This window comes from Myxine glutinosa, chromosome 2 (genome assembly GCF_964187855.1).
Source record: "Myxine glutinosa chromosome 2, kmMyxGlut1.1, whole genome shotgun sequence".
Lineage (NCBI taxonomy): Eukaryota > Metazoa > Chordata > Myxini > Myxiniformes > Myxinidae > Myxine > Myxine glutinosa.
In genome coordinates this window covers 161,119,816-161,263,994 of record NC_136262.1, presented here as the reverse complement: position 1 = coordinate 161,263,994, position 144,179 = coordinate 161,119,816, and the positions used below count along the sequence as shown (strand labels likewise).

General features: G+C 43.6%; 1 protein-coding gene across 1 annotated transcript; it reads right to left on the bottom strand.

Annotated features, from left to right (window-relative positions):
• Positions 1 to 23,423: 23,423 nt before the first annotated feature.
• LOC137421123 (janus kinase and microtubule-interacting protein 3) lies at positions 23,424 to 123,653 on the bottom strand. The gene is given in 25 exon segments (XM_078772820.1): positions 23,424 to 23,602; positions 23,748 to 23,823; positions 30,441 to 30,506; positions 41,763 to 41,905; positions 42,044 to 42,104; positions 43,936 to 44,013; positions 52,688 to 52,756; positions 72,929 to 72,994; positions 73,094 to 73,147; positions 85,060 to 85,158; positions 86,558 to 86,656; positions 87,002 to 87,064; positions 87,197 to 87,280; positions 91,339 to 91,467; positions 92,868 to 92,999; positions 95,723 to 95,782; positions 104,566 to 104,658; positions 104,755 to 104,790; positions 106,909 to 107,055; positions 110,346 to 110,468; positions 112,754 to 112,996; positions 114,015 to 114,146; positions 117,513 to 117,749; positions 123,233 to 123,361; positions 123,506 to 123,653. Coding segments are annotated over 23 exon segments (2,280 nt in total). The 5' UTR covers positions 123,248 to 123,361; positions 123,506 to 123,653; the 3' UTR covers positions 23,424 to 23,602; positions 23,748 to 23,772.
• Positions 123,654 to 144,179: the final 20,526 nt, after the last annotated feature.

The following is a 144,179-nucleotide window of genomic DNA, read 5'->3' as shown; positions in this document are numbered from 1 at the left end:
AATGCGGGCAAGGGGGTTAACAAGGGGAGATGCAGAAAATAGGGTAAATGGAGAAGATTGTCATGGGGACCGCAAGGCTAACCCTGCTCTGGCAGGGAAAAATGGCCTTAAAATAAATGTTGTTTTTTGTACGCACGAGCACACACACACCTCCACCAGGCTGAACAGTTTTCGTTTTCTATCCCACTGATAGGCCAGATACCAATCCAGATCTTCACCAAAATTGAATCAATTCGGACTTGTCACACATTCGACATGTCCACCAAGTTTCGGCCGAATCCGTTACCAACCTTTTGAGATATCGTGCTATATATAGTTCTTGGCACTATCTCTCAATTGTGAAGAATCACATAATTTATTTTCCCTATCAAGAACCAGATCTTCACCAAAATCGAAACAATTCGTTTTTGTCACTTATTCAACCTATCCAGCAAGTTTTGTCTGAATCCATCAACAACTTTTTGAGATATCCTGCTCACAGACAGAGACAGATGGACATACAGGGGTGAAAACATGACCTCTGTCCACATTCGGTGGCGGAGATAGTCAATGGTTATCCCCGAAGTAAATTGAGTGACATTCAGCGGTAGTGGAGTTATTTAAGTTCAACACATAGGTACCTTTCACCCTTATGATACTTGTATCAATATTACTACCGGTATTGGAAGTTTTTATAAACCATCGTATATTGAGATGTATGAGCAACTTTGAATACTAATTCCTTCTTCAAAACATTTTCCCCAAAAATCCCCCTTAGAAAAAGTAGCAGTTGATGAAACGATGTTATCATATTGAAAATAAAGGAAGAAATATTCTCACTGAATTTTGATAAAGGAGATGGTCTGACATCCACAACTAAGAAGTGAAATCCCATGAAGACGATATTTTGTTATCTAAGACTAGGAGGGCTACCTGGCATTGCCCAGTGATGTTCTAATGTTGTTGGTATTTTGAAAAAATCAAATTTTGTTTTTTTCTATTTTTTGTGAAGACCTAAAACACTTCCCTTCACCCACTAAGGAATGACGTTCGGGATCATTTAATATTACCTTTCACATAGCTATAAAGGCTATAAAGCTATAAAGGCATTCATTCATTCATTCATCTATCTATAATTCCAGTAATCTCTGTGTGAATGTCTGTGTGTGTGTGTCTGTGTGTGTGTATGCGACCGCTGTTTCTCGACAACTACCGGTCCGATATACTTGAAACTTGCCAGGTATATTGCTGGGGACCCAAGGATGTGCCTTTTCAAGGTTTCATATTAATCGGACAAGTAGTTACCGAGCTATGGCGATTTCTTTACCAAACTCCGCAAGCCGTTCGCTTTGGACCAAACCATTTCATGTAAATAGAGGGGGGGGGGATTGTCACCGTACTCGCAAGCCGTTCGCTTTGGACCAAACCATTTCATGTAAATAGAGGGGGGGGATTGTCACCGTACTCGCAAGCCGTCCGCTTTGGCTTTGCGAATGGACCAAACCATTTCATGTAAATAGAGGGGGGGGGATATAATTTTGTACGGGCATGCCCTAGTAGCTATAAAGGCTTAAGAACTATCGTTTTTTTTAAATCCCCATAAATCCAAGTTTTCTTTTCAAAATTTTCAAAAACTTTTTCCTTTTTCAAAAATTTCAAAAAACAAAAACAAAAAAACTCTTATAGTATTATTATACATTAGCCATTTGGCTAATTTGTTTTGTCACATTTGGATAATTTGGCAGTTGTTACGTACGGTACCTATTTGGCTTAGGATTTATTTAATTTTATTTTTTTGTGTGCAAGATTGTGTTAGGAGCTAACATCAATCACAAAAAAAAAATGAGGACACACAAAATATACAATAAGTCGGATATATGTAATTTGATTAAGCATACACTACATTTTTCGAGTTTTTGTGCACTTGTATGGAAGAAAAACAATGGACTTTTCATGAGCCCAAAACGGTCATTGTTTTATTAATTAATTTATTAATTTATTTATTGGTTTTTGCCATCTTACCAGCATTGTCCATATTCACTCCCACATTTTTGTCAAGCAATGCTCAACTTCTTTACTTGCTTGGACACAATGATCTGTTAAAAATGGAGGGTAACTACATCATTACACAGATAAGTCTGATCAATATTGTCAAATAATTTAACTTCTTTATCATCCAGATTTCTACATGAATCATAGGCCCTGAAAAATGAAAATGGGTCGATGGACAATAAAACAATATTTCAGTGTTGTTGTTTCATCGGGCACAGTTGGGCCACGTGTGTACTGCCTCCATCTGGTCCAGTATTGTAGTAAATAATTACGTTGTTTGGTGTAAAAGGTGAGTAACACTCGAGGTGAGCAATGATCTGAATTTTTTTTGTGGACCGGAGATAGGATGGTGTGTGGTGGCTACATCCTTTTGGTCAGGATCCTCGTGACCACAGCAAGTATGGTGCATGGTTCCGGATACCGTAACAGTGAAGGGGTTAATATTTGTTATGAAATAAACATTTGGCCTTGGTAATATGCATAATTATATTAATAATGAGAAAATCATGGATACATAAAAATCATTCCAGAACAACCTCTGTATTTGCAACTTGAGTTCATCGAACATGATACCCCCACACAGTGATACACAAGGATACACAAGGAAACTAGATGCATGAAAAGGCCATTTGGCCCATAATGCCTGCACCATATCAATACCGGACCAATTTATCCGTCAATATGATGTACTTTCACTGGGGGGGTGAAGGGAGGAATGTGGATGAGATAATGACGCATGCCCAGGGATATCCCAAGGGTGTCAAAATAAAAATGGGGAAATATATATTTTTAAATTATTAAACTTAAAAAAGGGGGAAAAAAAATTTTTGTGGGGTGGGGGAGGGGGGAAGGTGTCCAGGGATATCCTTTGTCGAAACCCGTCATTATCTTAAACATCTCTAGCATGTCTCCACCTAACTGCCTCCTTTCTCATGTGTCTGCCCTGTCTCCTTCAGCCGCTCCTCATAGCTGGGCCCGGGATCGATATACTCGCCCTGCACTAAACCAACTCTATGGCAGCTATGTCCTTCCTGAACTGTTGTGACCAAAACTGCACACAATATTCTAGATCGGGCCTCACTGAATGTTCAAGTATATATTTCAATTTAAATAAAATCATAGTATTAAAATTAGTTTAAAATCCGGAAGTTTAGTGTGACTGAAGCAGTCTCATACGTTGCCATCATGGGCACTTAAGACGTTGTTGAGTCGCAGTTTAGGAGAGGAAGGCCAATCTTGAGAAGTACAGTTTGCAAAAGTTGTATGCACATGGCTATCAATTCCCCTCCATGCCCATGACCAGTGTCAAACCTCTCCATGTCGGTACCCTCCCCCTCTCCTACTTCCCGCATCCTCAAAGCCTCACTCACCCTTTCTAGTCTGTGTCTGCCTCTTCAGCATTCCTCCACTTCATGTCCCCTCTTTTTGATCCACCTCAATTGACCCCCTCACCATACCCTTTTCCATCGCCCTCCTCCCTCTAATTCCTACCATCTCCCCACCTCCTGCCATCTTTCCCCTCACCCTTCTCTCTCCCATTGCCCTGCCTTCTCTCAGCCTCTCCTTGCCCCATCCCCAATCAGCTTCCTCCCCACCCTAACCCCTCTCAGCTTCCCAACACATCCCCCCAATGCATACACATCCTGCCGCCACTCCCAGCTTCCGCCCCCATCCCACACACTCCCAGCTCTCCTCCCCGCCCCACCTGCTCACAGCTTCCCCTCCCCCACCTTCTCTCCTCGCTCCTTTCTATGCTCCTGCACCCTACCAACAGCACATCCTCCCCTGTCCCTAACTGTGTGGACCTCAAATATTGGAGGCTTCTGCTACCACAGGACAGATCTCTCAATCCAGGTCGTTGATGACAAACCAGACATCATCTGTTTAACATAATCCTTCCTCCAACAGGACATCCTTAACTCCTTAGTGTCTCTCCATGGCTTTTGTTTCCTCTAGTTTGATGGGCCTGGTCCCCGTTCTTACGGTGGAGTGGCAGTTGCACTTGGTACAAAACGAACATGATCCAAGTTATACTTATGGCCAAATATGGACCAATACCATTTTGCAATTGAACAAACGTTTGTGATTGAATATCCCTGCATATTTCCTTTTCATGTACATATGCAGACGTGGCACACAATTTATATTATAAAAGTTTGTGCTTCCTGATAAACTGTTTAGTGTTCACTAATTGGTTTGACAGCTACTTCATGAACTGCAAATGAAATGTATTAAATGGTCACAAAATCAGTATGACAATACATTGTACATCAAGCAATGTCACCATGAAACACACCATGTGCCATAATAAACCTTGAAATCTCACCTGCATGGAGATGTCTTCACTACGTGTTTGATGTCACCCTCAGGACAGGCATTTGTTGTGGCAGTTCAAGTGGCATGACAAATCACAACCACCAGATAACACTGGTGGCACTTAGACGTGGCTGCCACGTCCCGGAGAGGAGTCATATCAGCCATTACATTCCATTGGAATTTCCAGCCTACCTTGGAGAACACATGAAAGCTCACTTTAGGCAGGTAAGGATGAAAGTTTATTACTTAATTTTATCCACAAATACCGGAAACGGTCACTGTGAGTAATAAGGATCGCATAAGAAAAATGTTTGCAAAAGTTAGCACAGAAAACCCAACGATGAATTAGCAAGAAATATGCAACAGTACGGAGCATTCACATTTGATCATTAGACGAGGGACTCAATACACAAACACAACAACATGCATTTTAAGGCCATTTTCCCTGCTAGAGCGGGGGTTAGCCTTGCGGTCCCCATGACAATCTTCTCCATTTTGCCCTCTTTTCTGCATCTCTCCTTGTTAACCCCCTTGCCCGCATTTCTTCTTCCACCATCTTTAGCCAAGTCTTTCTCGGTCTTCCCCGTCCTCTACCTCCTTCTACATTCATTTCCATCACTCTTCTCAACCAGTCACTTTCCTCCTTCCGCACATGACCAAACCATCTCAACCTGTTCCTCTTCACAGCATCAATCACAGGCTCTATTCCCATCATCTTTCGCAATTCATCATTTGTCTTCCTCTCTCTCAACGATACTCCGCACATCCGTCGAACCATTCGCATTTCCACCCTTTCCAGCCTTCGTTGCTGCTCTACGTTCATTACCCATGTCTCACTCCCATAAATCATAACACTTCTCACACATGCAGCATACACCCTTACCTGCAGTTTCAAGACTAAGGACTCAATGTGGACCTTAATACCCACAGGCTTGGGGTAATAAAGGCCAGATGTAACAGTTGTAGTCTGGACATACAAAATCATCATCTGCAAGTCTGATACATTCTAAACTACAACAGGACTCGGAAGAGCGCATACCTCCGCCAGGCTGAACAGTTTACGTTTTGTATCCACTGATAGGCCGGATCTGCATCCGGACCTGAAAAAAGTATCGAATCGGCTTGTTCTTGTCACCTACCCAACTCATCCACCAAGTTTTGTCATAATCCGTCACAACTTTTTGAGATATTGTGCCCTGTGGGACGAAGGATTCTGTTAAACAGATGATGTCCAGTTTATCTTCAACGACCTGGATTGAGAGATCTGTCCTGTGGTAGCAGATTTTTTTTGAGATGTCGTTCGTTTTGGCCCCACCTCTCAATGGTGAAGAATCACTTTTAAAATACTAGTATCCGGATGTGGATCTAAACCAAAATCGAAACAATTCCTCCTCGTCACACACTCAACCGGTCCGTCAATTCTCGTCCGAATCCATCTCATAACTTTTTGAAATATCGTGCTCTATATCGTTTAAGGCCCTATCTCTCAAGGGTGAAGAATCACTTAGAAATTCTAGTATCTGGATCCGGATCTTCACCAAATCTAATCAATCCGTCCTTATCACACACCCAACCTGTCCACCGAGTTGAAGCATGTCTAGCCGCCATTGTTGGTCTGCCATTGAGCAAAACAAGGCCCACCTTTAATCCTCATTCCCCGGCATACCAAGAAGAGAGTCATCATTATCAGATGCTAACCCGACACAGTCTTCATGCACACAGACATTGGATTGAACACGTTTTCTATCACACGTCCATCTGTGCGCCTTCCTCACACACATCTCCAGAACACCTGGTGGACCTTTTATGCACCCTATCTAATTGTCTACTCAGTGGTCTCCTATGGAACGATGATTAACTTCAAACAGGAATTATATCTTCCTAAGGACTTCATGAAAGTCACTACTAAGTTTGTACTTCCATCTTCAAGAATTTTCATATAAAATTGTGGATAAAATTACCTTCCACTCCACCAACCACATCAAACTTCTGATACGGTTAAAAGTGTTCACTGTGTTGTCATTCATCCCTGACAACAGGAAATGGGACTCTGCGTTCTCTCCTCCAGAGCCATCTATGTTATCAGTCATGAACTCTCTTGAAAATCCTCTCTATCTCTTTGCTGATGACTCTACTCTCTGTCGCTCTATTCCTCATCCCTCAGATCGGCAGTCTGCAGCCTCCTCACTCTCTGCAGACCTGGACAAAATCACAAACTGGGCAAACAAGTGGAACATGTCTTTCAATCCTGACAAATCTCACACTCTTACGATGTCTCTCCGAAAAGACCGACTGGACAACCCTCCCATCCACTTTCTGAATAATCCTCTCCAAGAAGTTCTGTCACTCAAGCTTTTGGGTCTCACTATCTGCCATGATCTTTCCTGGGAAAACCACATTTCAAATCTGGCCTCCAAAGCCAGTCGCCGACTGGGCATCCTCCGTCGTGCGAAGTCCTTCCTTGGCACACCTGAGCTCCTCACCACATACAAGGCTTTCATCCGCAGCTCAATGGAATACTGCTCTCCCCTCTGGGCTGGTGCTCCTGCCTCACACCTAGCTCGTCTTCACGCTGTTGAAACCAAAGCGTTCAGAATCATTGGAATCTCCCGCGAGGAAGCTAACTCCAAGGGCCTCTCACTCACTCACCGCAGGCAGGTTGGTGGTCTTTCCGTCTTCTACAGACTCCTCTCTGGCCTTGCCCCCCCCCCCCCCCCCAGCTCTCTCTGGGCTCTGTCCCCCAATTATTCCTACAGGTCGTACAAGATCTGCCTGCAACCCTCTTATGGTTAAACTGCCAAAATCAAGACTCTCTGCTCACCTTCACTCTTTTATTCCTCTTTTCTCCCGCCTCTGGAACAATCTCCCACACTCTCTTCAATCCCACTCCACCCTCCAGGACTTTAAAACAGCTGTTCACCACCATCTCTTATCTTCCCCCATCCAAAACCTTGATCTTTTCTACACCCGCTAATTTCACCCCAAATCCACTTTTTTGAAATACCAACTTCTGTCCTGGAAGTCCTTGGTGTCCTTATGTTTTATACCTCTCCCCCACCCCCCCCCCCTTCCCACGCCGCCTCCCCCCAAGCCCTCTCCCTCCCACACATCTCCGTGCTCTCAAATGTTATGTTTGTGTGCTTCCCCTTCTCTCCCCATCTTGTCTTCCGCTCCCTCTTTTTATATATTTTGTTTGTCTGGTTGATTTGTTTGTGAAATAAATGTTAGCTCTTTCACGAGCCTCGATTCAGTATACAAAAAAAATAAAAAATAAAAATAGGAGAGTATTTCCTGCTTGTTTCACTCTTATCAACCAAATATTTTTTCGGATTATAAAGAAATTTGTCTTGGGTAGGCCTGAGTATCCAGAAGGACCTTTTATATAGTAATTAGTGGGACCAAATCAAGATCAAGCTTTGTTCATGAGAAATAGTCTTTTCAAATAGATAGTTGAAGAGCCTAAGATTATGTATGAAATTCAAAAAAATTTTTGCTATTTCACTCCTTGCCATAAATTACATTTTGCAGATAGAAATTACTTCTCATCCTCTCTCCCCACCACCATTCCCAGTTTTTCTCTATGAATGACGCTCCCACCAACACTCCAGGGGAAAGGGCCTCCCATCGCAGATGCAGCTGTCCGCCTAATGGATCTCGGTAGGTGCCATGACAACGACTTCCAAACCCATCACACGATAGCCTCATCAAACATGCACCGCCTCGAGTTTGCAAATCCTTTGAGAACGGAAGAAAAGAATGAGGGGAAAAAATGTTGGCATGGCTACCGTCATCAGTGGCCAATATCAGCTGAGCTGTTTTTTGCTGAATGCGGACCAACAACCAAGGCTTTCAAGTATATTTTGTGCACAAGTGTTTCTCTGCTGATGGGTAGCACACCAGCTAAGGTTTGTTTTAGTATCTGTAAAGTACCAGAAACCAGTGTAACATTTCTACATAAAGCAAAGATAAATTGTTGCTATGTAGGATTTATTGCTTGCAAAATCGAGGATTTTTCAAGTATATTGGTCGGTTCCGTTTGTGGTTCTGTCTGTTTGTCTGTCACCGGCCTACAGGTCACAATTCTAAACCGATCGTCACGAAGCTTCACCAAGTTGTATAAGTCGTCCCAATTGAGAAGCCTATTGATTTTGAGGTCAAAGGTCATCTGGAGGTCAAATTTCTAAAATTGCCATTTTAAATCCGATTGACTTGAAAATTGAATAGCATTTGTATATCAAGTCACTAAATTGGGAAACATACTATTTTTGAGGTCAAAAGGTCAAAGGTCAACTTAAGGTCAAATTTTAAAAATCATCAATTTTCATCTAAAAAGCCGTCAATTCTCAACCGATTAACTTGAAAATTGAACAGCATTTGCATATCGAGTCACTAAATTGGGAAACATACTATTTTTAGGTCAAAAGGTCAAAGGTCAACTCAAGGTCAAACTTCCAAAATCACTTTTTATCTGAAAAAACCGTCAATTTTCATCCGATTGACTTGAAAATTGAACAGCATTTGCACATTGAGTCACTAAATAGGGAAACCAACTATTTTTGAGGTCAAAAGGTCAAAGGTCAACTCAAGGTCAACCTTCCAAAATCATCATTTTCATCTGAAAAATCGTCAATTTTATTCCTATTGACCCGAGCTTTGATCAACATTGTCAATTTTAATCTTTACGAAATGGACAATTTGCTGTATCAATGGAATTTTCTTTCTTGGGGAGGGGGGGGGTGAATTTTTTTTCACAAAAGGTGAAAAATTTTGCAAGTATCGTGCTCCGCATGACGTCTTCTTGTTATTTTATTCACTGATACATGGATCACGTCGAAAGCGTATTCTCCGATTTTACCGTAAGTACCGCTACCATTTGAGTCGTGAGGCAAACGTGATCTCTAACTTTGAGTCAGAGCCAAAAAGGTTTGGGAATCACTGACCTAAAGGTACGCAACACGCATATATACATCTAAGCTGTCTCGCCTGAGTTCGAATCCTGACCCAGCTATAAACTGTCATCCCGTTGTTTCACAGGCAGGGTGAATCATCAATGTGTGTGCCGTCCGTAGAACGTTAAACAAACGTAAAACACAAGCGAGCTATCACCGGCACCCTGGACCAAATTACAAATTCCTACCCTAACCAGCAGAGAGGGCATTGCATCAGTGGCACGGCCGCACCCTCAACCAGTGATGACACCCCACTGCATAGGAACGAAGGAATCATTTGTCGGGTATCAAAATAAACATTTTTTTTTGTATACAAGATCGAGAATCGTGTAAGAGCTAACATTAATCACATAAAAACAAACTGACACATAAAACATATGATAAAGGGGGCGGTAGACATGATGGGGAGGGAGAGGGAAGCACACAAGTACAACAGTAGAGAACAGGGACATCGGGAGATCTGTGGGAGGGAGAGGGCTTGGGGGGGAGGAGGCACAGGAAGGGGTACACGGTATAAAACAAACTGACACTACTAGGAATTTCAGGAATGAAGTCAGAGATTGAAAGAGGTGGATTTGGGGTATATTAACGGGGGTAGAAAAGATCAAGGTTTTGGATGGGGGAAGATAAGAGATGGTGGTGAACAGCTGTTTTAAAGACCTGGGGAGAGGAGTGGGATTGAAGAGAGTGTGGGACATTGTTCCAGAGGCGGGAGAAAAGAGGAATAAAAGAGTGAAGGTGAGCAGAGAGTCTTGATTTTGGCAATTTAACCAGAAGAGGGTTGCTGGCAGATCTTGTGCATCCTGTAGGAATATTTGGGGGACAGAGCACAGACAGAGCCGGGGGAGCAAGGCCAGAGAGGAGTCGGTAGAAGACAGAAAGACCACCTACCCGCGTGCGGTGATTGAGTGAAAAGCCCTCAGAGTTAGTTTCATCGCGGGAGATTCCAATGATTCTGAAAGCTTTGGTTTCAACAGCGTTAAGCCGAGCTGGGTGTGAGGCAGGAGCACCAGCCCAGAGGGGAGAGCAGTATTCCGTTGAGCTGCAGATGAAAGCCTTGTATGTGGTAAGGAGCTCAGATGTGCCAAGGAAGGACTTCGCACGACGGAGGATGCCCAGTCGGCGACTGGCTTTTGAGGCCAGCTTGAAAATGTGGTTTTCCCAGGAAAGGTCATGGCAGATAGTGAGACCCAAAAGCTTGAGTGACAGAACTTCTTGGAGAGGATTGTTGAGAAAGTAGATGGGAGGGTATTCCAGTCGGTCTTTTCGGAGAGACATAGTAAGAGTGTGAGATTTGTCAGGATTGAAAGACATGTTCCACTTGTTGGACCAGTCTGTGATATTGTCCAGATCTGCAGAGAGTGAGGAGGCTGCAGACTGCCGATCTGAGGGATAAGGAATGTAGCGGCAGAGAGGGAGTCATCAGCAAAGAGATTGTATTGTACATTTATTGGAGAACAATTTACTGTTGGTTACAGGTTGATTTATGGCAATATTATTACTGGTCAACTACAGAATAATTGAAGTCATTAGTGAAATTGTAATGTTCCCCCGCTCTAGCAGGGAAAATGGCCTTAAAATGCATGTTGTTGTTGTTGTTTGTTGTAGTGAAATTGGAATGTTGAATTGTTATTAACTATAATATCTTTAATGGTTAACGATAATATTTTTTATTAGTTAACACCTGAATTAATGACAGAAGATAGTTGATCTGAATTGTTCAATTGCTCGTAGATTGCATTGGTAAAATATAGGGTGAATCAAAAGTAGTGCCCGCGCCCGATTTCTGTTTTTTCAGCTGTCAGATTCTTTCTGGGATGTCATGTTGATAATAATTGTCTTGCAGATTATTAATTTTCTTAGTTTATTTATTTTTGTTTTTGTTTTGCAGGTTATTGCTGAGAGTTTGGAAAGTTACTGAATTTGCACCAAATTGAACCATGAATTACCTTTCAATGAATCAACGCATTCTAGCCGTGAAACATTAACTACAAATGTAATGAACAACCAACGATGGCGGCACGCCGTTTGCCACAGGAATTCGATATTAACCCACCCAGGGAAGAAACATACGATTGATTGTCGAGAAATTTGAAGCAACAGGGTCGGTAGCCACTGCAAAGAAGTCCGGTCATCCGAAAACGGCAACGAATGTAGCTAAGGCTGAAGAAGCCATCAGGAGACTGGAACAAAGTCCGCAAAAGTCAACTCGCCGTTTATCTGCAGAGTTGGAAGTGAGCCAATCAAGTGTTATCCGTATCCTTCACCAGAAAAACTGGAAACCTTACATTCCACGCTTACTGCATGCCCTTCATGATGGAGATGACGACCGCCATCTTCAATTTTGTGAAGAGTTCTTAGCTAAACTTGACGAAGAGGACACAATGCTAGACAACATCTGGTGGTCAGATGAGGCATGTTTTAAGCTTAACGGCACAATTAACAGACACAATTGTGTCTACTGGGCTGCGGAGAACCCAAGAGTGGCAGTTGAGAAGGAGGTAAATTTACCTGGCGTGACAGTTTGGGCAGCCATATCTCCATTAGGGATAATTGGACCCTTTTTCTTTGAGGGATCTGTCACTGCATAAATTTACCTGGATATGCTGCAAACCTTCTTTTGGCCCAGTGTACAATATCAGGACTGTTATTTCCAGTAAGATGGAGCTCCACCTCATTATGGACGTCATGTTCGTCAGTGGCTTGATGAAAACTTTCCCGGAAAGTGGATCGGCCGCCGCGGTCCGATCGAGTGGCCGTCATGCTCCCCAGACCTTACACCTCCAGATTTCTTTCTTTGGGGGCTCATGAAAGACCTTGTTTATCGTGAAAAGTCTCGTACCATTCAGGAATTGAAGGCTCAAATCACTGCAAAGTTTGGGGAAATTGATATCGAACTCTGCAAGCGTGTGTGCCACTCTCTGCCTGCTCGGCTGCAATTGTGCATCGACCACGAGGGAGGACACTTTGAAAATTGCACGTAAAACAGCTTGGTACAGTTCCGTAATAATTTTCCCCCGAATAAATGGTTAGATAAACATGTCATTCATTTATTTCTACCTTCTTGTACACTGTAATACAAATGGCAAACAAACAATCAACTGACAGAAATATATATATATATATATATATATATTGTTGCTGATATGAGAATGTTTTTTTTGTTGTTGTTGTTGTAGTGTAAATTGTTGTAAAGATCACCCTTTGTAAATGTCATGATCCTTGTAAATACCTCCGTAGTGTAAAGGTCAAAGGGCGTCTCAGTAGTTATTCCATAAACACCACATTGCAGGACACGATAAAACCCTTGTTCAGTAGCTTATACCTTATTATGTGTTTTAGGGTAAGGCCTTGTCGTCCATTAACATGACACTCCATTGCACCGAGTAAAAGAGGTAGATTCCCTTCATTCCCATTCCCAAAACCTCCATTTCCCCTTTCGTCATTGCCAGGCCTCAAATGCCATTGCCAATTACATCCCCTCCAATTGCCGCCATTGACCACGAGGCAGGGTCGGAGAAGAAAGGCGGGTCCCCACCTCGTCAGAGAGGTGAGGAGTGAGCCAGCCCCACTCGACCAACCATGAACAAGGGGTTTGGCTTGAGAGGGCGGAGAGAGAATGCTTGGGGGAGGTTCGCAAAGGGTGAAGGGCGGGGGTTATAAAACCCGTTGCATCAGCCCCCACCGAGAGTGGCAAAAAGGAGACAAGAGAGATGAGACAAGCAGATGAGTCCAAGAGAGGAGCTGAAAGGCTGAGCTGAGCTGCGTGGTGAGGTGGAAAGGAAAGAGCTGGGTCGTCAGAGCAGGGCTGAGTTGTGAGGTTCCAAAAGCAGAAGATCATCCAGGGAAGCACAAAGCCTGATATTCGTCACCTTGCGCGCCAGCGGCAGCGTCTACAGCAGCAGCAGCAACAACGCTCGCCAGCCGCTTAGGGGCCAGGACGGCAGTTCGGAGCAGGGCCGCGAAGGATCGGCGGCTGCAGAACGTGCGAATCGTGTTGCCGGACCCAGTGGACTTTCCTCTCCTTCCAGCCAATTCCGATCATCATTCCCCGCGTGAGTCTGTGTCTTCGTTTGTTCTGTCCTGGGTATTAAGTAAGCCTGTTAGATAAGCTAATAATTTGCACTGCGTCACCTGCGTCTCATGTCCCTGTACATAATCGTGACTGCTCCTTTTTGCTTGTGTGTGTAAATAATAAATCCCGTTACTCTTCTGTACGTCTTCTTCCTCTTTGCATTCGGTCGCTTTAGAGTTTTCCAGATTGAGTAGCTGTGGCGCGATACGGCCAACGTTGGGTGAATCGGGTTTAGTGGGGAACAACTGTTCGGCCGCGGTTATACCTCCGCTCGGTAAAATAACATCTAATCCGCGGACCGTAACAATATATATATATACTTTTTTTTTTTTTTTTTTTTTTTTTTTTGAATACTGAATCGAGGCTCGTGAAAGAGCTGACATTTACTTCACAAACAAATCAACCAGACAAACAAAATATATAAAAAGAGGGAGCGGAAGACAAGAGAATGGGAAGCACGCAAACACTTGAGAGCACACAACATTTAAGAGCAGGGAGATGTGTGGGAGATGTGTGGGAGGGAGAGGGCTTGGGGGGAGGAGGCGTGGGAAGGGGGGGGGGGGGGTATATATATACATACATGTATGTATGTATATATATATATATACTCGCAGAAGTACCCGGCATTGCCGGGTGGGGGGGGGGGGGGGAAGGGGAGGGGAGGGGGAAGGGGGGGAGGGGAGGAGAGGGGGAGGGGGAAGGGGGGAAGGGGGGAGGGGGAAGGGGAGGGGGATGGGAGAGGAGGGCGAGGGGGAGGGGAGGAAGGGGAGGGCCAGTCAACAATGACGTTGCAGTTCTCATGGTAGGAGAGCAGCACAACAATCGCGACATCGTCTAGCATCTTCGCGACAACAGCACGAAGCGGATTTTGGAGACTCACCGATCCTGTGACGCCCTCCAGTACCGGCGTTGCCGGGCGGGGGAAGGGAGACCCGTACATTCTCAACCCGTACATTCGCCCTCTCGACTCAAGCTCACTCGGACAAAAGCCTCGCACAAATTACACCGTGAAGGCCCAATGGCCATGTCTATGCCACAAATCAAGTACATGAGCGACTCTGGCACACTGAATTGAAAATACTAGGGCATGCCCGTACTATATATATAGGACGTGCCCGTAAGTGCGTGATGTTACCGTACAATGAATGTATCGTCCCGACGCCGCAGCTCGGATGGCGCTGCAGTTAATCGGGCCCCCAAATTCCTCATCGACGATAACTAAACAATATATTATATGAATCGCACCGTACATACCTCCTTCTAGATCTTGTTCTTGTCTTGATATACTCACTCAGGCTCACTCTATCACGACTGAGTCCTCCCAGCTCCTCCAAATGGCGCCCGCTCGCCGCTACGTAAGTCCGGAAGTGACGTCCTCATTTGACTGTCCGGAAGGTCGCATATCGCAGGAAAGCGAAAGAATCGCAAATTAGTTTTAATTAGTTTTAAAACATCGTTTAACGCCAACATAGCGCCAACATAGTTTGCCGACGGGAAATAAATGAATACGCTCTCAAATGTGCCATCCGAGGCAGAGTCTGTTCGCCACGTTCGGCACACGTGATAGCTCGCTGCTCTCTGATTGGTTGAATCGTTTTTTGGACATAGCTCGGTAACTACTTCTGCGATTAATTTAAAACCTTGAAAAGGCACATCCTCGGGTCCCCAGCAATATACCTGGCAAGTTTCAAGTATATCGGACCGGTAGTTGTCGAGAAACAGCGGTCACAGACAAACATACAAACATACAAACATACAAACAAACATACACACAGAGATTAGTGGAATTATAGATAGATATAGAACGCTCATACTCCGTGAAAAGTGTAGCCGCCGTGTCGCCATCTTGGTTAGCACGACTCGACCAACTCGCTTCGCGGATCTCGTTTGTTTTGAACGTGTCCCAGATTTTAAAAGCCAGACAACTGTTAAAATGCCATTTTGAGCAGCATTAAACTGCTCCAATGGGTTACGGAAGGGTTGTGGAAAGACGTTTCACAGCTGTTTCAAAGACGTTTAATTCATATCGCACAAAATCGACACAAAACACGATCACACAAAAGGTGAAAAAACGCAATCGCTTTTCGCTCTGAATTACGTGCAAACGTGTGACGGAAATCACCATCACCCAGCATTGAGTGCCAACCAAGATGGCGCCCGGTAGCTGCATCTCCACCTATGTGGTGTGAATGGCAATGGTCATTGATTCGATATATTTTCCGTTCAATGGTCTGGCGGCGGGGATGGAACATCACGTGATCGCTCTGAGCGAATCAGCGAGCTGCTCTGGCACATGCTGAGATTCCATGTATAATGTTCCTCGCTGAAATGCGCTGAGGTAAATATGAATAAAAAATATGGATCTCGTCAAATATTTTAGGTAGGCCATGTCCTTCCCAGGCTCAATGGCCATGTCTGTGCCAAATATCAAGTACGTGAGCCTCTCCGTTTAGGAGTCTATCGGTAACATTACACACACACAAACTGTGTTTTATGTTCAATGGTCTGGCAGCGGGGATGGAACATCACGTGATCGCTCTGAGCGAATCAGCGTGCTGCTCTGCCACCGGCTCAGATTCCGCGTGTAATATTCCTCACTGAAATGCGCTGAGGTAAATATGAATAAAAAATATGGATCTCGTCAAATATTTTGAGGTAGGCCATGTTCTTCCCAGGCTCAATGGCCATGTCTATGCCAAATATCAAGCACATGAGCCTCTCCGTTTAGGAGTCTATCGGTAACATTACACACACACACACACAAACTGTGTTTTATATATATATATAAAATATATATATATATATATATATATATATATATATATATATATATATTGTGGCGGTTTTGAGAACCCACACGTGTAAATATGACATCATTAAAGGTTAAAGGTTGCACCCCATAGATAGGCCACAAGCAACACGTAGGTCACCATAGGACTTCAGTTATTCCTTAGTATGTGTAGATAAGGCCATGTTTCCAATAGTTGAATCTGCATTGTGTCAATTAAATAAGGAGTAGGCCCCATTCGTCCATTTTGACAGCCTCCCTCTCCAAGCGACGCCATTAAGCGCGCCCTCCTGTCTGTGCCCCATGGCCCTCCCAATTTGTTACGCGCCTTTGTTAGCAGCGTTCACTGCCCTTGAGCTTGAGCTCGCTCAAACGCCGCCATAAGCCACGAGGTGAAGCCCGGAAAAAGGGGGCGGAGCGCCAGGAAGAAGGTGTGGCCACGTCACCCAACCATCAGGGCGGGGCCGGTAAGCCTTAACCAGCCAACCAGGGTTGAAGTAACATCGCCTGATAGGCGTGGCTTTTGGGCTGGCGGAGCAATCGCTGGCTGTCTTATAAAAGCGAGCGCACAAAGCCCTTTTACAGGACTGATGAGAAGAGCTTGTGTTAAAGAGGACTCTCGCTAAGCACTCGAGTGAAAGATTGATTAAAAGAGGACTTGTTGGAAGGCGCTTGGTAAAGGACTTATTGGGAGCGCACATTTGAGAGGACTTACTCGCTGGCGCTGATTAAAGAAGGATGGCCAAGGACTGTCGTGATTACGAAAAACGCGAGAGTATATGCGCGTGATCAAAGATGGTTCGCTGGCATTGGGAGTTCAAAGAAGGACATTGGAGGGGGGCGTTTGGCGCGGGTCGTGCGCCTATTACGTACGCCAGTACCAGCCTCCCCCCCCCCCTCCCCCATCATTATAACTGTCCGTTCGCGTCACGCTACATGCAGAGCTGCCTGCCGGGTTTTCCATCGCCTGGACCGGAGCCTGGACACACTGGTGACCATCAAACTACCATCTACAATCCCCGTGTGAGTGTGTATGTGAGACGGGCCCGTTTGTCCAGGGAATAAGATAAGACTGTTTAAGGCTGCCCTGTGTAACTGCTTCTTCCTCTTCCTTGTACATTCCCTTCTTTCGTTTCCTCTTTACTTTGTACATAATTAATAAACCCATCTGTTCTTCCTATTCTCTTGGTTTCCTCTTATCCGATCGCATCAATCTTTTCTCTCATTGGGTAAGCGTGGCACGATCAGAACCGCCATAATCGGGTCTAGTCCTTGTTAACGGCCCGAATCGCGGCTCGCTTCGCTCGGCGTGTCCACTAACGCCGTGGTTCGGGCGGGAGTTATTTCCTTGCTTCACGGTCGGTGTTAGTAATTAGGTATTAGGACTAAGTCGACCAATAACCCTATTTAATACCGACCGGAAGGAACGTTGTAACTTCCAGGACTCGCGTCGGCCAGATAAAAGGACAAGGGGATTAACCCCCCCCCCCTTGATAAGGGGAGAGCCGACGTCCGAGATCCGCAACAATATATATATATATATATATATATATATATATATATATATATATATATATATATATATATACAGTATATATATATATATACATATACAGTATATATAAACAGAAATCGGGCGCTACTTTTGACTTGCCCTGTATTTACTCTTCAACTGTAGTAAATTGTAACGGTAATGGTAACAGAGTTTATCATTGAATACATGAAAGTATTGCCCTGAAGTTTGTAAGTTCTGAAATTGTCAACGATTGCATCCCGACAGAGTTTTCATTGTCTTTCAGGTTTTTCATCCATCTCCACCTGCAATGCTCAATAAACTCTTGAAGCCAGATCAGTTGTTTTTCATCTCGCCTTCCACACATACATACATACTTGTACATAGATACGGACAGACAAACACTGTTCTCGACGGCTTTGCCCTATGGGCTACACCGTAAAAAGTTAGATGGCAAGACATTCAGAAAATCGAGCCTGGTGTTGGCTTAGCAGTTAGGGTGCCGGCTTGGGATCCTAGGATCTTGGGTTCGAATCCCGATCAGTCGCTGAATTAACGCCAGAGGGGTTGACACAGCCTGTCATCCTTCCGAGGTCGGCAAATTGAGGACCAGTTCACTGGTAATTCCCTGTGTGTCGCAAGAGGCGACTAACAGGGTTGGCGGCAGGAAGGGCATCCGGCCGTAAAACATTGCTTCAAAAAGGGGACCAAGGTGCCCGAAAAAGGCCAACCCCTGCTCTGCGGGGAAAAATGGCCTCTAAAGGTGGTTCACATTCAGAAAATCATTAAATCAGACTGAATAATAGCAATTGGCAGTGATGTGCATCGTATTAGAATTGTGTACCCACCTGAATATGAAGACATCCAGTAATCAATCTCATGGACAGCTCCGGCCATCCTTCCACAAGATGGGTGCATTGTCTCCAAGTCTTTGATCACGCTTTGCTCTTGCCAACTCTCGAGTGCCTTTTACCAAATTTTCACTTGTTTTCTTTCTTACTGAGAGTTTTTTCATGTGTTTTCCTGCCATGTTGCTAAACATCCTCCATCAGTAAAAAATACAAAATTAAAAATCATCCTTTTTATCTTCCACAAGATGGCATGAAATTTTACATTGCTTCACACTCCTTCCAGATATGCTAGACGGTTCTGTTCCATCATCATCATTGAAGGTTACAAGAAGTCCATCTGGAGAGTCCAGTGCATCCAAAAAAGAGTAGTTGTTTTGGATGTAAACAATCACAATGCCTTGGATTCTCTGTGTAGCAGCGTTGGACCAGAACTTCCTGAGCCAAAATTCTCTTCATCCGTTACTGTTTTCCATGTCAAACATCTCCTGCTGCTCCCAGACATAAATAAATTATAATATGCCCCCTTACCTTACTTTTAAAGTAAAACCTGGAATTGAATGTATTTTTTTTTAAACAATGTCTTTAGTGATTATAGCCGAGGCAAAGTCAGTTGCAATGGAATGTGATATAATACTTTGTCTTTCTTTATATTTAATTATTTTCCTTCTTTATATTCAACATTCTGCTTGTTCTAGATTAAAAGTATTCACTCCATGGATTTACATAGCTACAAGCTTCTTCTTCTGCTTATTCTTCTTCTTCTACTTCATAATCATCCTCCTCTTTTCCTTCGTCATAACACTCCGTCTCAAGCCACAAATTTATCTCTCTGGGTAAGCTCAAACAAAACGAAGCAAGGAAGCAAAGTAATTAGCTGCATGTTGGTGTACCAGAAATGGAAAGATAGGGATCGGAATAATTCCCTCAACTTAGAGTGTTGATTAATTGGTCATCTGGATCATCAACTGAGAACCATCCATCATTGGGGTTCAACCCTTCATTCCCAGAATCTCTCCAAACAAGGGTCCACAACTTTAGTCATGTCCAAAGGTCATCGAATTAGAGAGAGGTGGTGGAGATAGAGAGAGGAGGTGTAGATAGAGAAAGGGCGGAAATCAAGAGAGAGAAGAGGAGGAGATTGACAAAGGACGGAGTTCGAAAAAGAGAGGAGGAGGAGATAAAGGACAGAGCTCGAGAGAGAGAAGGTGGAGGAAGAGGATGGAGAGAGAGCGAGAGAGAGAGAGAGAGAGAGAGAGAGAGAGAGAGACATGGAGATAGAGAGAGATAGATGGAGAGAAAGGATGGAGTTCGAGAGAGAGGAGGAGGAGGAGGAGATAAAGGACAGAGATCAAGAGGAGGTGCAGAAAGAGAAAGGATGCAGATAGCGAGAGGATGGAGATAGAGAGAGGATTTGGAGATATCGAGAGAGGATGGAGATAGCGAGAGAGGATGGAGATAGCGAGAGAGGATGGAGATAGCGAGAGAAGATGGAGATAGAGAGAGAGGATGGAGATAGCGAGAGAGGATGGAGATAGCGAGAGAAGATGGAGATAGCGAGAGAAGATGGAGATAGCGAGAGAGGATGGAGATAGCGAGAGAGGATGGAGATAGCGAGAGAGGATGGAGATAGCGAGAGAGGATGGAGATAGCGAGAGAAGATGGAGATAGCGAGAGAAGATGGAGATAGCGAGAGAGGATGGAGATAGCGAGAGAGGATGGAGATAGCGGGAGAGGATGGAGATAGCGAGAGAGGATGGAGATAGCGAGATAGGATGGAGATAGTGAGATGATCTGGAGCTAGAGAGTGAGGATGGAGATAGGGAGAGAGGATGGAGATAGTGAGAGAGGATGTGGAGCTCGAGAGAGAGGATGGAGATATGGAGATAGCGAGAGAGGATGGAGATAGTGAGAGAGGATGTGGAGCTAGAGAGTGAGGATGGAGATATGGAGATAGCGAGAGAGGATGGAGATAGTGAGAGAGGATGTGGAGCTCGAGAGAGAGGATGTAGAGCTAGAGAGAGAGGATGGAGATAGAGAGAGGGGATGGAGATAGAGAGAGAGGATGCAGATAGCGAGAGGACGCAGATAGCGAGAGGATGCAGATAGTGAGAGGATGCAGATAGTGAGAGGATGCAGATAGTGAGAGGATGGAGATAGCTCGAGGATGGAGATAGCGAGAGAGGATGGAGATAGCGAGAGAGGATGGAGATAGCGAGAGAGGATGGAGATAGTGAGAAAGGATGGAGATAGCGAGAGAGGATGGAGATAGCGAGAGAGGATGGAGATAGCGAGAGAGGACAGAGATAGCGAGAGAGGACGGAGATAGCGAGAGAGGGCGGAGATAGAGAGAGAGGATGGAGATATCGAGAGAGGATGGAGACATCGAGAGAGGATGGAGACATCGAGAGAGGATGGAGACAACGAGAGAGGATGGAGTTATCGTGAGAGGGTGGAGATATCGAGAGAGGGTGGAGATATCGAGAGAGGATGGAGATAGCGAGAGAGGATGGAGATAGGGAGAGAGGATGGAGACAGCGAGAGAGGATGGAGATAGCGAGAGAGAATGGAGATAGAGAGAGAGGATGGAGATAGCGAGAGAGGATGGAGATAGCAAGAGAGGATGGAGATAGAGAGGATGGAGATAGCGAGAGAGGATGGAGATAGCGAGAGAGGATGGAGATAGCGAGAGAGGATGGAGATATCGAGAGAGGATGGAGATGGAGATAGAGAGAGGATATGGAGTTACAGAGGGGGGTGAGATCGAGAGAGGGGATGGAGATACAGAGACAGGGGATAGGGATAGAGAGAGGATAGAGCTGGAGTGAGGGGATGGTGTTATGGAGGGGGTGGAGATAGAGAGAGGAGAGAGCTCGAGTGAGGGGATGGAGTTACAGAGGGGTGGAGAAAGAGGGGGATGGAGATAAAGAGAGGGGATTGAGTTACAGATGGGGATGGAGATAGTGAGGGGATGGAGTTAAAAAGGTGGGTGGAGATAAAGGGGAGGGAGACACAAAGGAGGTGGACAAAGGGAGAGGGGATGGAGTTACAGAGGTGGATGGAGATAGAGAGAGGGGTATGGAGATAGAGAGAGAGGGGATGGAGATACAAATGTTTTGAAGACAGCGAGAGGATGGAGCTATTGAGGTGGATGGAGATAGGGAGGGGATAGATATACAGAGAGGGAATGAAGATATAGAGAAAGGATAGAGCTAGAGAGAGGAGTTATAGAGGGGGATGGAGAAAGAGAGAAGGGATAGAGATAGAGAGAGGTAATGGAGATAGGGAGAGGGGGTGGAGATAGAGAGAGGGGATGGAGATAGAGAGAGGGGGTGGAGATAGAGAGAGGGGGTGGAGATAGAGAGAGGGGATGGAGATAGAGAGAGGGGGTGGAGATAGAGAGAGGGGATGGAGATAGAGAGAGGGGGTGGAGATAGAGAGAGGGGATGGAGATAGGGAGAGGGGGTGGAGATAGAGAGTGGTGATGGAGATAGAGAGAGGGGATGAAGATAGCGAGAGGGGATGGAGATAGAGAAAGGGGATGGAGATAGAGAGAGGGGATGGAGATAGAGAGAGGGGATGGAGATAGAGAGAGGGGGTGGAGATAGAGAGAGGCGGTGGAGATAGAGAGATGGGATAGAGAGAAGGGATGGAGATAGAGAGAGGGGATAGAGAGAGGGGATGGAGATGGAGAGAGGGGATGGAGATAGAGAGAGGGGATGGAGATAGAGAGAGGGGGTGGAGATAGAGAGAGGGGATGGAGATAGAGAGAGGGGATGGAGATAGAGAGATGGGATAGAGAGAGGGGATGGAGATAGAGAGAGGGGATGGAGATAGAGAGAGGGGATGGAGATAGAGAGAGGGGATAGAGATAGAGAGTGGGGATGGAGATGGAGAGAGGGGATGGAGATAGAGAGAGGGGATGGAGATAGAGAGAGGGGATGGAGATAGAGAGAGGGGATGGAGATAGAGAGAGGGGATAGAGATGGAGAGAGGGGATGGAGATGGAGAGAGGGGATGGAGATAGAGAGAGGGGATGGAGATAGAGAGAGGGGATGGAGATAGAGGGGATGGAGATAGAGAGAGAGGGGATGGAGATAGAGAGAGGGGATGGAGATAGAGAGAGGGGGTTGAGATAGAGAGATGGGGTGTGGATATAGAGAGAGTGGGTGGAGATAGAGAGAGGGGATGAGATAGAGAGAGTGGGTGGAGATAGAGAGAGGGGGTGGAGATAGAGAGAGGGGATGGAGATAGAGAGTGGGGATGGAGATACTGATGGGATGGAGATACTGATGGGATGGAGATACTGATGGGATGGCGATACTGATGGAATGGAGATAGAGAGTGGGGGTGGAGATAGAGAGAAGGGATGGAGAGAAAGGAAGGAAATCGGGAAGGGATGGTGATAGAGAGGGAGTGGAGTTATAGAGAGGAGATGGGAGATAGAGAGTGGGGATGGTGATAGATAGAGAGTAGAGAGGTGAAAGAGGAGAGGGAGAGAGAAAGAAGAGAGAATAGATCATGAGAGACAGAGAGAGGGAGAGTGAGGATAGATAGTCAGTCATTGCAGTGTTTGAGAAAATGAAGAAGGGGCAACAAAGTTTCTTTTTTCTGTCAAAGGTCATAAAAAATTTTTTACTCTTCAGTTGGTTCCTCCTTCAATGACTGACCGAAATACTAACGATTTGTAAAAAGAAAAATAAACTGATAAAAATCACATTCCAGCAAAAAAACGGGATCGGGCAGGAATTTAATGTATATACATTCATATATTCTATTTTGTTCATAAATAAATGCATCAGCAGTTTGAAATCCCCTTAATGAATTTGACATTTACAGAACGTGTTTGCTTTCCTAATATCTGACAGCAGTCGTCTGTAGTATTTTTGGGAGAGTCCTGAATTTCTTGATCTTGCCATGGAGGTCGTCTGCTCATTGGAGCATCCTTCATCTTTGGTGGCAGCTTCAAGCCAATGATGAATAATGTTAGCATTTTTAGCCTCGGGTTCTCTCATTGTCATTTTGGTGCATGAAACCCCTTCCTGAAAGCAAAGCCTCCAAACTTGTGAGTCTTTCATCAGCCTGTGACACAAAAATAACAGGACAAATTGCTTTCCGACCAACATTCTCTGGCAAATGAATTGCGCAAAAAAATTCATGACTGTCCTCATGTTAGTAAGCGTATTCAAACTGGTGTAATTTACGTGTCATCAACACGCAATCTTACCAGCTCTCCTGGAGTTGCCATACTGTTAAGACCAAATGATGAATGCAAGGGAGAAAAATAAAAACAAAAATAAAAACTGAACAAAAGGCAAAGAGGATGGAAATGAGAAAAATTGCAATTATTAAGAACAAGAGAACATCTGTGATGACAACATTAATATTTATCATAAGAATTGAAATATCAAGTACAACAAGAAAAATAATATTTAATAGTACTGTGTTAGCACATTTATATATAAATCATCTCATTTGATCTGATATCGCACACTTACCATAGAGAACGTAATGTTATAGAATATATAGATGACAAGGTTCTGGTAAGATGATATGATGAACACCACACTGGATTCAAATGGCTACGGGTCTGGCATAAACTCTTATGAAAGACAAGATTGGTCACCAGATCAAGGTTGGGTTTTTTTTTGTTTGTTTTTTGTATACAAGATCGAGGCTCGTGAAAGAGCGAACATTAATCACACAAAAAGACAAACCGACACACAAAACACAAAAAACAAGGAGCGGCAGACAAGATGGGGACAGAGGGGGAAGTTCACAAACACAACATTTGAGAGCAGGGGCATTGGGAGGACTTGGGGGGAGGTGGGAGAGGAATAAAACATATGAACACTGCAAGGACTCTGGAGTGAATTACCGGGGGTAGAAAAGATCAAGGTTTTCGATGGGGGAAGATAAGAGATGGTGGTGAACAGCTGTTTTAAAGACCTGGAGGGAGGAGTGGGATTGAAGGGAGTGGGGGAGTTTGTTCCAGAGGCGGGAGAAAAGGGGAATGAAAGAGTGAAGGTGAGCAGAGAGCCTAGACTTTGGCAGTTTAACCATAAGAGGGTTGCAGGCAGATCTTGTGCAACCTGAAGGAATATTGGGGGGACAGAGCACAGAGAGAGCTGGGGGAGCAAGGCCGGAGAGGAGTCGGTAGAAGACAGAAAGACCACCAACCTGCCTGCAGTGAGTGAGTGAAAGGCCCTCGGAGTTGACTACATCGTAGGAGATTCCAATGATTCTGAAAGCTTTGGCCTCAACAGCGTGAAGCCGAGCAAGGTGTGAGGCAGGAGCACCAGCCCAGAGGCGGGAACAGTATTCCATTGAGCTGCGGATGAAAGCCTTGTATGTGGTGAGGAGCTCAGGTGTGCCAAGGAAGGACTTCGCACGACGGAGGATGCCCAGTCGGCGACTGGCTTTGGAGGCCAGCTTGGAAATGTGGTTTTCCCAAGAAAGATCATGGCAGATAGTGAGACCCAAAAGCTTGAGCGACAGAACTTCTTGGAGAGGATTGTCGAGAAAGTAGATGGGAGGGTTGTCCAGTCGGTCCTTTCGGAGAGACATTGTAAGAGTGTGAGATTTGTCAGGATTGAAAGACATGTTCCACTTGTTTGACCAGTCTGTGATTTTGTCCAGGTCTGCAGAGAGTGAGGAGGCTGCAGACTGCCGATCTGAGGGATGAGGAATGGATCGGCAGATAGTGGAGTCATCAGCAAAGAGATAGAGAGGATTTTCCAGAGAGTCGGAGAGGTCATTGATGAAGACCAGAAATAGCACAGGGCCCAGAACACTACCTTGGGGAACTCCAGCCAGAACAGGAAGGGAAGATGAGAGAAATCCATTCAGGGCCACACGTTGCCTACGATCAGAGAGGAAATCCGCAAGCCATGAGTGGAGATTTCCCTGAATACCATAGGAGGTGAGTTTGGTGAGCAGAGCTGGGTGCCAGACCGTATCGAAGGCACGTGATATGTCAAGTGAGACAGCTCTGATTTCCTGTTTGGCATTGAGGACCTCCATCCATTGTTGAGACAGCAGAAGCAACATGTCCAGAGTGGAATGACCTGGTCTGAATCCAAATTGATGATCAGAGATCAAGCCATTGGAGAAGAGGAAGGATTTGATATCTGAAGCAATGATGGATTCCATGACTTTGCTGATAATTGGGAGCAGGCTGATTGGTCTATAGTTGCAAGGATCTGTTTTTGCACCTTTTTGTGTAAAGCGGTAATGTTTGCTGATTTCCAAGATGCTGGCAGATGACCTTGAGCAAAAGAGAGGGTGAAAAGAACAGAGAGAGGGTGAGATAGAGCAGCAGAGCAGGATTTTAGGACCCGAGGGCTGATGCCATCTGGTCCAGTTGCAGAATCAGAGTCGAGGTTTGATAAAAACTTCTCCACCTTGTCAGGAGAGAAGGACACAGAGTCCAGGAGCAGTTGGGTTCGACTGGGAAAGGTGGGAACAGAGAGAGATGGGTTTGGGACACAAGATTTTGAGGCAAACATAGAGTTGAGGCATTCGGCTTTGTCACGTGCGGTGTCAACTGTGTAGCCATTTGAGGTAAGGGAGGGGATGGAGGGGGAACAAACACCAGAAACGGATTTGACCAGACGCCACCAGGATTTGGAGGAAGGAGACAGGTTTGAGAGTTCAATCTTGAGTGTGGAGAGATAGTGCTTCCTGGCACTCCTGAGGGTAGAAACACACTTGTTTCGAGCTTGGTGGAAGGAACTGAGATTGCCTTCAGTTGAATTTGCCTTCCAAGACGCAAAGGCAAGTTGTTTCAGGGCAACTGCCTCACCACAACATTCAGTGTACCATGGACGGGAGGAAGGGTAAGACAACTGAAGACGAGATGGGATAAATCTGTGCATGAGAGAGAGAGAGCAGTTTGCTTTGGAAGAATTCCCAGGAAGAATTGATGTCAGAGGCATTAGAGATGGGAGACCAGTCCAGTTGATTGATGGCTGCTTGCAGACTGTGCCAGTCGGCCTGAGTGAAATGCCAGACTCGTCGGCGCTGAGGAGGCTCTCTGAGAATGGTCAGAGAGATGTCCACTTTAACAAGCACATGATCAGAAGAACCGATTGGAGCAGAAGAAGAGCAGCAGACATTTGCAGGGAAGTTAGTCATAACCAAGTCCAGAAGAGAAGATACTCCATTGACTGAGATCCGGGTCGGGAAATTGACAGATTGTGTCAGTCCCAATGAGTCGCAGAAGTCCTTTGCTGAGGTGCCATGGCTGGTGAGAGATGAACCCACACCCAGCCAGCTGGCATGATGACAGTTGAAGTCACCACATATGAGGAAGAGAGAGTTTCGATGAGTTGATAGAAGTTGGTCCATGTTGTCCGACAGAGAAATGTAAATGGAGTCATCACTGTTTGGAGGACGGTACAGAACACATATGAGCAAAAGGTGGGAGCGGAGAGGAAGCCGTAGCCAGAGGTACTCCTGTGGGTGGGGTGGAGAGAGGGCAGTGCAGGGAGAGTGAGGAAGAGAGTTTTTGATAAAGATAGCCACCCCACCACCAGGACGAGGATCAGGTCTATCGTACCGGAGGAGGGAGTAACCAGGAAGAGATATTAAGGAATCAGAGACATCTTTAAGGAGGAAAGTTTCTGTTAAGCAGATCAAGTCTGGATTTTCAGAAGCAACCTGAATGGAGAGATCAATCAGGTTTGAGCGAAGGCCCCGGATGTTTGAGGTCCATACCGTTAGTGAGGAGAGAGGGGGAGCATCGGGTGCAGGACAGGGGAGGGGAGGGGTAGGGTCAGATGAAGGGTGAGAGGGGGATGTAGGAAGAGCAGTTGATAGTGTGTCAGAGATTACAGAAGAGTTACAAGAAAGGGAAGGATGAGGAGGACGAAAGGTTTGATGGTGATGGAATGAGGCACAGTGAGAGTTTGTTTGAGGGGGGGCAGAGGAAAGTAGAAGGTTGGGGTTGGTGGAGGTATGACATAGGAGGGAGAGGAAGTGGGGAGGAGGCAGCTTTGAGAAGGAGGTGGGAGGAGGGAGAATTTGGGAGGGATGGTTGGGGGGGAGATTTGAAGGGGAGGGGCAAAGGGGGAGTTTAGAAAGTGGATGATTAATGAAAGATGAACATATATAACAAATTGGGTTTGTTGTGATTTTCAAGTTAGCGATTCGTTTAAGAACGATGGAGGAGGGATGGAATGAATGAGAATTTAGAGCATGGAGTGATTTGGAATCATAAGAGATTGAATATTTTTTTGAAATGGAATGAGTTGAAGAGGAAATTGAAAGGAGCCTTTTAAATAAGAAGAAAAACAGCGTGTTGTAATAAACCACTGAATAAAACACTGAAGGGGATAGTTGAAACATATTTAAACAGAACTGTGAAGAACAATCTTATATTCACAAAAATACCAATGGGGAGAGGAAGCCTAGAGCGACGACCACGAGTCACTTGAACAGGGTAAAAGGTGGAAGGCAAGGGGAAAATGGGGGCGGGGCGAGACAGCGCACGTGGGCAGAGGCAAAAGCACATGAGGAGAAAGGGAAATAAAAGTTTTTTTTGTTTGTTTTTTTGTTTAAGACTTTAGTAAAGGTTATTTAGACTTTAGTAAACCATCATGAAGATTGATGTTTAAAGGTGGAGCAAACATTAACCCATAGGTGCACCACAGCAACGATGGACCAAATGGCCTCATTTCCTTCTTTGAGGCCAATATCTCCTCACAGAGGTGTGGAATCTACCATATAAAACAGTGTGTTTGTTCATTTGGAGGTTTTAAAAGCCACTCTTTCAACACCAAAGTGTGTTCACTACGGTCTATTTTCGAAGATGAAACAAACTCGAAAAACATTTTCCATAAAAGAGTAATTATGTCTCTTCTATTGGAATTGTAGACGGTGGCTTGCAAACCGAGCCTCAAGGGCGGTGACAGAAGTGTTTTTTTTATATACAACATTAAATACAAGGCGCAGGGAGGTCAACTTCACTGCACGTGATGTGCAATGTGCACAGAGTAAAATAAGTGTGAATTTACATCTGTCGGATGTCTAATAAATAAAGAAGATATAAGCACACCTGACGCTAGGCCGAGGCTTCAGACTTTGGCACGCTTACGAGACTGTGCAGTCGAATAAACTGTTCCAACCTGTCATTTTTCTGTCTCTGAGCTCGACACAATCCTGTCTCTGAGCTCTGCAGGCAGTTCCTTCGACCTCATGGCTTGGTTTTTGCTCTGACATGCATTGTCAGCTGTGAGACCTTATATAGACAGGTGTGTGCCTTTCCAAATCATGTCCAATCAATTGAATTTACCACAGGTGGACTCCAATCAAGGTGTAGAAATATCTCAAAGATGATCAAGAGAAATGGGAGGCACCTGAGCTAAATTTCAAGTGTCATAGCAAAGGGTATGAATACTTATGTCAATGTGATATTTCAGTATTTTCTTTTTAATAAATTTGCAAAACTTTCTAAAATCCTGTTTTCTCTTTGTCATTATGGGGTATTTAGTGTAGATTGATGAGGGAAAAAATGAATTTAAACGATTTCAGCAAAAGGCTGCAACATAACAAAATGTGAGAAAAGTGAAGGGGTCTGAATACTTTCTGAATGCACTGTAGATATATATATATATATATATTTAAAACTGTAGATGAGATGTGGAGTTCTTTCTCTTCAAGGAATGATGACCTCCATACTACAGTACCTCCTGCTGACGCTACATTAACCATTCTTTGTTGGATTTAATTCTGGCTCTGGCAAGAAACCGATGACCATATAGTACAGAGATTAGTACAATACTGCAGGGCTATATTACTCCATGTGTACGGTCTTGTTATCAATATAAACATTATTTGAATGCAGGTTGTTCAGATAGTTATCACATGTGATACTTTCCATCCATCCATCGCATACCTCTAATCAGAACGCCCATGATAAGTTATGAATATTTAATTGTTAAGTGTGGACAAGTCACTAGTTCAGCACGATATGCTGCTGAAGCAGCTTTTTGGGAATTTGGAATTTCGCCACGGTAATGGCATTATTGGCCTACTCTTGTCGAAAGACATTGTGGGGACTTTTAACGCCAACAATCGACTTCTAGCAGATCAAACGTCTTGCTTAACGTCCTCTATGGGTACCTGACAATGCATCACCTTGATTGCAAAACACTAGGGCAGTAGTTTGCAGTTGAGTCATATCTCAATCAGGGATCATATAAAATAATTTATTATAAATAAATTAAAATTGTAATAATAAACATTTTTTTATATTTCGGATGTATTTAAAGCACTCATCATTGTGACCTATTATAAAACGCTGCCCACTTAGGGTTAGGGTTTGACAAGTTCGAAAAACATTAAAACAGGGTGGAAAGTTAGTAAAAAGCTCGAAACTATTGTAAAGTTCAAATTGAAAGTTTTCACGGTTTTCAAAGAAATCCTCATCAATTATTGTAAGTGCTATAACTTCAAAACTGCACTTGCAAACAAAAACATGAAACACAAGTTGTACTTTTAAGCACTTTTAAGCACTTTTAAGCACTTTTCCAACTTTTATAATTGGCTATGTATGCCATCTACTTTGTCATGTTTCGCTGGGGTAACGCTGTGCTGCCATGTAGGCGATGTACTTTCAAATGTCGGCAGACAACACATGTACTTGCAACAATCCTCTTTCTGAGCAAGTACAAATTCAAAGGTCAATTGGGGTCAGATAACTTCGATAAGTGACTGTTCCAAGCTGTCTCAGTGGGTTCAATTGGATTTAAGTCAGAGCTCCGAGCAATATGTCAATACTACACCTATATATAGTGCACGTTGCCTCATAGTGTAGGGATAAGATAATTCGTTTCACATTTGTGATTGCAGTCCCAATAATTGATAATATACAATTGATAGTGTACATTAGCTATACAAGAGATTAGGTTGAGGTTACCTTCTCCTCCAAATCTTTAACTTGTTCCTTCTGTCTTTCCAACTTCTTCTCAAGATCTCTGATCTTCTGTAAACAAAGAAAGATGCAAAGCAAGAGTAATCAAGTAGTAAGTAAATCTAACAATGGAGACAATTACATGTTTTGTTGTGGTTTCACTATTAAAATAATCTCTGCTTTTGCTCAACACAAAACAGGGTAAATGCATTTTTCAGCAGAGTCATGAAAACACAAACCCACACAAAACAGGACCATGGGCCAGTGGGCCACAGTCTTAGAGTAAAGAATCCCTGCATAGTCATAGTTAGGGTATGCACGCAGACAGGTAGCACGGTGCTCAATAGACGCGAGACCCACTCACATGTCTCACCCGTAATTGGAGGGAATAACCAATCGGCTCTCATCTAATCGATTACACCAGGTGGCTAGGATTAGCAAATAAATTAACTCCCATGCTTAAAGCAACCCAGAAAAGCTACACAAGGTAAGGTCTTGGTGTTTATATGTTAACTGCTATTGACATTGCATGTGGTACATGCTTGGGAGCTTTAATGGTGCACGTTTGTCTACACTGTCGCTGATGATTCGCCAACAAGTGATGAAACCAGTCCGGCGGCTGTTTGGCATTGTGATTCTCATGTATGTACTACTTGTGAATGCCTGCAGCTGTAGAGGATCCCAGGTAGGGTTTGAAACAGCAAAGGACTTACCTTGTGTCGCTTTTCATGGATGCTTCATGCAACTTTCTTTGGCTGGAAGAGCATGGGGAGTCAATTTGTGAAAATCATATCTACCTGGTTATTTCCTTCAATTACGGATGAGACGTGATTTGATCTTGTTGTATAAATACAGTAAACGTATGGAACACACTGACTTCATGCACATAAATTATGCTGACGCTTTACCTCCAGACTAGGATGGCGTCCGTGTGGGACTCAGGTCTTTGCAGACTTTATGGCCATGAATAAATGAAAGAAGAGTTGTCCGATCCAGATTTCGCCTTTGTGGGGTCACTGCGCTCCTTGCCTTTAATTTATTATTCCTGACTGCAAACATCCGAACTTGTGATGAGCAGGGTAGAGAACAATGTGTTCGTGTGGCAGATTACACTAGTTGCTAACAGGTCGTGCAGTAAGTGCTGTGATGGGACTTGATCTGTGCCCTGTTGCCTCGTGAAGTTAAAGGGTTCGACATGTATTTATCAAGTAACTATGGGTGGTTGGGGATTGTATCAACAAGATCGATTAATGGGTACTCCAACCTGTAGTTGTACCGAATGCTTCAACGTTATGACCAGCAATATGGCAAGCTGTCATGTCATGTGTTGGCGCGCGAGGTTAAATGGAGGTGTTTCTATTTTGCCAAACCTCAAGCAAACAAACATCAAATCGCATCATTGATGGACTGCTCTGCTCTTTGTAGTTCACCTGGAATGTAGTACTGGGGAGCTTATGCGATGGCGCGTCATTCGTGCATCAGGCCCAGGCGGTCAGTCCATAAACACTTGCAACTTCTTCTCTGAAACCGCTGATGGGATTGTGACCAAACTTGGCACAAATTATATTTGGTATGTTGTAACTCAAGCTTGCTCACGGCATGAAAATAATCGGCGTACAGTTTTAGGGCTCTTTAGTATAAGTATATAAGTTTACTGTTCTCCCCTATGGGCCGGTGCTCCTGCCTCACACCCAGCTCGGCGTCACGCTGTTGAAACCAAAGCTTTCAGAATCATTGGAATCTCAAGCGATGAGGCTAACTCTGAAGGCCTTTCACTCACTCACCGCAGGCAGGTTGGTGGTCTTTCTGTCTTCTACCGACTCCTCTCCGGCCTTGCTCCCCCAAGTCTCTCTTTGCTCTGTCCCCCAAATTCACCTACAGGTCGCACAAGATCTGCCAGCAACCCTCTTATGGTTAAACTGCCAAAATCAAGACTCTCTGCTCACCTTCACTCTTTCATTCCTCTTTACTCCCGCCTCTGGAACAAACTCCCCCACTCCTTTCAATCCCACTCCTCCCTCCAGGTCTTTAAAACAGCTGTTCATCACCATCTCTTATCTCCCCCCATCCAAAACCTTGATCTTTTCTACCCCCATGAATTCATCCCAGATCCACTTGTCTGAAATACCAACTTCATTCCTGGAAGTCCTAGCTGTGTCCATGTGTTTTTGTTTTGTTTTTTACTACATGTGTTTTTTACCTCCCCCACCCCCCATCCCTCTTCCCACGCCTCCTCCCCCCAAGCCCTCTCCCTCCCACAGATCTCCCGATGTCGCTGCTCTCAAATGTTGTACTTGTGTGCTTCCCCCTCTCCCCATCCGGTCTCCGCTCCCTTTATTTTGTCTTATGTGTCCGCTTGTTTGTTTTTTTGTCATTAATGTTAGCTCATACACGAGTCTCGATCTTGTATACAAAAAAATATACAGGACAAAATATACAAAAAATATACAAGTATACCCTCGCCCCCCTCCCCCCCCCCCTTCTTAAAATCGTGGAGGTTTCCCTGTGGAAGCACAATTATTTAATTTAGCATTGTTTATACTAGGGCATGCCCGTACTATATCTATATCTAAAATTATATCCCCCCCCCCCCTCTATTTACATGAAATGGTTTGGTCCAAAGCGAATGGCTTGCGAGTGGTGACAATCCCCCCCCTCTATTTACATGCAATGGTTTGGTCCAAAGCGAACGGCTTCCGGAGTTTGGTAAAGAAATCGCCATCGCGTGCACAAACGCGCAGGAAAGCGAATGAATCGCAAATTCGTTTTTAGCAGCGTTGCTGTCTATCTATAATTCCAGTAATCTCTGTCTGTCTGTCTGTACGTCTGTACGTTTGTTTGTTTGTCTGTGACCGCTGTTTCTCGACAACTACCGGTCCGATATACTTGAAACTTGCCAGGTATATTGCTGGGGACCCGAGGATGTGCCTTTTCAAGGTTTCATATTAATCGGACAATTACTTACCGAGCTATGTCCAAAAAACGATTCAACCAATCAGAGAGCAGCGAACGATCGCGTGTGCCGAACGTGGAGGACACACTCTGCCTCGGATGGCACATTTGACAGCGTATTCATTTATTTCACGTTTGCAAACTATGTTGCCGTTAAACTATGTTTTAATAAAGTTTTAAAACTAATAAAAACGAATTTGCGATTCATTCGCTTTCCTGCGCGTTTGTGCACGCGATGGCGATTGCTTTACCAAACTCCGGAAGCCGTTCGCTTTGGACCAAACCATTGCATGTAAATAGAGGGGGGGGATTGTCACCACTCGCAAGCCGTTCGCTTTGGACCAAACCATTTCATGTAAATAGAGGGGGGGGGATATAATTTTAGATATAGATATAGTACGGGCATGCCCGTACTATATATATGCCCGTACTATATATCTATCTAAAATTATATCCCCCCCCTCTATTTACATGAAATGGTTTGGTCCATTCGCAACGCCAAAGCGAACGGCGAACGGCTTGCGAGTACAGTGACAATCCCCCCCCTCTATTTACATGAATGGTTTGGTCCATTCGCAACGACCACAGAACCCCCCCCCCCTCTATTTACATGCAATGGTTTGGTCCAAAGCGAACGGCTTCCGGAGTTTGGTAAAGAAATCGCCATCGCGTGCACAAACGCGCAGGAAAGCGAATGAATCGCAAATTCGTTTTTATTAGTTTTAAAACGTAGTTTAACGCCAACATAGTTTGCAAACGTGAAATAAATGAATACGCTCTCAAATGTGCCATCCGAGGCAGAGTGTGTCCGCCACGTTCGGCACACGCGATCGTTCGCTGCTCTCTGATTGGTTGAATCGTTTTTTGGACATAGCTCGGTAAGTAATTGTCCGATTAATATGAAACCTTGAAAAGGCACATCCTCGGGTCCCCAGCAATATACCTGGCAAGTTAAAAGTATATCGGACCCGTGGTTGTCGAGAAACAGCGGTCACAGACAAACGTACAGACAGAGATTACTGGAATTATAGATAGACTAGGGCATGCCCGTACTATATCTATATCTAAAATTATATCCCCCCCCTCTATTTACATGAAATGGTTTGGTCCAAAGCGAATGGCTTGCGAGTGGTGACAATCCCCCCCCTCTATTTACATGCAATGGTTTGGTCCAAAGCGAACGGCTTCCGGAGTTTGGTAAAGAAATCGCCATCGCGTGCACAAACGCGCAGGAAAGCGAATGAATCGCAAATTCGTTTTTAGCAGCGTTGCTGTCTATCTATAATTCCAGTAATCTCTGTCTGTCTGTCTGTACGTCTGTACGTTTGTTTGTTTGTCTGTGACCGCTGTTTCTCGACAACTACCGGTCCGATATACTTGAAACTTGCCAGGTATATTGCTGGGGACCCGAGGATGTGCCTTTTCAAGGTTTCATATTAATCGGACAATTACTTACCGAGCTATGTCCAAAAAAACGATTCAACCAATCAGAGAGCAGCGAACGATCGCGTGTGCCGAACGTGGAGGACACACTCTGCCTCGGATGGCACATTTGACAGCGTATTCATTTATTTCACGTTTGCAAACTATGTTGCCGTTAAACTATGTTTTAATAAAGTTTTAAAACTAATAAAAACGAATTTGCGATTCATTCGCTTTCCTGCGCGTTTGTGCACGCGATGGCGATTGCTTTACCAAACTCCGGAAGCCGTTCGCTTTGGACCAAACCATTGCATGTAAATAGAGGGGGGGGGATTGTCACCACTCGCAAGCCGTTCGCTTTGGACCAAACCATTTCATGTAAATAGAGGGGGGGGGGGATATAATTTTAGATATAGATATAGTACGGGCATGCCCGTACTATATATATGCCCGTACTATATATCTATCTAAAATTATATCCCCCCCCTCTATTTACATGAAATGGTTTGGTCCATTCGCAACGCCAAAGCGAACGGCGAACGGCTTGCGAGTACAGTGACAATCCCCCCCCTCTATTTACATGAATGGTTTGGTCCATTCGCAACGACCACAGAACCCCCCCCCCTCTATTTACATGCAATGGTTTGGTCCAAAGCGAACGGCTTCCGGAGTTTGGTAAAGAAATCGCCATCGCGTGCACAAACGCGCAGGAAAGCGAATGAATCGCAAATTCGTTTTTATTAGTTTTAAAACGTAGTTTAACGCCAACATAGTTTGCAAACGTGAAATAAATGAATACGCTCTCAAATGTGCCATCCGAGGCAGAGTGTGTCCGCCACGTTCGGCACACGCGATCGTTCGCTGCTCTCTGATTGGTTGAATCGTTTTTTGGACATAGCTCGGTAAGTAATTGTCCGATTAATATGAAACCTTGAAAAGGCACATCCTCGGGTCCCCAGCAATATACCTGGCAAGTTAAAAGTATATCGGACCCGTGGTTGTCGAGAAACAGCGGTCACAGACAAACGTACAGACAGAGATTACTGGAATTATAGATAGATTCATGGAGGCATGGCCGCCACCTAAAAAGACTTCAATTTCAAACATGCCAAACACTCGAAGGATTGACCTTGTGCCTTGTTAGTCAAACAATTGGCAAGGCCTCCTGGAAAATGTGTCCTCTTGAAAGTGAATGGAAAGCTCATATGAGATGATGCCAATGCAAGTCTTAGTGTTAGTGCAATTCTTCCTCTGAATGCAATATTTCACAAACTAGTGACATCCGAGCAGGGCTGGCAGGGTGGCCCCGAGGTACGCACACTCACCTCTACGCTGTCTGGCTATGGTCTGAATCTTGGCCCAGATATAAACTGTCACCTCGGTGTTTCAAAAACAGTGTGATTCATCTATGTGAGCACCGTCCCTCGGATGGACATTCAACTGGGAGTCTCGTCTTCCGGCATTAGTTTGGTGGATGTTAAAGGTCCCATGGTGTCCTTCGTGAAGAGTAGACAAGTTATCGCTGGCACTATGGCAAAGTTCCAGGTTCCAGCCATAACTACTTTGTTGGACATCAGACCTGGACAGGTGGTTAGTGAAAGACTTGAGCCAAATAACTTAGCTCAAGAAAGCGAACCCCACAAGAGAGTGGGAATAATTGTGGCTATTAAAATAATAAGAAGACCCAAACAAAATAAGCTGGCAGTGAATCACTTGCCTGACAGCCGGCTGCAGGGGGGAACAGGTGCTCACAGACTAACACAGGAGAAGAAAGTGGAAGTCTACACATGTTTTTATCAACAAATACATACGTAGATACATACATACATACACACAAACAGAGAATTAGCATCTTTTCGTATGAAGTATGACAATTTTCACTGGGAACTAACATAACTATACTGTCTTTGACTGTACTGTCTTTCCCTCGTGGTCCCTCTGTGCTGTCTTTCCCTCGTGGTCCCTCTGTGCTGTCTTTCCCTCGTGGTCCCTCTGTGCTGTCTTTCCATCGTGGTCCCTCTGTGCTGTCTTTCCCTCGTGGTCCCTCTGTACTGTCTTTCCCTCGTGGTCCCTCTGTGCTGTCTGTCCCTCGCGGTCCCTCTGTGCTGTCTTTCCCTCGTGGTCCCTCTGTGCTGTCTTTCCCTCGTGGTCCCTCTGTGCTGTCTTTCCCTCGTGGTCCCTCTGTACTGTCTTTCCCTCGTGGTCCCTCTGTGCTGTCTTTCCCTCGTGGTCCCTCTGTGCTGTCTTTCCCTCGTGGTCCCTCTGTGCTGTCTTTTCCTCGCGGTCCCCCTGTGTTGTCTTTCCCTCGCGGTCCCTCTGTGCTGTCTTTCCCTCGTGGTCCCTCTGTGCTGTCTTTCCCTCGTGGTCCCTCTGTGCTGTCTTTCCCTCGTGGTCCCTCTGTGCTGTCTTTCCCTCGTGGTCCCTCTGTGCTGTCTTTCCCTCGTGGTCCCTCTGTACTGTCTTTCCCTCGTGGTCCCTCTGTGCTGTCTTTCCCTCGTGGTCCCTCTGTGCTGTCTTTCCCTCACGGTCCCCCTGTGTTGTCTTTCCCTCGCGGTCCCCCTGTGCTGTCTTTCCCTCGCGGTCCCTCTGTGCTGTCTTTCCCTCGTGGTCCCTCTGTGCTGTCTTTCCCTCGCGGTCCCTCTGTGCTGTCTTTCCCTCGTGGTCCCTCTGTGCTGTCTTTCCCTCGCGGTCCCTCTGTGCTGTCTTTCCCTCACGGTCCCTCTCTGCTGTCTTTCCCTCGCGGTCCCTCTGTGCTGTCTTTCCCTCGCGGTTCCTCTGTGCTGTCTTTCCCTCGCGGTCCCTCTGTGCTGTCTTTCCCTCGTGGTCCCCCTGTGCTGTCTTTACCTCGCTGTCCTTCTGTGCTGTCTTTCCCTCGTGGTCCCCCTGTGCTGTCTTTCCCTCGCGGTCCCTCTGTGCTGTCTTTCCCTCACGGTCCCCCTGTATTGTCTTTCCCTCGGGGTCCCCCTGTGCTGTCTTTCCCTCGCGGTCCCTCTGTACTGTCTTTCCCTCGCGGTCCCACTGTACTGTCTTTCCCTCGCGGTCCCTCTGTGCTGTCTTTCCCTCGTGGTCCCTCTGTGCTGTCTTTCCCTCACGGTCCCTCTGTGCTGTCTTTCCCTCGTGGTCCCTCTGTGCTGTCTTTCCCTCGTGGTCCCTCTGTGCTGTCTTTCCCTCGCGGTCCCTCTGTGCTGTCTTTCCCTCGTGGTCCCTCTATGCTGTCTTTCCCTCACGGTCCCTCTGTGCTGTCTTTCCCTCGTGGTCCCCCTGTGCTGTCTTTCCCTCGTGGTCCCTCTGTGCTGTCTTTCCCTCGTGGTCCCCCTGTGCTGTCTTTCCCTCGCGGTCCCAGTGTACTGTCTTTCCCTCGCGGTCCCTCTGTGCTGTCTTTCCCTCGTGGTCCCACTGTACTGTCCTTCCCTCGCGGTCCCTCTGTGCTGTCTTTCCCTCGTGGTCCCTCTGTGCTGTCTTTCCCTCGCGGTCCCTCTGTGCTGTCTTTCCCTCGCAGTCCCCCTGTGTTGTCTTTCCCTCGCGGTCCCTCTGTGCTGTCTTTCCCTCACAGTCCCCCTGTGTTGCCTTTCCCTCATGGTCCATTTGTGCTGTCTTTCCCTCGCGATCCCTCTGTGCTGTCTTTCCCTCGCGGTCCCTCTGTGCTGTCTTTCCCTCGTGGTCCCTCTGTGCTGTCTTTCCCTTGCGGTCCCCCTGTGCTGTCTTTCCCTCGCGGTCCCCCTGTGCTGTCTTTCCCTCGTGGTCCCACTGTACTGTCTTTCCCTCGTGGTCCCCCTGTGCTGTCTTTCCCTCGCGGTCCCTCTGTGCTGTCTTTCCCTCGTGGTCCCCCTGTGCTGTCTTTCCCTCGCGGTCCCCCTGTGCTGTCTTTCCCTCGCGGTCCCCCTGTGCTGTCTTTCCCTCGCGGTCCCCCTGTGCTGTCTTTCCCTCGCGGTCCCCCTGTGCTGTCTTTCCCTCGCGGTCCCCCTGTGCTGTCTTTCCCTCGCGGTCCCACTGTACTGTCTTTCCCTCGCGGTCCCCCTGTGCTGTCTTTCCCTCGCGGTCCCACTGTACTGTCTTTCCCTTGCGGTCCCCCTGTGCTGTCTTTCCCTCGTGGTCCCCCTGTGCTGTCTTACCCTCGTGGTCCCCCTGTGCTGTCTTTCCCTCGCGGTCACACTGTACTGTCTTTCCCTCGCGGTCCCCCTGTGCTGTCTTACCCTCGTGGTCCCCCTGTGCTGTCTTTCCCTCGCGGTTGTCAGCTCTTTCACGAGCCTCGATTCAGTATTTAAAAAAAAAAAAAAAAACTACAGGACAAAGTTTTAGACTGGAGTGATGGTTTTTAAATAGATACCAACAAAGCTAGACAAATATTGATATACACACCAAGTTAAAGGATTTTCAGAATTGGCGTCATCGTTCCCCAACTCTCAAACGCCCCTCTCTTTGGCATGGGCCGGTGGTTAAACCGCTTGCACTTTGCCACGCATGGAGTTAGAAATCGCAAGTTGTCTCCTCACTCTCACACGCGGGGAATTTGAGGGAAATTGCCAAACAGTTTTCAATTGTATAAAGTTCAGAAATACAGAGAATTGGCAAATTTTCGTTTGAGGAGAACAAAATGCCTTGAATGTCAAGTCAATGATCAGCACTGCATGGAAAGTTGGCAGAAAAATAGATAGGGTAAGGATGGATGATGTCACCTGCCGAGAGCCAATGACAGTGCACCGAGCCTGGCACAGCCAATCAGAAACTTCTCACAACTTATCCACACGAAGCATAGTCAACGTTTACTTTGTATGGGAATTTATCAACGTAAATAATGAAACTTTTTAAAAATCCAAATCAAAAAACTTTTTTGACTCTGCATTGCCTGGATCATTGGTGATGAATACGGTCCTATTTTTTACCTCCGCCACCAAAGATGGACGGAGGTTATATTTTCACACCTATTTGTCTGTCTGTCTGTCTGTGAGAAGGATATCTCAAAAAGTTATGGACAGATTTGGAGGAGAAATTTGTTGGACAGGCCTTGCCCGGGTGACAAGATTTTGGTTCAGGTCCAGATCTAGATCCGGCCTATCAGTGGCTACAAAACGTAAACTGTCCACCCTGGCAGAGGTTTGCGCTCTACCGAGTGCTGTTCTAGTTTGTTTGGGGTTTGCATTTAGAGAGTGTTCATCAAAATGCGAGAATGAATCTGTGTGTTCATCATCATTAAGAATTTAGCGAGTGTTCATCATCATGAAGAATCGACCAAAAAGCCTGCTCTGACAGGTCAAAGGTCACTGATGGAGAATGAAGGTAATTGGTAAGAGAAGTGGCTTTTCCCCCTTGTCATTGATGTAAGAATCAGAGTGGAGCTTGTACATAAATCACAAGCAGAACGAATATATACAGTATGTACCTTCGGTTCCAGAAATGTAATATCCGATTCTCTAAAACTGCTTGTTTTAGGCAGATTTGAGCTAGCTGTGAGGATGGATGAACTGGTGCAACCCACAAGTTGGGTTGACAGTCCACTATCCTCACCACAAGACTGCCATATAGACAAGTAAATCTCCTAAATAGGTTTCATATGGGAAAATTACGTGCCCAGACCGGGGATCGAACCAAGGCCTCTCGTGAACCGTAAAAGCGCTCGGCCATCTGAGATATCTGGGCGACATCCGCCAATAACGAAATTCACCCGCATATAGAAACACCACTCTCTTTCCGCCGCCACTTCCGGGGCACTCACCACCAACCATATGAGCAGCGACGGCCTATCCACGAGAGGGTCTTCCCCCCTTCTGGGGGGGGGGGACAAAACTGTCCGCTGTTCTTCAAACACCAAAGGTGGTGTAGTCGTACAATTGTATAAATGAACAGGATTGTAATAATTACCCTGCGGTCGTGAAGCAAAAAGCGGGGTGAAGCATTCAGGTGCGTATGTGTGCCGTGTGCTGTACGTGTCTGCATTTAAAAAAATTATTTTCTCAGCAACCGTTGGTCCAATTGACACAAAATTTTACCAGAGAAGCGCCTCCGGCCTCCGCCTGTATAATTGTTTTATTCATAACTATGACGTCATAGGTCACGGTACGGACGCCATCTTGGAAAAACGTTACACCTCCATATCTCCCAAACCGCTCAATGGAAAAAGTTAAACATGGCTCATTGTCAAGTACTCACCATGGGAAATAAGATATGTTGATGGTGATATCATCGGTGCTTTAATTATGACGTCATAACTCGACAAGTACAACGCTTGATCTGATCAGTATGAATAAAAAAAAAATTCTTCTGCAACTGTTAGTCCAATGGACACGAAATTTTCAGAATATGTGCGGCTCCTGTTGTAGAATTTTTAAATAATTGTAATGTCATAGGTCACATGGTACAGACGCCATCTTGGAAAAGTTCGAAAAACGTTGCACCTCTATATCTCCGAAACTGCTCCATGGAAAAAAAATGAAACATGGCTCATTGTAAAGAACTCCATATGGGGAATAGGTGTTGTTAACGATGATGTCATTGGTGCCATAATTATGACGTCATATTTCGACAGGGACAACGCGTAGTCTGATCAGTTTGAAATGTATTGAGCGTGATCTATGCAACAATTATTTTGGAGAATATAAATTTATGATGTCATCGTTCACACGGTCTGGCAGCCATATTGGATCAAAGAAAAAAATGTAAAAAAACAGAAGAGTTGGCTCACAACAAGTTGACTGCGCAGGGTAAGTATTCTATGAGTACCATCTGGTTAATACATGTGGGAACATCCGGTAGATTTCCCACTCGGTTCGATCCCGGTCTGGGCGTGTAATTTTCTCACATACACATATTAATTATTACACTCCTGTTCATTTATGCCAAAGTAAATTTCCGTTAAACTTAAAGATAGTTGGCAAAAGATACATTTGCCCTACCCCACATTTCTTCTTTGCCCCCACAAACCAACAAACACTATCGGACACCTTTGGGCTCCATTACCTTCTGGGCATGTTGTAATGATTCCATGCGCTCCCGCAAGATGCGTGCATCGTACTCGCGGATCTGACTGAGAACCTGGCGTTTCCATTGCTCCACGGCACTCTGTAGATGTTCCCTCTCTTTTTCTGACAATCCAGGAAGTGCTCCTTCAGTGCCACCATTGCTCACGCGTGTCGATGCACCGCTGGCACCAATACCGCCACCGGCACTGATGCTCCCGCATGGCATGCCATGAACACGGGCATGTGAGTTCCCTCCAACAGGACTTCCGGTGCTTGGACTTATGGATGTGGGTTTCTGTTGCAAAGTGCTGTAGAGCGTGGCCTCCAACTCTCGTACCCGCTGTGGATGCAAGAACGGGAACCATTTTGTTTATGTCATACCGCCCAAGAATCAAAACATCTCATTTGGTAACCTCAAAAAGTAATGTCTTACTTTTGTAAAGTGAAGTTTTTAATAGAAATCAAAATAAATAAATAAACTCTGTTTTCGCAATTTGGACTTCACCTGTGAAACGTTTCCTTCTGACACACAGGGATGATCATATCATCAGCAATTACCACTTAAACACCGAAACTATGGAGGAGGTGTGTGGTAGTGATAGAATTTGGGAAAGAATATTCAAGAAAGTACAATCTAGTGTGAAATGTGTAAGTTAATAAGGATAATAGAGTTTAAGATATAATAAGTTCATTGTAAGGATGGGGTAGGTATATGTAATACGAGTAAACTGACAGATTGGGTTGATGAGAAGTGTTGTGGCTGCTAATACCAGAATTTTACATTTGATTAAAACTTTTAAATTACGAAAAAATCCATGGAGAATACTACAAATGAACCCATGCGTAATAATTACCTGGCCCCCATGATTTTATACAGCTCACGAGGCTCATCGAAGAGCGAAACAACATGGGGACATTGCCTGGTCAACAAACAATCCTCCCTTCTACCCTATCCTCCCCCTCTCTCCCATGTCTTCCACCTCCACCCCCTCTCACCTCCATCCTCCCTTCTCCATTACCCTTTCTCCCCTCTCCTCCCCCCTATCCCCCATCCTCCTCTCTCCCCTCTCTCCTCCACCCTCCCGTCTCTCTTCCCTTCTCCCCTCCCTTATTCATTATCCTCTCCCCCTCTCTCCCACCCCCACCCACTCTCACCTCCATTCTCTCTTCTCCATTACCTTTTCTCCCCTCTCCTCCCCCTCTCTCCCCCGCCCTACACCCTCCTCCTCTCTCCTCCGTCCTCCCACCACCCTTCTCTCTTCCGTCCTCCCCTCTCCCCCTCTCTCCCCCGTCCTCCACCTTCCTCCTCTCTCCTCCATCCTCCCACCACCCTTCTCTCTTCCGTCCTCCTCTCCCCCTCTCTCCTCCATCCTCCCGTCTATCCTCCCTTCTTCCCTCCCCCTCTCTCCTCCCTCCCTTCTTCCCACATCTTCACTCTCTCTTCTCCATCCTCCACCCTCCCCTTTTTCCTCCGTCCTCCCACCTCCCCTCTCCTCCTCTCTGCTCCACCCCCCCCATCTCTCTTCCCTTCTCCCCTCCCTCATTCATTATTTCCTCCCTCCCCTCTCTCCCACATCCTCCCTCTCTCTCCTCCATCCTCCCACCACCCCTCTCTCCTCCCTCCTCCCCTCTCTCATTCATTCTCCCTATTAGCATGTCTTTGACTACTTTTTGGTCCACATTTGTGTCCATGGAACCCAACTTGGTCCACACCCTGACTTGTTGTATTCTCCATTATTTAGTAACCTTTCATTAAAGATACCCACTTGGTCTCTGTATCTAGGTGTGTAGACTAGATACAGAGTCTCCCCTTAATTATGTTTCTTGTACCCATCATGCCCTATATGTAGAGAAGATACATAAAGTCTGTTTATACAAAGTTATTATATCACGAGCTTTTGTTAATTGGTCAGAATTGACCATGCTATCTTTCCTTGCATGATGGGTACAAGAAACACAATTAAGCAGAATGTCTCATTTAAATAAAACAACACAATCGAAATATGAATCAGATGGGAGCCTGAACCAAACTGAATTCACCAATCGAGAGATAAATCGGTGTTAGTTAGAAATGGACAGAGATTGTTAAGGTTTGTGGAAGCCATTTTAGTCTTGGATTGCCTTGCCTTGGTTGACACAGTCCTAAAGGAAATATTCTAAGATATTCTCACCATGTAGGCCTGGTCGAGGGCCTGTTTTCGATAATCCAGCTCTTCCTCCAGGTATCCCTTTTGCTTCACAAACATGTCCTAGTACAAAGGCAGGAAAATAATTTACTTTTAAATCCATTATTGAAAAAAGGGAATAACATATTATGGCATTTCATCACTCTGTCAAGATATTAAAGAAGGGAAATAAATGAGATCTTCTTTAATGGCCACAATTATTCCCAGGTTCTTGTGGGGTTGGCTGGGGAAAGCTTGACTCAGGGATCCTAGGTTCCCCGTGATGCCCTGGGAGGCCCACTGAAACGAAACCGAAAAATCTAAGACCGGGCGAACCTGCAGACCATCGAGTAAAAGGGCTGTATCAGGTTTCAGAGCAATCGGTTGGTAAATAAGGGACGAGTAGGGATCCAAAATTTCAGGGGGTCAACCCCTCACTCCCTGGGAGCCACGATCCAAATTCGAAAAATCGAAGCCCAAGTGATTGTGCGGACTGCTGTCTTGTATTCACGTGTCAGGTTTCAGAACAATCAGCTGGGTGATGATGAAGGAGCAGCAAAAATAGCAAAACGTTAACAGACGGACGGACGACTGGACGGAGGGACATCCAGACATCACAACCCATTTTATAAATTCATCTCTGAGAGAATCGAGATGAGATAACCTAGATATTCGGCACGTCATCGCCGAGTGGTCTTGCTGCTCGATGTCACAAGTTAAGATGGGACAATTATTATGTGCCTTGTGTTCGGGGCTTCAAATGGTTCATAGTAAAACAAGATCGAAAGGTTAACTGCGGCATAGCCGGGCCTGTTTGATACTTTAGTTGAAGAGTGCAGTTTGACCTGGGAGGGGATACCAGTTAGCAAATAATGTAAGTATTAATTTTTTGGTGAAGTACTGTAAGTCTCTAATCTGTCTGTCACCATGGAAGTGAAGAGATTACATTGAGACACTGGTTTATTCTATATATTTCAAGTCAACAATGAACCAACCATACACCACTTCGATGCAGTAACTTTGCAGTCACGACAAAGGGATTGCAGTGTTACGATTATATTTACTACATTATTATTATGTAACGTTATTATGATTATTACGAAAACAAGACACCGTCTCGAGATCTCGGAGACGGTGGGAGGGATTTTCGAAGCTCCACACGGTCTCCACGTTTTTCGAAGTTAAGTCTGTTCACAATTGTATTTTGTCGAAACTGTATTTATCTTTCGGTGTGTGAAGTTATTATGTGCAACTTTGGTTGTTTCTCGGTGTTTATCTTTCATAAATTGATCGTCTGTTTGCCGTGTCGTGTCTTGAGGCCTTGTACAGTGTGCACTGTACAACCTTGAGGCTTTGTTTTTCTCTCAGCGGTCCGTCGTTTGTGATCCAATAACTTTCGTTCTCTGTATTCCCAGGCTTTTCACCCATAGCCTACTTCCTTGTGTAAATCTCAACTCAAAAAAAAAAAAAAAAAAAAAAACATTTCCTTCTCTGTTCTCATTCGTTTATTCATTCTTATTCGTTCGTTCGTTCTTCGACCACGTGTTTCTCCCCCATTTCCCCAGATAGTTTTCACTCGTTAACCTTCAATGTTTACACTTTCCCCTCAAGTTATGTATTCCGTCATATTTTATAACACCTTTTTCTTCTTCTTCTTTAAAAGGCTGCTTTCGACTTGCTCACCAAACCAATTCATCCCCAAAAAAATATCCATCTCCTATAGTGCCTTTTTTCTACATTCCCTAAACTCTCCTGCACTCCATCCTCCATCCAGCGTCCTTAAACGTATTTTTAACTCGAAGGTCACAAGAAACTCATTTTGCAATAAATGTTCGTTTCCCATAAATCGTACAGTTTCAAAAATCCAATCTCACCCCTCCCCTCCAAATCTTCCCCATAACCCCTCCCCTCCAAATCTTCCCCATCACCCCTCCCCTCCAAATCTTCCCCATCACCCATCCCTTTCAAATCTCCCCCCTTGCCCCCTCCCTCCTAAACTACCCCCTCACCCCTCCCCGCCAAGACGCCCCCTCGCCCCTCCCCTCCTAGACTCCTGCCTCACCCCTCCCCTCCAAATCTCCCCCATATCCCATCCCTTTCAAATCCCTCCCCTTGTCCCTTCCCTCCCAAACTCCCCCCTCACCCCTCCCCTTCAAATCTCCCCACCCTCATTGCTTCTCAATTTCCCCCCTCTCACTCCCCCTCCTCAAAGCGTCCTCCCCGCTTCTTCCCCCTTCAAACTCTCACCTCCATCTCCCCCAACCTTCTGCCTAGCTCTTCCCCCTCCTCAAATAACACCTCATTGTGGCTCACCCAATCACCATCAAACCTTTTGTCCGCCCCATCCTTCCCTTTCTCCGAGCTATTCTGAAATCTCTGACACACCTTCAACAGCTCTCCCTATCTCTTCCACCTCTTCCACATCTTACCCTACCCCTCCTCCCCCCTGTTCTGTATCTGATGCTCCCCCTTCCTCTTCATTAACGGTATGGACCTCAAACATCCGGGGCCTTCGTTCAAACTTAACTGATCTCTCCATACAGGTTGCTTCTGTCAAACCAGACGTGATCTGCTTAACAGAAACTTTCCTCCTTTATGATGTCTCTGATCCCATAGTATCTCTCCCGGGCTACTCCCTCCTCCGGTATGATAGACCTGAGCCTCGTCCTGGAGGCGGGGTTGCTATCTTTATCAAAAACTCTCTTCCTCACTCGCCCTGCACTGCACTCTCTCCACCTCACCCCCAGGAATACCTCTGGCTACGGCTTCCCCTTCGCTCCCACCTCTTGTTCATATGTGTGTTGTACCGTCCACCAAACAGTGATGACTCCATCTACATCTCGCTGTCTGATGATATGGACCAACTTCTATCTACTCATCCCAACTCTCTCTTCCTCATATGTGGTGATTTCAATTGTCACCATGCCAGTTGGCTGGGTGTGGGTACCTCTCTCACCAGCCATGGCTCTTCAGCAAAGGACTTCTGCGACTCACTGGGACTGACACAATCTGTCAATTTCCCGACCCGGATCTCAGTCAACGGAACATCTTCTCTTCTGGACTTTGTTATGACTAACTTCCCTGAAAATGTCTGCTGCTCTTCTTCTGCTCCGATCGGATCATCTGATCATGTCCTTGTTAAAGTGGACATCTCTCTGACCATCCTCAGGGAGCCTGCTCAGCGTCGACGAGTCTGGCATTTCACTCAGGCCAACTGGCACGGTCTTCAAGCAGCCATCAATCATCTGGACTGGTCTCCCATCTCTACCGCCTCTGACATCAACTCATCCTGGGAATTCTTCCAAAGTAAATTGCTCTCTCTCATGCACAGATTTATCCCATCTCGTCTTCAGTTGTCATACCCTTCCTCCCGTCCATGGTACACGGAATCTTGTGGTGAGGCTGTTGCCCAGAAACAACTTGCCTTCGTCTCCTGGAAAGCAAATCCAACGGAAGGAAATCTCATTTCCTTTCACAAAGCCCGAAACAAGTGTGTGTCCACCCTCAGGAGAGCCAGGAAACAATATCTCTCCGTTCTCAAGACCGAACTCTCTTATCTGTCCCCCTCTTCCAAATCCTGGTGGCGTCTGGTCAAATCCGTTTCTGGTGTTTGTTCCCCCTCCATCCCCTCCCTTACCTCAAACGGCTACACAGCTGACTCCGCACGTGAAAAAGCTGAATGCCTCAACTCTGTGTTTGCCTCTAAATCTTGTGTCCCAAACCCATCCCTCTCTGTACCCACCATACCCAGTCGTACCCTGCTGCTCCTGGACTCCGTGTCCTTTCCTCCTGACAAGGTGGAAAAGTTTCTGTCAACCCTCGACTCTGATTCTGCAACTGGACCCGACGGCATCAGCCCACGGGTCCTAAAATCCTGCTCTGCCGCTCTATCTCACCCTCTCTCTGTTCTCTTCACCCTCTCTTTTGCTCAAGGTCAACTGCCATCTGCTTGGAAATCAGCCAACATCACCGCTTTGCACAAAAAAGGTGCAAAAACAGATCCTAGCAACTACAGACCAATCAGCCTTCTCCCAATTATCAGCAAAGTCATGGAATCCATCATTGCTTCGGATATGAAATCTTTCCTCTTCTCCAATGGCTTGATCTCTGATCATCAATTTGGTTTCAGACCAGGTCACTCTACTCTGGACATGCTGCTTCTGCTGTCTCAACAATGGATGGAGGTCCTCAATGCCAAACAGGAAATTAGAGCTGTCTCCCTCGACATATCACGTGCCTTCGACACGGTCTGGCACCCCGCTCTGCTCACCAAACACTCCTCCTTTGGTATCCATGGAAATCTCCACGCATGGCTGGCGGACTTCCTCTCTAGTCGTCGTCAACGTGTGGCCCTGAATGGGTTTCTCTCATCTCCTCTTCCTGTTCAGGCTGGAGTTCCCCAAGGCAGTGTTCTGGGTCCCGTGCTTTTTCTGGTCTTCATCAATGATCTCTCTGACTCTCTCGAAAATCCTCTCTATCTCTTTGCTGATGACTCCACTCTCTGCCGCTCCATTCCTCTTCCCTCAGATCGGCAGTCTGCTGCCTCCTCACTCTCTGAAGACCTGGACAAAATCACAGACTGGTCAAACAAGTGGAACATGTCTTTCAATCCTGACAAATCTCACACTCTTACTATGTCTCTCCGAAAAGATCGACTGGACAACCCTCCCATCTACTTTCTCAACAATCCTCTCCAAGAAGTTCTGTCGCTCAAGATTTTGGGTCTCACTATCTGCCATGATCTTTCTTGGGAAAACCACATTTCCAAGCTGGCCTCCAAAGCCAGTCGCCGACTGGGCATCCTCCGTCGTGCGAAGTCCTTCCTCGGCACACCTGAGCTCCTCACCACATACAAGGCTTTCATCCGCAGCTCAATGGAATACTGTTCTCCCCTATGGGCCGGTGCTCCTGCCTCACACCTAGCTCGGCTTCACGCTGTTGAAACCAAAGCTTTCAGAATTATTGGAATCTCCCGCGATGAAGCTATCTCTGAGGGCCTTTCACTCACTCACCGCAGGCAGGTAGGTGGTCTTTCTGTCTTCTACCGACTCCTCTCCGGCCTTGCACCCCCAGCTCTCTCTGTGCTCTGTCCCCCAAATATTCCTACAGGTCGCACAAGATCTGCCAGCAACCCTCTGATGGTTAAACTGCCGAAATCTCGGCTCTCTGCTCACCTTCACTCTTTCATTCCTCTTTTCTCCCGCCTCTGGAACAAACTCCCTCACTCCCTTCAATCCCACTCCTCCCTCCAGGTCTTTAAAACAGCTGTTCACCACCATCTCTTATCTTCCCCCATCCAAAACCTTGATCTTTTCTACCCCCGCTAATTCACCCCAGATCCACCTTGTTTGAAATTCAAATTCCAACTTCTTTCCTGGAAGTCCTGGCAGTGTCCATATGTTTTATACCTCTCCCACCGCCCCCTTCCCATGCCCCCCCCCCCCCCCAAAGCCCTCGCCCTCTCTCAGATCTCTCGATGTCTCCATGTCTCTCGGTCCCTGCTCTCAAATGTTGTGTTTGTGTCCTTCCCCCTCTCTCCCCATCTTGTCTACCGCTCCCGATGTTATATGTTTTATGTGTCGGTTTGTCTTTCTGTGTGATTAATGTTCGCTCTTTCACGAGCCTCGATCTTATATACAAAAAAAAAAAAAAAAAAAAAAAAAAAAAATACTACTGCATTAAGAAACCTGGGCTAATTTGTCCGAAGCAGCCTGAAGGTGAGGCATGAAGCCCAAGGCTGATACGTACTGTCTCATTGGAAGACCCATAACGTCTATGCTTTCAATATTTGATGGTCATTTCAACAATCGATTTGTTTGTGTTTCACAGTGAATGAAAAACAAAGGTAGAGCATGGTGATTGTGATACATGACAGGTTCGATAACTTGTTCGGCCTGAACGGCATTGGTATCAAAATAGCGGTGTGTGGAGTCAGCCGTTGTACGCCGCAATGACATCTCAGACATAACCACATCACCCCTGTCATTTGACCAGATCCTCAGCTCTGATTGGTGTACGTTTGTGAGGGACGTACATACATACAGTCATGGCCAAAAATATTGGCACCCTTGCACTTTTTCAAATAATTCACAATTTTCTCTAAAAACAAGTTGAAATTGACAAAAGTATTTGGTCTCCACAATTCTTTATTTCACTGTTAATATCACAGAACCTTTGTTTTTGATTCATAACTTAATATATCCTTTTAAATCAGTAAATAAAAAGAAATGGCATTGACAAGATTATTGACTCCCTCGACTTAATCTTTGGTAGCACACACAGCCTTTGGACAAAATAACTGCTGTCAAGCACTTCCTATAGCCATGAATGAGCTTCCTACACCTCTCTACTGACAGTTTGGCCCACTCTTCTTGTGCAAACTGCTGCAGTTCTCCCAGATTTGAAGGGTGCCTTCTCCCAACTGCTGTTTTTGGATTCAATGGGATTTAGATCTGGACTCATTGCTGGCCACTTCAGAACAGTCCAGGATTTTGTCTTGAACCATTCCAGGTTGGTTTTTGAAGTGTGTTTGGGATCATTCTCCTGCTGCAAGACCCATGACCTTCAATGGAGACCCAGCTTTCTGACACTGGGTTGAGCATTGCGCTCCAAAATGCTTTGGTAATCTCCTGATTTCATGATGCCACGTGCACATTCAAGTCACCTCCAGTGCCAGAGGCAGCACAGCAAACCCAAAACATCACTGAACCTCCTGCATGTTTGACTGTAGGGAAGGTGTTCTTTTCTTTGAAGGCTTCATTTCGTTTTCTGTAAACATAGAGATGATGTGCTTTACCAAAAAGCTCTAATTTGGTCTCATCTGTCAACAGGACATTCTCCCAGAAGGATTTTGGCTTGTTCAGGTGTGTTTTGGAAAACTCCAGTCGGGCTTTCTCAGCAGTGGGGTCCTCCTGGGTCTCCTACCACAGAACTCCCTTTCATTGAGTTGGCGATAGATGGTGCGAGTTGAAACTGTCATACCTTGTGTCTGAAGATCAGCTTGAATATGCTTGGCAGTTGATTGGGGTGATTTCTTCACCATTCGAAGAATCCTTCGCTGCAATCTTTGATCAAGTTTTCTCTTGCGGCCACGTCCAGGGAGGTCGGCAACAGTGCCATGGGCCTTAAACTTCCTGATAACATAATGTACGGTGGTCACAGGAACATCAAGGTCTGTGGAGTTGGACTTGTAGCCTAAAGGTTGTCCATGCTTGGCTACAATCTTCTGTCTGACCTCCTCAGACAATTCTCGGGTTTCCTTTCTTTTCTCAATGCTCATTGCGGTACACACAGTGACATAAAACAGCAGAATGACTCCTTTTCTCCATTCAAACCGGTTGAATGAGTGATTTTTATATTGCACGCACCTGCAACTCACCACGGTTGAGTTCAATTCCAAAGTAAAGGAGAATCACCTGCTTGGAATCTAATTATTTCCAACAACTTCTACAAGGTGCCAATAATACTGTCTGGGCCATTTTAGGATTTCTGTGTGGAATAAATAAGATTTAGTATTTTTTCAGCTTTTTTTGTTTTTTGTTCCACTGCAAACCAAATAAATACATATGTGGACACCAAAATATTTTTGAATTCCTACAATTTTCTGGAAGAAATGGTGCATTTTTGAAAAAAGTGCAAGGATGCCAATATTTTTGGCCACGACTATACATACATATGGATATACGAACAGACTCTGTTCTCGACGGCCTTGCCGTATGGGGTACGCTGTAAATAATAACCTTGGATGAACCTTCTACAAAGGTGCTGCAAATGGCTCTTGCTTCATTAAGCAACGAAAATAATTATTTATTTTGCCCTTGCATCAACTTCCCATTGCTTGGATCACCAATCCAGCATCGACAGGTTTCATATACTAAAAGGGGATTTATCAAAACATGTTTACAACGAAATGGCAACAAATGAAAGTGTACATTGAGCTGATGTCAAGGGCAAGATGTTTTGGAATTGTTTTCGAGAATAAAAAAATGAGGAATAAAACTTTGTTTGTTTGGACATCCAGTGAAAATTTTATTCATTCCCACTTGCAAAATCATTCCCTTTCCCCAATAGTTGACAGCTGACTGACCATGTGTGACAGCAGCCACCTGTTCATGAATAATGAGAGGTATTGGAATGCCATGAAAGTATTTCTCTGATAGGTTTCATGCCTCCGAAAAGACTCGATACGCATGTTATAACGCAGGAGCATCAGACATCTGTGTCTTTCAATTTGTAGGTTGGAGGGTTTATATAGGATCACCTGAAAGCAACTACTTTGGTCACTTTGTCACAGCAACATCATCATGTTTAAATATATATGGCTGAATATTCAGCACCATGTTGGTGGTGTTTATACTTCTCTTTTTGAATTCACAGTATTTATTAATTAATTCAGTGTATATGATTCTAGCAACTAAATAACCACAGTACGCACATTTATTCTTCTTCTCCAAAAATTAATCAATTACAGTTACAATTGCAGTATATATGCAATATATTACAATTATAGTACATCTTGAAATACAAAAATTAATTTGCAAGGTAGCAAGTACTTCCTTATTACTTGAAAAGACTTTAATCAAAGAGGGTACACCTACACATCTTCATTTAGCCAAAGCAGAAAACATAAACTTGCATATAAAAATTAATCCTCGCCTGCATCTTAACAAAAAATAATAAAGAGTGGGTTTGGGCAAAAAAATGATCATAAACTCCAGTCATAAACTCCAGTCAAATGACAGTGATAGGATGGTAGTACCTTTTCATTTTCAAGGTCAATCATCTTTTGCTGAAGTGCAATTTCTGTTCCTTCTATTTGATGAAGCCACTGCAAAAAAAAAAAAAATTGTGATAAAGATGCAATAACATCATCATATTATGTATATAATGGGTGTTTGTTCCCCCTCCCACCTTGCTGCTCCAGTAGCAAGTTGCCGGAAGTTGCCGGAGTTTCTGCCGGAAGTTGTACAAATCATTCTAAAATATGCCAATTCTGTGTTATCGAATAACTAGCAATTTGCCCGTGTCTGTGCGGTATTCTAAACCGGGTAGGGATGGAGGAGTCAAAAATGCAACTGGTGTCTTCTGTTAATGAGAGGGAAACTTGAGAGCAACAATTCACATTTATTGCCACATCTGATGCAATATAAATGCTCTAATGGTGGTGAGGTGCTCCATTTGAAACTGTTTGTTCGATATATGGAGCTTTATATGACTAGGGTCCATAGGGGAAGGCGGGGCAAGTTGAGCCAGTTTTTGTTCTTGGAATGTTAGGACTGAACTTACTGATGATCTTGCACAAATGAGTATCTTGCCTTCTAATTTAATCCTTGGGAAACATTTTGTAGCTAGTTCTTACTTTCTATCCCCACACTGAAAGTCACTGTGACCTTTGAAAAAACGGAGGCCAAATGGCTCAACTTGCCCCGCCTGAGGGGTAAGTTGATCCAACCTCTGGGGTAAGTTGTACCACATAGGGGTAAGTTGATCATTGCCCCAAATAAAGATAACTAAAGTAGAAAACCATTGTTTTGCCAGAAAAATATTTAATGTTGTAAAGTTCTACAACACTGAACGAAATGATTACCTTGTGTTCATGGTTATAGTAATCAGTTACGAACAAATTGAGTCACTCTCATAGAAAAACAAGATTGTCAACTGCGGTAAGAAAAGTCAACTCAATCCACCTGTCACAGTTTCAAGTCACAATTGAACACAAGTTGTCCAGAACAACGGGCAGAACTGCCAACGCACTTAGGCTGTGGCAGCTTATGCACGATGTCTTCCAGTTCAAATCCTGCTTCATCCTTTGGGTTTGGAACAAACACTGGGTTGTCAGATCCAACTTTTCCAGCAACCTTCTGCAGGAAGACACCTTCAAACTGAAATTCCTCTCCATTCAGTACATCAACCCGAGCAATGTAATGCACAAATCTTGATTTGCCAGCACATTTGACAACTACAAAGTCACCTTCAATGATATCCATATCACTGTCCACATCTGATTCGTCATCATACTCAACTTCTGAATCACCATCTGTCTCACTGGAACTAGGGGTTTTTGTTTGATCTTGGGGGACATGTCTTTTTCCCATTAGCTTTGAACAAGCATCTCTTTGATTTCTTGGCTGATGGCTTCCGTTTGCGATTTTCAGATAGGGCTGCAAGCTCCTGGCGTACTGGGGTGTCAGTCAGAATCTTTGTGCTGCCTTTTTTGCGACCAGCTTTCGTTTTCTTTCTTGCTGTTGCTTTCGGAAATGGGTGAACATCAGATGGTGATACGTATTATTATTATCTCCACCAACATGAGTTGGCAAGTTGAGCCAGACCCTACGGGGCAAGTTGAGCCATGGCTCGATTTGCCCCGTAGGGTCTGCCTCAACTTACCCCAGTCTGAACTTTCTGAGATGTCTCCACATACACACATATTCTATGCATCCATCGTATTAAAGTCTATGACAAGAATGGAGACACATACCTGGACTAACAATTGACATCTGATATCCATATTATATCAATGCTGCATATGGAAGAAACGTGAACTTACCTGTTTTACACCTTTTTACTTTTATGGCTGAAAATTGGATTTTTCCCTCTGCAACACTGGTTTCTGTTTCAATTTAGAAAACAATATGGCAGAATTTGGAGTTATGCAATGGGGCATCTATAGATGGCGCCACCACAAAGTCTGACTCATTCATAACTGGCTGGGAGGTGGTGGCTCAACTTACCCCTATGCTCAACTTGCCCCGCCTTCCCCTACTATAAGTTTGTATTGGTGTCAAAGCTAGTGACCAATTGCAAATCAATAGTAGGTTGAAAACAAATCATATGTGTGGGGGGAATGCGTCAAAACATACGTGTCTGTTTGTTCGTTTGTGGGATGAAATGCATTGAAACTTGATCATTGTATCCAGGGTGTGCATGGGAACATTCTACTAAGTTGGGATGGCAACCTCCAACTTTAACCCCTTCCCCCGCCAATAGGAAGCATATATATTTTGGCTCGTGTGTGTGTGTGTGTGTGTGTGTGTGTGTGTGTGTGTGTGTGTGTCCTTTTTTGTACTTGAGTACCATACTACATCCAGTCACAATGTTTTGTTTTCATGAGTACCATTTTAGGAGTCGCGGAAGGCGAGGGTACGAGGCCATTCGTAGGATTCGAAGATGGTTTATTGTAACAGCAAGATCCAGCACACTAAACTCGAACGGAAGTCAGCATGCTTATATAAAGCCAAAAGCCCTCTTCGGAGGGCGTGGCTCCGGCAACCGCGCGTGCGTCACGTCCGCACAACCACAAGTCCAACAGGCCCGTGCACGTGTATTATGCCCAAATAAGGTAATCACATCAGGTAACCGCCACATGCGGTTACCTGCACATAAGGTAACCGCCACACCATACTATATCCAGTCGCAATGTTTTGTTTTCATGAGTACCATACTATATCCAGTCGCAATGTTTTGTTTTCATGAGTACTGTAGCGGTTACCGCTGGATGCACACAATCGCCTTGCACCGGCCAGAATACGGCCAGACGCGCCTCTCCCGGGCATGCCCGGACTCACTGTTCCCGGGCACGCCCGAACCTCCCGGGCACGCCCGGTCTCGTCTTTCCCGGGCATGCCCGCTCTCGCCTTTCCAGGGCTCGCCCAGAGCACCCGGGCATGCCCACTATCGCCTTTTCAGGGCTCGCCCAGAGCGTCCGGGCATGCCCGCTATCGCCTTTCCAGGGCTCGCCCAGAGCGTCCGGGCATGCCCGCTATCGCCTTTCCAGGGCTCGCCCAGAGCGCCCGGGCACGCCCAGCCTCGACTTGCCAGGCCGCAGCCAAACACGCCCGGGCAGGTCCAGACTCGCCTTTCCAAGGCTCGCCCTTGACACCCGGGCATGCCCGGTATAGCTTTTGCCGGGCAAACTTCCCGACATAAATGTGTATATATATTGCTGCCCGATAAACGGGCTTGTCAGAATACCTGAGCTGTTTTGTTTCAATAAAGCAACTCGGACGAATTCCGTCTTTGGTCGCGTCAATTCTTTCGACTCGCGTTGGAGCGCAGTTCCTTCATTGGTGACCTACCGACATGGATACGGCAGTGACGCTTAAACTGCCTACCTTCTGGGAGGCTCACGCAGCTGTTTGGTTCGCTCAGGCGGACTCTCAGTTCGCCCTGCGAGGCATCACCGCGGACGACACCCGCTTCCACCATGTTGTGGCGGCGCTTGGTTCCGCCACCGCGGCCCGCGCCTTGAGCCTCCTCGAGCACCCGCCGGCTGCTGACAAATACGACGCGCTGAAGACACTCCTCCTCGACGCTTTCGCCCTCTCACCGGCAGCACGCGCACGGCGCCTGCTCGCTCTGCCCGAGCTCGGCGACACGCGCCCGTCAGAGCGCATGGACTATATGCTCTCGTTGCTCGGTGAGCATTCTCCGGATTTTCTGTTCCGCGAGCTGTTCCTTCGCCAGCTGCCTCACCCGGTATGCCTCGCCCTGGCTGGCACGTTGATCACGGATTCCCGCGCCCTCGCCAGGGAAGCCGATAAGATCTCCTCGGCGGGCCAGCACATCGGCGCGGTTACCTGGAGCCCGCCGCCGTCCGAGGCGATGCCCACGATGCCCGAGCGCCCTGCGCGGTTGGAGGCCGAACTGCCGGTGCAACTGGCGGCCGCCACGCCGCACCGCCCGCTTCCGACACGACGGCCGGGGCCTCCACCTGACCGGGCGTGGTGTTATTACCACGCCAGGTTCGGACACAAGGCTCGGACGTGCCGGCCCCCGTGCACTTTCGGCAGGTCGGGAAACGGCCAGGCCGGCGTTCATTCCCAGCCATGAGCGCCGGCCACTCGGGCAACTTGCTGTTTATTCAGGACAAAGCGTCTGGGCGGCGTGTCCTGTGTGACAGCGGCGCCCAACTGAGCGTCATACCCGCCTCCGAGCAGGACAGGCGGGACGCCGTTTGCGGCCCCTCTTTGGTCGCTGCTAATGGCTCGGCCATACGCACTTTCGGCCCACGTGTCGTCACCCTCTGCTTCGGCAGCCAGCGTTTTCAATGGACTTTTGTGACCGCCTGTGTCCCCATGGCTTTGGTGGGCGCCGACTTCCTCTGCGCGCACGGGCTGCTGGTCGACGTCAAACGTCGTCGCCTTGTCAACGCCGAGACCTTCAGCTCCCTGGCGTGCACGATGAGCAGCTCCGCGCCGACCGAACTGGCGTGCGCCCTCCCGGCAGCGAACGAGTTCGCTCGCCTGCTCGCGGAATTCCCGGCCCTCACGCGGCCGACGTTTTCGGCCGTCGCGGTGCGGCACGGGATCGAGCACCACATACCCACTACGGGCCCGCCGGTCTACGCCAGGGCCCGCCGCCTCGACCCGGCCAAGCTCGCCGTGGCGAAGGCCGAGTTCGACGCGTTGGAGCACCTCGGCATCGTGCGGCGCTCCGATAGCGCGTGGGCCTCGCCACTGCACATCGTGCCAAAGCCGGGTGGTGGATGGCGCCTGTGTGGCGACTACCGCCATCTCAACGATGCGACCACCCCCGACAGGTACCCGATCCCGCATATTCAGGACTTTTCCGCCCGTTTGGCGGGACGGGTCATCTTTTCGAAAATTGACCTGATACGGGGCTACCACCAGGTACCTGTCCGGGCGGCCGACGTCCTGAAGACGGCCGTCATCATGCCGTTCGGCCTGTTCGAATTTTTGCGGATGCCGTTTGGCCTCAAGAACGCGGCCCAGGCGTTCCGGCGCTTGATGGACGGCGTGCTGCGCGACCTGCCATTTCTTTTCGTCTATCTGGAAGATATCCTCGTCGCCAGCACGTCCCACGCCGAGCACCTCCTCCACCTCCGAACACTGTTCGGTCGCCTCAGCGAGCACGGCTTAATTGTCAACCCGGTCAAATGCCACTTCGGCGCGACGACCGTTGACTTTTTGGGCCACCGCATCACCAAGACCGGGGCCGTGCCGCTGCCGACCAAGGTCGAGGCCATCACCACGTTCCCGCGTCCCCGTTCCATCAAGGCCCTCCAAGAGTTCCTCGGCATGGTGAATTTTTATCACCGATTCGTGCCCCGCGCTGCTCAGCTCATGCGGCCCCTTTACGAGGCCCTCCGGGGCAAGCCGGCCAAGCATGACATTGTTTGGTCCGTGGCCATGGACGCGGCCTTCGCCAGCGCCAAACGGGCCCTCGCCGACGCAACGCTGCTGGCTCACCCGGTGCTCAACGTGCCAATCGCCCTCACTACGGACGCCTCCAACTACGCGGTGGGCGCCGTCCATGAGCAATGGGTGGACGGGGTTTGGCAGCCACTCGCTTTTTTCAGCCGGCAACTCCGGCCGAACGAGTTAAACTACAGCACGTTCGACCGCGAGCTGCTCGGGCTATTCCTGGCCGTTCGCCATTTCCGACACCTCCTGTAGGGCCGCCCGTTCACGGCTTTCGTCGACCACAAGCCATTGGTCTACGCAATGGCTAAGGTCACGGAGCCGTGGTCGGCCCGCCAGCAGCGCCACCTCTCCGCCGTGTCGGAGTTCACCACGGACATCCGGCACGTCGCCGGCAAAGACAACGCCGTGGCCGACTGTCTTTCTCAGGCCAGCGCGAACACGGTCCATCTCGGCGTAGACTTCGCGCTCATGGCGGCCGACCAGACCACCGACGCCTCGGTGCAGGCACTCCGTGCGGCGGACACGGGCCTCCGCCTGGCCGACATTCCCTTCGCGGGCACCGTCCTGCTCTGCGACGTCTCCCAGGGCCAGCCTCGCCCCATCGTGCCCGTATCCTGGCAGCGCCGCATCTTCGCCTCCATCCACGGCCTTTCTCACCCGGGCCGGAAAGCTTCTCAGAAGCTGGTGTCAGCGCGTTTCGTCTGGCACGGCCTTCGACGAAACATCCGCGACTGGGCCAACGCCTGCACGGCCTGCCAGCGGGTCAAGGTCCACCGCCACACCCAGGCCCCGCTGGCACCTTTCACCGTGCCTGAACGGCGTTTCGACCACGTCCACGTGGACCTGGTGGGTCCCCTGTCCCCCTCGCGGGGGTTCACCCACCTGCTCACCATGGTGGACAGGACCACCAGGTGGCCGGAGGCTGTGCCCCTCGCGTCCACCACCACCGCCGACGTGGCGCAGGCCTTTATCGCCACCTGGGTCGCGCGCTTCGGCGCACCAGCGGAAATCTCGTCCGACCGCGGCCCACAGTTCACGTCTGAGCTTTGGGGCGTGGTCGCCCTTTCGTTGGGGGTCATGCTGCACCACACCACGGCCTACCACCCCCAAGCCAACGGGTTGTGCGAGCGGTTTCACCGCTCCATGAAGGCCGCACTCATGGCCGGCCTTCAGGACGACGGTTGGGCCGACCGGCTGCCGTGGGTCCTTTTGGGCCTTCGCACGGCCCCCAAGGAAGACCTCCAAGCGTCCGCCGCCGAGCTCGTCTACGGCCAGCAGCTCCGCGTCCCGGGCGAATTCGTGCCCGACGCTACCAGTCCCTGGTCCGCCGCTCGCCAGCGCTCGGACCTCCAGGAGGCTGCCCGACGATTTGCCCCCGTGCCGACGTCCCGCCACGGTGGCCCCCAGTCCTACGTCCCCCCGGCGCTTCGCACAGCGGAGTACGTCTTTGTGCGTCATGACACGCACCGGGGGCCACTCCGGCCGCCGTACGACAGGCCCTTCCGGGTCCTGCGACGGGGCGACAAGTCTTTCATCGTCGACTTCAGCGGCCGGCCGGAACGGATTTCTGTGGACCGCCTCAAACCGGCGCACATGGACGTCGACCGACCACCACGGTTGGCCCTTCCTCCGCGGCGAGGCCGCCCCCCGTCCACCCACCACCACGTCGGACCCCTCCCCACGACCCCCCAGGGGTCGCTTCGGCCGGGTCATCCGGACCCCCCTTAAATTGACCCTGCCGGTGCAGGTCGATTCTGGAGGGGCGTGTGTAGCGGTTACCACTGGATGCACACAATCGCCTTGCACCGGCCAGAACACGGCCAGACGCGCCTCTCCCGGGCATGCCCGGACTCACTGTTCCCGGGCACGCCCGAACCTCCCGGGCACGCCCGGTCTCGTCTTTCCCGGGCATGCCCGCTCTCGCCTTTCCAGGGCTCGCCCAGAGCGTCCGGGCATGCCCGCTATCGCCTTTTCAGGGCTCGCCCAGAGCGTCCGGGCATGCCCGCTATCGCCTTTACAGGGCTCGCCCAGAGCGTCCGGGCATGCCCGCTATCGCCTTTCCAGGGCTCGCCCAGAGGGCCCGGGCATGCCCAGCCTCGACTTGCCAGGCCGCAGCCAAACACGCCCGGGCAGGTCCAGACTCGCCTTTCCAAGGCTCGCCCTTGACACCCGGGCATGCCCGGTATAGCTTTTGCCGGGCAAACTTTCCGACATAAATGTGTATATATATTGCTGCCCGATAAACGGGCTTGTCAGAATACCTGAGCTGTTTTGTTTCAATAAAGCAACTCGGACGAATTCCGTCTTTGGTCGCGTCAATTCTTTCGACTCGCGTTGGAGCGCAGTTCCTTCAGTACCATATTATATCCAGTCACAATGTTTTGTTTTCATGGGTACCATATTATATCCAGTCGCAATGTTTTGTTTTCATGAGTACCATATTATATCCAGTCGCAATGTTTTGTTTTCATGAGTACCATACAATATCCAGTCACAATGTTTTGTTTCATGAGTACCATACTATATCCAGTCACAATGTTTTGTTTTCATGGGTACCATACTATATCCAGTCGCAATGTTTTGTTTTCATGAGTACCATACTATATCCAGTCACAATGTTTTGTTTTCATGAGTACCATACTATATCCAGTCGCAATGTTTTTTTTCATGAGTACCATACGATATCCAGTCACAATGTTTTGTTTTCATGGGTACCATACTATATACAGTCGCAATGTTTTGTTTTCATGGGTACCATACTATATACAGTCGCAATGTTTTGTTTTCATGGGTACCATACTATATACAGTCGCAATGTTTTGTTTTCATGAGTACCATACTATATCCAGTCGCAATGTTTTGTTTTCATGGGTACCATACTATATACAGTCGCAATGTTTTGTTTTCATGGGTACCATACTATATACAGTCGCAATGTTTTGTTTTCATGGGTACCATACTATATCCAGTCGCAATGTTTTGTTTTCATGGGTACCATACTATATCCAGTCACAATGTTTTGTTTTCATGGGTACCATACTATATCCAGTCGCAATGTTTTGTTTTCATGGGTACCATACTATATCCAGTCGCAATGTTTTGTTTTCATGGGTACCACACTATATCCAGTCACAATGTTTTGTTTTCATGGGTACCATACTATATCCAGTCGCAATGTTTTGTTTTCATGGGTACCATACTATATACAGTCGCAATGTTTTGTTTTCATGGGTACCATACTATATCCAGTCACAATGTTTTGTTTTCATGGGTACCATACTATATCCAGTCGCAATGTTTTGTTTTCATGGGTACCATACTATATCCAGTCACAATGTTTTGTTTTCATGAGTACCATACTATATCCAGTCACAATGTTTTGTTTTCATGGGTACCATACTATATCCAGTCACAATGTTTTGTTTTCATGGGTACCATACTATATCCAGTCACAATGTTTTGTTTTCATGAGTACCATACTATATCCAGTCACAATGTTTTGTTTTCATGGGTACCATACTATATCCAGTCGCAATGTTTTGTTTTCATGGGTACCATACTATATACAGTCGCAATGTTTTGTTTTCATGAGTACCATACTATATCCAGTCACAATGTTTTGTTTTCATGGGTACCATACTATATCCAGTCACAATGTTTTGTTTTCATGAGTACCATACTATATCCAGTCGCAATGTTTTGTTTTCATGGGTACCATACTATATCCAGTCACAATGTTTTGTTTTCATGGGTACCATACTATATCCAGTCACAATGTTTTGTTTTCATGAGTACCATACTATATCCAGTCACAATGTTTTGTTTTCATGGGTACCATACTATATCCAGTCGCAATGTTTTGTTTTCATGGGTACCATACTATATCCAGTCGCAATGTTTTGTTTTCATGGGTACCATACTATATCCAGTCACAATGTTTTGTTTTCATGGGTACCATACTATATCCAGTCACAATGTTTTGTTTTCATGAGTACCATACTATATCCAGTCACAATGTTTTGTTTTCATGGGTACCATACTATATCCAGTCGGAATGTTTTGGTTTCATGAGTACCATACTATATCCAGTCACAATGTTTTGTTTTCATGGGTACCATACTATATCCAGTCACAATGTTTTGTTTTCATGAGTACCATACTATATCCAGTCACAATGTTTTGTTTTCATGGGTACCATACTATATCCAGTCGCAATGTTTTGTTTTAATGGGTACCATACTATATCCAGTCGCAATGTTTTGTTTTCATGGGTACCATACTATATCCAGTCGCAATGTTTTGTTTTCATGGGTACCATACTATATCCAGTCGCAATGTTTTGTTTTCATGAGTACCATACTATATCCAGTCGCAATGTTTTGTTTTCATGGGTACCATACTATATCCAGTCGCAATGTTTTGTTTTCATGAGTACCATACTATATCCAGTCACAATGTTTTGTTTTCATGGGTACCATACTATATCCAGTCACAATGTTTTGTTTTCATGAGTACCATACGATATCCAGTCGCAATGTTTTGTTTTCATGGGTACCATACTATATCCAGTCGCAATGTTTTGTTTTCATGGGTACCATACCATATCCAGTCACAATGTTTTGTTTTCATGAGTACCATACTATATCCAGTCACAATGTTTTGTTTTCATGGGTACCATACTATATCCAGTCACAATGTTTTGTTTTCATGGGTACCATACTATATCCAGTCACAATGTTTTGTTTTCATGAGTACCATACTATATCCAGTCACAATGTTTTGTTTTCATGGGTACCATACTATATCCAGTCGCAATGTTTTGTTTTCATGGGTACCATACTATATACAGTCGCAATGTTTTGTTTTCATGAGTACCATACTATATCCAGTCACAATGTTTTGTTTTCATGGGTACCATACTATATCCAGTCACAATGTTTTGTTTTCATGAGTACCATACTATATCCAGTCGCAATGTTTTGTTTTCATGGGTACCATACTATATCCAGTCACAATGTTTTGTTTTCATGGGTACCATACTATATCCAGTCACAATGTTTTGTTTTCATGAGTACCATACTATATCCAGTCACAATGTTTTGTTTTCATGGGTACCATACTATATCCAGTCGCAATGTTTTGTTTTCATGGGTACCATACTATATCCAGTCGCAATGTTTTGTTTTCATGGGTACCATACTATATCCAGTCACAATGTTTTGTTTTCATGGGTACCATACTATATCCAGTCACAATGTTTTGTTTTCATGAGTACCATACTATATCCAGTCACAATGTTTTGTTTTCATGGGTACCATACTATATCCAGTCGGAATGTTTTGGTTTCATGAGTACCATACTATATCCAGTCACAATGTTTTGTTTTCATGGGTACCATACTATATCCAGTCACAATGTTTTGTTTTCATGAGTACCATACTATATCCAGTCACAATGTTTTGTTTTCATGGGTACCATACTATATCCAGTCGCAATGTTTTGTTTTCATGGGTACCATACTATATCCAGTCGCAATGTTTTGTTTTCATGGGTACCATACTATATCCAGTCGCAATGTTTTGTTTTCATGGGTACCATACTATATCCAGTCGCAATGTTTTGTTTTCATGAGTACCATACTATATCCAGTCGCAATGTTTTGTTTTCATGGGTACCATACTATATCCAGTCGCAATGTTTTGTTTTCATGAGTACCATACTATATCCAGTCACAATGTTTTGTTTTCATGGGTACCATACTATATCCAGTCACAATGTTTTGTTTTCATGAGTACCATACTATATCCAGTCGCAATGTTTTGTTTTCATGGGTACCATACTATATCCAGTCGCAATGTTTTGTTTTCATGGGTACCATACCATATCCAGTCACAATGTTTTGTTTTCATGAGTACCATACTATATCCAGTCTTTTTTTTTTTTTCATGGGGACCATACTATATCCAGTCGCAATGTTTTGTTTTCATGGGTACCATACTATATCCAGTCGCAATGTTTTGTTTTCATGAGTACCATACTATATCCAGTCGCAATGTTTTGTTTTCATGGGTACCATACTATATCCAGTCGCAATGTTTTGTTTTCATGAGTACCATACTATATCCAGTCGCAATGTTTTGTTTTCATGAGTACCCATATTATATCCAGTCACAATGTTTTGTTTTCATGAGTACCATACTATATCCATTCACAATGTTTTGTTTTCATGAGTACCATACTATATCTAGTCGCAATGTTTTGTTTTCATGAGTACCATATTATATCCAGTCACAATGTTTTGTTTTCATGAGTACCATACTTTATCCAGTCACAATGTTTTGTTTTCATGAGTACCATACTATATCCAGTCGCAATGTTTTGTTTTCATGAGTACCCATATTATATCCAGTCACAATGTTTTGTTTTCATGAGTACCATACTATATCCATTCACAATGTTTTGTTTTCATGAGTACCATACTATATCTAGTCACAATGTTTTGTTTTCATGAGTACCATATTATATCCAGTCACAATGTTTTGTTTTCATGAGTACCATACTTTATCCAGTCACAATGTTTTGTTTTCATGAGTACCATACTATATCCAGTCGCAATGTTTTGTTTTCATGGGTACCATACTATATCCAGTCGCAATGTTTTGTTTTCATGGGTACCATACTATATCCAGTCGCAATGTTTTGTTTTCATGAGTACCATACTATATCCAGTCGCAATGTTTTGTTTTCATGAGTACCATATTATATCCAGTCGCAATGTTTTGTTTTCATGAGTACCATACTATATCCAGTCGCAATGTTTTGTTTTCATGGGTACCATACTATATCCAGTCGCAATGTTTTGTTTTCATGAGTACCATACTATATCCAGTCGCAATGTTTTGTTTTCATGAGTACCATACTATATCCAGTCGCAATGTTTTGTTTTCATGGGTACCATACTATATCCAGTCGCAATGTTTTGTTTTCATGGGTACCATACTATATCCAGTCGCAATGTTTTGTTTTCATGGGTACCATACTATATCCAGTCGCAATGTTTTGTTTTCATGAGTACCATACTATATCCAGTCGCAATGTTTTGTTTTCATGAGTACCATATTATATCCAGTCGCAATGTTTTGTTTTCATGAGTACCATACTATATCCAGTCGCAATGTTTTGTTTTCATGAGTACCATACTATATCCAGTCGCAATGTTTTGTTTTCATGAGTACCATACTATATCCAGTCGCAATGATTTGTTTTCATGAGTACCATACTATATCCAGTCGCAATGTTTTGTTTTCATGAGTACCATACTATATCCAGTCGCAATGTTTTGTTTTCATGAGTACCATACTATATCCAGTCGCAATGTTTTGTTTTCATGAGTACCATACTATATCCAGTCGCAATGTTTTGTTTTTATGAGTACCATACTATATCCAGTCGCAATGTTTTGTTTTTATGGGTACCATACTATATCCAGTTGCAATGTTTTGTTTTTATGGGTACCATACTATATCCAGTCGCAATGTTTTGTTTTCATGGGTACCATACTATATCTAGTCGCAATGTTTTGTTTTCATGGGTACCATACTATATCCAGTCGCAATGTTTTGTTTTCATGAGTACCATACTATATCCAGTCGCAATGATTTGTTTTTATGAGTACCATATTATATCCAGTCGCAATGTTTTGTTTTCATGAGTACCATACTATATCCAGTCACAATGTTTTGTTTTCATGGGTACCATACTATATCCAGTCACAATGTTTTGTTTTCATGAGTACCATACGATATCCAGTCGCAATGTTTTGTTTTCATGGGTACCATACTATATCCAGTCACAATGTTTTGTTTTCATGGGTACCATACTATATCCAGTCGCAATGTTTTGTTTTCATGAGTACCATACTATATCCAGTCGCAATGTTTTGTTTTCATGGGTACCATACTATATCCAGTCGCAATGTTTTGTTTTCATGAGTACCATACTATATCCAGTCGCAATGTTTTGTTTTCATGAGTACCCATATTATATCCAGTCACAATGTTTTGTTTTCATGAGTACCATACTATATCCATTCACAATGTTTTGTTTTCATGAGTACCATACTATATCTAGTCGCAATGTTTTGTTTTCATGAGTACCATATTATATCCAGTCACAATGTTTTGTTTTCATGAGTACCATACTTTATCCAGTCACAATGTTTTGTTTTCATGAGTACCATACTATATCCAGTCGCAATGTTTTGTTTTCATGAGTACCCATATTATATCCAGTCACAATGTTTTGTTTTCATGAGTACCATACTATATCCATTCACAATGTTTTGTTTTCATGAGTACCATACTATATCTAGTCGCAATGTTTTGTTTTCATGAGTACCATATTATATCCAGTCACAATGTTTTGTTTTCATGAGTACCATACTTTATCCAGTCACAATGTTTTGTTTTCATGAGTACCATACTATATCCAGTCGCAATGATTTGTTTTCATGAGTACCATACTATATCCAGTCGCAATGATTTGTTTTCATGAGTACCATACAATATCCAGTCGCAATGTTTTGTTTTCATGAGTACCATACTATATCCAGTCGCAATGTTTTGTTTTCATGAGTACCATACTATATCCAGTCGCAATGTTTTGTTTTTATGAGTACCATACTATATCCAGTCGCAATGTTTTGTTTTTATGGGTACCATACTATATCCAGTTGCAATGTTTTGTTTTTATGGGTACCATACTATATCCAGTCGCAATGTTTTGTTTTCATGGGTACCATACTATATCTAGTCGCAATGTTTTGTTTTCATGGGTACCATACTATATCCAGTCACAATGTTTTGTTTTCATGAGTACCATACTATATCCAGTCGCAATGATTTGTTTTTATGAGTACCATATTATATCCAGTCGCAATGTTTTGTTTTCATGAGTACCATACTATATCCAGTCGCAATGTTTTGTTTTCATGGGTACCATACTATATCCAGTCGCAATGTTTTGTTTTCATGGGTACCATACTATATCCAGTCGCAATGTTTTGTTTTCATGGGTACCATACTATATCCAGTCGCAATGTTTTGTTTTCATGGGTACCATACTATATCCAGTCGCAATGTTTTGTTTTCATGGGTACCATACTATATCCAGTCGCAATGTTTTGTTTTCATGGGTACCATACTATATCCAGTCGCAATGTTTTGTTTTCATGAGTACCATACTATATCCAGTCGCAATGTTTTGTTTTCATGAGTACCATACTATATCCAGTCGCAATGTTTTGTTTTCATGAGTACCATACTATATCCAGTCGCAATGTTTTGTTTTCATGAGTACCATACTATATCCAGTCGCAATGATTTGTTTTTATGAGTACCATATTATATCCAGTCGCAATGTTTTGTTTTCATGCGTACCATACTATATCCAGTCGCAATGTTTTGTTTTCATGGGTACCATACGATATCCAGTCGCAATGTTTTGTTTTCATGGGTACCATACTATATCCAGTCGCAATGTTTTGTTTTCATGGGTACCATACTATATCCAGTCGCAATGTTTTGTTTTCATGGGTACCATACTATATCCAGTCGCAATGTTTTGTTTTCATGAGTACCATACTATATCCAGTCGCAATGTTTTGTTTTCATGGGTACCATACTATATCCAGTCGCAATGTTTTGTTTTCATGAGTACCATACTATATCCAGTCGCAATGTTTTGTTTTCATGAGTACCATACTATATCCAGTCACAATGTTTTGTTTTCATGAGTACCATACTATATCCAGTCACAATGTTTTGTTTTCATGGGTACCATACTATATCCAGTCGCAATGTTTTGTTTTCATGAGTACCATACTATATCCAGTCACAATGTTTTGTTTTCATGGGTACCATACTATATCCAGTCACAATGTTTTGTTTTCATGAGTACCATACTATATCCAGTCACAATGTTTTGTTTTCATGGGTACCATACTATATCCAGTCGCAATGTTTTGTTTTCATGGGTACCATACTATATCCAGTCGCAATGTTTTGCTTTCATGGGTACCATACTATATCCAGTCGCAATGTTTTGTTTTCATGGGTACCATACTATATCCAGTCACAATGTTTTGTTTTCATGAGTACCATACTATATCCAGTCGCAATGTTTTGTTTTCATGGGTACCATACTATATCCAGTCGCAATGTTTTGTTTTCATGAGTACCATACTATATCCAGTCACAATGTTTTGTTTTCATGGGTACCATACTATATCCAGTCACAATGTTTTGTTTTCATGAGTACCATACGATATCCAGTCGCAATGTTTTGTTTTCATGGGTACCATACGATATCCAGTCGCAATGTTTTGTTTTCATGGGTACCATACTATATCCAGTCGCAATGTTTTGTTTTCATGAGTACCATACTATATCCAGTCGCAATGATTTGTTTTCATGAGTACCATACTATATCCAGTCGCAATGATTTGTTTTCATGAGTACCATACTATATCCAGTCGCAATGATTTGTTTTCATGAGTACCAAATTATATCCAGTCGCAATGTTTTGTTTTCATGAGTACCATACTATATCCAGTCGCAATGTTTTGTTTTCATGAGTACCATATTATATCCAGTCGCAATGTTTTGTTTTCATGAGTACCATACTATATCCAGTCGCAATGTTTTGTTTTCATGAGTACCATACTATATCCAGTCGCAATGTTTTGTTTTCATGAGTACCATACTATATCCAGTCGCAATGATTTGTTTTCATGAGTACCATACTATATCCAGTCGCAATGTTTTGTTTTCATGAGTACCATACTATATCCAGTCGCAATGTTTTGTTTTCATGAGTACCATACAATATCCAGTCGCAATGTTTTGTTTTCATGAGTACCATACTATATCCAGTCGCAATGTTTTGTTTTCATGAGTACCATACTATATCCAGTCGCAATGTTTTGTTTTTATGAGTACCATACTATATCCAGTCGCAATGTTTTGTTTTTATGGGTACCATACTATATCCAGTCGCAATGTTTTGTTTTTATGGGTACCATACTATATCCAGTCGCAATGTTTTGTTTTCATGGGTACCATACTATATCTAGTCGCAATGTTTTGTTTTCATGGGTACCATACTGTATCCAGTCGCAATGTTTTGTTTTCATGAGTACCATACTATATCCAGTCGCAATGATTTGTTTTTATGAGTACCATATTATATCCAGTCGCAATGTTTTGTTTTCATGAGTACCATACTATATCCAGTCGCAATGTTTTGTTTTCATGGGTACCATACTATATCCAGTCGCAATGTTTTGTTTTCATGGGTACCATACTATATCCAGTCGCAATGTTTTGTTTTCATGGGTACCATACTATATCCAGTCGCAATGTTTTGTTTTCATGGGTACCATACTATATCCAGTCGCAATGTTTTGTTTTCATTTGTACCATACTATATCCAGTCGCAATGTTTTGTTTTCATGGGTACCATACTATATCCAGTCGCAATGTTTTGTTTTCATGAGTACCATACTATATCCAGTCGCAATGTTTTGTTTTCATGAGTACCATACTATATCCAGTCGCAATGTTTTGTTTTCATGAGTACCATACTATATCCAGTCGCAATGTTTTGTTTTCATGAGTACCATACTATATCCAGTCGCAATGATTTGTTTTTATGAGTACCATATTATATCCAGTCGCAATGTTTTGTTTTCATGCGTACCATACTATATCCAGTCGCAATGTTTTGTTTTCATGGGTACCATACTATATCCAGTCGCAATGTTTTGTTTTCATGGGTACCATACTATATCCAGTCGCAATGTTTTGTTTTCATGGGTACCATACTATATCCAGTCGCAATGTTTTGTTTTCATGGGTACCATACTATATCCAGTCGCAATGTTTTGTTTTCATGAGTACCATACTATATCCAGTCGCAATGTTTTGTTTTCATGGGTACCATACTATATCCAGTCGCAATGTTTTGTTTTCATGAGTACCATACTATATCCAGTCGCAATGTTTTGTTTTCATGAGTACCATACTATATCCAGTCGCAATGTTTTGTTTTCATGAGTACCATACTATATCCAGTCGCAATGTTTTGTTTTCATGAGTACCATACTATATCCAGTCGCAATGTTTTGTTTTCATGGGTACCATACTATATCCAGTCGCAATGTTTTGTTTTCATGAGTACCATACTATATCCAGTCGCAATGTTTTGTTTTCATGGGTACCTTACTATATCCAGTCGCAATGTTTTGTTTTCATGGGTACCATACTATATCCAGTCGCAATGTTTTGTTTTCATGAGTACCATACTATATCCAGTCGCAATGTTTTGTTTTCATGAGTACCATACTATATCCAGTCGCAATGTTTTGTTTTCATGAGTACCATACTATATACAGTCGCAATGTTTTGTTTTCATGGGTACCATACTATATACAGTCGCAATGTTTTATTTTCATGAGTACCATACGATATCCAGTCGCAATGTTTTGTTTTCATGAGTACCATACTATATCCAGTCGCAATGTTTTGTTTTCATGAGTACCATACTATATACAGTCGCAATGTTTTGTTTTCATGAGTACCGTACTATATCCAGTCGCAATGTTTTGTTTTCATGGGTACCATACTATATCCAGTCGCAATGTTTTGTTTTCATGAGTTACATACTATATCCAGTCGCAATGTTTTGTTTTCATGAGTACCATACTATATCCAGTCGCAATGTTTTGTTTTCATGGGTACCATACTATATCCAGTCGCAATGTTTTGTTTTCATGAGTACCATACTATATCCAGTCGCAATGTTTTGTTTTCATGGGTACCATATTATATCCAGTCGCAATGTTTTGTTTTCATGAGTACCATACTATATCCAGTCGCAATGTTTTGTTTTCCATGTCCACCTGGTGTCACAAGTCAAGATGGGAGTGAATGGATAGAAAACCAAATGTAGAATTAAGTGATATGTTAGGTATAGAGAGCATTAGTGAGATTATGCGTAGGGGTTGGTTGAGGTGGTTCGGACACATGGCAAGGTTGGGGGAAAGCAGCTGTGTGAAGAAGTGTATAAATATGCGTGTGAATGGAAGGAGAGCTAGAGGCCATCCGAGGAAAACATGGAATGAGTTGCTGAGAGATGATCTCAGAGTTAAAGGACTAACAAGTGGGCTAGCAATGGATCGTACAGCCTGGAAAGTGACCAATAGGTAAATCACTGCTTACATGTGCAAGCATGGAAATGGCCGTAAAATGATGATGATGATGATGATGACGACGACGACGACGACGATGACGATGATGATGATGATGATCAAGCTTGATGGGATCATCAGGTTTTACATGAGCATTACTTCCTTGTTTTCAATGATCGCTTTTGGTTCCTGTTTTCATGAGTTTTCTGAAACTGGGATATTGACATTTTGGCAGATGTTCTAATGGATTACTCTACATACTTTGTTGAGCCTTTGTGTGTACACCTCTTATGACATGGGTGTTTTTTACATTCCAAGAGAAGGTGGCTCGTACATTCTGTTTCTCCATTGCAAAACCTACACCTGTCCGACTGACTTAGTCCCACTGTTTTCGTATAGTGTCCTTGCTATTGGGCATTTATTTTGATTGTGTGAGTGTGTGTATGTGCTTGATTTGAATGCACTGCTAAAAAACCGTTGGGTGGAATGAATTAAAACTGGCACAGTGCAAGTGCTTTACTGACCCCTGCCAGAGGGAGGAGATATTACTCTCCCGTAGGGAGCAGGTGTTTCTAGTTATAGACAATTTAGAGTGCGTTGAGTGCTGAAAACAACAAAGGCTGATGTTTGTTTGCAGTTGCACTCGATTATTATCCAAAACAGAAGACAATAATGTATATGAATAAGGATAAGGTTGTTATGTATGATCCATAAAGTTGTATAATACGTGTTACTCCCTTTGTGCATGTGCTTTGTACATTTTTTGAGTGGAGCCCTCTGCTGGCATATTCTGCCCCTTGTACACATATTTTGTGCACCCTTGTGTGGTATCGCCCCCAGCTGGCCATTTGTGTTAATGTAGCAGGAAGTGATGTAACCTAAGAGGAAGTGACATCACTGAGCCTTTCATAACTTGTATCTGAGTTAATCCCTCACAATGTTCGTTGTTACGCCTTCAAAATCATTGCCTTTTACTCCTTGTTCATCGACTACATGATTGTGTGGCTTCATTAGAAACACTTTTAGCTTGGAAGATATTCCATGACTCCCATGTCGTTCATGAATGGAGTTTGGCTGGCTGTCGAATTACGTACAGTTATGCTTAGGGAGGACTGCTAAACTAAACACGATGGCCAATTCGTAAATCTAACCTGATGCCAAACTAGCAATCAAATACGAACAGTTGGACGTAAAGGTCAGTATTTTGACAAGCATACCTTTCGCGTCCATTGACACATTGCTCCATCGGTGACTTTCTGACAAAGATCTTAATGAATATTTTGTCGGATTTTTTTGGACAAACCAAATCTTCCAACTGTTTGAGGCTGCCAGTGTCATTCAGTGGTCGTTATGGAAAATCCTAGCATCCTGTTGCTGAAGCTACCTATGTATGAAGTATCTTTATCCTACACCCAGTCTATACACACACTATTAGTTCTAAGTTGTTATTGTGTCAGTGGAGTTGGTTTTTCACTTTATTTTTTGTATCTCTAAGCAGTCTAGCCTCAAAAGGCCAAGTGTAAATTGCACATTTTGAGTTTACATTTCCATTCAAATTACTTGTGCACAGTACAAATCATCCAATCCTTACCTTATCTGCCAGAGAGAGCACAGTTCTTGCTTGGATCACAGCAACCTGTTCATCATTTCTCAGATTCTGCAAAGAAAATTCAACAGAGTGGTAATTATGGTGTATTTGTTATCTCAACAAACAGCTTTACTTGTCATATATTGTTTTTTTTGCAATAGCACTTACGGCGTTGTCCCCAAGTAGATCCAATTTTTTCATGAGATCATGGATGGACACTTCCTGCAAACGGAAATTGAATGACATTAGGAAGAATACAATGGGGGCCCATCATAATGAACCTGCATTTTAAAGGTAAGGCCAGCAAGGTTGGTAAAGAGAGCAGTGTTGCAAGAAATGGGTCCTAAATGACCAATGAGCAAATGTAAATAAAACAAGAGGTTCCAGGGAACCTGAACTCAATTGGTCTATATCAATATGGTTAGAACATTAGGAAGTACCAGAATGACAAAAATTTATTTTTCGATATCGCTGCTCTGCCGCGCCCATTTTTGGGCGTACAACGCCCAAATGCAATCCCAAACTAGTTTATGTCGTAAAGATGCTGAATAACAAGTTTCATCAAATTTAATCAATATTTGTGACTTTTAGAGCGTAGATGTCGAATTGTTTACAGACGACAGACAGACAGACAGACAGACGACGGCCACTGGGTGTCGACAAAAGCTCAGCTGGACATAGTCCAGTTGAGTTAATAAACACACTGTACCTGTAATGAAGGAGTAAAATGAGATTGCATTAATGTATAACATGAGCATTACATTTACATCTTTAAAAAAACATTGTTGGTGAAGTAGATTGCTACCTGATACCTCCTTATTACTCATTCTTTAATGGCCTCAAAATTTCCCACTTTTTTGGTGATTCGTCCAGGGAAGGTATTTGGCCCAAGTCTTTCATGAACCAGCTGGTGAAGTCCAACAATTGATTTTAGGTGGTAGTAATTTGTAAATTGTTCAGGGTGCCAATGATAACTCGACTACTCTTCATGAAAGACACCATGCGATATTTAACATCCATTAACTAATCAGGCCCACCCTAGGGCCGCCGCGAGTCAGCGTTTGGTGGGAGTGTGATGGGAAGCACTCTCCCTCTCTCTCAGCACACTGGCACCTATCTAGGGCCTGGCCCAAACAACAGCCTGGGCCTCAAGTGTCTGAAGCCCCGAGGAAAAGTGCTGGAGATGAGAGTTGGGATGACTGACTGGAGATGAGATGACTAGAGAGATTTGGTTGCACCATTACGATGTTGAGAGTAAAAGAGGGTTAATGGAGTACCACCACAAAGGATCACCAACACCAACTTGTCTCTGTCAGATTTTCATCCCTTTTCCAAACTTAAGGAACATCTTCGTGAAAACATTTTTCTTTCGACGATAATGTCAAGGCCACGATGAAACGCTGATTAAGACAATATGACTCACAGTTCTATCGTGATTGCATCAGGATTTGCACAGCTATGGAAGACCAAATTCCCAAGATTTTTCCAGGACAAAAGGTTGTTTTCCAGAACCTTTAATACAAATGTTTTATGCAACAAGTGACATTGGAATAAAGCAAAATAATAGCCCCTTGGAGGACTGATATTGTGCCACGGTTTCTGAGAATATTTTAAAATAAATCACCGGAATTTGAGGCAAAACCCCCTTTTCAGCCTCTTATATCGGCGGGTCCGAATGGGGAGCACAACCCTATGACATCTTACTGTTCTGATGAAGCGATTAAAATTTGGTCAATATCGGTCATGTAGTTTGAGAGGAAAATATGTCTTGGTGAACATGAGGGTAGGGAGCCCATGGACCCCTTTCCAAGGGAGACACGACCATGGAAAGCAGAATTTAAGTTTAGGGCATGGTCATAGTTCCGCATGGTTATTTTGATCTAGATCTGGTTGTCCGTTTCTGAGAAGAAGATTTTTGAATGAAATAGCAATATTTGGGGCAACCCCACCTCAAACCACCATTACAGGGGGCAAATCCGGATGGGGAGCACAACCTCATTAGACCTTGCTGTCCTGATGCATCGTACCAAATTTGGTCCATAATCGGTCAAGTAATTTGTGAGAAAATGTTTCAGTCAAATGTTAACGTGCGAACGGACATATGACCGGACTCTGGGAACCATTCTAATTTCACTGAAATAACCTAAAAATAAGAATGAAAACTTGTTTGTTTTTCTTTTATTTCAGGAGTAGCCTTGTGGTAGAGTGGAGTGATAGTGGGGCAAATATAATTGGTGCCATGTCTAATAATCCCCTTGTCTGCAGCAAAGGTCAGTAAACCACTTGCACTGTGGCACATGAACAGGCAAAAAATTGTAAGTTGTCTCTCCCACCCCCCTCAGGTGGTAGTGGGTGGTTGGGCCCATGATCTGTCCATGGGAACTACCAACACGTATGCAAAATCTGGTGGAGATTGTCCCAGCCCTTTTTTATATGATTTTGAGATGCGCACACACACACACACACACACACACACACACACACACACACACACACACACACACACAGACACTCACACACACACACACACACACCTACACACACACACATACACACACATTGGTACATACATACAAACCTACATATGAGTACATATGTACAGAGAATTGCCTTATTTAATGTAATAGGATATATGTAAACCTACAGGTAAAACATAATACCATACTATAAAATATATATATATATACAGTCACATGAAAAAGTAAGTACACCCCATGTAAAGTTTTGACTTTTTCAACATATTTCAACATACAGCTATTTGATCTTCATTTCAACAATATTGATAGATAAAGGTGATATAATATAACAAATATCATGAAACATTTACATTTTGTAGTCCATTGTATAATTTAAATAAACATAAATGCAAATTTCGCATGTGGAAAAAGTAAGTACACCCCTACATTTATCACTACTTCAAATACCTAAAATTAGAATCAGGTGCACCAGCTCAGGTGCAAATGATTAGAACATCGTTAGAGAGGATCTTGGAAGAACCTGTCTTATTTAAACCTCAGACATTTAGTTTGGTTTGCTCTTTGTTGTTGAAGTGTGCGGCGTCACCATGCCTAGATCAAAAGAGCTCTCTGAAGCCTTCAGAAAGAAGGTTATAGATGCCTACAAGTCTGGGAAGGGATTTAAAAAGATCTCCAAACAATTTGAAATCGATCATTCGACTGTCCGGAAGATCATTTACAAGTGGAGAAGATTCCAAACAACTGCCAACTTGTTCAGGCCAGGCCGCCCCAGCAAGTTCAGCCTTAGAGCAGACCGCAAGATGCTGAAAGAAGTCTCTAAGAACCCCAGAATGTCATCACGGGACCTACAGGTAGCTCTTGCCACAGTTGATGTCAAAGTGCAAGAGTCTACCATTAGAAAGAGGCTGCACAAATTTGATCTACATGGGAGGTGTGCCAGGAGGAAACCTATGCTGTCCAGAAAGAACATCAGGGCAAGTCTAAAGTTTGCCAATGAACACCTCGGCAAAGACCAGCACTTCTGGAACAATGTGCTCTGGACAGATGAGTCAAAGGTGGAGCTATTTGGCCACCGTACCAGAAGACATGTTTGGAAAAAACCAAAGACAGCATTTGACCACAAGAACCTGATACCAACTGTAAAGCATGGTGGTGGAAATATTATGGTTTGGGGCAGCTTTGCTGCATCAGGGCGTGGGCAGCTCACCATCATAGAATCCACTATGAATTCTTCATTGCACCAGAGGGTGCTTGAGGATAATGTGAGGCCATCTGTTCGAGTGTTGAAGCTCAACCGAAGGTGGACCTTGCAACATGACAATGACCCTAAACATACCAGTAAAACCACCAAGGAATGGCTGAAAAGAAAGAAATGGAGGGTTCTGGAATGGCCAAGTCAATGCCAGGATCTAAATCCCATCGAGATGTTGTGGGGGGATTTGAAATGAGCTGTGCATGCAAGAAACCCCTCAAACATTGCACAGCTGAAAGAATTCTTCATGGAGGAGTGGACAAAAATTTCTCCCACTCAATGTCAGAGACTGGTAGACAGTTATAAGAAACGCCTACTTGAGGTTGTTTCTGCCAAAGGGGGCAATACCACCTATTAGAGCCAAGGGTGTACTTACTTTTTCCACATGCGAAATTTGCATTTATGTTTATTTAAATTATACAATGGACTACAAAATGTAAATGTTTCATGATATTTGTTATATTATATCACCTTTATCTATCAATATTGTTGAAATGAAGATCAAACCACATTTCAAATCTGGCCTCCAAAGCCAGTCGCCGACTGGGCATCCTCCGTCTTGCGAAGTCCTTCCTTGGCACACCTGAGCTCCTCACCACATACAAGGCTTTCATCCGCAGCTCTATGGAATACTGCTCTCCCCTCTGGTCTGGTGCTCCTGCCTCACACCTAGCCCGTCTTCACGCTGTTGAAACCAAAGCGTTCAGAATCATTGGAATCTCCCGCGATGAAGCTAACTCCAAGGGCCTTTCACTCACTCACCGCAGGCAGGTTGGTGGTCTTTCCGTCTTCTACTGACTCCTCTCTGGCCTTGCCCCCCCAGCCCTCTCTGGGCTCTGTCCCCCAAATATTCCTACAGGTCGCACAAGATCTGCCTGCAACCCTCTTATGGTTAAACTGCCAAAATCAAGACTTTCTGCTCACCTTCACTCCTTCAATCCTCTTTTCTCCCGCCTCTGGAACAAACTCCCTCACTCTCTTCAATCCCACTCCACCCTCCAGGTCTTTAAAACAGCTGTTCACCACTGTCTCTTATCCTCCCCCATCCAAAACCTTGATCTTTTCTACCCCCGCTAATTTCGGTTCCCTTGTGTTTTATACCTCTTCCCCCCCCCCCCCCCCTTCCCACACCTCCTGCCCCCAAGCCCTCTCCCTCCCACACTTCTCCCTGCTCTCAAATGTTGTGGTTGTGTGCTTCCCCTTCTCTCCCCATCTTGTCTTCCGCTCCCTCTTTTTGTATATTTTGTTTGTCTGGTTGATTTGTTTGTGAAATAAATGTTAGCTCTTTCACGAGCCTCGATTCAGTATACAAAAAAAATAAAAATAAAAAAAATTAAAAATAGCTGTATGTTGAAATATGTTGAAAAAGTCAAAACTTTACATGGGGTGTACTTACTTTCTCACGTGACTGTATATACAGACTTGGCATTTAATATGGAATATTTTTTTTGTGGGGGTGAACTTACTTTTCAAGATGACTTAGAACCAAAAGTTCATTGGAATTATGTTGAAATTATTCTAGATTTTGTTAATGTGACATTTAAAAGAAACAAAAACCACATTTGACATTTCGAAACAAATAAATTGATCCTTGAAAGTGATGTAAACTGATATCGAACTCAATTCACGGACAGTACTGTGTGTTAAACTTCTGTACGTTTTCCAGAAGTATCTCTTTATTTTGCACATTAGCCAAAAAAAAATTCAACAAAAACAAAAGCTAAATTATGACTGGGATTACAGACAGTAAAATTACAGTTCAGTACTTCGTGTAACCCCCACGAGCATTCAGGAGAGCACGTACACGTCGAGGCACGCTGTTCACGAGATTTGCCAAGGTTTGGACAGGAATCGCTTGCCATGCAGTGACAATAGCCTGCTGCAATTCACGCACAGAGGTCGGCTGCTGGTCCAAGTGGTCGATTTGACGCGCTAATTCTGCCCACAAGTTCTCTATCGGATTCATATCCGGGGACATGGCAGGCCACTCCATATGCTCTACACCACGGTCAGCAAGAAAGTGTTGGATCATGCGAGCACGATGAGGCCGTGCATTGTCATCTTTGAAGACAAAGTTTCCTCGAAAGGCTGCACGAGCAAATGGAAGCAATGTTTCTTCCAGAATGACCCTGTACTTGAACTGGTTCAGGTTTCCATTCAGAACAACCAGGTCAGTTTTTCCCCCTGCATGAAAAGCAGCCCAAACGGTCACCCCACCACCTCCAGCTTGGACTTTTGGCACTATACTATCTTCGTTGTGGGCTGCATGCACTTGTCTGCGCACTCGGACGCGGCCATCTTGACGACAGACCAGAAATATAGACTCGTCACTGAAGGTCACGTGATTCCAGTGTCCTGGCTGCCATTGACGGTGCTCTCTGGCCCATTGCAATCGGCGCTGGCTGTGTTGTCTGGTCAGGCATGGCTTTCTCAGGGGACGCCTGGCACGATAGCCTGCTTGAACCAGTCGTTGGTTGACTAGCCTTCTGGATACAGGCACATTTGTCAGTTGCTGCCACTCAGCCCTAAGCCGATTAGCTGAATTGGTACGGCCATTGCAGACTAACCAGTGCAGCTGGCGATCATCTCTCCTTGTGGTTCTGCGTGGACGTCCTGGCCTTGGTATTGCAGTAGGGACACCCCTCTGAGCATTTCATTTCAGGATCTTTGACACCTGACCTTGAGTGATGCCATACTGCCGAGCAATAGCACGCTGTTTCATGCCAGAATTTCGTAAAGCCACCACTCCATGACAAACAGCATTGTCAAGTTGACGGACCATCTCCAGAGGAAGCGGCAATAACTTTTGTAGACGTGCAGCAGTTGTTTTCCACTAATACAGAACGCAACAACCCTTATATACCCGATTGTGAAGCCAATCATCAAATGTACCTGTCCTTACATTTTGTCACGCCACCTGTGATATAATCCTGTTATTGACTTCCTGCTGCGAAAGACAAGCAGTGACATGGTCCTTTCAACAAAGACATCACTGAAGGGTAAAATAAACTCACCAGATTGATATACTGAGGTCAGAAAGTAAACCCAAGTCAAGAAAAAAAAATATTCCATATTAAATGCCAAGTCTGTATATATATTATAAAATGCATTTTCTTTCATATATTTTTATTTATTTATTATTATTATTAGAATAAACAGGAATTAAATTCCTGCATGGGGCTAGTGTGAAAAATTCTGGTAAATTGTATCTTGTTAAATTGTATCTTGTTGTCAATATTGTTGAATTCGTTTTTTCGTGTCGCCTAGGCCTTCTCGGATAGCGAGGATTGCTTAGTCGTCTCAGATCTGAGGTTGTTTTGTCATTCTGTTTCTCTTTTTTTCACCAAAATGTTGTCCAATCTGCAGTTATCCTATTCTCCCTCGCTTCAAAAAATAAAAAACCCAAATCTTACACTCCAAAACACGATCTTGTTCTACTTGTATGTCCTGTACATCTATCTCTCTTTTTCCTCAATCCTTTTTTCAATATCTTCATTTAAGAAAATGCTTCTTCCTTCTTCCAATAAAAGCTTTTAAAGGCATATTCAAATTCCTCACTTTCCTTATTTCTCTGGCATCATCACCCCATGTGTTCGACTTCATCACAATCTCTTCTTCCTCTTCTTCACGAGGCATATTTTGCAAACCTTTCTCTTACTGAAGCGCTTGGTTTGTCATTTATCCTCCGGGTCCTACAGCATGACCATTCTCCATGCCTTGACCCAAAATTCCATCCATACCATGATCTTTGTCTCAGAATGGTAAATATAAGAATCTTAAGAAATACGGGAAGAATCTTGAGAAGTGCAGTTTGTAGAGATTGTCTGTGCACAACAATAAAATCCCCTCCTATATCGCGCTCCCACAGATGCACAATAGCACCCCAACGCGTCTTTTCCTGCCCCCCAATCGTCCCCACACCCATTGTTTATCCAAGCCTCCCTCTATTTTGTCCTTTCGCTCTGCTCTTGGTGTCCCCCTCCACTGTGCCGTTTGTCCTGTTGCGTCCTCATCCATTCAGTGATCTCGCTCTTCCACGAGCCTTGACTCTGTATACACATGCTGCATTAATCGCAATGGTGAAAGATATTCCATAACACTTCATAAATGCAAAGTTTGATGACTTGTACTGATACTTGCCAGATAACCTGTTGTGACTTCCTGATATGCAGTACCTGACATTTCACTCATGATGAAATTGAGTATAACATCTTCCTGAATATCCGTTACATCTAACAATTAAGGTAAGTGATTTCTTCATTCCTGAGATGATCTTTGAAAGCCGACTAGAATAATGGTCAATATTGGTATTTCCACATCATTATGATGTTCCCAACATTCGTCTAGTGTGGCTGAGTTCATCCCGATGGAAGTGGCCATTCGTTTTGAAAGTTAATTATCCATTCCAGAATGGAGCTCCATGAACTCGATCTTGAACATGATGCTCCGAAATTGAGGAATGGCGTTGTTCCGTGACTATTTACAACTATAATGTCAGTTAATCATATAAACAATTATGGAAAATGCATGCACATGTAAGCATGGTCACTACTCACAATTGTAAAGAATTCCGCCATGACATTTTGGGAAAACACCACTCCCCTCCCCCGCCCCCCTCCCCCCCCCCCCCCCCCCCCCACTATGTTAAAGCCTGTAAACCATTTCATATGCATTTTCACTTCTAAAGTTCCCTCACTTTTATTTTTTCAATGACCCGCGATTACTTTTCTGTTGAAATGGGCATCCTGCGTCCTCCGTCATACAAAGTCCTTCCTTGGCACACATAAACTCCGATGCACCTACAAGGCTTCCGTCCATAGCTTGATGGAGTACTGCTCTCCCCTCTGGGCTGACACCCCTGCCTCACACCTTGGAAACCCTGGAAACCATGGCTTTCAAGATTATTGGAATCTCCTGAGATGAATCTGAGTCTATAGGCCTATCATTTTCCCATCACAGACGGATCAGTGGTCTTCCTGTCTTATACCCCCACCTTTCTGGTCTTTTACCCTCTGTTCTTTCTGTGCTTTGTCCCCTCTAGGTTCCTGCAAGGCACATGCGATCTACTATCAACCCCCTCTGGTGAAACACCCAAATCCAGAATCACTGCTCACCTTCACTCATTCGTTCCTCTCTTTTTCCCAGCTGTGGAACCAACTACCACATTCTCTTCAATCTCATTCTTCCCTACAGGTCTTCAAGATGGCTGTTCACCACCATCTCAGACCATCCCCCATCCAAAAACATGATATTTTCTACTCCCATTAACCCTTCCCCTCCCCCCTCCCCACTCTCTCCTCCCCTCACCAAATCCCCACACCCAAGCCCACCTCCTTCCAAATTTCCATTTTTCTCTTGCTTGAGAGTTTAATTCTGTATCCATCTTGTCCACACAGGTGTCCTCTCCTACATCCTAATTCCTTCCCAAAACCATTATTTGTCCAAGTCTCCCTCTATTTTGTCTGGTGTTGGCTTAGCGGTTAGTGTGCCGGCTTGGGATCCTAGGATCCTGGGTTCGAATCCCGGTCAATCGCTGAATTAATGCCAGGGGGGTTGACTCAGCCTATCATCCTTCCGAGGTCGGCAAATTGAGTACCAGTTCACTTGCAATTCCCTGTGTGTTGCAAGAGGCGACTAACAGAGTTGGCGGCAGGAAGAGCATCCGGCCATAAAACATTGCTTCAAAAAAGGGACCACGGTGCCCGAAAAAGGCCAACCCCTGCTCTGCGGGGAAAAATGGCCTCGAAAGGTGGTTCTTTTCTTCTTTTTCTCCCTCTATTTTGTCCTTCAACTCTGCTGTTAGTTTTTCACCAACTCTTTCTGCTCTTCCTTTTGTTCTGTGTTGCCCTGTTCTGTTCTGTGTTCTGTTCTGACCTTCTATACAAAAAAGGTACTTTGGATTTTCTATTGTGGGGTGGCAGGATGGCCTAGAGGTAAGCACACTTGCCTCTAAGTTGTCTAGCTTGGTTTCGAATCTCAGCCAAGCTAAAAACGGTCATGCCAGTGTTTCACAAGCAGGGTGATTCATGAAGGTGTGTGCCATCCCTCGGATGGATGTTAAGCCAGCGTTCCATCTGCCAGCATTCTGTTCACCTTTAAAACAGGTGTTCACCACCATCTCTTGTCTTCCCCCATCCAAAACCTTGATCTTTTCTACCCCCACTAATTCACCCCGAAATCCACTTTTTTTGAAATTCCAACTTCTTTCCTGGAAGTCCTAGCAGTGTCCATGTGTTTTATACCTCTCCCACCCCCCCCCCCCCCTTACCATGCCTCCCCACCCCCAAAGCCCTCTCCCTCCCACAGATCTCTCGATGTCCCTGCTCTCAAATGTTGTGTTTGTGTCCTACCCCATCTTGTCTACCGCTCCCCTTGTTATATGTTTTATGTGTCGGTTTGTCTTTCTGTGTGATTAATGTTAGCTCTTTCACGAGCCTCGATCTTGTATACAAAAAAAAAAAAAAAATCATACCAAATGGTCTTTGATGGATGATCTCAAATCCAATTGCAGAATGAGAAAATGATCCAGTTGCAAGGTTTTGGAGGATAAGTGGGATAAAGAGGAGCACATCGTGAAATAGTACAGGATGTGTGAAACAAATATAATGGACTGTGTGGGAAGATAATGTGGCACAAGGTGGAGAGACAGATAGGTAATGGGAAATATGCGATAGCCTTAAATCTTTATGGATACTGCTCAGTATTACACATAAGGGCCATAAAGTTGTGAGGACATCACATTTTCCCCATAACCTATCTGTCACTTGCCTTCCCACACAGTCTATTATATTTGGTTCACATATCCTGTGCCATCTCACTATGTACTCGCCTTTCTCCCACTTATCCTTCAAAACCTTCCAACTGGATCATTTTCTCATCCCACAATATGATTTGAGATCATTCATCTAAGACCTATAAGGTGTGATGGGAAAATGATCCCTTATGTTATCTTAGAGTTACATCCGGTATTTTTATGGGATGCAGTTTAAGAGCAAGAGAGAATCCAAAGTACTTATTTCAACAGAAACGTAATGAAGTGTCATTGGAGACAACTAAAGTGAGAGAAATTCAGAAATGAAAATACATATGAAATAGTTGTGAGTGGGGGAAGAGGGAAAGAGGGATGGGGAGGGGAATGGGAGTACTATGAGAAAAGATGAGAAAAGCCTTTACAATTTTGAGTATTGGACCATGTGAGCACGTGATTTGCAAACTTTTATCGGTCGCTCCTCTTTCATTGGTGTCTACCCCTTGGGTAGGAGGGCTATCGACGCATCTCAGTCAGTCGACAAGCTCGGTCGACCCATCTGGTATTATTTTGACATGACTGGGATTTCAACTCAGGACCTAAGTCTCAGGACCTGATGTACGAGGCCTACCACATCAACTGTTAAGCCACCCACAAGGCTGCATGACACCGACCAGAACAAAACATACTTTATTTAAACATAAATGTTATAAAGGGCGTTTTTACCACTCTCTGGATTAGATTGAATGAACATAATTCTGAGAGGAATTAAAGTCAAATAGCCAAGAATGGAAAGATTGTCACGTTCATGCCTCCCCCAACAAAGTGTGGTTTAACATTGAAACGAGCGACGCGTGGGAGGTAGGTTGCGGAGCAAACACGCACAACTTCCGAAATAAGGATTTATTTAAATAAAAGGACAGACACGAGACACAGAAAGAGAAAGCTCCAGTGGGATGAGAGATAGATTATGAAGGACGATAATTAATTAATTAATTAATTAACCCTTGTATTACAAAAAGGTCCTCAGGGCCTGGATGCACACTCACACGCAAACCAGGTAACGATTTGTAAAGTTCAAATGATGGAGCTTCCAGCCTGTTTGAGCACAGAGCAGAACAGAGCAGGCCTGAACCGGGCAGAGAATATGGCACAGTGGTGGCATACTTCGGAGTAATCCCAGCAAAAGAGTCGGCTCAATAACAAGAACATGAGTTTACTACAGGAGTAAGCAAAATATAGAAAACCATTTGTGTCAAAAATGTAACATTTGTGACATGGGAATGCAAAGGTTGACAAGCGAAGCCACATAATGAACATAAAACGAATTTTGCACAACAATTGACATAAAATAATCCAAGATATCGAGTGGAGGAATTAAGCAAGTGAAATCCAAATATATATTAACTACAATCACTGGTTAACATTAAACATTAAGTGATGAGAATTGTCCCCTTGCATTTGACATCAGGAGATGATGTAAATGATGATGTGTTGAGAAAATGAAGTGTGTTATACAATATCAACTAATACCCTAAAGAAGCTGGTAAAACCACATGTCCCCTTGATATTGAGCACCTTGATAATTGTGTGAGTAACACTTATACAGTACACGTCACATGCCCTTTAACTTTTTGTGAAGTGTATACTCACTCACCATGGCTGCTTGCCTTGCACAATACCACTGCAATGGGCTGTGGCCTTCACGAAATGGTGGGATGAGCAGGTTGAGACCAGGTGAGCGCCTCTCTCGCTCCTGTTGGAACACTCGTGATGTGAATTTGTTTGGAGCTATTCAGCACAAGGACAATGGGGCAGTGGAAGACATCAATATACCCATATCATCCATGCACCATATTATGTCACATACATTGGCATTATCCGTCGCATTATTGATTATTGATTAATTATTCTGATATTTAACAGCCACATTTGTATACATTAAGGCTAAATTTCTTCAATGACGATGAATATGAAAAAAAATTCAAACTATATTCCCCATGGATAGTCAATCATTAGTATGAAGTTTCACAGCGATCTGTTAAGCAGTTCTGGAGAGGAAGATTTTTTACATTTTTGTTTTCAATCCAATATGGCTGCCAGAACATGTGACCGATAACATGAGTAAAGAATTAAATTTATGACATCGGGTCGTAGATCAGACATATGAAGTTTCAGATTTTTTAGAGAAGGATTTCAATTCAACCAATTATGGCTGGAATACTACATCACTGCTTACGTCATCGTTATCACTTGATATACCCTATGGGGAGTTTATGACATATGCCAAGTTTCATTTTTTTTCATTGATCGGTTTCAGAGAAAATGATGTCCAGGCCAATGACTGAATGAATATGAATGATCGTTTTAAAGGCCATTTTCCCCGCTAGAGCGGGGGTTGGCCTTGCGGGCCCCATGACAATCATGGTTCCCTGTTTGAGGCAATGTTTTTATGGCCGGATGCCCTTCCTGGCGCCAACCCTTCGTCGCCTCTTATGATGCGCAGGGATACGATGTACCTATTCTAAATCGGGGTACACCCCGTGATCATTCATCCCAGCAAACTGGTACTCAATTTGCCGACCTCGGAAGGATGACAGGCTGAGTCAACCCCCCTGGCGTTAATTCAGCGATCGACCGGGATTCAAACCCAGGATCCCAGGATCCTAGGATCCCAAGCCGGCACCCTAACCGTTAAGCCAACACCAGGCTATTTTTTTTCGTTGATCGGTTTCAGAGAAAATGATGTCCAGGCCAATGACTACTGTTAAGATTTTTTTCCTTTTTTTCCATTAATCCAATATAGCCACCATACCATGTGACCTATTGCATCAGTTATCAATAAAATATTCTTCATGGGAAGTCCCTCCTATGTTCAAAATTTTGCATCGATCGGACAAGCGGTTGCAGAGAAAACATTTCAAAGTGAAAATATATCGACGTGGAAACACAGACAGATTGGGCCGTGCTAATAGTATCGCATCCCTTTCTGGGTGAGACTAATAATACATTCTGCCCCTAAAGTAATGGTAATGGCAGTTTGTATTACCAGGTATAGCCCAATGTAAGAATGTTTCACACTTTTTATCAACTAATGTTACGGACTACATGAACTCCAAAATATACGTTGTTATTCCAGCAGGCTTTACCCGCACCTCCAACTCCAGGATACGAAACTCGAGCAGCTCGTTCTGGTCCTGTAAGTCCTGGATTTCTTGTTTCAATGTGTTTTCATCATTCTCCATCCCGTGAAGCTGTGGCCCATGGATATCACACATTATCACCAATAACCGATGAACTGGACATTTTTCCTGTAGCACAATATGGTGCTGAGTCCCCACAAGAACTCGAGTGTCACAGTGTTGGATTTGAACAAAGTCTTTTGTATTTTCCATCCAAAAGTCACTGAAATTCATCCAGCCTTTAAACTAACCCCTTCCCTGTCCCCCTCCTTCTCCCCCTCCCACTTTACCTCCCTTTCCCCCTCCCCTTCCCCACTCCCCCCACCTCCCCTCCTGAAAAACAATAAAAATGACTTATGGACTTGTGGAATAGACAATTAATTGATAGTTTTGTATTTTGTTTTGCACTTCTCAAACCTTCTGTAACAGTTCCTGGTTCCTCTTGCAAAGATGCTGCTTGTCTTCCACCCAGGCTGTGTCCTGATAAACACAAATAAACAAATTTAACAATAAACCCTGTACGTCAAGCTTTTACTAAAGCCCATAGAAAAAGTCTTAAAAAGCAAACAATTGATAACATACTGTAGTTATATCAGGAAGTGTGCTGGTCACCTGGCCTTTCTCAGCAAGGGCTTTTTCCAAATCTTCGACCTTGGCTTGGTACTTCAACAGGTCGACCTGAAGCAGCTCCCGTGCCTTTAGGGGGGAAAAGAGAACTGCCTGAACACTCTACTTATAATTGCACCGAATAATGAGTTGGACAACCTTTTGCATTACAAACAGCCTTGACCCAATGTGGCACAAACTTATGAATGGTATAACTGCTGTCACACCATGCCAGAGAGTGTGGAGTTAAATCTAGGATCAAGTAAATTGCAGTGGCTTTGTGAAATGTTCACAAAGTAGACAAAGTCAAGTAGACAAATGTATGAGGATTTGAAATGTTATATACAGTCACGTGAAAAAGTAAGTACACCCCATGTAAAGTTTTGACTTTTTCAACATATTTCAACATACAGCTATTTGATCTTCATTTCAACAATATTGATAGATAAAGGTAATATAATATAACAAATATCATGAAACATTTACATTTTGTAGTCCATTGTATAATTTAAATAAACATAAATGCAAATTTCGCATGTGGAAAAAGTAAGTACACCCTTGGCTCTAATAGGTGGTATTGCTCCCTTTGGCAGAAACAACCTCAAGTAGGCGTTTCTTATAACAGTCCACCAGTCTCTGACATCGTCTGGGAGAAATTTTTACCCACTCCTCCATGCAGAATTCTTTCAGCTGTGCGATGTTTGAGGGGTTTCTTGCATGCACAGCTCGTTTCAAATCCCCCCACAACATCTCGATGGGATTTAGATCCGGGCTTTGACTTGGCCATTCCAGAACCCTCCATTTCTTTCTTTTCAGCCATTCCTTGGTGGATTTACTGGTATGTTTAGGGTCATTGTCATGTTGCAAGGTCCACCTTCGGTTGAGCTTCAACTTGCCGACAGATGGCCTCACATTATCCTCAAGCACCCTCTGGTACAATGAAGAATTCATCGTGGATTCTATGATGGTGAGCTGCCCAGGCCCTGATGCAGCAAAGCTGCCCCAAACCACAATATTTCCACCACCATGCTTTACAGTTGGTATCAGGTTCTTGTGGTCAAATGCTGTCTTTGGTTTTCACCAAACATGTCTTCTGGTACTGTAGCCAAATAGCTCTACCTTTGACTCATCTGTCCAAAGCACATTGTTCCAGAAGTGCTGGTCTTTGCCTGGGTGTTCATTGGCAAACTTTAGTCTTGCCCTGATGTTCTTTCTGGAGAGCAAAAGTTTCCCCCTGGCACACCTCCCATGTAGATCAAATTTGTGCAGCCTCTTTCTAATGGTAGACTCGTGCACTTTGACATCAACAGTGGCAAGAGCTACCTGTAGGTCCCGTGATGACATTCTGGGGTTCTTAGAGACTTCTTTCAACATCGTGCGGTCTGCTCTCGGGCTGAACTTGCCTGGGCGGCGTGGCCTGAACAAGTTGGCAGTTGTTTGGAATCTTCTCCACTTGTAAATGATCTTCCGGACAGTCGAATGATTGATTTCAAATTGTTTGGAGATCTTTTTTAATCCCTTCCCAGACTCGTAGGCATCTATAACCTGCTTTCTGAAGGTCTCAGAGGGCTCTTTTGATCGAGGCATGGTGACGCCGCACACTTCAACAACAAAGAGCAAACCAAACTAAATGTCTGAGGTTTAAATAAGACAGGTTCCTCCAAAATCCTCTCTAACGATGTTCTAATCATGTGCACCTGAGCTGGTGCACCTGATTCTAATTTAAGGTATTTGAAGTAGTGATAAATGTAGGCCATTGTAGGGGTGTACTTACTTTTTCCACATGCGAAATTTGTATTCATGTTTATTTAAATTATACAATGGACTACAAAATGTAAATGTTTCATGATATTTGTTATATTTTATCACCTTTATCTATCAATATTGTTTAAATGAAGATCAAATAGCTGTATGTTGAAATATGTTGAAAAAGTCAAAACTTTACGTGGGGTGTACTTACTTTTTCAGGTGACTGTATATATATATATATATATATATATATATATATATATATATATATATATATATATATATATATATATATATACACACACACACACACAATAATACGCAAAAATTGTGATTATTCCAATGATATTCATATTATAGGCGTTGATCTCGTCAAATTATAAACGATAACAGACACATGTGTTTATTGTTGTAAATAATTATTATGCCTTTATACATGCAGGTGACACAAACTGCTTCAGTAAATACTTAGAACAGTGTCATTTATAGTATCAGTCAACACTTTGTATGTGCCCTTTGCCTTCTTGAGTGCAGTCACTCTTTTACTCATGCCTCCTTCAAACGACAGAAGCACTCTTCCAGGAATATTGTGCCAAATATTTTGTACTACATTCCACAGTTCTGTAAGCTTAGTCGGGAGGGGGAGAGGTGGCAGTGTTGCGGGAAAGCCATTAGGGGTAACAGGAGTTAAATAGAATACTTATTTCCAAAATAAACATCCAGCATAAATGTTTGGTTTCAATGTAGAATGATAACATGTGTCGAAATGTTTTCAGAAGCCAATAGACGTGGCTCCTTCCTTATGTAATGTGTCTCTTGCCCCCACCATCCCTCTCGTATGGATCCTTTAAATGGTTTCCCTTCGTAATCTGTCTATGTGTGCTTTTTGATGGATAATTCACAGGTTTGCAAACCAGCAAGGCCCACCACCCACAGCAGTAGGTGAAATAAAGTCCTTGTGGCCATGCGTAAAGATAACAGATAAGCCAGGGAATGACAATGGCTTGAAGCCGCTCAAAGCCGCAAGGAACCACAGAAACACCCAGAAGCTGCGAGATACTTGACGGGGAGCCAATGAGCATGCAGCTGTGCATGGTCATGAGGTCATAAAGGCCAAGGGCAGGGGGGGGGTGCGGGGGACATAACAATTCCACAGAGAGAACAGAACAGTACGACAGAGAATGAATGGGATCATACAAGTGAGCATGTGCCTCAGAGTACTTCTGGAGCCCGGATGTGAAGGAGCCTGACACACATGTCTCTCTGTCTTGCAAGGACTATCACCATCCCATCAACACCTCGTGCAAGCATCTCACGTGAGGGAGGTTTTTCTTATATCATGTGACCTATCTTATTTCTTGTTTTTTTTTGTATACAAGATCGAGGCTCGTGTAAGAGCTAACATTAATCACAAAAACACAAACTGACACATAAAACATAAGATAAAGGGAGTAGGAGACAAGATGGGGAGAGAGAGGTAAGCACACAAGTACAACAGCAGAGAACAGGTACATCAGGAGATCTATGGGAGGGAGAGGGCTTGGGGGGAGGAGGCATGGGAAGGGGGGGGGGGGCGGGAGAGGCATAAAACACATGGACACTGCTAGGACTTCCAGGAAAGAAGTCGGAATTTCCAAAAAGTGCATCTGGGGTGAATTAACGGGGGTAGAAGAGATCAAGGTTTTGGATGGGGAAAGATCAGAGATGGTGGTGAACAGCTGTTTTAAAGACCTGGAGGGAGGATTGGGATTGAATAGAGTGAGGGAGTTTGTTCCAGAGGCAGGAGAAAAGAGGAATGAAAGAGTGAAGATGAATAGAGAGTCTTGATTTTGGCAATTTGACCAGAAGAGGGTTGCTGGCAGATCTTGTGCGACCTGTAGGAATATTTGGGGGACAGAGCACAGATAGAGCTGGGGGAGCAAGGCCGAAGAGGATTTTCATCTTCCTCTTCGTGTTATTACATGTTACATATTTTCTGCCCTGGTGTATTGTGCACATTTTATTAAACTTCATATCTGACTTTTTATTCCTGGGGTGATGGGATCTGTCACTTCTCTGTATGCTAATTTATTACCAGTGTGTGCGATTGCTTCTCCGCGAGTTACGTTAGTGCCGTGTAAAACCAAATTGAGAACGTCAACCTTCCCAGAGCCACCATTTTCCATGCTCCAGTTTAAATTTAAGCCTCCATGATCAGACCATCTTTCATCGTATTAACTCTGGCATCACTCAGTGTGGTGTACATTACAATATTGTCACTTACAATGACTGCTGTTAATCTTTTTGTAATGGTCTTTTGTGAATATTGTTTCTTCGAGAAATAGATGCTGCGAGTCAAAACCAAATATCAGCTCTTATGCAAGTCTTGTTCCCATTTTCCATCAAATGCAAACACCCACGTTGTTCTCTCTCTCAGCATCACGCTCCCCTCCAAGTTGTTCCTGCAGTAAGGCATAGGCACGCTGAAGAGCCTGGTACTCATGCATGAGATGCCGGAATCGCAGCTCGGACTCCTCCTTTGCCATTGTCTGATGCACAAAGACACACGTCACAGGTCAATAGTTTATATTTACTTAAATTATGGGCACCTTATGAAGATTATATGTCGATATTCAGTTTCCAATATGAGTATGTCATGGTAGGACCTGAAACTGGGGATATTACATGTGGTCTTGTCGATATTGTTGATGATTTAGATTCCTTTCTCAGGTTTTAGACTCACCCGACCCCAAAAGGACTGGAGAGGTTATCATAATTGTTTTTTGCGTCAGTGATTGTTCGTGTTTCAATGTCTGCAGATCAATATACCCTCATGTCTGTCATACTCTGCAGTGAAAACTCCTTTCTAGTTTTTTTCATTAATTAAATTCGAACAAACCACCTTTAGAGGCCATTTTTCCCCACAGAGCAGGGGTTGGCCTTTTTTGGGGCACCGTGGTCCCCATTTTGAAGCAATGTTTTATGGCCGGATGCTCTTCCTGCCGCAACCCTGTTAGTCGCCTCTTGCGACACACAGGGAATTACCAGTGACCTGGTACTCAATTTGCCGACCTCGGAAGGATGACAGGCTGAGTAAACCCAATCGTTAATTCAACGATTGACCAGGATTCAAACCCAGTATCCTCGGATCCCAAGCCGGCACCCTAACCGCTAAGCCAACACCAGGCTTAATTAAATTCGAACGAAGTTGTCTAATTTAACGATATCAAAACAAGAATGCATGTATTATGTGCAGCATATGTGGCCACAGCAAATTGTTTCAAGATACTATTCTCAGCATTTCTCTTCGGCCTTGAAGCACATCTTAGGCCGTAAGTGTGTACGTGTAGCCTGAGTGGCCTCAGTTAAATTTTCAGCTGGCTAGTTGAACCAGTGGTCTGAAATGAGCTGCAGAATCGACAGCCTCGACTAGCGCACCTGGACATTCTAAGGCACAATTTGACAAAGACAAGTTATCTTGGAAACCCCTAATCACCTTTTGTAGCTCGCGAGAGTCAAGCTCACGGTCTGAGATAGCTCTTCAAAAGATTCGCTCGTCTGGTGAACCGTCCAATGTACTTCCTTGACAAACCTCTTGCTGAAATTCAGTCCCTCAAACTCTTGTGCCTCAACATCAGCCATGATGTATTTTAGGCAAACCACACATCAGAGTCGGTCTGCCAAAGCCAGCCACGGACTAAGCATCTTCCGTGACGCCAATGCTTTCCTTGGCAAATTTGAAGTTCAGTTAATGGTTAATCAATGTCATGCATGATATTTGAACTTGTGGGAAGAACTCTTATGGGAACATCCAAAACACCAATGCAAAAGTCAAAAGAAAATGCAACACCTCTTTGAAGAGTGCTGATGAAACCTAGTGCCGTAAATTTCCAAGAGACCTCAAATCGTAAAAAAACAAAAAACAAACGATTGGCTCACAAGTGCTTACATCCTCAAGGTCTGTGTCGGAGGTTGTAGGTGTTCTGTCGATGTGGTCTGTCCCATAAGACGCCACGGATGATGAGTCCGAATCCATCGCGTTGTCTCGATCGAGGCCAACCAACCGGTGGGCAAGAATCCTCTACAAAAAGGAACATTCCAGTTCGAGGTATCATTCAGCATTGTAATTGCTTACACAACTAAACATGGGCAATACCTGGGCGAAGATAACAATTCACATGTGTGATCGACATGTCATATTGCACATTGTGTTACTGCGCTACATATTGCACCACCATGTGTTCTTGGCCTTCGCTTGCCTCATGTTTTCCCTTTGCCACATTTTGTTACTGTTGAACTTTTTACTCCCGCCAGGGATTAATGCATTCACTCGTGTGTGTGTGTGTGTGTGTGTGTGTGTGTGTGTGTGTGTGTGTGTGTGTGTGTGTGTGTGTGTGTGTGTGTTCGTGTGTGTGTTCGTGTGTGTGTTCGTGTGTGTGTTCGTGTGTGTGTTCGTGTGTGTGTTTGTGAACAACATATCTGGAAAAGTTCTGAACGGATTTGGATGAAAGTTGGTGGGATGATTGCCCTTGGGATAAGGAAGAAGTGATTAGTTTTTGGTGAAGCTCGGGATATTATTCCCGATCCAGGAATTTTTTGAAGGATTTTTTTACCATTGGAAGATAGGGCTCATTTTCTTTTTACATTATCTTCTATATATTCTATATTTAACATTGTGATATGAAAATAGTTTTCACATTTGTTGTAAATGTAGTTTAAACTCGTGGTTATGCGTTAGAGCGGTGTATTTTTTTTAGCAGCGTCGTCTTCAATGTTAATTTTTTTTTTTTTTCTAATAAAGACATATTCTGTCATTTTAAAACCACCAAAGTGTATATTAGGTTTCCCCGTTTCATAAAATGTATCATTTGATACGTATAATGCTTTAAAACTGTTTTTTTTTTTGTTTGTTTGTTTGTTTTTACCTCAGAAGAGATATCAACATTTAGCTCAGCGAATGTCATTCGCGGTGTCAGTATTTGATGACCTTATAAAAACGTAGTTCCAGATTTGTCAATGGCTGAGGTATATTAACAAACGAATAAAACAGATTTGGCAAAATTCCAACTTTTTTTAAAAAGATCGCATATTCATGCAGGGTTGTGAGAGGCTGAAGAAGAAGAAGAAGAAACCTCGCATGGGCTTCCCAGACCAAATAAATAATTCTGGTTCTGGCACTGCGATTTTCAGGTTTATTACTCCCGCCAGGCAGTAACGCATTCGATCGTGTCCGTGTGTGTGTGTGTGTGTGTGTGTGTGTGTTCGTATGTTTGTGAACAAGATATCTGGAAAAGTTCTGAACAGATTTGGATGAAAGTTGGTGGGATGATTGCCCTTGGGATAAGGAAGAATTGATTAGTTTTTGGTGAAGCTCAGGATATTATTCTGGATCCAGGAATTTTTTGGGGAAAGATTTTTTTCTGTTTTACTGCATTAAAGCTTTTATTCTTATTCTTAAAAGATGTTTTTCTCCTCTAATTCCGAGATATATCAAAATAAATTATCTGACAGTTGGGGCTTACTTTCTTTTTCATTTATTGTTTTGGGGAGAGGGGATGTTAAACAAAACGTATTATTCCAACTAAACCCACGGTGGGAGTATGCGCTCTACTGAGTGGCGTTCTAGTTGCTCCTGTTGTAATATTCTTTCATGAGAATCATTACCCTGCATTGACAAAGTGCTGACATTTTTGAGATAAAAAGAGATACTTGTATCTGCAGGACCTTTTTGATGCCACTGTTCCGGGCAGAGACAATTCATAGATCCAAGACCATCCAACACTCATCGAATAAAACTATCGGGAAAATGTTTCTTCCAACAGAAGGGATGGGTGCTAATCGTGAGGAATCAATGTTCTTTAGGAATGATGCAAAAATAGACTAGAACGGTACTCGGTAGAGCGCATATGTCCGCCAGGCTGAACAGTTTATGTCTTGTATCCCACTGATATGCCGGATCTGGATTCGGACCTGAACAAAAATATAGTTGGCTTGGTCTTTTCACCTAACCAACTCATCCACCAAGTTTAGTGATCATGCATCCACAACTGTTTGAAATATTTTGTTACATATAGTTTTTGGTCCCATCTCTCAGTGGTGCGAAGAATCACGAAGGATTTAAAAAAAATTATCATATCCGGAATTCTCGTATTCTCATGTCTTCCGCAAAATGAATAATTGGTCCTTGTCACATACCCAACCTGTCACCAAGTTTCATCCGAAACTATACACAACGTTTTGAGATATCCTGCTCACAGACAGACAGACAGGCATGAAAACATAAGTCGAGGATCTCCAAAAAAGGATCTCAAAGACCTTTATTCCATTCAGCCAAAAACAGGATTTTTCCTGTGAAGGTACGTTGGACTGAATCGGTGTGGCGTTTGCGTCGGTGTTTCGGTTGCTGATCATTTCCTCGATCACTCCCCCATGTGCTTCATTAGACAAGTCATCAATTGTGACTTTATGGCAGGGGCTTTGATTCATTCTTATCAGACTTTTTTGGACAAGCTACATACTTTCACACTGTTTGGGACCATCATTGTCAAAAGTGGGTGGCTCTAAATAAATAAAAATCTCAAACCTATGAATTGCACGGAATCGTGCTATCATATCAGGATTGCACAGCTGAAGAGACACAGTGGACATGGGTATGTTGTTTGATTTCTTCACCATCAAATATATGGTTACACCAGACACAAGTTATACGTAGCATTAGTCACAACAGGAAGCAATCATAATCTTCCTTCTCTGTACTTGGCTCGAATTCCACAAGTCAAATGCTGGTAACAGAAAAGGATTTACCTTGCTGCTTCTGGAACTTCTCCTTTTTTGTTTCCTTTGCCAGCGTATAATGTCCAGTTCCTGCAAGCAAGGACAGGATCATCGTCTGTACGTTTTAAACGAACATTGGTCAGCCTAACATTTGTTACAAACAACATAGTACGGATTATGGAACTACCTGCTGCGGAGTAAGGCAAAATCTAAACGAAAGAGAAGGCGATGGCACACCGTCGCAAATCCCCATGCTTCCCAGCTAAAGCAAAGTTGAAAGATGGAAAAAGGTTCCACCAGGAATGACCTGATATCAAATTTTAAGTTAAAAATTGTTAAATTGATAGATGTGGGAATATTACATGCCCAGGCCAGGAATCAAACCCAGGTCCTCTGGAAAACCTTACCAGTGCTCTTCCATCTGAGCTATTAATCGAATTAAAAATTGTTGTACACCGCTCCATTTCTATGCCATCTACAGGCGCTGTATGACGTCATTGCCGGGCACCAAAGGGGGCCTGGCAATGACGCGTGCTGAAAAGGAGTACTCGGTTTTCACTCTGATTTCTTGTTTGTTTGTTTGTTTGTTTTTGTTTGTTTTCTTGTTTATTTGTCTGGGTGATATCTCAGCCATCATTTGAGCTAGGAAGCTGAAATTTTGGCACAATCGTGAGCAAGTGCTTTGACAAAAACGGTATTTTTATTTTTTGATTAATCAATTAATTGATTAATTACTTAATTATTTATCGATTAATGAAGTCCTTATTTATTTCGTTTCTCTTCTGGCCATTATCTCAGGCACCTTTTGGGTTAGGAAGCTGATATTTGGACACGATAATGACCAAGTGATTTGGCTGTAAAGGCTATTTTTGATTTATTGATTAATCAATCAATCAATTAGTTATTTAATTATTCGATTAATGAGTTAATCCATTTTTTTAAAGTTACAGATGCCGATGAAACGGTGGTGGTTTAGGTATTCTATTAGTCAATTGATTAATTATTTTATGATTTTTTTTTTCATTAAATAATCATATTTATTTTCTTTTTCATCTAGGCAATATCTCAGGCACATTTTGAGTTAGGAAGCTGATATTTGGACACAACAATTACCAAGTGATTTGGCTATAAAGGGTGTTTTTGATTTATTGTTAATCAATTAATCGATTAATTATTTAATTCGATTAATGACCTCATTTATTGATTTTTTTTAAGTTACAGATTTGGATGAAACGGTGGTGGTTTAGGTATTCTATTAGCCATTTGATTAATGATTTAATTATTTTACCATTATTATTTATTTATTTTCATTATTAATTGTTGATTACCCTCTCCCCCCATTGTTGATTGCATATAATACAAAGTTTCATTTAAAAATGTCGAAGAATGTGCCCATAACTGCATTTTTTTGGTATTTGACCTTTCAGCCCTGCGCCAGAGGGCACAAACAAAAATGTTACCGCTCTTGCACCTTCTTTGCATGTAAATGTTTTGGTAAATTGCGACCAAAACTTTGGTAAATTTCTACATAACTGATTCGGAGGAGATAACACGACTATCATTCAGAGAACAACATTCAAACAAAACTTGATCTTAAAAACGTATACACCGCGTTCAACTTCGCACAACGCCCTGCCAATTTGGGTTCAACTTACATTGACTACATCAAAATTTAGCAAAATGTAGATACCAAAAGCAGAATTACACTGACAATGTGAAAGAGAGAAGGTTATGAGGAAGTGGAATCACTTACCATTGCATTTCGGTCATAGGCAGCAGATTCCAGCGCCTAGTGGAACCAGACATGGGAAAACACCGGAAGATGAGAATTTAGATAAATAATCATTAAAATTGGAAATATAATTCTTCATTCACACTTTTCACATTTCACACAATTTCACAATTTCACACAATATTCACATTTTTATTTTTTTATTTTTTTTATTCACACTCAAAATAGCAATATAATCCTGGGACCTATTTTCCAAAAATGGGTCCCGTGTGCATTTAGTTGTAATCCTTTCCAAAAAATACCACTGAAGTCTGCATGATTAGAGCTTAAGAATACATGTTGGGAATTTTCATCTCACCACTAAGGCCTTGAAAATGACCAAATTAATATTGTTATGTCGGTTGGGTAGTGACATATATAGATCCAGGTAGATCTGCGTAGGTATTATGCTCCGGCTGTCGTGATAAGGAACCCCACATGTAATAAGTTCTGTTTAGGCGCTTTGTTCATGTAAGTGTATCTTTGTGATTATACAAGGATGATCGTTGTGTTAGAGTAGGGATTATGTTAATTCCCCTGTGTGTCAAACCTGTGATCATTCCATTGTCCCATATGGCAACGCACCTAGACACTAGTTAGGAATCCATCCCCATTAGCGCATACAGTAATAACAATCCCCCCCCCCCCCCCCCCCAAGAAAATTGACCGGAAGAACAGACAAGAAGCGCCCACGCATTACCCCGACTTGAAGACAAACATTGCTCAGGCAGGCTGAGGCCACGTCCACCTCGCGATGGATTGACACCAAGGGTTTGATGGGCAGATCACACCACTGGTAGGGAGGGCCGGTGACGTCAGACGACGAGCGACAAAATGAACCGCGAGCCGACATCTTCTTCTTCTCGTTCTTGATCCCATAGCGAGCAGACTCATTTTGGCTGTCAGCATCGACGTCCCCTTTTGTTCTCTCGGTTTGGACTGCTTGCTTGCGCTTGGACCTTCGACCTGCCCTGGACTTCCCTGGCGTTCTGCTGAATTGTCTTGCCTTAGGACTTTGGTAAAGAGACGGTTGCGCGGGCACGAATAGTTGGGTTCTCAGTGCGAGCAACGGGCGTACCAGCGTGGCTTGCCACTGCAGCGTGGAGAAGCAGGGGCGAGGCTTGCCGCTCTGCAGCGTACGCGGGCCTAGCAACGTGCGAACAAGGGCGCGAGAGGCCTTATCGAGGCCGAGTGAACGGGGGCGCATCGGGGCCTTGTTCCCACCAACCGGAGCCGCGTCGGACGACTGCACTCAGAGCCTGACGATCCCGGACAATCCCTGGCACTGCAGCCAGACAGAGCTACGCCAGCACAAACACACACCCAACGCGTTTTCTTTCATATATTTTCCCTCGTCCGTGTGCAAGTCTGGTGTGTGGGATCCCAACCTAGGTATTAGTTTTTATCGGCGTGTTCCATTGTTTTGGGTTCCATTTAATAAATATTATTTCATTGTACATTAGAATTCGGTTTTCGTTGAGTTTATTAATTTGCAGGGTTGAAGACTGCGCGTGGGACCGTACGGTAAAATCTCCCGCTTCTTCTTCTCTTTTCCCCCGTGCTTGTCTAGTGAAATCCATATTTGATCTTCGCCTGAAATTAAGCTCAATTGATCATCCGTGGGTGTGCCGTCTTAATAGAGCATCCACAGGACAATATACATGGCCAAAAACGCAAAATTCCCATCACTGCTGGATAATTTCATTGTTATTGCATGGAATTGTTTTTTATTTTAATGATTTGTGTTGTTATTTAACACGAGCAGTTTCCACCCCTTTCGGGTGCAATGATTTAGGTACAGAAGGGGAATTTGAAGTGAAGTACAATCTTTGCTGTTGCTAATTAATTGGCTAAATTGATGTAACGGTAATTTTCTGGTTCTAAAGTGTTTTGTCAGGAATATGTGTCAAGACCACCTTTATCAACGACTACAATACAAGACCCGTCACTTTGCTGACAGGAATACCAATCTTTGTGTAATTGCAAAAAAAAAAAACAGATTTTGTTTCTGGGAAAGAAATAATATTAGGCGGTGTATACACTACCGGTCAAAAGTTTTAGAACACCTCAATTTTTCCAGTTTTTTTTTTAGTTTACGCAGTTTAATGTCCAGTGAATAACCTGAAATGGTACAAAGGTAAGCAGTAAACTGCTCGAGGTTAAAAAAAAAGTTTAGGTGAGCATAAACGGGAAAATAATGCAAATTGCACAGTTATATTGTAAAAAACGGGCCTTCTTCAGGAAACAAGTAATGGGTTAACAACTTACAGCTGTTCTGCAGCAATGTAAGTAAATTAAGCCTTGAAAGTTGATGCAAACAATTCCTACAGGTGTCCCAACCTCTGCGGATTACTTGATTACAAACCCCCTATCTATATAAAAGCAGTATTGGAACAGACAGTTATTACACCCTCTGAAGCATTATTTGGACAATATTGCACTGCAGGAAGTAGTATATTGGAAACTGGAGGAAACTCTGACAGGAAGAGGTCTGGCAGACCCAAAGCCACAACAGAATCAGAAGACAAGTTTCTGAGAGTCAACAGCTTGCGTGGTAGGTGGCTCACAGGACAACAGCTTCAAGCACAGCTTAACACTGGTCGAAGTAAGCAAGTCTCCGTTTCAACTTTGAAGAGAAGACTTCGAGCTACAGGATTGACAGGTCGAGTGGCAGTAAGAAAGCCATTGCTAAGATGGCAAAATAAGAAAAAGAGGCTTGCCTGGACCATGAAGCACCGCCAGTTGACTACTGAAGACTGGTAGAAGGTCTTATGGATCGATTAATCAAAATTTGAAATATTGGTTCATCACGCAGGGTTTTTGTACGCCGTCGAGTAGGCGAAAGCACGGTTCCTCAGTGACACCAACTGTCAAACATGGAGGAGGAAGTGTGATCGTCTGGGGCTCTTTTGCTGGATCCAGAGTCGGCGACTTTCATAGAGTGACTGGCACCCTGAACCAAAAGGGCTACCACAGCATTTTGCAGCACCATGCAATACCCTCTGGTATACACCTAGTTGGTCAGGGGTTCATCCTACAGCAAGATAATGACCCTAAACACACCTCCAGTTGATGTCAAAACTACATTCGAGGAAAAGAACAAGACGGTAGGCTTCAAATCATGGAATGGCTAGCACAGTCTCCAGACTTAAACCCCATCGAGCTGGTTTTGGATGAACTGGACAGAAGGGTGAAAGCAAAGCAACCGACAAGTGCAACACATTTGTGGGAACTTCTGCAACAGTGTTGGGAAGAACTTCCCGAACAATATTTGATTTCCATTGCAGAAAGAATGCCACGAGTGTGTTCGGCAGTTAAATCTGCAAAAGGTGGCTACTTTGCTGAGTCAAAAATTTAAATTAAATTTTGTTAAACAAAATGATTCCATGATTTATTTTTTATCTCCAATTGATTATTTGTTCTATGCTTAATTTCAGAGTACATTGAGACATTAAACTGCGTAAATTTCAATAAAAACTGGAAATATTGAGGTGTTCTAAAACTTTTGACCGGTAGTGTAGATACACTTGAACACTTCTGAGGTCCTCGCCACATATAAAGCTTTCATCCACAGCCTGATGGGATACAGCTCTACCCTCTGGGCTGGTGCACCTGCCTCACACCTAGCTCGTCTTCACGCTGTTGAAACGAAAGCATTCAGAATCATTGGAATCTCCCCTGATGAAGCTAATTCTGAGGGCCTTTCTCTCTCTCACCGCAGGCAGGTTGGTGGTCTTTCTGTCTTCTACCAACTCCTCTCCTGCCTAGCTCCCCCAGCTCTGTCTGTGCTCTGTCCCCCAAATATTCCTGCGGGACGCACAAGATCTGCCAGCAACCCTCTTGTGGTGAAACTACCACAATCAAGACTCTCCACTCACCTTCACTCTTTCATTCCTCTTTTCTCCCGCCTCTGGAACAAACTCCCACACTCTCTTCAATCCCACTCTGTCCTCCAAATCTTTAAAACAGGTGCTCACCACCATCTCTTATCTTCCCCCATCCAAAACCTTGATCTTTTCTACCCCCGTTAAAACACCCCAAATCCACCTTTTCAAATTCCGACTTTTTTCCTGAAATTCCTAGTAGTGTCCATTTGTTTTACACCGTGTACCCCTCCCCCCCCCCCCCTCTTCCCCTCACCCCCAGCCCTCCCCCTTCCACAGATATACCGATGTCCCTGTTCTCTACTGTTGTTGTGATTGTGTGCTTCCCTCTCTCTCCCCATCTTGTCTCCCGCTCCCTTTATTGTGTGTTTTATGTGTCCGTTTATGTTTTTGTGTTTAATGTGTTTGCCCTTACACGAGCCTCGACTTTGTATACAAAGAATACAAAATATTACGACGTTTTACATGATCACGACCAATCAAATTTGCTGCTCGCAGACCGTGCACATGTCCTTTTTTCTCAAGACTGCTTGGGGTAAGGTGTTCTATAAACCCTTTAGTTTCTTATCGAAGCCATCTTTCTTTCTGTTGCAGGTGTGCAGTATGCGGTACCATCCTTAATCAACCTCTGTTTCTTCTGCCAGGATGATCCAACGGAAAGGCTACATGATGTTTCCACATTTAATGCAGGAGAGAAACTAAAGATTGCTGTAAACACCTCCGGATCACATTCTCTCAAGGTGAGATTGAGTACAGCAAGTAACACAAAGGATGTACGTGCCACTGATGTGAAACACAATCTGAAATGTTGTGTAGGAAATGTTGAACATGTTATCTCATGGGGGGCTAAGTCATCCACAAAGGGCACAGAGAAGCTATCAGAACCATGAAGGGAAAACCAAAGGGCAGCGCTGGATGAAATTGAATTTTTATGCCTCCGCCGACAAAGTCGCCGGAGGCATTATGTTTTCGGTTTGTACGTCCGGACTAAACCTCGTTTTTCTCAGCAACCATATGTCCGATTGAGACTAAACTTTCAGGGTAGGAGTGACACCCAAGCAGAATGTTTTTATGGTAATTGTGACGTCATAGGTCACGTGGTATGGCAGCCACCTTGGACTAAACGCAAGTAATTAAAAAATTATTTCTTGGAAACCGCTGAATATAAAAATTTGAAACTCCGCACATTGTCAAGTACTCCCAATGGGGAACAAAGCCTAAAAATCTGAAATTGCATGCACATGATCTATGACCTATTTGTATTGAAATATTACATTTATGACATCATAGGTCACATGGTTTGGCAGCCATATTGGATTGAAGGAAAATATTAAATAATTATATCTCTGAAACCGCTCACCCTATCGATGTGAAATTTTACAAATATCATCTAACAGCACTGTTGCATATAGTTTGAAAATGATGATGTCGTAGGTCACGTGGTTTGGCAGCCATCTTGGATAGAAAAACGAACCTTATGCAATCAACACGAAACTTCACAAACGTGATCCCCTACCCATACATATGCAGAGTGTACATATCTTAAGGTCATATGTCATGTGGTATGGCAGCCATATTAGCTTGAAAGCCGATATTTAAAAAAATCCCTTCTCTGAAACTGCTTCACCGATCGATGTGAAACCTGTCATATATATATAAAAAAATAACCACCTTTAGAGGCCATTTTTCCCCGCAAAGCGGGGGTTGGCCTTTTTCGGGAACCGTGGTTGTTGTTGTTTTTCGGTCCCCTTTTTGAAGCAATGTTTTACGGCCGGATGCCCTTCCTGACGCCAACCCTTTTTGCCGCCTTTAACGACAAACAGGGAATTACCAGTGAACTGGTACTCAATTAGCCGACCTCGGAAGGATGACAGGCTGAGTCAACCCCCCTGGCGTTAATTCAGCAATCCACCGGGATTCGAACTCAGGATCCTAGGATCCTAAGCCGGCACCCTAGCCGCTAGCCCAACACCAGGGATGTCAGATAAAAATGTGATACTTGAGAACAGCTGAAGGGATTTCAATCAAACTTGTTTATTTTTAGGACAGTGAACGATGGCACATCTACCCGTTGTGGGACTATGCGGAGGCATATTGATGAGTATGACAGTCACATTGTTCTAGTTTGAGATGGCTCCTGGTTGGGCCAAACACCTGTGTCGATTGGATGGATTGAGATGAGAGGATACACAAAGATGTGGTCAGCATGAATGATCATGCATGGTTTCAAATGTAGACTTCTCCAGAATCCTGCACCTGGAAGCACAGCTTGCTGAAGCAATAGTTTCCAAAACCACAGTTAAAAGATTGAGGATTGTATTTCCCACCAGGACTACAAAAAGGCCGCTTCGTATTTTTTGCCGAAAACAATTCTGACTTCAACGAGGACATGCCAGATGGAAGCAACCCATGCAACAGCTACTGCAGTGTTTCAGCAGAGGTTTGATGGTGACACAGCACCAGCTGTTATTCCATCGCAGACTTCAAGCAAGTCCTTTCAATGCCCAACAGATCAACCACTTATACAGCGCTTCATATCTACCAAGACCAAGCCAAAGTCTCCTACATATGATGGGTTTGTTGTGGGAAAAGAAACAAAACATATTTTGCATCATAAAGAAGAAAATATGGTGTGGCTTTTGTCAAAAGCAATAGTCTCAAAACCAAAAAACCACCAGCGTGCAGCACTAGACCCACAGCCGGAACTCATACATCCTTGGGGAACTTACCTTTCATTGATAGCTAGAAGCCGACTACTAACGGAGGTTTGTGCTTTACCGTTACTTGTGGTACCTGCTTCAGATTGGTGTACCCTTCTCACAGTTGTGAAACAAGCTCAAGGAATCAAACCTGCTACAGTTGGAGCTGAGAGAGTGTGTGTGTGTGTGTGTGTGTGTGTGTGTGTGTGTGTGTGTGTGTGTGTGTGTGTGTGTATGTGTGTGTGTTGGTCTGTGTATGTGTGTGTATGGGTCTGTGTATGTGTCTGTGTGTATATGTATTTGTATGTGTTCAAGTGTATGTATGTGTATATACAGTATGTGTGTGTGTATTTGTGTGTGTGTGTGTGTGTGTGTGTGTGTGTGTGTGTGTGTGTGTGTGTGTGTGTGTGTGTGTGTGTGTGTGTGTGTGTGTGTGTGTGTGTGTGCGTGCGTGCAAATTCTCAAAGCCACCTCAATATGTCTTCCACTTTGCACAATAACAAAAAAACCGTTGCTTACCTTTGTCAGGTCATCAATCATGCCCTGTTGCTCAACCACCTGCAACCTCAGAAACTCCAGTTCTTGAGCCTCCTGTGATGGTTCTTCCAAAGCCTGACATTCTGAGCTCTCAGCGGGACAGGCTTCTCCCACTGGGGGTGCTCTGGAAGTCATGTGCATTGATGCTGCAGTGGCCTGCGCAGCTTGCACAGCATGTGCAGCGGCCTGAACACTTAGTCGCTCCTTCTGCAAGCAGGCAGCACAAGCCACAATGAGCATGTTGTCACTCAAAATAAACCCTCTAACACTGCTCTGCAAGCAGGCAGCACAAGCCACAATGAGCATGTTGTCACTCAAAATAAACCCTCTAACACTGCAAATTGAGTTATGCAAATGAGAGAGTATTGATGGGGATTTGAAAGAAGGGAACTTGGTTGTCATAGTTATATCTTATTAGAAGTAGGCAGCGCAGCAGAAGGGTTCAACACTGAATATGATTAGCATTGTCATATTTAGTATGACTTTTTTCCTTTTTATTTATCTATTTGTACTCTCTTATTTGTATTATTCACACCGAACATAAAGTCATTCACACTGATCATAAAACAACACGGGCTAGAAAACATTACAGGTAAAGATTATTTGTATGACTCCTTACAATCTTACTATAATTCACCAAATGTCCGTCCGTCTGTCTGTCTGTCTGTCCGTTCGAAGGTACCGCAAAAACAGCTGAATCGATCGCAACGATATTTTGGGTGGGTAATCCTGGGATCTCCACGAGTAAAATAGGCTATTTCGTTTTTCCAATTTCAGCTTTGGTCTCCAGCATTCTCAGGTTTGGACTCCCGCATAACATTCGCGTTCGCATAATGTTCATTGTGACGATGTTTTCATTGTGATGATGTTGTTTTCCCGGGTGCCGCACAAACGGCTGCACCGATCTCTGCACGGCTGCACCGATCGGACTCGGTGACCTCAGACAAAGACCTTTTATAAGGACACGGGTTGAATCCCTGCTCGAGAGAATTCCAACCCCCTCCCCGCCATCACGGCCGTCTCTCCAACTCACATTCCCACGAGATATACGGAAAGGACGACCCAAAACCAATATAAACATCATTAAACATCATTCGTATATAAACATCATTAAAAGTAAATAATGACCTCGGCCAAAGTTCAAACGACATTTAATCTCTACATGAGAGAATTCCACATAGCTATTTGGGTGGTGAATACGCTAACAGATCGCTGTCTCCATCAATCCTGCCAAGGCCGTAACACCTATCGGCTCAAAATCCTTTTAACTGTTGATTTGGTAGTTTTTACAATGAAGGAAACACGTATCGGGAGTACATACGACATCGGGAGTACTAACTGCACGCGTCTTCAGTATCAAGCTTAAATCTCTCATAGCGGATCTGAAGAACGGAATGCCTGGAGAAGTGGTGGGCTACTTCAGCATGAAGGAGGATCAGAAACGTGGACTCCCACACTGCCACATCCTGCTGATACTTGCTCCCGCAGGACGTTATTTTCCTGGGTGCCACACAAACAGCTGCACCAATCGAGATTTAACGGATGTTTATATAAATCGTTTAAAAGAAAAAAAAGCCTTCAATTTCTGATATTTAGCCTTTTCATTTGGGCCTCCCAAATGAAGCCCCGCCCGTAGGGCGGGTACCGTTGCTAGTAACCTACGATTGACTGCTCATGGGATCTGATGAGATTCAATCAAATGTCATCAAATCATGAGAAATGCATTGGAGATTTCTGTAAATCCATCATCCATCATCCTGGAATACTTCAATTTCTCCAACAACCTCATCCCAGATCACCAATTTGTTTCAGACCAGGTCACTCCACTTTGGACATGCTGCTTCAACTCACCCAAAAATGGATGAAGGCCATTAGTGTCAAACATGAGGTCAGGGCCGTCACTGAACATATCTCGTGTTTTTCATACAGTCTGGCATCCTGCCTTGCTCTCCAAACTCTCTGCCTATGAAATCCAAGGCCAACTCCACACATGGTTTACTGACTTCCTCGACTCTGGTAGCCAATGTGTGGCTATCAACGGAATTCTATCATCATCTCTCCCTGTCAAGACTGGAGTGCCCCAAGGCCGAGTTCTGGGTCCAGTCCTATTTCCTGAATCTGAACCAGATCCATTCAGTGGACCACCTCTTCCACAAGCCTCGACTATGTATACAAAAAAGGGTTAGCACAGACAATTAAAGCTGGGAGGGTGTGGCTGTAATAAAGAGACGGTCTTTTAATGTGAAGATATTTATTGAGAGTCAGAGTAAAGTTTTTTTTAAATTACATTTTGTTTGAACTTAGGGAAGAGTTGGACAGCCTTACCAGCTCAAGGTTATCTCTGCTTAGCGTTTTGATCTTCTCCTCTAGTCGATGCACTGTTTGGCTGAGATCTTCAGACTTTTTACTATATCTGCGGTTCTTGTCCAACAAAGGCTTCAGCTGGGCTTCTGTCTCTCGGAAACGTTTCACCTGCAAAATAAGCAGCAATATTATTTTTGGCTGTTTGGCCAAACCATCTCTTCAATCTGCTCAAATGGAGGTATATTGAAATAACAAAACTAATGTAAACACCTGTTGGTCTCATGCCTCTTGGTACTGATAACTGGGACAACACGACATACCACAATATATATTTCTTGTCCACCTTCTCCTCCACTTTGACAAGGGGCGGGGGACAATAAATATAAATAATATAAATCCATATATATATATAAAACCGAAAAAACACGGTCCGTGAAGCCGTATGTCCATCGGGGAAGATCAGGACACAATCTGTATTTATATGTGCGGTTACGAGCATTGTGGGTATATGCAGGAGCCCATTGTTTGTGGGGGATGTTATCGGATGATGCCTTATCGAGCATATCTGCTAATTTCAATAATAGATTTAATGAAGCATTTGCATTCTATAACTCGCGGAGGTTGACATGTTTTAGTCAATGATAGAACATCCCCCGAAGCGTTTTCATTGTGTAACATCTCTGATGCTGCTTCACCGTAAATTGCAGACTGTAATCGATTTTATGAAGCGTTTGCATTCTATAATTTACGGAGTTGACTTGTTTACACATCTGGTGGGATATCCCAGAAGCTCGCTTCTAGTGCAGCTAAAATTCGCACCAGCGAAAGCCCTGAAAACGCAAAGCACACAGCAGTGAATGTATTGTACTGTACTGTATAAGCAGGTCATGCTCATGGCTTGTACAAGATGTATTTTTGCGTACATCCACCTACTTTATGCATGGCTGCTAATAGATGGGTTTTATAAATGTGTCAAGCTCGCGGCTCGTGAAATTTTTCTTTTTGCGCCCTTGAAAAACCGCGAATTCGTGGAACATGGCCGCGAATATGGGGAAAAAAACACGAATCTGCGGGACAATTTTCCGCGAATAGAGAAACATATAGCATTTTATCAACCGCGAATACGCAGATTCCGTGAATAGTGGGGTCCAACCGTATATATATATGTATATATATATATATATATATATATATATATATATATATATATATATATATATATATATATATATATATATATATTTATATATATATATATTTATATATATATATATATATATATATAGTATATAGTATATATATATATATATATATATATATATATATATATATATATATATATATATATATATATATATATATTTTTTTTTTTTTTTATATATATATATTTATATATATATATATATATATATATATAGTATATAGTATATATATATATATATATATATATATATATATATATATATATATATATATATATATATATATATATATATATATATATATACATATATATATATACACATATATATATATAGTTATATATATATATATATATATATATATATATATATATATATATATATATATATATATATATATATAGTTATATATATATATATATTTATATATATATATACTGTATATATTGTTACGGTTTTTAGAACCTTCACTTTGTAAAATAATAATTCTTGTAAATATCCCCCTTTGTAAAGGTTGCACCCTAGTTAGGCCATGTACAACACGTAGGACACCATAGGATCTTCTTTAGTTATTTCATTAGTCTATGTTTCAGTTAAGGATCTGTTTCCAATAGTTTGACTCTGCGTTGTATTAATCAAATAACCTAGGCCCCTTCAATTATCCCCAATCTCTCTCTCCAAAGTGCCAGTAGCCGTATTGCCGTCGTCGCTGCCTTTTGGTTTGCTGGCCCCAAGCCACCATAAGCCACGTGGCAGAATGGGAGAAAAAGGGAGGAGCGGCCAGGAACATAGGCGTGGCCCCATCAACGCGTCACGAGGGGAGGTAACAATGAACCCTCGTGACCAATCCGGGCCGAGGCGTGTTCACCAGTAGGCGGAGCAAAGCGGACGCGGCTTGATACGCGAGGTTTGCAATAAAAGCGCGAGCGTGAAGCCTTTTTACGTGGAGAGCAGATGCGGGGGAGATCGGCAGATGCGAGGAGAGAAGATCGGCAAATTTGTGGGAACAGCGCAGAGGCGGCGAATATAAGAACATTGCGCGGAGGATCGTTTGGGACGATCGTTTTCGATACGAACTGCCGTGGTTTTGAGAGCGTTCGGCACGCTATTCGTACGCACATTCCAGCCCCTCGCATTTGTAAGGTCCGGTCGCGCGCCAACGACACCAGCTGCCTGCCATTCTTCACGGCGGACCCGGAGCCTGGAACCATCTGCTTGGACCCTTCTATTCCTCCCCTACCAGCTACCATTCCGTGTGAGTCTGTCTGTTTGTCCTGGGCGTGTTATATAAGAGTGTATAAGGTTGCCCTATGTCCTTTTATTTCCCTCTTTTGTATATTCTTCTTGCCTTTCGTTTCCTCTTTTAGATAGTTAATAAACCATATTTGTTCTTCCTTCACCCTTCTTATTCTTTGACTTCCTCTCGTCCGATCGTCTTTGTCTTTTCCCCATTGAATATCGGTGGCACGATATAGGAACCGCTCAGAATCGGGTTAGTCTTTTTGCTAACAGCTCGGATCGTGGATTGCTAAACCGCTCGGCAATTACCATCACATCCGCGGTTCGAGCAGGGACTCATCTCCCTGCTTTGCAGAGAGATTGGTGAAGGTATTTGGGAAACTTTTGACCAATCAACCTGGCCAATTTCATCCCGCAAAGGAGCGGGATAGTTCCAGGACTGGAGACGGCCAGCTTAACAAGACAAGGGGATTAACCCCTCCCCCCCCCCTTGCTAACGGGAGTGCCGTACTCCGAGATCCGCAACAATATATATGAAAATTAAAATTGAAATGAACACAAGAAAGGACAATAGAAGAGAGAAAGTGTGGACAGCTATCAGAGGAGTGGGAAGAGGTAGGAAAGAGAGTTGGGATGAGTTAGGTGTGATGGGATTTATGAGGCATATTGGGGGTAAAGGTGCCCAAGTTGTAGATTGTAGAGCATATCGATGTAAATGACCCCAAGAAAACAATTATGAAAAGCAATTGACCGGAAATGCATTTAACGACCCTTGTATATAATAAGTAAAACTGATAAAAGATGAAGAGAGATGCCTAACAGACTTGAATTAGATAACAACTGTAGTTTTAAATTTTTCAGGACATAATTCTGCTTGAATTGTTATTCTACTTGTAATCAATCATTGTAATTTACTGTACCCACATCCTGAGGACTAGAGGAAGAACTTGAGAGCGAGACAGAAAAAGTTTCAAAGCAATCCAAACAAAACATAACAAACTTGACATGAAATCTCACGAGTTCATTTCGCTCATCCGAGAGCAGTGTGTTTCGATCCTCCAGTTTGCGGACAACTCCATGCAGTTCTCCAATGCGAAGCTGGAAGCGCCGTTGGTCGCGGTCATCAACATGAGTCTCTTGCTGCCATGTTAAAAATGACATGCGTTTAAACTAAAACATTTGGTTTTGACATTTCACGCACAATGTATGAGATCATATGCAATGTAAACACACAATTAGCCAAGCAAAAATGTATCCAGAAGACAGATAACCTCAGTAGATGTTTGTGGTTAGAGTGGAACATTGTGGTTGGAGAATCGTTTCTTGAGTCTAGGAGGTCGGCCGTTCGATTCCGACATTGGCTGAGTCATACAAAAGACTTCAAAAATGGTACATGCTGCTACTTCGCTTTTGCTCAGTATTTGGAAGATAAAGCACCAAACTCCGAAACAAGATGGTGCCATTGGCAGACACCATTGTGTTCTGGGAAGTAATTTTTCCGAAGGTCCATGTCTAATGTTAATTCCTGTATTTTCTGCTGTTTCTGTCTGCATGTGAGTGCCATGATATGTATGTAACAGCTCTTCCAGGAGCCTTACAAACAGTAGAAAGAAAGCCCATGGAAACATTGAGCAACCATGATGGATGTTTACAGTGAGATAATGATGAGGACAATGGACTATCGTACCAATGGTTGTCAGTCTAAATCCAGTTTTAGGCTGCTCTATGAAGAATTTGCATTATTGAATTGTGTCAGTTGAACGAGTCACAGAGAATTATCATGTTGCCTTTGGAATGTCAATAAAAAGCCACCTCACTCACCAATGGCTTTGGTGAGAAGATGGAGAAGGGGTGAAATATTTCTGCCAGGCCATTTTAGCCACCAGGTTGTTCCAGTACACTCTTTTCTTTGACACTTAGGCCCATTACTGCTCTGTGAAATTTATGATATTTTAATCTTGTACAACCATCACCTTTTAGGGTGTTGTGACACATGTACATTGTACATGTCTATGAATGTACAGTATGTATGTCACAAAACCAAAAGGTTATTTAATCTATTATGTCCGATCTGCAGCCGGGTGTAGTCCAAACATGTATTTAGTTGAAAAGACAAAGCACAAGAAATATACTCAGCTATCCGGCATGACGTTGTACAGACCAAAGCAAATTATGACAGCCTCTTCTTCTTCCCTAATGTCTTTCTCTCGCTCTTTCTTACTACGTATATAAAATTGGCCCACGAACTTTCGTGAAAGCCATTCCCCCTACATCCAACATGCAATTAATAGGTGGATCCATCACGCAACTTCTGGATAGTGAACCAAAATCTGGTAGAAATTGCCTTGTTCATCCGAGATAGTTCACTATCCAGAATTTGCTCATTCATCGGAGATAGTTCACTATCCATAAATTGCTCGTTCATCCAAGATAGTTCACTACCCACAAATTGCTCGTTCATCCGATTATAGTTCACTATCCAGAAGTTGCTCATTTATCCGATATAGTTCACTATCCAGAAATTGCTCGTTCATCCGATTATAGTTCACTATCCAGAAATTGCTCGTTCATCCAAGATAGTTCACAACCCACAAATTGCTCGTTCATCCGATTATAGTTCACTATCCAGAAGTTGCTCATTTATCTGATATAGTTCACTATCCAGAAATTGCTCGTTCATCCGATTATAGTTCACTATCCAGAAATTGCTCGTTCATCCGAGATAATTCACCATCCAGAAATTGCTTGATCATCCGTAATAGTTCATTGTCCAAAAATTGTTCATTCATCGGAGATAGTTCACTATCCAGAAATTGCTCGTTCATCCGATTATAGTTCACTATCCAGAAATTGCTCGTTCATCCGATTATCGTTCACTATCCAGAAGTTGCTCCGAGAGAGTCAACTGGCTCAACGTGCACTTTGGTGACATCATCTGGTGTTTTCAACTTGCTGTTGAATGTCACCGCCATATTTCTATATTTGGGCCAATCTGAAGGACAACGTCTACAGAAGGTCACAATCCATTGAAGAACTCAAAGCAACAATTTTCGATAAAATTCACTTGATTCCTTCAGAGGAATGCGTCAGTGTTCATTCATTTTACCCGTAGAATCAAAGTGTGCTTGCAGCACTATGGCAAACATTTGGAGCAATTAATTTAAGCACAGTTAAGCACAGCTCGGTCCTGGCCTCTTCAAGGTAATCTGTGTTCAAGCTGTCTCGTGAATATCTCAATCAAATTTACCATGGAACTAGGACTTTGGATATTGTTGTCAACTGGCATGCTTGAAGTTTCTATCATAATTTGGTATTATAGCATCTTGTGACAAATGTTCAGAAAGTATTGAACAAACAAGGAACATAATACAGACAGATTGTACATTCGTGGCATTGTACAAATCTTTCATCTAAAGCTAGTACACTGTTTAAGAAAATATAATACAAAGCATCATGCATGCATCAATGGGTCTCACTGAATCGGGTGTGCGTTCCGCGCCGTCTCCAGGTGTGGGAAGCTCCCGCTTAGGGCTGCCTGTTTGCCTTCGTTCCCATGCCTCATCCAGAGCTTCACGCTGCAGCAACACACGTTGTACTGAGCCTGCCTGGACACCGAGCTCTCTCTCCAAGGACATGACCGTCCGCTCACGAGACTTCAGTTCATCCATCTAAAGAGAGGGTGTGTATATGCTACAGGTAGAAGCACGGAAATTTCAGAACTTACACACACACACTCACACACACACCAAATTTTAGACCATGAACACAATAACTAGAAAGCATCTAAAAATGCAAAGCCCGTCCGCATCCGTTTGTAGTCAGATGTCTTCTTCTTCTTCTTCTTCTTCTTCCTCTTCTTCATCTTCTTCTTCTACTATATGCTCAAAATAACTAAAACTGTTTAAAAAAATTACAAAAAGAAAATTGATGATTTATGGAGCCTTGACCTTTGAGCTTTAGATCTAAAAAAAAAATCAGCTTCTAGCTCTAGATTGGTGAACCAATGAAGAGACCCAATATGCAAATTCTTAAAATTTCAGGTCAATCGGGTGAAAATTAGTGATTTTATGCAACCTTGCCCTTTGACCTTTTGATCTTAAAAAAACAAAACAATTGGCTCGTAGCTTTTGATTGGTGAACCAATTCAGTGACCCAATATGTAAATTCTTAAAATTTCAGGTCATTCAGATGAAAATTGCCGATTTGATGTGACGCTGACCTTTGACCTTTTAACCATTTGACCAAATTATTAATTTGCCTTCTCCATATTCACATAATAAAGTTTTGGTGAAAATTTGATGACAATAGCTCAAATGGTAAAAAAAAGTTATGGACCGGACAGACAAACACACACACACACACACACACACACACACACACACACACACACACACACACACACACACACAAGTGATTGCAAAACCCAAAACTGCTATGCCGGGGACGGGTTAAATATTGCCATAAGAAGAGAAAAGCCATAAGAAGTTACCTGAAACAAATACCTAAAAGCACTCGGAAAAACACAACAAATGTATTTCTGGAAGCGTTTATTTGTAAAACATTCTGAGCCCTGGCTAGTTTTGGAATTTGCTCAAGAGTCAAACAATGCACTACTCTAAAATTGCATCTTAGATGTTGGCATTTTTACTTTTTGATACTGAACAACTTTTGCATCTGCACACTTACCAGTCTCCGTATTTCACGTTCACTCTCTCGTTTGATTCGCACCACTTCTTCTTGGTGAGCATGGTGTGCGGTGCGAAGGTCAGCTGCTTTCTGTTTGTCAGCCTGCAGCGTGTTGGACAACGTTTCCTCAGCCTGCAGAAACAGCACAGAGTTTAGAATGATGCAAAGACTCAAGACATAAGCAACGAAGCAGGGTGTGTTTAGTACGTAGAACTAAACAAAAAAAAATTAGGGTACGTAATGTTAAAGAGAAATTTTGTGGTCGCAGTGTTAGGGAGCCGGTTTGATGTTAATACAGGATCTGATTTCTTAAGCAATTTTAGAAATATTTGCTTTGAAATAGTGAACAAAACGTTTGAAAATTCACATTACAGTGCCCTGATAAGACTTTGCATATAATATGCGGAATGTGCAGATTATTTCATGAAAGTAACCTTGTGGAAACTATGCAGCACAGCTGGTGTCTAAAATGTACTACGAGACCAGCAGGTTCATTTTGGAATTGTTGTTGATTATTCAAATATATACTACCGGTCAAAAGTTTTAGAATACCTCAATTTTTCCAGTTTTTATTGAAATTTACGCAGTTTAATGTCCATTGAATAACCTGAAATGGTATAAAGGTAAGCAGTAAACTGCTCGAGCTTTAAAAAAAGTTTAGATTAGCAAAAACAGGAAAAGAATGTAAATTGCACAGTTATATTGTAAAAAAAAAAAAAAAAAGGCCTTCTTAAGGGAACAAGTAATGGGTTAACAACTTTCAGCTGTTCTGCAGCAATGTAAGTAAATTAAGCCTTGAAAGTTGATGCAAACAATTCCTACAGGTGTCCCAACCTCTGCTGATTACTTGATTACAAACCCCCTGTCTGTATAAAATCAGTATTGGAACAGACTTATTACACCCTCTGAAGCATTATTTGGACAATATTGCACTGCAGGAAGTAGTATATTGGAAACTGGAGGAAACTCTGACAGGAAGAGGTCTGGCAGACCCAAAGCCACAACAGAATCAGAAGAGAAGTTTCTGAGAGTCAACAGCTGGCATGATAGGCGGCTCACAGGACAACAGCTTCAAGCACAGCTTAACACTGCTCGAAGTAAGCAAGTCTCAGTTTCAACTGTGAAGAGAAGACTTCGAGCTGCAGGTTTGACAGGTCGAGTGGCAGTAAGAAAGCCATTGTTAAGATGGCAAAACAAGAAAAAGAGGCCTGCCTGGGCCACGAAGCACCGCCAGTGGACTACTGAAGACTGGAAGAAGGTCTTATGGACCGATTAATCAAAAATTGAAATCATTGGTTCATCACGCAGGGTTTTTGTACGCCGTTGAGTAGGCAAAAGGATGGTTCCTCAGTGTGTGACACCACTGTCAAACATAGAGGAGGAAGCGTGATTGTCTGGGGCTCTTTTGCTGGATCCAGAGTCGGCGACATGCACAGAGTGACTGGCACCCTGAACCAAAAGGGATACCACAGCATTTTGCAGCGCCATGCAATACCCTCTGGTATATGCCTAGTTGGTCAGGGGTTCATCCTACAGCAAGATAATGACCCTAAACACACCTCCAAGCTTTGTCAAAACTACGTTCGAGGAAAAGAACAAGACGGTAGGCTACAAATCATGGAATGGCCAGCACAGTCTCCAGACGTAAACCCCATCGAGCTGGTTTTGGATGAACTGGACAGAAGGATGAAAACAAAGCAACCTACAAGTGCAACACATTTGTGGGAACTTCTGCAACAGTGTTGGGAAGAACTTCCCGAACAATATTTGATTTCCATTGTGGAAAGAATGCCACGAGTGTGTTCGGCAGTTATATCTGCAAAAGGTGGCTACTTTGCTGAGTAAAAAATTTTAATTAAATTTTGTTGAACAAAATGATTCTAGGATTCCTTTTTTTATCTCCAATTGTTTATTTGTTCTTTACTTAATTTCGGAGTACGTTGAGACATTAAACTGTGTAAATTTCAATAAAAAACTGGAAAAATTGAGGTGTTCTAAAACCTTTGATATATATTCACTGGTAGCGATTTATCAAATCTTGTCGCCGGAAATCCAACTACAGCAACAACAATCCAACCACAACTCCACACACGGTGGCACTTCCATACGTACAACACACTTCTGAAACCACAAGCCGCATTCTATGTGAATACAACATCACCCACAAACCACAAACATCCTTACGAGCACAGCTGTCAAAGCCAAAAGACCAGGTGAACAAACTTGACAGAAAGAATATCATTGACAACATACAATGTGAAGATTGTGAAGCCAATAATGTGGGCCAAACATCCAAACGCTTAACCACGAGGCTAACTGAACACCAATGTGCTGTAAGACGACAAGACAGGTTGTCATTGGTTGCGACACACATACACACACACCAACGCACATTCTCATGGAATCGGACCACGATCCTTGGCACAGGATCTTTGAGAGTGAACCACGAGATTGTCGAGGCCTGGTAATCTGATGAAAACTCCATCAACTGACACATCGACTTACACCCCACATACAAAGCACTACGCAATCAATTACAACGTCAAAAACGGCAGAGTCATTTGAATGCAGAGAAGCCCTGTGATTGGCAAGGACTTGGACCAATCCATCATGTGAACCGTCCCCAACGGAACTTAACGGTTAACACCACACTCAACGCCTTTAAGGAAGATAACTAGTTTGTTCTTGAAACGTCAGGCTATTAATAAATATATTTTTTAATTTTTACTGCTCAGTGTGCTGCCATTTACAATATATATATATATATAGACACACATACATGCATGCACACACAAACACCTTTTAATAAAATAGCTCAATAAACATTCTGTGTTCACCAAATTGCTTTGAAAAATACTAGGTGTGCCTACCTATCACTTTGGTGACGAATTTCATCAAAAGACAACACGTTGTACTTAATAAACATAGAGAATGTCTGTAAATCTCAATGAGGACGTAAAATTAAGTAAGGACATGAAAAGGACCTTTTATAACACAGAATTATTGTTGTTGTGGCTGTGGTTGTTGTTGTTGTTGTTGTTTGCATGCTCCTTCGGTGTACTTTAATATAATTTGATATTGCCTCGAGAAGTATTTCTATATTTCCGTTTGTGTGCTCCTCGTGCTGTCGTAGAATAATAACTGTTACTGTTGGAACCGCTACAGTAAAGCTTGTGCTACGCTTCTTCTTCTTCAATCACAGAAATTAAAGCTTGCAGCCCCGCTTCTTCTTCTTCAATCACCGAAACACAGGCTTTCAAAGCAGGCACGTTTTTGATTAAACGACCAAAGTGAATCGATTTTTACCTTTCCAACAGTATCATTTGTATTATTGCATGACAGCAGAAAGTCTTTAGAATAATAAAGTATTGTGGATTGAGAAAATGGGCTCCTTTTATATTTACATTGTAATATATAGATGTGCTTAAAAGCACAAAACTCACTTTTCACTCCTGCAAATGATCCTTTTGAGCCTCACACTTCACATGGCATGCTCACCTGTTTCTTTCCACCCTTCATGCTCTCGAGTTCCTGCAGTAACTTGCAGCGCTCGCCGTCGAAGGCACGTCGTGCCTCATCCCGTGCCTCATTGGCAAGTGCCAGCTTAACCTTGTCGGCGATGCCATCACGCAAGGTTGAGATGGCCGACTGCAAACGATGGATCTCCGAGTCCTTTATCTTGATCACACGAAGCAATTCAGCTTCGTGTTGCCGTATCAAGCTCTCCCGCATACCCTGTGAAAGCCAAGAAACCATCAAAAAAATTAATAACCGGTGAGATCAATCTCAACCATCTGAGGGATGGCACCCAGGTGAGAATTGATAATTCCTCACCCTACCGGTGAAACATTGGGAGAAAGTTCGTTATAATTGGGTCGCAATTCCATCCCAGGTGAGATAGATCAGAGGCAAGTGTACAAATCTTGAGAGTTTAGACCATCTGGCCAACCCAAGGGGTGTGTGGCCTGTACAACAGATGCAATATGTTGACTATGTGGGTCAGATTCAATAGAATTCCTTCAATTCTAATGGTTGTCTCATGTGAACTTTCAGCGGGTCAACCCTTTGATGGAGAGGTCACCTGTTCAAGCTAAATTTGCCTTGCTTCATGGACTTTGAACCCTGTCACCTTCAAGCAAGCTTCAAGTAAATTTTGCTTATCTACTGTAAAGTCTTTTACTTTTACTGTTTTTCAAACCTCTATCCTCATAACAGCTCTGATTTGAAATTACTCCAGAATTTAGCCAGTGTGCATTTCAAGGTTTCAGACAGATCATTGCAATATGCAATATAATTCTAACAACTAGAAAGCATCTGAAATTGCAAAGCCCATCCGCGTCCGCTTTATATTAACACGTCTTCTTCTTCTTCTTCTTCTTCCGTGTGCTAAGCATTAAGAAAACAACTAAAAAACGAAAATTGACGATTTTATGCAGCCTTTGATCAAAAAAAAACAATTGGCTTCTAACTTTTGATTGGTGAACCAATTCAGTGACACGATAAGCAAATTCGTAATTCAGGCCAATCGGATGAAAATTGACGATTTTGTGCAACCTTGACCTTTGACCTTTTGATCTGAAAAAACAATCAGCTTCTCGCTTGTCATTTGTGAACCAATTCAGTGACGCGATATGCAAATTCTTAAAATTTCAGGTTAATTGCATGAAAATTGACGATTTTATGTGATTGACAAAATAATTTGTCTATTTCATATTCCCATAATAAATCTTTATTGGACATTTGATGACAAAAGCTCAAATGTAAAAAAAAACAAAAAAAAAAAACTTATGGCCGGACAGAAACATACACACCTACACACACAAAAGTGATCGCAAAATCCCGTCTCCCGCTACGCGGTGCACTGGCTAATACTATTCCAATACAAATTACTATCTACATTGTAATACTCTCCTCTGGTCTCTCCATCCATCCGTTGAGGGAGGGGCTTCACCCATTCAGGGAGGGGCTTCACCAGTTGAGGGAGGGGCTTCACCCATTGAGGGAGGGGTTTCACCCTTTCAGGGAGGGGCTTCACATATTATGTGAAGGAAATACATTTTGGAGACTACATCATTTCTGGGTATGTCAAGTTGGCAGTAACCAGTTTTTAAAACTCTTCGTGCAACATCTAACTCAAGATGTCCAAATGTCATACACATCTATGCCGTGGGTTTCCCACAGGTTCCCCACTAGTCCACTATAATATTCTCCACCAGTCTGTCTGTCTGTCACTCTGTTTGTTGCTCTGTATGTTGAGGGCGTATCTTGGTTGTCTTGACTCCACCCACAAAAAAATTCAAATCATACATTTGCCATTTTGGTCACCATGTATAGGCCTCAGGCCTATGTCCTTAGGCTTCAGGCCTCTGGTGTACATTTGAAGACTGAACAACACAACTTCAATCATGAAATAAAAGTACGTTTGGAGGAAAGAAAGTTATGTTTTGATTACAACCCATGCATAGGAAAGAAAATAGTCCTAATTATTATTTGTAGTCTTTAACATGAAAAAAAACTCCAACCTGTCCTTTTTATTATTATTATTTTTTGTATACAACATTGAGGCTCGTGTAAGAGCTAACATTAATCACAAAAAGACAAACTGACACGTAAAACATAAGATAAAGGGAGCTGGGGGTGGGAGACAAGATGGGGGGAGCGAGGGAAGCACACAAGTACATTTGAGAGCAGGGACATTGAGAGATCTGTGGGAGGGAGAGGGCTTGGGAGGAGGAGGAACGGGAATGGGGGGGGGGGGTGGGAGTGGGAGAGGTATAAAGCACATGGACACAGCTAGGACTTTCAGGAAAGAAGTCGGAATTTCAAAAAAGTGGATCTGGGGTGAATTAACGGGGGTAGAAAAGATCAAGGTTTTGAATGGAGGAAGTTAAGAGATGGTGGTGAACAGCTGTTTTAAAGAACTGGAGGGAGGAGTGGGATTGAAAAGAGTGAGGGAGTTTGTTCCAGAGCCAGGAGTAAAGAGGAATGAAAGAGTGAAGGTGAATAGAGAGACTTGATTTTGGCAGTTTCACCATAAGAGGGTCGCTAGCAGATCTTGTGCGACCTGTAGGAATACTTGGGGGACAGAGCACAGAAAGAGCTGGGGGGAGCAAGGCCGGAGAGGAGTCGGAAGGATTAACACCGGCAAAAAAACATGGAAGGTTGTTGTGCATAATTTTGATTTTTACCCGAGTTTTCAAAGCTGAATCGTGTGAAAATGCAGGATTAATAAACAAACTGTATTTCCCTTGTTCAAGGACATGTACTTCACGTATTATGTGAAGTAATTAAACATACGTAGCAAGTTGGAGGTGATAAAAAGCGAATTGATAGGAATCAAAATCGGGTTTTATTTTATTTATTTATTTTTACCAAGCGTGGTAAAGACACTTTTCGGGAGATTGTCAGTGACACAACTTACTTACTTACTGCGTCGAGCTTGCTCGGCATTCCATGACACGTTTCTTCCATTCATCTCTGTCACTCATGGCATTAGGTAGTTCGTTAATCAGACACCCAGTATCATTTGTAAGCTGATCGATATATGTTTTCGCAGGTCTCCCTGCGACACAAAATACATCAGAATATCTGAGATAGGCGTTTAGTGACGAGTAATGATAAGGATATTCCAAGGAGGTTGGGGACTTGAAGTCACATTTTATATTGTGTGGAATTTCTGTGGGTCCCTGCAAATGTAGAGTAAGACGTGCTATTTCTTCACTGCAAAACATTGTATTTGTGCAGAGCTACAATAAATAAGTGAATTTCAATATCTTGCTGGTAGAATCATGCAAGATTTAGCTAATAGTCAGGTTCACTATGTTTTTTCGTTCAAAATTTTGGTAGATTAGCAAAACTATACATTTTTGGAATATTCAGAGCATGAAGAATCCAAAAATTAATGTTTACATTTGCGTAGACACCTTTGCGAAAATGACACTCAGGACGGTGATGAAGATCTGTAAAAGCATATTCCTGAACGGTATAGACCTCGTAGATCCTGTGTATCGGACTTATAGTTCAATCTGATACTACCTATAACTTCCTATAACAACCTATAACTTCAATGGACTTGCAATATCATGTATTATGTAATACAGTTATATCACAAATATAAAGACAATGGTTTTCAATTACCTTTGTTTGTTGCTTTTCTATAATCCTGAGCACTATTTTGAGGCCTTTATTGGATTCCTTGACCCAGAAAACATAGGATTAGCATATTTAATTAAGTCTCTAGGTTGACTAGAAGCCGAGATCGCGCAAAATATGTATTTTATGGCGGCCATTTTCAAAATCCAAAATGGCGGCCATGCAGGTGTCTGTGCAAATGCCAACATTGATTTTCAGATTCTCCATGCTCTGAAGATTCCAAAAATGTACAGGTTTGCTAATCCCAAATTTTTGAAAGAAATTATATTTGTTAACATAGTGAACCTGACTATAACGTCTTTTCCGGTGTATTAACCGTGCATTTTTATCGGCAAAAAAGTTAAAAGTTGGGGGTGCGGTTAATACACAGATACTACTGTGTTCAAAAAGTATCCGACCTTTATTTTTCGTGCGTAAAAAAAAAGAAGCTAGGGAGGCGTTGATTGGTGCACGTATGTAGGCGATCCTAATGCACACGCATGAATTTTTTCCCACCTGCAGAAGCTGTCATTCGACGGCAGACCGCCATGAGTGAGGACATGTAAGTGAGCGCCGTCGGATTTTCGTTTTTGACAAAATGACGGAAAAACTTGAACAACGCTACTGCATCAAATTTTGTGTAAAGCTTGGCGATTCCCAAGTGGAAACGATCCGCAAGATTCAACACCGTTCATTCCATTATGAAGGAGGATTTGGGCTTCAGGAGAATCTCAGCGAAGTTCGTACCAAAGCTGATAACGATTGAGCAGAAGCAACTCCGTTTGGAGATCGCACAGGACATGCTGGAGACTGTGAACAGCGATCCCAGCTTCCTCAACACAGTGATCACTGGCGATGAGTCCTGGGTTTATGGGTACGACCCAGAAACCAAGTTGCAGTTTTGATGCAAGTTTGATGAAACACAAAATTTGATGCAGTAGCGTTGTTCAAGTTTTTCCGTCATTTTGTCAAAAACGTAAATCCGACGGCGCTCACTTACATGTCCTCACTCATCGGCGGTCTGCCGTCGAATGACAGCTTCTGCAGGTGGGAAAAAATTCACGCGTGCGCATTAGGATCGCCTACATACGTGCACCAATCAACGCCTCCCTAGCTTCTTCTTTTTTACGCACAAAAAATAAAGGTCGGATACTTTTTGAACACACTACGTATATGCACAGCACTTCCGTGAATCCGACAACAGGTCCGGGACGGTCACAAAGGCAGACCTCAAGAAAAGGCCTTCAAGAAAGGCAGAGGACGGTCACGTGACCCTCAAGAAGGGCTGATGAAGGTCACGTGACCCTCAAGAAGGGCCGAGGATGGTCACGTAACCCTCAAGAAGGGCCGAGGATGGTCACGTGACCCTCAAGAACGGCCGAGGACGGTCACGTGACCCTCAAGAAGGGCGGAGGACGGTCACGTTACCCTCAAGAAGGGCTGAGGACAGTCACGTGACCCTCAAGACGGGCCGAGGACAGTCACGTGACCCTCAAGACAGGCCGCTTTGTGCTTCGCGAGGGCCTCGCTCTCACCCTTACATGGGTGGCTTACGTCACCAGATTACGTCACGTGACCCCCAAGAAGGGCCGAGGACAGTCACGTAACCCTTAAGAAGGACCGAGGATGGTCACGCGACCCTCTAGAATGGCCGAGGACTTTCACGTGACCCTCAAGAAGGGCCGAGGATGGTCACGTGACCCTTAAGAAGGGCCGCTTTGTGCTTTGCGAGTGCCTTGTTCTCAACCTTACGTGGAATTACGTCACCAGATTAAGTCACGTCGACCCATCTTGGCTTTGAATATAACGGCTAAGCAAGCCCCCCGATATCCTCTCCTCTCTCTTCAACTTCTTGAAAATGAGAATAAGACTATTATACGGAATTAAGCGGACATGAGAGCAAGCATGGCGATACTTCCGTCACTTTGTCCTGTACAAAGTTAATGTACAAACGTATTTAGATCTAGATCAGAAAATAAGATGATCAATATATATATATATATGTATATATATATTTTTTTGAGGGTGAAAAACAGGGGGGAGGTTAATACACCGGAAAATATGGCAATCACTTGGATTTAAGTTACCTGAAGGTCCTTCATCTTGTCTTCGTGAAGTTTGCCACGGAGCTCTGTAATAACGGCCGCGTGTTTCTTCTGCTCCAAGTCACGTGCCTGCTTCACCTCCTGCACCTTCTCTCGTTCTAACCGGCTCACCTGCAATCCACATCACCAACAATGCGAGAACACAAGACATATGCAAGAAAAAGTTATACGGATCAAAAGGTATCAGTCGACCCAGATAGGACAAAGTGGCAGGAACATAGAAAACGAAAAGGGACAGAGACTGGCAATGCACACCTTTCCTTTTTCCTGTTGCAGCTCAATCTGTATGTCTGTGAGAGTTGCACGCAGCTCCTCATTAGCTGCCTGCAACGAGTCGATTAGGGCTTCGGGGGTGCAATCCCCTTTGCTTCGCCCTCCTGATGACCCCGTCGTATCCCCCTTCCCTCTGCTTCCATAGCTTTTTGTGTCACTTTTTCCCGTACCACGCAGAAGTCCCTTACGGGACATCTCGTCTGCTTTTCCACAGGGTGTGGTTGAGAACCACCACCTCCGCTCCAGCCTCAATAGATGCCGTCACCTGGGTGCCGATACCGCTCACAGCCCCGTAATCCCCTACCTTGCATGATCTTCCTTCTGCCGACAAAAAGGTGCATGGCAACATGACTTATCACCTTTTAATGGCTGTTACTTATTATTCAATTGGTAACGGAATCCTGCCGAGTTTGCAATTTGTAGCATAATCACATCAACCAAAAAGCCTCCTCATTTATTCTTTCAAAACCAGTACAAGATGACAAATGTTGCATTTAAGATTGTCCACCATTCCAAACAAGTCTTCTTTTCTGTTAACCTCGAAATGATCTGCGAATACATTTTAGAGATTTTCACCCTGCGCTCGCGAAGCGACAAGCGGGGTTATGCATTCAGTTGCGTACGTGTGCAGTGTGCCGTACGTGTCTGCATTTTAAAAATCCATTTTTTCGGCAACCGTTGGTCCGATTGACATGAAATTTTCACCATAGGAGGGCCTCCTCCTGTAGAATATTTTAATGATTATTATGACGTTATAGGTCACGTTGCACAGGCGCCATCTTGGAAAAACTTCGCACCTCTATATCTCTGAAACTACTCCATGGAAAAAATTGAGACCTGGCTCATTGTCAACTACTCCCCTTGGGGAATAAGATATGTTAATGATGATGTCATCGGTGCCTTCGTTATGACGTCATTATTCGACAAATACAACACTTATCCATCCGATTATTATATATATTTTTCAGCAACTGTTCGTCTGATGGACACGAAATTTTCACCTTCGGAGCGCCCCCTCCTTTAGAATATTTTTGTGATAATCATGACGTCATAGGTCATGTGGTACAGGCGCCATCTTGGAAAAACCGAAAAATGTTGCACCTCTACATCTCCAAAACCGCTACATGGAAAAAATTGAAACGTGGCGCATTGTAAAGAACTCCATATGGGGAATAGGTGTTGTTAATGATGATGTCATTTGTGCCTTAATTATGACGTCTTAATTCGACAGGGACAATGCTTAGTCTGATCAGTTTGAAATGTATTGAGTGTGATCTATGCAACAATTATATTAAAGAATATAAATTTCTGATGTCATCGCTCACGTGATCTGGCAGCCATATTGGATCAAAGAAAAAAAATGTTCAAAAACAGAAGAATTGGCTCGCAACAAGTTGACTGCACAGGGTAAGTATTCTATGAATACTATCTAGTTACCTCTGCCACCAAAGGTGGGCAGAGGTTATGTTTTCACCCCTGTCTGTTTGTTTGTTTATGAACAGGATATCTCAAAAAGTTGTGGATGTATTCGGAGGAAACTTGGTGGACAGGTTGGGTGTGTGACTTTTTGAAATAAATTGAACAATACAAACAATTATATGCTTGTTGAAATAAATTAGGAGACCTTCATATTTGAATACACATCTTATGACAATTTTTTGCGATAGGAACCAAACACATTGTGATACACATGTGACAAGTCAGGAGACGACGATGGTTCACGAGCGAGCGGTATTCAATGACAAAGGTCAAAACCGACATTGAAAATATATAAATAGGAATGTATTATCTGTTATGAGACTAGTTAGCTACACAATATCGAAAATTCGGTTAGATTCCGACAACTTTGAAAGTTTGACCTTTGTGACCTTGAAATGTCAAAACTAAGGTTACTGACCTTGAAATGAGATCGAAAATAATGTACAATCAGTTATGAGGTTAGTTAGCTACACAATCCCGAAACTTCGGTTCGATTCCAACAACTTTGAAAATTTGATTCCGACAACTTTGAAAATTTGACCTTTGTGACCTTCAAAGGTCAAAGGTCGAGGATTCTGAAATTTGTTGGAAAACTTGTATTTCATGATGTATGTGATAAATGATAATATAAGATCATGTACGACATTTCACCCTATCAGGAAGCGAACAATGTAATAAAACCATCAAAATTCGACTTTTCTAAATTTCGTGACCTTGTGACCATGACCTTGGGGTGAAAATGAAAAATCGAGCTCCGTGGGGCTAGACACATGACATTAGCCTAACCAAATACCGAAACCTCTGTCAGATTCCACCAAACCCCTCGGAGAAGATTTAGCTTGAACTCGATTACCCCCTAAAAAGACATCTTTTTCGGGTGTGGATCCGCCCACAATGGGCGCAATACGCCCACTCTCGGCAGGACACAACTAGATCATGATATCAAACTCCCACCCAAGTTTCATCAAGATCGGATGATATCATCGGGTAGTTATGCTGCGGACAGACAGACACACACACACAGACAGACGCGCACACATGACAAATATAGTGGTCACTTGATAACTCGTGAACCAAAAGTTTTAATAAGGAAAAAAGGTCATAATGATGATGATGTTGGTGTTGTGAGTCATCGCTTTCGACGAATTTCTTCCCTTCGTTGGCGCACTCACCAAGCATTGTGCGTTGTGCGATGGCTGTATAGTCCAATGCAGGACCCACAGCATCTACCACAAACATTGCAGGTATAAACTGGTCCTTGCAGAGATGGACGTTGGCAGGTTTTGCTTTCCTGCCTCCGCTGTCCCTCGATAGCAAGTCTCCTACATTCAAAGTGATCCAGGTCTTTTAAGGAAAATGTTACGTCAAGCTGACCTGTTTGTGGCCTGATGTTCCCAGATGATAACTGGAATCGCACAAGACTTGAGTGTAGACTTAAGAACGTCCTTATAGCGCTTCCTTTGTCCGCCACATAACCGATTGCCAAAATTTAGTTGTCCGTAGAAAAGCACTCTTGGGATTCTATGGTCTTCCATGCATGTGAGGTGTCCTGACCAGCGAAGCTGGACTTACATTAGGAAATACTAAATTCCTTAGATACAGTTTAGGATTGAGGTGTTCTGTCTTGCGAGATGATGCCAATAATCTTTGGAAGGCATCGCATATGGAATTGATCAAGGCGCTTGATTTTGGAGACGATAGGGTGTCCAATATCAACATCCGTACAGGAGTGTCGATAAGACAACAGCACGATAGACACTGATCTTGGTGTCCAGGTGGATGTCACTTTCCTGCCAAGGCGATGGATCAATCTTTCAAAGGGCACATGCTTTAGTGAGTCTTGATGTTACTTCATCGGCAATCATTGCATTTTGAGAGACGACACCTCCAAGTCAGCAGAACTTATATCTACAACTTTGAGTGGCGTGTCATCGACGGTAATGGGTGAGAGAGTTCTGGTCTTGGCTGAAGCATAGCCTTGGTCTTCTAGAGGCTAATCATAGGGCTATAGCAACGAACAGATTGCGCAAAGGAATTGACAATAAATTGCATATCTCCGAGATTATGACTTGATAACTCGTGAACAACATAGATCATGGAGCAACATTTCCGTGATTCTGGACTTGGCCTTCAGACGCTGCAAATTAAAGACACAACTATCGGTGCAAAACTGGTTCATCACTCCCCGGGTGCAATTTTCAAAGGCTTCATGAAAAATAGAGGAAAACACAACACTAAATAATAGGGGAGCTACGACACAGCCTTGCTTTGTACCATTGGTATCAGGAAATGACTCAGAAGTGCATCCGCTGTCCCTCACACGAGCAGCCATGCCATCGTGGAAGGATCTGATGATGTTGATCAACTTAGTGGAATAGCAGACTTTGTAGATGTATGGCAACCAGCCCAATTAAACATTGTCATTGATAACATCCCTCTCCAAAGAGTTCAATCATTCACTCTTCTTGGTGTTACAATCAAATCTGATCTAAAGTGGAATAGTCAAATCCCGCAGATGGTATCTCGTGCTGCTCGACGAATCTTCGTTATTTGTACTTTGAAGAAATTCCATGTGAGTGCTCCTGATCTTGTTGAAATATACAAAGTGTACATTCGCCCTTTGCTGGAGTTCGGTGTGCCCATGTGGGGTTCTGGCATCACAAGGGCTCAGAGCGATGAGATTGAACGACTCCAGAAGCGTGCGCTTCGTTTTATTGCGTACCCTTCTATTCAGTCCTATGCTCAACAACTTCGTCATTTTGGTTTACAGTTGTTGAGTGAACGCAGGAATGAGCTTCTCTTGCGTTTTGGTCTTGGTCTTCTAACATGTGATCGTCACCGTGACATTCTTCCTCCTACCCAACAATCTGTGTCTCGATATAATATGAAACTCAGGAATGCTCAACATCTTGACCTACCTCGGTGTAAGACTCAAAGATACAATAATTAAACGATTCCTTTTTTGACTGAAATGCTTAATTCTGTTATGTAGGTGAATAAAATCAATTACATGCATAATATCTGTTTGTTGTTCTTCTTAAGTTTTCTGCTATTTTTGGTTATTTTGTTGTCAGAACTTGTTATATTTTTTTACTGTTGTTTGATTATGTATGTTTGTCTATTCAATAATTAAGCTCACCCACTTAACTAGGGAGTTTTAAGGTGCAACTTACTTGGTCAACCAACAAGGCAAACATGAAGACCAAGGAGTTTTCCAAAGAAGTCAGACATAAAGTGGTGGAGAAGCACAGTTCAGGAGAGGGTTATAAGATGATTTCAAAGTCACTCATTATCCCTTTGAGTATGGTGAAATCCATCATTCAGAAGTGGAAGATGTATCATACCATCCACTTCACTCCACCCGGATCAGGTGTCCTATCAAAACTCTGCAGCCGGGCAAGCAGGAAACTGGTTCAAGATGTCATTAAATCTAACAATGACTTTGAAAGATCTACAAGTTTCTAGGTCTGAGATGGGAGTGAGTGTTCATCAATGAACAATATCTGTTCCCTTTATAAAGCTGGCCTCTAATGACAGGTAGCAATAAAGAAGCCATTACTGAAAAAGACAAATCTAAAAGCTTGGAAGGAGTTTGCGAAAAAGCATCTTATTGATACTGCAGGCATGTGGAGAAAGGTTTTGTGGTCATTCAAGACTAAAAATTAAACTTTTTGTCTAAATTCAAAGTGTTACGTCTGGCACAAGACTAACACTGCACAGCGCCCAGTCATCACCATCCCTACTATCAAGTATGGAGGTGGCAGCATCATGTTATGGGGCTGTTTTTCATCAACAGGGTCTGGGAAGCTTGTCAGGATAGAAGGAACAATGGAAGGTGCAAAGTACAGGAGAATCCTTGATGAAAACCTGCTCGAGTCAGCCATGAATGTGAAACTGGGTAGGAGATTCACATTTCAGCAGGAGAATGATCCAAAGCATGAAGTTAAGCCACACTGTTGTGTCTGAATAAGAAGAAAATAATTGTTCTTCATTGAGCTCGTCAAAGCCCTGACTTGAACCCAATTTAACATTAATGGCGAGACTTGAAGATTGCAGTCCATCGACGATCCCCATCAAACTTGGCAGAACTAGAGCAATTTTCACGTGAAGAATTGGCAAATATTTCACCATCTCACTGTGCAAAGCTGGTAGAGAGAGACCTATGGTACCCAAAAAGACTCACAGCAGTCATTGCTGCACAAGGTGCTTCGACCTAGTATTGACCTAAGGGGCTGAATACTTTTACAACTGGTGAATTTTGATTTGTACATGTTTTTTGCAGGTAAGTAAATACATGACATGTAACGTTCTTCAACTAGAACAGTGTTTAGTTTGATCTCTTCAGCTATGAATAAAAAAGTTAATTTGGAAAAATAGTTTCTACAAAATTGGTAATTCATCTAAATGCGGCATCATTGGTAGGAGGTGAATATTTTTGCAGGCCACTGTAAATATGAAAATGGATAGGACCACTATTTGCTCTAAAAAGGACAAACGGAGATAAACTCAGTGCTTTTCGAGGTTTACTTTTTGTGAAGTTGTACAATCTGTACATTTGATTCCACTTAGCAAAACTGGAAACTTTGATTCGAGCTCACAATGTTCACATGATTGGGATACAATTATTGTATTGTGTCACGGAAGCATTTTTTTTGGAAACACTATGAAAGCCTTTGATTTCTTTCACAAAAGTCCCAGGTGAAGGGGAAAGATTTTTTGGTTGCACACTTGGCCCTCACAGACACAGCTTCCCCAGACATCTATCACTACTAGGCCTTCTTTGGGGGTTTTTTTTAAAGGCTACCAAGATAGCTCAGAGATCACTTACCTTTGAAATCACCTTCAAGTGCCACATGATGAGCTTCAGGATCCTTTGGCCAGGAAAAGACTGACTCGTGATTGGGTTGCGAAGGATATTCGTAACCCATTATGAACCCATGTTGCTTTGATAGTTCTTAAAGGATGGTACTGATTGGGTAGTTGCTTTCACTTGTCACCACTCCAAGGCTATGGAAGTATTTCATCCAGATGAGAATGTTGCTTATTTCGTTTTTTCTTTACGAGAAAAATACATATTTGGTTGATCAGACAACTCACGCACACACTAGGCCAGACCAAGGACCAGTCATACACAAGACGATGATGAAAATGGCATTAGGTATCCCCATATACCCATTGTAGTCACGTGATGCCCACTCCTCCTTGGGAAGATAAGGAACAGCTTATCTGGTGTTGGGCTAGCGGCTAGGGTGCCAGCTTAAGATCCCAGGATCCTGGGTTCGAATCCCGGTCGATCGCTGAATTAATGCCAGGGGGGTTGACTCAGCCTGTCATCCTTCCGAGGTCGGCTAATTGAGTACCAGTTCACTGGTAATTCCCTGCTTGTCGTAAAAGGCGACAAAAAGGGTTGGCGACAAAAAGGGTTGGCGGCAGGAAGGGCATCCGGCCGTAAAACATTGCTTCAAAAGGGGGACCAAAAAAAAAAAAACAACAACCACGGTCCCCGAAAAAGGCCAACCCCCGCTTTGCGGGGAAAAATGGCCTCTAAATGTGGTTATAGACAACTCACGCACACACTAGGCCAGACCAAGGACCAGTCGTACACAAGACGATGATGAAAATGGCATTAGGTATCCCCATATACCCATTGTAGTCACGTGATTCCCACTCCTCCTTGGGAAGATAAGGAACAGCTGGCACATTATACCTGCAGTTTCACATGAAGACCTCTCGGTAGTCACAGAATTAGGCCTGAGCCTTGCCTACTGTGTAGCTATTCGAGTTGGTGGTGCCTTCATTTCTGAATGTGGATCTTCCCAATTATAACCAGTTACGGTTGTTGTTTTCGAACGAGAAAGCCAAAGGTAGTCGAACGTGTTTCCGCTAATTGAGAAAATCAAAATTATATTCAGTGTGTGAAGCAAATCGGAGTACCTACGTATAAACTCTTTGCTTCGGGATTCAAGGTCTTTAACTCCTTTGTTCCCACCTTGTCCTTGTGGAGGATGATTAGAAACTTTTCAGCTCGCCTTTTCCAACTCTGCATCCTTGTTTAGCACCGTTAGACTACAAGGCCTTTTACGACGTTTAATTTGTTCTCCTTCTGCTTTGTTCTCCTTTGTACACTTTGTACAGTACTGTACAGTTTGTTTGTACAGTTTGTACAGTTATTTTTGTACTCTTTGTACAGTCTTTGTACAGTTCTTTGTACAGTTTGTACAGGTTGTACTTTGTCCAGTTCACTTTGTACAATTCTTTGCACAGTTCTTTGTACAGTTCTTTGTACAGTTCACTTTGTACAGTTCTTTGTACAGTTCACTTTGTACAGTTCACTTTGTACAGTTCTCCTTTGTACACTGAGGCTCTCTCATACCATTCCAACCCTCCAAGATGTTGTTGACCCTAAAGCTTTGAACACGTGTGGCATAACCCATCAGTTCATGATAATAGGTACACTCATTTGCCCTGAAGCCGAAGTAGTTTTTCACCCAAGAAAGTTGATACTCCTTGCATGCTCTTCTTCTTCTTCATATCCAATCTTGTACTTCTCTTTTCAGTCCTCTTCACATGCACAGCCCTCTGAGGCATCACATGCATTAAAGTAGTTACCCTCGTTTTGGATTAAGATCCTCCGATTCAAGCTTTCCACTCACTTTCAATCCTGTGTACCTCTTCTCAAGCATGATGAAGTGTGTGTGTGTGTGTGTGTGTGTGTGTGTGTGTGTGTGTGTGTGTGTGTGTGTGTGTGTGTGTGTATATATGTGTGTGTGTGTCCGGGCTGTAACTTTTTTTATGACTTGTGCTGTTGTCATCAAATTTTCAACAAAGCTTTATTATGAGAATATTGAGAAGATAAATTAATAATTTGGTCAAAAGGTCAAAAGTCATCATCACATAAAATCGTCAATTTTCATCCAAATTACTTGAAATTTTAAGAATTTGCACATTGGGTCATTGAATTGGTTCACCAATCAAAAGCTATAAGCAAATTGTTTGTTTGTTTTAGATCATCCTACAACCCCCCCCCCCTCCTCCCGCTTCCCACGCCTCCTCCCCCCAAGTCCTCTCCCTCCCATACATCTCCCTGCTCTCAAATGTTATGTTTGTATGTTTGTGTGCTTCCCCTTCTCTCCCCATTCTCTTGTCTTCCGCTCCCTCTTTTTATATATTTTGTTTGTCTGGTTGATTTGTTTGTGAAGTAAATGTTAGCTCTTTCACGAGCCTCGATTCAGTACACAAAAAAAAAAAAAAGGTTAAACGTCATGGTTGCATAAAATATCAATATGTCAGTGATTGAATACCACCAAATTCATCAAGTTAAGGTCAAAAAGAAGGTCAAAAAATGTTCACCTAAGCTGTGTTCTGCCAAGAAGGTCAAAAGGTTAAGGTCACAAAATCATCAATTTCCATCTGATTGACTTCAAATTTGAGCACGGTTGGCACATTGGGTCACTGAAGCTTATTGCTTTTGAGGGCAAAAGGTCAAAGTCGTCCAAAATCGTCAATCTTTTTGTATATTATTTTCGATGGTTTTCCTCATGGTTAGCATATGGAAGAAGAAGTCCGAATAGAAAGCGGATATGTGGACGGGCTTTGCATTTTCAGCTCTCTACTTGTTGTTAGATTCCTTTTGTCACAATATACTTTGTACACACTAATAAATTACATATTTCCAGAAATAAATTGTTCTCTTCTGTTCGTACCTATTCCTCAAAGCACAGGATATATCCAAATAGAGTTCCTAACCTATTGGTTGATTCAAGATGTATGTTTGAATCTATTGGCGTGACATATGTGAAAGTGACATGTAAAATACTGAGTAACATGGGCAGCATTAAAAGTGGTAGTCCATAATTAGAGAAACCTGCACAATACTCCCTTCAATTGACTCTTCTTTTGATTGACTTTGAATTGACTCTTCAATTGATTGACTCTCTTCAATCCCACTCATCCCGCCAGGTCTTTAAAACGGCTGTTCACCACCATCTCTTATCTTCCCCCATCCAAAACTTTGATCTTTTCTACCCCCGCTAATTCACCCCAGATCCACTTTTCTGAAATACCGATTTCTTTCCTGGAAGTCCTTGCTGTGTTCATGTGTTTTTTTTACCTCTCCCACCCTCACCACCCTTCCCATGCCTCCTCCCCCCAAGCCCTCTCCCACCGACAGATCTCCCGATGTCTCGGCTCTCAAATGTTGTACTTGTGTGCTTCTCCCTCTCTCCCCATCTTGTCTCCCGCTCCCTTTATTTCGTCCGTTGTGTCCGTTTGTTACTCCCGCCAGGGAGTAATGCATTCGATCGTGTCCGTGTGTGTGTGTGTTCGTGTGTTTGTGAACAAGATATCTGGAAAAGTTCTGAACGGATTTGGATGAAAGTTGGTGGGATGATTGCCCTTGGGATAAGGAAGAATTGATTAGTTTTTGGTGAAGCTCAGGATATTATTCCGGATCCAGGAATTTTTTGAAGGATTGTTTACCATTGGAAGATAGGGCTCATTTTTTTTTTACATTATCTTCTATATATTCTATATTTAACATTGTGATTTGAAAATAGTTTTCATATTTGTTGTAAATGTAGTTTAAACTCGTGGTTATGCGTTAGAGCGGTGTATTTTGTTAGCAGCGTCGTCTTCAAGGTTCTTTTTTTTTTCTAATAAAGACATATTCTGTCATTTTAAAACCACCAAAGTGTGTATTCGGTCTCCCCGTTTCATAAAATGTATGGTTTGATACGTATAATGCTTTAAAACTGCTTTTTTCTGTCTTTTTTTTTTTTTTTTAACCTCAGAAGAGATCAACATTTACCTCAGCGAATGTCAATCGCGGTGTCAGTATTTGATGAACTTAGAAAGACTTAGGTGAGTTAAAAGTGTGACCAGCATGTGCACGGGATTCTTCCCAGAAGAATGAGTGGTCGCATTAGCTTGCACGACCTAAAATGAGCGAGTTTTGTTTTCACGTTTGGGCCAGTTTTACATGTTGTATCCTGAAAAATGAAACGAACTTTTTCCTGGCTTACAATTTTATTTGAAGTCACACATGCCTCAAAATACACTCACTTATATATAATTGAACGCTGAATCCGAAAATGTAAGTGAAATTGCCTTGTTTTTTTTAGCCACGTCGCAGACGCTGCTCATAGAGTGCCCTCTGCTGTTGTTGTTGTTCTTCTTGTTCTTCTTCTTCTTGTTGTTCTTCTTGTTCTTGCAGAGAAGACAAAACCTCAAAGCTCCACCCATTCTGGGAACCATAGCTCCACCCATTGTGGGAGAGGCTTCATATAAACAAATATCCACCATTTTATTAACTCGCATAGCTTTGAGGCCTGTTTTGTAGGCCCGTGGTGTCTTCCTCTCTCACAAAGTTTTATTTCAAATCAAATTCGATATATCATTTCATTTTTCACAGTCGCTAACATAGTTTTAGACTCGGTTGAAAAAAAACGGGAAGAAAATCCGATGAAAGTTGCCCTTTATAGAACGAAATGAATTCTCAAAGGCCTGTAACTTCAAGTCCATTGAGATATATTTTGTTTAAATCGTGGCATGATCAGTCATACACCGCCCGAAATAACAGACGGGAAAATGCAGAGATATATTAAAAATTCGTCCATTTGATGACAATCGTCACGATGAAATATTTAATTTATACGTCGTCACAATAATGTGGAGAGAGGAGCATAGCTTCGTTCACGTGTCACCACATACGGGAAATTGCCGAGATATATTTTTTTTACATCGCGGCATGGTCAGTCATACACCGCCTGAAATAACAGACGGGAAAATGCCGAGATATATTAAAAATTCGTCACCACACACGGGAAATTGCCGAGATATATTTTCACTTTGCACAAAAATAACATCAAGTAATCGAATCAATAGAAATGTCCTGTGCCTATAACATCGACGGTATAGGCACAGTTGCATCTAGGCATTGTGTAACATCGACGCGGCTTTTGTTTTAATTAAAACTTTTTGTACTTGTTTTAACATTATCTTCTATATATTCTAAATATATATCTGTGCAGTGTCTGTCTTGTGTTGTCACTGAACTACTCCCTCAAACTTTTGTGAAATCGTACTATTCCAACTTGACCCACGGTGGGAGTATGCGCTCCACTGAGTGGCGTTCTAGTTTTTTTTTGTCATTAATGTTTGCTCTTACACGAACAGCGATCTTGTATTCAAAAAAAATAAAATACAACGTTAAAATATCAATAAAGACCCAAGTAGATAAAGATTTCACTGCTAAAAAAGAATGTTTGTAAAAAATATCGTGTAAATTTAGAGGTTGAAGTGTAAGTGTTTTCCTGTAGGTACACTCATCATAAGTGATGAGTGTACCTACAGGGGTGTTGTCCAAAAGAATCTCGTTATTGAAAGTCTGCTGGCTAGAGAATCATTTAACACCTACTGTCATCTGGACACACAGTGCAGCAGGAATGAGTCACTCAAATATGGACTCTGTGTCAGGTGTGTAGAGAGCACGTCTTATAGATTGTGTGTAAATAATGTCTCACGGCAGCTTTAAGTTGGGAATCGAGCGAAATATTTCCTGGAAACAGTGGCCCATTGCACCAAAAGAGCACTTCCTGGAATTTCTAAAATATATAATTGTAAGTACCATATTAGACTGACCCTGTGATTCTTGTGATCCAACTAAAATAAGTAATTTAACAGCGTCTACCAATTGCATCGCAGACAGGTTGGTGGTCTCTCTGTCTTCTACCGCCTCCTTTCTGGTCTTGAACCCTCTGCTCTTTCTATGCTCTCCAGCTCCACCTTCCCACCACCAGGTTTCTCACATGGTCTGCCATAAACCCCCTTCTGGTGAAACTCCAAAAATCCAGAATCACTGCACACCTCCACTCATCAGTTCCTCTTCTTTCCCGCCTGTGGAACCAACTTCCACATTCTCTTAAATTTAATTATACACGCAGGTCGTCAAGACAAAAGTTCTCCACCATCTCAGATCATCCGCCAATCAAAACCATGATCTTTTCCACCCCCATTCAACTCCCACCCACCCACTTCCCCCAAGCCCACCTTTTTCCAAGTTTCCAGTTGTTCCTTCCTGAGAGTTTCCTTCAGTATCCATCTTGTCCATCCCATGTGTCCTTTCCCTTGCCCTCATTCTTCCCTGCTCCTTATTTATCCAAGTCTCCCTCTATTTTATCCCTCAACCCTGCTGTTAGGTGTTCCCCCTCTCTTCCTACTGTTCCTTTTGTTCTGTTACTTCCTGGTCCGTTATATGTTCAAAGGTTCAGAAATTGCCATCGGTCACCCACCAGACTCAGACCAGCGATTTGATGGAGTGTCAATTGGTCATCAATTGTGATGCAGCTACTTTGGTCCCTGGCCTTCAGGTTATATGTATTGGATCCTCAGCCTCAAGAATGTAAGTGGAAGCTATCTGGAACATTATTATGCCATTCCTCACTCAAAGAAAGTGCAAGCACAGTTATGGATTCTGTCCTGCGGATGTTGTCGACCCTAGAGTGGTGGTTCTCGGAATCCCATAGTGATTTGATTGGGTTTCACTCATGGCTCTGGCCTGGCCATTTCCATATCGTGAATGTTCTGGTGCTCATATCATCAATTCTTGGCAGACAAAGCAGTGTAGCAAGATGTCTTGTTGTGCTGGTTGATGGATAAGAGTCCTAGCTGTGGTGATGCTCAGTCATGTAAGAGGCCTCATTGTGTATGGTGCAGAGATAGTGCACTTGCAATTGAGCTGTCTTACCTGGGTTCGATTCTCGACTCATCTATAAACTCGTGTCACCCTGGTGTTTCACATGCAGAACAATACATCATATATGTATGCGCCATTCTTCGGAAGGATGTTAAGCCGGACGACCAGTCTGGAAGCACTGGTCGTTGGTGGACATTTTTTCTTAAATCCCATGGTGTCTTTTGTGAATAGTAGGCGAATTATCGGAGACACTTTGAACAAAATCCAAATTCCTACACCTTCAGTGAAACAATCATTCCAGCCGGCCAGCTTGTTCATTACATTTAACTAGGCCAAAAGCGTTATCTGACTGCCCCCATAAGAAGGTGGGAATAATTGGGCCCTTAAATAAAGTTGTGTAAGTGCAGTATACTTAAAGGGCAGAGCACATTGATGCTCATTTGTACATTGTTGCCATTATATATTTTCAATGATCATGTAATTGGAGTTATTGTAACTTTTTATGAAAATTTTCAATTGATAAAAAAATTCCATCATATTTGCAAACGAAAAAGTCATTTTTGTTTAAAATAAATAAATAAATAAAGTCATTCATATTTACCCGACAAGACAAGCTGATATGTACTTTTTACACCAAATCAGAACTTCCTTTGCAAACAAAACTATTATTTATACTGGACCCAAGTTAGGGAATTGCTTGAAGTGAACCTTAGGCAAACTATTGGTGTTTAATATCTTTAAACGCAATTTCAAACGCTTATTACAAGAGACGAGTGAATGACAAATTGTAGTAATTACTGCTAATAAATGAGTAATGAGTGATATTGCGATGCTAATGTAAAAGTATTGCATACCAGCTGATTTCTCATCCTACACCCCCATCCCCACTTGTATTCATTTCTGTTTACCTTCTATTTGTCCACCTCCTCGTTATTCTCATTGTAGGTATCATATTTCACATTTCATTATTTCTGTCTGTTCATATTTTTACCCACAATCCATTGTGATATATGTAGGGAGCTGAAATTTTACACGCCATTTTTTAATATAGCTTCAGAATTCAGATCCGGCCTATCAGTGGGATACAAAACGTAAACTGTTCAGCCTGGTGGAGGTTTGCGCTCTACCGAATGACGTTGTAGTTCACCATGTGTTTTGTACACTGGTTATACGTGTGTAGCGATGTACAGAATAGAAACGACAATACAAACATGGCACAATGGACTAAAATAAATAAATTAATAAAAGCAGGAAGAGTAAGATTATAGGACTTTGTGGTCCTGGTCCGAAAAGGAAAAGAAAGAAGGTGAAACATATGTGGAAACATAGAGGAAGAGATGGAAAAGTAAGGGGAGAATAAAATGGGGGGATAAGAAGGAGGAAGTGGAAAAGAAAGGAAGGAGAAGAAAAATAGGCGTTGGGGTAGTAAGAGGAGAAAAAAGTGCATCGATCGTCCAACTACTATCAGCCAGTGCACTTCCATCTCACCTCATCCCCAATCTTTTCTATCCCCATCCACTCTCCAAACCCAACCGCAACAAATCCGCCAATGCAACCCCATCAACTTCCAAAATTAATCGCATAAACTCCCAAAAATGAACCACATTAACTTCCAAAACAGAACCACATAAACTCCCAAAAATGAACCACATTCACTCCCTAAACCGAACCACATTCACTCCCCAAACCGAACCACATTCACTCCCCAAACCGAACCACATTCACTCAACAAACCAAACCACATTCACTCAACAAACCAAACCACATTCACTCAACAAACCAAACCACATTCACTCCCCAAACCGAACCACATTCACTCTCCAAACCGAACCACATTCACTCTCCAAACCGAACCACATTCACTCCCCAAACCGAACCACATTCACTCTCCAAACCGAACCACATTCACTCTCCAAACCGAACCACATTCACTCCCCAAACCGAACCACATCAACTCCCCAAAATGAACCACATTCACTCCCAAAACCAAACCACATCCACTCTCCAAACCGAACCACATCAACTCCCCAAACCGAACCACATTCACTCCCAAAACCAAACCACATCCACTCTCCAAACCGAACCACATTCACTCCCCAAACCGAACCACATTCACTCCCCAAACCGAACCACATTCACTCCCCAAACCGAACCACATTCACTCCCCAAACCGAACCACATTCACTCCCTAAACCGAACCACATTCACTCCCCAAACCGAACCACATTCACTCCCCAAACCGAACCACATTCACTCCCCAAACCGAACCACATTCACTCGCTAAACCGAACCACATTCACTCCCCAAACCAAACCACATTCACTCCTTAAACCGAACCACATTCACTCCCCAAACCGAACCACATTCACTCCCCAAACCGAACCACATTCACTCGCTAAACCGAACCACATTCACTCCCCAAACCAAACCACATTCACTCGCTAAACCGAACTACATTCACTCCCCAAACCAAACCACATTCACTCGCTAAACCAAACTACATTCACTCTCCAAACCGAACCACATTCACTCCCCAAACCGAACTACATTCACTCCCTAAACCGAACCACATGCACTCTCTAAACCGAACCACATTCACTCCCCAAACCGAACTACATTCACTCTCCAAACCAAACCACATAAACTCCCCAAAATGAACCACATAAACTCCCCAAAATGAACCACATTAACTCCCCAAAATGAACCACATTCACTCCCCAAACTGAACCATGTTCACTCCCTAAACCGAACCACATTCACTCCCCAAACTGAACCACATTCACTCCCCAAACCGAACCACATTCACTCCCCAAACCAAACCACATTCACTCCCCAAACCGAACCACATTCACTCCCCAAACTGAACCACATTCACTCCCCAAACTGAACCACATTCACTCCCCAAACTGAACCACATTCACTCCCCAAACCGAACCACATTAACTCCCCAAAATGAACCACATTCACTCCACAAACCGAACCACATTCACTCCCCAAACCGAACCACATTCACTTCCCAAAGCACACCACATTCACTCCCTAAACCAAACCACATTCACTCTCCAAACCAAACCACACTCACTCCCCAAACCGAACCACATCAACTCCCCAAAATGAACCACATTCACCCCCAAACCGAACCACATTCACTCCCCAAACCAAACCACATTCACTCCCTAAACCGAACCACATTCACTCCCCAAACCGAACCACATTCACTCCCCAAACCGAACCACATTCACTCCCCAAACCGAACCACATTCACTCCCCAAACCGAAGCACATTCACTCCCCAAACCAAACCACATTCACTCGCTAAACCGAACTACATTCACTCGCTAAACCGAACCACATTCACTCCCCAAACCGAACCACATTCACTCGCTAAACCGAACTACATTCACTCGCTAAACCAAACCACATGCACTCTCTAAACCGAACTAAATTCACTCGCTAAACCAAACCACATTCACTCCCCAAACCGAACTACATTCACTCGCTAAACCGAACCACATTCACTCCCCAAACTGAACTACATTCACTCGCTAAACTGAACCACATTCACTCCCCAAACCGAACTACATTCACTCGCTAAACCGAACCACATTCACTCGCTAAACCGAACCACATTCACTCCGCAAACCGAACCACATTCACTCCCCAAACCGAACCACATTCACTCCCCAAACCAAACCACATTCACTCGCTAAACCGAACTACATTCACTCGCTAAACCAAACCACATTCACTCCCTAAACCGAACCACATTCACTCCCCAAACCGAACCAAATTCACTCCCCAAACCGAACCACATTCACTCCCCAAACCGAAGCACGTTCACTCCCCAAACCAAACCACATTCACTCGCTAAACCGAACTACATTCACTCTCCAAACCGAACCACATTCACTCCCCAAACCGAACTACATTCACTCCCTAAACCGAACCACATGCACTCTCTAAACCGAACCACATTCACTCCCCAAACCGAACCACATTCACTCCCCAAACCGAACCACATTCACTCTCCAAACCAAACCACATAAACTCCCCAAAATGAACCACATCAACTCCCCAAAATGAACCACATCAACTCCCCAAAATGAACCACATTCACTCCCCAAACCGAACCACATAAACTCCCCAAAATGAACCACATCAACTCCCCAAAATGAACCACATCAACTCCCCAAAATGAACCACATTCACTCCCCAAACCGAACCACATTCACTCCCTAAACCGAACCAAATTCACTCCCCAAACCGAACCACATTCACTCCCCAAACCGAAGCACGTTCACTCCCCAAACCAAACCACATTCACTCCCTAAACCGAACCACATTCACTCCCCAAACCAAACCACATTCACTCTCCAAACCGAACCACCTTCACTCCCCAAACCGAACAACATCAACTCCCCAAAATGAACCACATTCACGCCCCAAACCGAACCACATTCACTCCCCAAACCGAACCACATTCACTTCCCAAACCGAACCACATTCACTCCCAAAACCAAACCACATTCACTCTCCAAACCGAACCACATTCACTCCCCAAACCGAACCACATTCACCCCCCAAACCTAACCACATTCACTCCCAAAACCAAACCACATTCACTCTCCAAACCGAACCACATTCACTCCCCAAACCGAACCACATCCACTCCCCAAACCAAACCACATTCACTCTCCAAACCGAACCACATTCACTCCCCAAACCGAACCACATCCACTCCCCAAACCAAACCACATTCACTCCCCAAACCGAACCACATTCACTCCCCAAACCAAACCACATTCACTCTCCAAACCGAACCACATTCACTCCCCAAACCGAACCACATTCACTCCCCAAACCAAACCACATTCACTCTCCAAACCGAACCACATTCACTCCCCAAACCGAACCACATCAACTCCCCAAAATGAACCACATTCACTCCCAAAACCAAACCACATCCACTCTCCAAACCGAACCACATTCACTCCCCAAACTGAACCACATCAACTCCCCAAAATGAACCACATTCACTCCCAAAACCAAACCACATCCACTCTCCAAACCGAACCACATCAACTCCCCAAACCAAACCACATTCATTCCCTAAACCGAACCGCATTCACTCCCCAAACCGAACCACATTCACTCCCCAAACCGAACCACATTCACTCCCCAAACCGAACCACATTCACTCCCGAAACTGAACCACATTCACTCCCCAAACTGAACCACATTCACTCCCCAAACCGAACCACATTCACTCCCTAAACCGAACCACATTCACTCCCTAAACCGAACCACATTCACTCGCTAAACCGAACCACATTCACTCCCCAAACCAAACCACATTCATTCGCTCAACCGAACTACATTCACTCTCCAAACCGAACCACATTCACTCCCCAAACCGAACTACATTCACTCCCTAAACCGAACCACATGCACTCTCTAAACCGAACCACATTCACTCCCCAAACCGAACTACATTCACTCTCCAAACCAAACCACATAAACTCCCCAAAATGAACCACATAAACTCCCCAAAATGAACCACATCAACTCCCCAAAATGAACCACATCAACTCCCCAAAATGAACCACATTCACTCCCCAAACTGAACAACGTTCACTCCCTAAACCGAACCACATTCACTCCCCAAACTGAACCACATTCACTCCCCAAACCGAACCACATTCACTCCCCAAACCAAACCACATTCACTCCCCAAACTGAACCACATTCACTCCCCAAACTGAACCACGATCACTCCCCAAACCAAACCACATTCACTCCCCAAACCAAACCACATTCACTCCCCAAACTGAACCACATTCACTCCCCAAACTGAACCACGATCACTCCCCAAACCAAACCACATTCACTCCCCAAACCGAACCACATCAACTCCCCAAAATGAACCACATTCACTCCACAAACCGAACCACATTCACTCCCCAAACCGAACCACATTCACTCCCCAAAGCACACCACATTCACTCCCTAAACCAAACCACATTCACTCTCCAAACCGAACCACACTCACTCCCCAAACCGAACCACATCAACTCCCCAAAATAAACCACATTCACCCCCAAACCGAACCACTTCACTCCCCAAACCAAACCACATTCACTCCCTAAACCGAACCACATTCACTCCCCAAACCGAACCACATTCACTCCCCAAACCGAACCACATTCACTCCCCAAACCGAACCACATTCACTCCCCAAACCGAAGCACATTCACTCCCCAAACCAAACCACATTCACTCGCTAAACCGAACTACATTCACTCGCTAAACCGAACCACATTCACTCCCCAAACCGAACCACATTCACTTGCTAAACCGAACTACATTCACTCGCTAAACCAAACCACATGCACTCTCTAAACTCAACTACATTCACTCGCTAAACCGAACCACATTCACTCCCCAAACCGAACTACATTCACTCGCTAAACCGAACCACATTCACCCCCCAAACCGAACTACATTCACTCGCTAAACCGAACCACATTCACTCCCCAAACCGAACGACATTCACTCGCTAAACCGAACCACATTCACTCACTAAACCGAACCACATTCACTCCCCAAACCGAACCACATTCACTCCCCAAACCGAACCACATTCACTCCCCAAACCAAACCACATTCACTCGCTAAACCGAACTACATTCACTCGCTAAACCAAACCACATTCACTCCCTAAACCGACCCACATTCACTCCCCAAACCGAACCACATTCACTCCCCAAACCGAACCACATTCACTCCCCAAACCGAACCACATTCACTCCCCAAACCGAAGCACATTCACTCCCCAAACCAAACCACATTCACTCGCTGAACTGAACTACATTCACTCTCCAAACCGAACCACATTCACTCCCCAAACCGAACTACATTCACTCCCTAAACCGAACCACATGCACTCTCTAAACCGAACAACATTCACTCCCCAAACCGAACCACATTCACTCTCCAAACCGAACCACATAAACTCCCCAAAATGAACCACATCAACTCCCCAAAATGAACCACATTCACTCCCCAAACCGAACCACATTCACTCCCTAAACCGAACCATATTCACTCCCCAAACGGAGCCACATTCACTCCCCAAACCAAACCACATTCACTCCCTAAACCGAACCACATTCACTCCCCAAACCAAACCACATTCACTCTCCAAACCGAACCACATTCACTCCCCAAACCGAACTACATTCACTCGCTAAGCCGAACCACATTCACTCTCCAAACCGAACCACATTCACTCCCTAAACCGAACCACATTCACTCCCCAAACCGAACTACATTCACTCGCTAAACCGAACCACATTCACTCCCCAAACCGAACTACATTCACTCGCTAAACGGAACCACATTCACTCCCCAAACCGAACGACATTCACTCGCTAAACCGAACCACATTCACTCGCTAAACCGAACCACATTCACTCCCCAAACCGAA